This window comes from Scardinius erythrophthalmus, assembly GCF_964197995.2.
Source record: "Scardinius erythrophthalmus genome assembly, chromosome: 2".
NCBI classification, from domain to species: domain Eukaryota; kingdom Metazoa; phylum Chordata; class Actinopteri; order Cypriniformes; family Leuciscidae; genus Scardinius; species Scardinius erythrophthalmus.
Window position 1 is genome coordinate 31,345,607 of NC_138222.1, and position 144,179 is coordinate 31,489,785.

The following is a 144,179-nucleotide window of genomic DNA, read 5'->3' on the forward strand; positions in this document are numbered from 1 at the left end:
TGCGCTGAATGGTTATGTCTGTTTTGGTATTTGTTATAAAGTCACACCAACTCAGTCCTGTTACTGCAAGCTGTCCCTGAACTTGCCAGTAGTATTTGTGGCTTTCCTTTAACTTAGCTTGACCGTTGACAACTTTTATGTGTGTCACCTGAGAAATGTCATCAACGTCAGGACATTTTACCTCTGCAAGTCCAAAGGGAGGGTTCTCAGTAGGGTCGTAAACTCTGCCATCAGGGCTTGTGCCAAGGTGTGGCGCATCAGGATGTATAACAAACCCACACTGTAAAACATTGACATTCATCATACCAGAGTACTGAAATAGCACTTCAGGCTCAAGATCCAGTCCACGCTTCATTGTAGAAGTCTGACGAACCCCTCTGATGATTCGGACAGCTAGTGCCTGGCTAGTCGACTCTCCTCTGACATGACACACCTCACGGAATCTACTGGATGTAATGCGTGGTGTACGCATTTGGTTCCATAGAGCAGACTGTGACTGGTCCCGTGTGTCTTTTTCAATTATTGTGCTTAGTTCTTGAGTGACTGCCAAGCTTTCTAAGAACAACATATCATGGAAATTCGGGACAAATTTAAATCTTCCTTCAAATGTATACCCATCCAGAGGAAGCGTAGGGAAAGCAGGGGCTTCTGCATGTTTGACAGCATCCCTTGATGACTCAGCAGGGCACTGATAGGACAGCAAAGAACCTTTGGGTACCAGGCCAAACTTAGACTCCACCAGATTCATCTCCGACAAGCCATGCAGAACCTTGCAGATCAGTGGCTGAGGCCTGACACTTCTTAAAGACTCCACAAAAGAGAGCAGCAAATTATTGGGAAGGGGGCCTAAAAGCAAAAAAAAAAAAAAAAAAGAAGAGAATAGAAATAATACTTTTAAAAGTCCTTTAATTTGTACATTTTTTTGCTTGACATAAAATAATGTAAATGTAATCACCTGTGTAGGCCCTGTAAAGAGTGGACTTAATACCACTTCTGCTAGAGGTTTTTGGCTTCCTCATAAGTAATCGATCCACTGCTTCAGGATGGATTCCCTGTTAAAAAAAAAAAAAAAATGTTATTATTGAGAGCATGTTTATAAACTTTGAAAGCTTAATTTTTCTAAATAAAATAGAGTTTGCAGCAGTGGACAGCTAGAAAGTCAAAACTTTTTTTTTTCATGTCCTTGGAGCAATGAAAACAAATAGGACAAATAGGACAAAAATACTGTCTGAGATTGTCATAATTCATGCATAAAATAGTTAATAGCTGTTTACTATACCTGAGTCCTGGGCCTGTGCCAAGTCTGTAGAGTGCTTGTGCTGGGTATAGTGGGTGGTACCGTCTTTAGTTTCATCATGCTGTAGTGTGCACTCTGAAACAGCAAGCCAACCAAATGGTTGCATAGCTCTTTCCCAGCCACACAGGAACAGCAAAAAGTACTGATGACAGGAGGATTCTCGTCGACTTTAAATGAAATCTAAATAAATAAAACATTATATACGGTTTAAAATTAGAATACAAATGAAACATTGACATAAATTGACTGCAACAGCAGTCTAACAATTTTCATTTGAACACTTTTTCAAACAAACTGCAACTGCAGTTTAACCCGCTACAACCGTAGCAACTATAAACACAATCAAATTTGTGTCCTCGAACTGGACCTAACTAAAGTTCTGAAACCTGAACAGGTAACCTGAAGAGAGTGTGGCTCTTCGTTTTTCCTCATGGACCGGTAACACTGTGCCCTGATAATCACCTTACTATCTACAACATCAGATACTGTATTGCACAAAAACAGCATTATAATCACACTACCATATCACAGCAAAATAAAAATTGTTTTTTACTTGAAAATTGTATTGGTTTGCGTATTTGTAAGACAATCATGGTTTAGCCAGCTAGGTAGCATGTTAGCCATTTCGAGAGAATAAACAAACGTTAAAATGAAACTTACCTTCATAATTGAAGATGTAGTTTTCAAAGAAGAATTTATATCCCTTCTCAAATTTGGATACTTTCGTTTGTGAAAGATTTTCCACAATCGTGTAAACGTTGGTGATTTGGGGAAGATCCCACAGTGATATTGAAAACATTCGCGCCGCCGCCATTGCTACAGACTCGACCGGAACTCGGTTTATGCTACTACTCGCCGTTGGAAGTGACGTCACGCGCACTGTGATAAAGGCCTATTGAAGAGTCAAAAATAAAATAAAATAATATCACTGTGGTGCTCTCAGGAACAGTTTACAGTTAATCTCAGTCTCAGCCTTAGACGTCATATTAGACGTCATACGCCATTGGCTTATTGTCTGATATTTGGCACACAAAAATGGAAACACTAATATGGTTTTGGTCAGAATGCTCGATTGTGCTTGAAACGTCATAAAAACCTTCACCCTTTTCTTTTAGTTTAAACTTTATCACCTCTGCTCCCCTGGACTACCCTAGCGGAGACAGTGTCCGGAGCCTTGTGGTGTCTTGGGGTTAGGATTATCATCAGACATCACCAGCCATAGAGACTACTACAAAACATATTGCAATACACATAGGAAAGGACATTGGCTCCATTTTGTCCACAATTAAACTGTCCCAACTGTGTATAGTATTTCCCCGTGTTTTATGCATGTCCCTATGCCATTAGGGTGGCCATTTTCATAACACCAAAAGGAGGACACTTTGCGGCATTTAGTGAGGCAATAATTATTGCATAGGACTCTGGTGTACTTGCAACTACAATACAATTTTGTCCATCATATCGATGGTATCATGATACAGTGATTCTGAAATAGTCTATTCATTGCCAGACAATTTGATCTACGATATATCTTGATGTAGACCTATGTGTAACAGAAGAGGCAAAAAACTGTTTGTTCACAGTATTTGTATTTTTTATTTGCATTTACAGCATTACCACCAGCAACTGTGTAGTACTATTTAATAATAGGTGTTGTTGTGTATACAGACCCTTTCCAAAAAATTTGAATATCATGGAAAAGTTTATTTATTTCCATAATTCCATTCAAAATGTTAAACTTCCATAGATTATAGATTCAGGGCCCACCACTTAAAGCCACACTAGGTAGGAATTCCGTTTTGGTCAAACAATGACCCCTAGAGTCGCTGTGGACTACTTGTATTTAACGTTACTGTCGTAAATACCACTCACGCAGAGCAGTCTCTTCACTCATGGCCTGATACCCTCCCCCCTGTAGACCGGTCCCTGTTCAGTCGGATGGAAGCTGTAACGAGTGGAAATAAGGTGTGTCCCCTTTAAGAGCTGCGCGCGCCCTGTTTAACTTTCGGCAGTCAGTGTTGTATGTGCGCCTCGAACATTCCATAAGCGGATTGTTTCTGTTTGATGCTCATTCGTGTCCTATTTTTGTCTATCAAGTAATGCTGTGGACGGTAAAACGTGTGACAGTGTCACATGCCTGTCCTGTCTTGTGCTGCACATGGGTGTTTTGTTATTTTGGGCCATGTGCTCGTGTCTATTGTCTAGCCCCTCCCATCTTGTTATCTGATTATTGGTTAATTTGTCCCACCTGTCTGTCTCGTTACCCTCCTTTGTTTGTTCCCCTATTTAGCCTCCTTGTGTTTGTAGTCTGGTGCTGGTTCGTTGTCCGAGTTTCCCGTTCCTGGAGTCCTGAGTTTTTGAGTTTTTGAGTTTTTGAGTTTTTGAGTTTTTGAGTTTTTGTACCTTGTCTGCATGTTACTAATAAATTTCCTCTGCATCTGTATCCTCGTCTCACGTTAATTGTTTCGTGACAGAACGAACCAGCCTCAATGTGGATACAGCGGAGTGAGATTTTTCCTCAAGGAGAGGAGAAAGGATCCTCTATTTCTTTGCTGGAGTATTTCGCCAGGTGCGCTCAAAGGACTATGGAAGAGAAGAGGACCACGGCAGACGGCAGTCAGCGGAAAGGAAAGCCTTTACCGTTGGTTCCGAAACGGAGGAGAGGGAAGAACCCCTCCGTGACAGTTCCGGTGGACCCAGTTCCGGTGGACCCGGGTTTGGTGGTCCCAGTTCCGGTGGACCCGGGTTTGGTGGTCCCAGTTCCGGTGGTCCCAGTTCCGGTGGTTCCTGTTCCGGTGGTCCCGAGTCCGGTGGTCCCAGTTCCGGTGGTCCCAGTTCCGGTGGTCCCGAAACACAGGAGGAGGAGAAAGGCTCCCTCCGTAACTGTTCCGGTGGTTCCAGTTCCGGTGGTCCCGAGTCCGGTGGTCCCGAGTCCGGTGGTCCCAGTTCCGGTGGTCCCAGTTCCAGTGGTCCCGAGTCCGGTGGTCCCAGTTCCGGTGGTCCCGAGTCCGGTGGTCCCAGTTCCAGTGGTCCCGAGTCCGGTGGTCCCAGTTCCGGTGGTCCCGAGTTCGGTGATCCCGAGTCCGGTGGTCCGGAGGCGGAGGAGGAGGAGGAAGACTTCCTGCCTCCCCAATGGCCCGGAGGCCGTCCCCTCCGAGCAGCCCGCTGTCGTCCCGGAGGCCGTCCCCTCCGAGCAGCCCGCTGTCGTCCCGGAGGCCGTTCCCTCCAAACAGGCCGCTGTCGTCCCGGAGGCCGTCCCCTCCAAGCAGCCCGCTGTCATCCCTGAGATCGTCTCGGAGTCGCCCACCATCAGTCCTGCCACGGCCAAGAGAGTGGTCTTCCTTTTTTATGCAGTGGCGGTACTGCAGGCGTGGAGGAAGCACGGGACGTCTGCCGATCCAGAGACTGTTCCTGAGCCTGTGTCTTCGGACAAGAGGGCCGCCACCGAGCCTGTTCATGTCACGCCTGCCGAGCCTGTGTCTTTGGACAAGATGGCCGCCGCCGAGAGTGTTCACGTCACGTCTGCCGAGCCTGTGTCTTCAGACAAGATGGCTGACGCCGAGCCTGTTTACGTCACGTCTGCCGAGCCTGTGTCTTCGGACAAGATGGCCGCGGCCGAACCTGTTCAGATCACGTCTGCCCAGCCAGAGACTGTTCACGTCACGTCTGCCCAGCCACAGACTGTTCACGTCACGTCTGCCCAGCCAGAGACTGTTCACATCACGTCTGCCCAGCCGGAGACTGTTCAATCCATGGTTGCGGTGCCTGAGCCAGTGGTGTCTGTTCCAGTTCCTGAGCCGGTGGTGTCTGTTCCTGTTCCTGAGCCTGTGGTGGCTTTTCCAGTTCCTGAGCCGGTGGTGTCTGTTCCAGTGCCTGAGCTGGTGTCTGTTCCTCCGCCCTGGCCGCCCGAGGGGTCATCTCCGCCCTGGCCGCCCGAGGGGTCATCTCCGCCCTGGCCGCCCGAGGGAAAGTCTCCGCCCTGGCCGCCCGAGGGAGAGTCTCCGCCCTGGCCGCCCGAGGGAGAGTCTCCGCCCTGGCCGCCCGAGGGAGAGTCTCCGCCCTGGCCGCCCGAGGGAGAGTCTCCGCCCTGGCCGCCCGAGGGAGAGTCTCCGCCCTGGCCGCCCGAGGGAGAGTCTCCGCCCTGGCCGCCCGAGGGAGAGTCTCCGCCCTGGCCGCCCGAGGGAGAGTCTCCGCCCTGGCCGCCCGAGGGAGAGTCTGACACTGAGAAGACACTGCCTCTTAATTATTCATGACACCATGTGGATCTTTCCAATGACAGACATGTCAAACTGTGATAACGGTAGTAGATGAGAGAGGCAATGATCTGACACGCGTTTGTTTTCGTGGTGCAAAAGTTCCAGTGCATCTTTCCCAGCAATGCTGCCCGGGCTGCCATCAACCACGAACACATCTAAACTATGTGTGTGTAGCAACCATTCAACTGGAGAATGGTGGACTTCGGCCTTGTACACCAATGCAGGTTGCGTCTTGCGAGTGATGCGGTCCCGAGGACTTTTCTAGGTGTGTGTGTGTGTGTGTGTGTGTGTGTGTGTGTGTGTGTGTGTGTGTGTGTGTGTGTGTGTGTGTGTCTGTCTGTGTGTCTAAAATGTAACCCTGACTGTTTTACTTGCCTTTTGTTAAATAATCACTCGTTATTAAAATTTAGATATTTCGATAATACCGCAATTGTATGGAACGTATGCTTAATTTGTGCAAATTTCTATGTCACTGTCCATCTTTATTATGGGGTTTAGGGGGTGCGTAAATCTAGGCTATGTACTGAATGTTTTGTTTTTTTTTTAAGCGGAAAATGTATTATTTTCAAATATATGCATTTATAGTGTGTATATATAAACAAATATATATATTATAATGACATAATTATACATATGCATGTACATTTATGTTTTAAATACAATTATGATTACTGTAGGCTAATATGTAGCAGGGCATTCAGTTACTTTTGAAAGGACAAAAATAAGTTGTCAGTGTATTTCATTAGACTTTAACTTTGTCAGCTATAACAAAATGTAGCATTTCCTCACGTTTTACCACTGATTTTTAGTGACAGTCGATATGCATGGGCCACTGGCGATGACAGCCCCCATACGTATTGCAGTTCACAGCGTAGAAAATAGCATCTTCTCAACATGACGAAAACACGAACCAAACTTTTCCATGCCTCAGCTACAACTACAGTGTTTGAGGGCAGGTCAACCTACATAGGTTTGTATCAGCAACTGAGACTGGAATTGCTGATGACTCATTTCGGTACTTCAGAATCGATTCTTTCTTTTAGGAGACAATAACTTATTTATTACAGTACAGTAATGCACATCAATGAATATTTTTTTTATGTTCTTACATAAACTTTCCAAATGAACTGATTTACTTGAATGAACAAACTACATGAGAGTGAACCATATTGGATGAACCAATTTACTAGAATGATTCAGACTTATGAGAGAGAGAACTTTTTAGACAATCACATTCGATTATTGCCTTACAGCTCACTTGCCAGTAAAGCTGTATGTGTAAAGAAAGTGACATTCAGTGAGATGTGCATTTTGGTTGAGCTTTCCATGCAACAGCAATTGTTGGACAAAAGCTTCTTATTGGAAAAACTTCACTACTTTGAAAGTAGCTGAAATATAAGGTAATTAAGTTACAGTCCAGAATGGCTGTCTACATATGAATTTGTGAAAAAGCAGTATTTCTTCCCCATTGAGGGCAATGTCAGTTTTGGGGTTTTTGAGTGAGATACGACCACATAGACAAGCCACATCCAGTTAACCAGTTAAGTGGAGACTCTGTTTTATGTCGGTTTGCGAATCTTCAGCAATCTTTCAAGACTCATGCGAGAGAGTGCAGAAAAATGGAATCTGTTAAACAGACATACAGTTTTGTACTAGTGTTCATAGAGCCTGCAGTAACTGTATACTAACTGTGCACATCAACTCATCTACATGAGATGATCAACATCTAACTTTTGGATCAAGAAATACGCTATGCACAAATAAAATTAAGAATTTTGAACATTTTGGTAAGTCTCTGAAAAAGTCCATGAAAAAACAAGATCTTGAGTTGCATATTTTTTTGTGAACTTGATGGTTCTTTTTTTAAAATCATGCCACTCCAGAGGTTCAGTATTGACATTTATATTATTAGCTGAGGCCCAACATTCCTATCCTTATTGGAAAGGCTGGTGCCCCTCACCAGGAGATTAGCTGCTCATCACTGAAATAAGATCTTTCCCCAAGAGGCTGGTCTTCACTTTTCATTAGTTTGGGGTCTGGACATACCACTCTACTTAGAGGAAAATAAAAATAATTACTAATGTGCAAACTGAACACATCAGTTAAAAAGAAATTAGCAAAATTCCCTTTGGGAAAAAATAAAAACCAACAAAAACACAAATTAGAAGTGATGTCACACCTCTAGATTTTGAGCTCTTCCTATATGGCCACTGGTGGTGTTAGAGGGCCGAAAAGGCTGTGAAATTATTGTATAAATTGATGTATGTCTGACTCATATACACCTTCTTGGGAAGTGCTTTTAAGACTATGAATTGAATGACTGATGCTAGACTATGTAAACCTAGTAAGTTTACCACTTTTTGTTAAGTGTGTGCTTTAAAAGGGTAACGATGACATGGATTTTGATATTATTTTAATGTAGTCCTTGAGGTTCTCTTCCAGGGCAATAGCAAGCAGCAAGGGTAGGTAGGTAGGGGAGGGGGGTGTTTGGGGGGAGTTTAGTCTCTTGGGTTATTTGACTATAACCCTGTTCCCTGAAAAAGCGGGAACAAGATGTTGCGTACTCATACGCTATGGGGACATTCTTTGTTCAACCGGTTGTGAAGCATGTGTGGCAAACACTTGGCTTTAAATAACCTCTGACGATAATGTCATATATTGTATATGCACACTCCTGAGAGGCTATAAATACACATGTGAAACAGGTGCGCCCTCATGTTATCATTTTGTTTGAAGAGATGTCTGGACATGCCCCCAGTGCGGCAATGCGGCACAGCGTCTTGTTCCAGCTTTTTCAGGGAATTGGGTTACAGTCAACTAAAGTCAAGGAACCCGAGACATTTCCTTTCAAAAGCTGCTGTCCATGCTGCATATTCTTATGGAATGGGAATGAGAATACCAACACCACTGTGCTGGGAATTGTCTGGACCCCTCAAGGTTGTGTAGTTTGTATGCACAAACAAAGCATCTCTTAGTTGGTCCACCCCAAGGGTCCAAACGTGAAGGTTTCAAAGCTCGGGCCGGGGATGTAATATTGTCCCCTGCGCCTGAGACAGAAGGTCCCTCCTGATCGGAATCACCCGAGTTGAGCCGTCAAGGAGGGATATCCCAGAGAACCAAATTATGGACATCCGCTGAGGAGCAAACTATAAGAGGCAAGACCCTTGTTGACGGACCTTGGCCAGTACTCCCAGGTGTAGAGTGTTCGGTGGAAATGCATACAGATGCAGCCTAGGCCACATATGTGCCATGGCGTCCAGACCCAGAGGGGCTGGGTGATTCAGAGAGATGAAGAGTTTAGTTTGTACTGTGTTTGGATCCTCAATCACACTACTGTAATTCACTTTCTTTCTGAGGTGAATGTGACAGACAGTGTGTAACATAGTTCATTGTTATGGGAAGAAGGAAGCGGGAACCGGCAAATGTTCTCAAAGTTTAATAATAAAATAAACAAATACAAAATGAAAGAAAATGTTGTAGCCCCTCGCGGATGACTGCCACACACACATATAATAAAACATATAAACAAAACACAACACAAAATCCAGGGCTGGTCCTCTCTTGTCCTTCACTGTCGTTGCTCCTCCTTATATGCTTCCGAAGCTCCTTCGTGAGACTTACGAGACTGGTGCGTTGCACAGATGGCGCTCATCAGTAATCACGCCAATGGCCTCGTGCCGTTCTCTCACGGCCCTCGGCCTCGTCCTGCTCGCCACACAGTGTTTAAGGAAAGAAGGTCTACCATTCTCAAACACATTTGTTCTAAAGCTGTTAAATGCATTATGTAGGCAAACCTTAACTATTTGGACCCAGTCTAAATTACATTTCTAAATGCAGAGGAGGGTTTGTAAGGACTATTGATTTGTTGTGACCGTGTGCACTCTGATGATGTCTCTTCCATGCAAAATCAGGACTCTGGCATTTGAATCTACCTTTGGTATGTATTCTGCAATGGTCAAAGTAGCACCTCTGGGGTTGTTATCTCATATCTATAATATTTTGTTATGTATGAGTGGAGAAAGATCGATGCACACACCTTTGTTGACTGCACCTGAAACTCATGTGCCTTTCTCCCGATCATTTATGATTCCTGCACATGTTTTAAGGGAGCAGGATAATGTACTGCTTTGAAATGCAAAAGTTTAAGCAGGCTGTGGAGTGATTGCTCTGATTGCTTTGAGTCCTGGCTTCACTGTAAACTATATAAAAAAGCAAATGGGGTATGTTTGTTCCTCTTTGTACCTCATACCAATGGAAACCCACTAACTGTACAGATGGATACTTGAATGGATGCCAATGTTATAATGCAGGGGTTGGCAATAGGCGGCCCGCGGGCCAAAAATGGCCCGCCAGCAATATTTTCTGGCCCGCCCGATTATTTTGGAAGTCCGTTTTTTTTTTTTTTTTTTTTATCAGCCTATTTTTATCTTACAATAACGGTTTACAAATAGTGTATCATTCGTTCAATCGGTTTTTTTTTTTTCAAATAAAAAAATTAAAAACGACTGGTTTTTCCATTATTTATTTCCTGAACTAAAACGAAAAAACGAATAACGACTCATTTTCCGATTTTCTGATTGTGCGCTCAGATCAAAAATAGAAAAAATAACGGGTTTAGACGAATTTTAATGTTGAATTTTATTTTTACACCTTAGCAGACATATAGGCTAGGCCTACCAATGAAATCATTTTAAACAGATCAAGTAGGCTACTATTGTGGTAACAGATCACAGCCATTTTAGACTAGACGGATTTCAGAAAAATGGCCTTCTATAAGAAGTGAGGAGCATTTATGGGTACAGGTCGGGAACCGGCCCACCTTACATATTTCAAGGGTGCTGAGTCCAAAAAAAATGGTACCCAAGCAAAATTTTTATTTTTTTACCTTCTAATTTGCATATCAAAATGGTCGCCAAATTGCCTATCTTGCTCAGTCGTTGGACCATTTTCCCCTAGTTTTTTTGTAAGTAGGCAATCAAGATGAGGAAATTAAGTTTCTAGATCAATAGTCAAGGCTCACTGCCTTTTTTATGTATATATATATGCAAAAATTTTAATTAAGTGAAATTAAGCATTATTTGTGTCATTTTTAAGGCCGACATACATATTCAATCAATATCAATAATATACATAAAAAAGGCAGTGAGCCTCCATTATATCTTTGCTCTGACCCTTGACTATCGATCTAGAAACTTAATTTCCTCATCTTGATTGCCTACTTACAAAAAAACTAGGGGAAAATGGTCCAACAACTGAGCAAGATAGGCAATTTGGCGGCCATTTTGATATGCAAATTAGAAGGTCAAAAACTCACAATTTCGCTTGGGTACCAGTTTTTTTTGGATTCAGCACCCTTGAAATATGTAAAGTAGGCCGGTTCCCGACTTGTACCCATAAATGCTCCTCACTTTCACTTTTTGGTTACATCCCATCTAGACTATTTTAATAAGGGTGTGAATCATGCTCTCCTGTAAGTCTCATTCGCTTACAGTCCGACTTTTGAACTTTATTTCGTTATTATTAATTCGGGTATAACACACTGATAAATAATATGTATTACCTGATAAAAAAATATTTGCACTGAATGCTGCACAAAACTCTTCCACTACTTGAGAAAAGCCGTAGCCGCGCGCCTACATCTGACAATTTTGGGTTCAAACACGCCCTGCACACCACACATACTTAACAGTGTTAAATTTGAAAAATATTGTTCGATAGAACTGCTTTGTTACCACAGTTATCTGCGTGCTTCCTCAGCGATGAAGTTCCACATTTGCGGCAATCCAACACGAAAATGCATGCAGCAAAGCCTTTCACAATATTTTCTTCAGATAACTCCAAATTTCTCCCACACACTGGACTTGATTTTTGATGACTATTGTCGACAACTTTACAATCTCCACTAACTATTCTTTTCTTCAACTCCTCAGCATCCATCTCGACAACTGCAGATCGCACGCGCGGTTATGATGAATTTTTAAAAGTGAAAGTAGCCTAGGTAACGTTACAGATCCTGGGAGGGCGTGGTGCGTGGACCAGGGACGTCACTAGGATTGGAAGACGGGGGGGCTTAGCCCCCAGCCCCAGGGTATTTAGGCGTTAATTTTTCTCAAGAAAAAAACAACTCCCCTAATGCTGTAAACATACAGACAGCCCTCCAGCTATGTTATAAAAAACACTGATTGATCGATATTATGTATGAGGAAGAATATACATTTCGGTAAGTTGTAGCCTACTACTGTATCTTTCAACAGTGTTCGTGTTTTTTCTATTAGCTAGTAGAGATGATCGGTTCACGTGTGCTAGGGATCTGTCACGTAACATTTACAAACGCCAAAACGGTATTTATTGTTTGAATTTCGTTATAAAATTGATAGAATCTGAGAGTTGAGTGCCTTTTTATATCATAAAGTAACCTGCTCTGTCTAGTCTTTCGGTCTCCGTGTCCTCTTTGCTTCGCGATTTTTCTGTGCGTGAGAAAATGGATGTGTGGCGCGAGAGCGTATGAAAAGTGTCAATTGCGTGTGTCTCACGGTGAATGCGGGAGAGTTGGCAGCTCTGTTACGACTCTTTGTACTTCTGTCCAACTTCCGACTTTTCGGCTATTTTTTGTAGCTGGATATATCATTTGTTGCGTCTAAATATGAATGAGGATACGGTTATTGATAAATCAAATTGTTATTGTTGTTCTTATCATTTAGGGGGGCTTAGGAACATTTTGGGGTAGCTCCAGCCCCCCTAAAATAGGCCTAACGACGTCCCTGCGTGGACACAAATAAACTGATGTGGATTTTAAATTATTTTATCAACTTGAAATACAGGCATATTTTTGTAGATGTGTTCCTAAAAATATGCATATATTTTTACGTTTGCATGTGATTGTTTTAAACGCGTGTTTCCCGCACCCATATCCGCACCCGTATCTGACACAGTTGGATATTTTTCACCCGTTTAAGCAAAATTTGCTGGTGACCCGTCGGGTACCCGAACCCGTGCAGGACTCTATTTTAAAGGTCCCGTATTATGCCCCTTTTCACAAGATGTAAAATAAGTCTCTGATGTCCCCAGAGTGTGTATGTGAAGTTTCAGCTCAAAATACCCAACAGATCATTTTTTACAGCATGTTTAAATTGTCATTTTTTGGGGCTCAGAAAAACGCACTGTTTTAGTGTGTGCCCTTTAAATGCAAATAAGCTGCTGCTGGACGACCCAGGGGGCGGAGCTTCATGAGCTCGCGCTCAGTCTCTCAAGACAATTTCATCTCACGGAATGATGATAATATCAGAAACTCTCAGTAACGATGTTCATTTCGAGTCGGACAATAATGCCTACAGAGTCAGAGTGCTGTATAGAGATGAAACAGGTACATACCTGTCAAGTTTTGGATTGTGCCTTACGTCTTTTTTTTATTTTTTATTTTTTAACGAACTTTATTATGAACAATGCACAGGAAAATAGGTACAGAGAACACTACAAATACTGTGCGTGCCTTCCGTCTCTGTAGTAGCGTCCATCATCCGTTTCTGTCTTTTTTTCTTTCAGTTTTTTCCCGCGTTGTCACCATAGGGTTGTCACTCATCATGTGACCTCACACACTGACCTCGCGACAACTGCCACCTACACAGTACCTGTAGTAGGCTACTGCAGGTGGCAGTTATCGCGAGGCTACTGACAGACTTAGATTAGGAATGTTTTTTTTTTTTTGTTTTTTTTTACTCCGCCCGGCCCGGGGTAGCCTATTATTATTTTTTAATAATGCAGGTTAAAAACTGGGAGATTTACGGGAAAATACTAATACGGGAGGACGGCAGCAAAGAAGGGTAAAATATGGGACTTTCCCGGCCAAAACGGGATACTTGACAGGTATGAACAGGTATAGTTCAGTAGTTTAATTATGGTTATAATGAATTAGACTAAATCTACAAAAGAAAGAAAATTCAAGAATTTCTAATTATGTTGTCTTTCTTCTTTGTGAGATTTCAATTAATACATTTACATTTTCCCTGTAGTTTCATTACAAACAAACAAAATTATTATTTAAAAGCTGGGGCAGAAAACATACTTATATAAATGTATGACTTTTCCTGTCTTGTGTTGTAAATAAATAATAATAAAAATGTTTTTGTTGTAAATAAATAATCTAAAAAAAATTATATGTAAATAAACTTCCAACGAACAAATACTACTACTAATAAACATTATTAGAGATGCTTTTCCGGTTTGACAATCAATTAATATGTACAGTATTAAGTTGCAAAACTGGGAAAAAATGCAAAACTGGGTAAACATACTGCCACAATCAGTGATAGCATTCAATTAAAAATAAACTATTTCTTGTTTCAAATAATGTAATAATGTAATTGATCATTAAGGATAAAATTCTTCTCAGACACACACACACACACACACACACACACACACACACACACACACACACACACACACACACACACACACACACACACACACACACACACACACATATATATATATATATATATATATATATATATATATATATATATATATATATATATATTGGCAGGTCACAATTGAATTGTGTGGACTGAGATATATCAAGGAAAACAAGGACAAAGAGCCCCATGAAAATCAGAGTCTTCAATTGATTGCTGTTGCCCTGACAACAGAACTTCATTCCATTCCAAGCAGAGAGAAGGTGCCATTCAGTCATACCATGTGCCATCTCTCATCCCTCTGCATTGACCAAAGAGCCATCTCTGCAATATAAGAGTTTTGTGAATCTTCTTCTACAATGAAAAATTATATAAAAAGGGCTCATCTCATCCTCATCCTCTTGTAGTCTGTGTGCACACATTTGAACTTGAAAGTACAAAAAAACACTTATAACAGAACAATCAATCTGTTCAGTCTCATATGAGGTTTCTCCTTGGCAGTGACTTCATATTATGTCAAAAAGTTTGGGGTCAGGAAAATGTTTAGTTTTTTCTTATGCTCACCAAAGCTGCATTTATCCGTGTTTATCAATGTGCATTATACATTTTATGTATATGTATATATTTATATATATATATATATATATATATATATATATATATATATATATATATATATATATATATATATATATATATATATATAAACACACAATGTGTTTTCTATGTGTATACATTTTCCTGTGATGGCAAAAAAGCTGTCACACCCACTTTGGTGCTTTGTTTAATCTGTATTTTGCTATAGAACAGCAATCCAAACTGCTGTTATTTCTATACCTACTACTACATTTCTATGCTTTTTTTTTGCAACAACGCACAGCTGGAGGAAAGTCTCCAGAATAATTGAGGCAATTAGATCATGCACTCTTGCTAGTTGCTGTTTGCTAGTCCGAGGACCTTGAAATAAGACCTGCAGTGAGTGACAGGTAACCATTTGTGCGTCATCATTTTGTTTGGCTCTGTAAAACTGATTTTAACTTTATACCACTCACACCGATAGGAATTTATTTTTTTAATCTGTTTGTGTCATACTGCTTTTACTATAGACCGTAGAGATGAACATCTTTTCACCAAGTAGATGTTCCTGGATCAATACTGGAACAACATTCCAATCAAGCAATCAGACAAGTTCACAGTTGATATCAAGTTTAAGCTTACAACAAGGGTTAGGGACTTCTACACCATTTTTATTCACCTATCATCATTGATCCTTCGGATGAGACGTTAAACTGAGGTGTGAACTGAGTGCCGAGAAAAGTAATATATAAATGTAATAAATATTATTATTATTATTATTATTATCATTTCCCTTAATAAGTTATGGGTAGGACTAGGTTTAAGGGTAGGGATAGGGTTGGGACTATGTTTTTGGACAGGGATGGTGTTCCAGGATCAACAAAAGATCTCTTACTTGGAAAAATCACGCCGACCACACAGTAAGACCACACTAGACCATGCAAGACAAAACTGTAAAGCCACTTTTGAAGACCAGGCTTTTGTATTATTGAAAGCGTGTATTCATTTGTACAAAAATAAATCTCCAAACAGGTTACTTGGAGCAGGGCAGTAGCTAAAGGTGGTTCAGTATATCTCTTTGTGAAGAAGATGTGCAGGATTGTTCATTAGCACCACCATCCTCTTCTTTATCACTGCCTCTAGTCAGTCCAGGCTGAGTCTTATAATGAAACTTGCATTCCTGTCCAGTTTGTTCAGATGCTTAGGACCCATGGGCTGATGTTATTCCCCCTGCAGACAACTATAAAGAGAGAAAAATCTGCCAACCACACATTAGTAGAACATCCTTCACAACCTGCTACACATGTTGACACACCTGAGCGACTCCAGAGAGAACATCATGCTCTTGCCTTTCTGTGTTGTTATACCTGGTACAGTACTTGTTGGACCGAATTCAGGGTACATAATCAGGTAATAATTATGACCGCCGCTAGCGTAGCTAGTGAAAGCGGTCATATAGGGATTGTCAAAGTTTTTTTTTTTTTTTTTTTGTCACCTACTGAATTTTCCGTCAACGATACCAGGGACACCGAAGCACCGGGGAACATGAAATTTGGTGGGCATGTAGCCCCACTAGACTTTTACGGAAAAATTTCGTTTGGTCCCCGGGGGCCACTCCCCCCCAAACCCCAAAAATGCAGTTTTTCCTACATAACTACCTGAACCGTGGCACCGAGGATGACAAATTTTTTATGGTATGTTGGTCTTAAGGGCCTACATCAACCTAGCCCATAATCGATTGTCAAAGTTTTTTTTTTTTTTTTTTTTTTGTCACCTACTGAATTTTCCGTCAACGATACCAGGGACACCGAAGCACCGGGGAACATGAAATTTTGTGGGCATGTAGCCCCACTAGACTTTTACGGAAAAATTTCGTTTGGTCTTAAGGGCCCACATCAACCTAGCCCATAATCACTCATTTGTGATTTACGCCACTCCCATAAAAAATTAAAATGCAATATTATTCTACTTTAATCGCCCCTATCTTCAGTTGAGATGTTCAGAACTGCACCATATTTCATGTGTATGATTAACTTGACATCCTCTGGGGGTATGCTAAGTTTTGTAGAATTTCATCCATGGGGGGGTATAAAATAAATTCATTTACGTGCACATTTAGTGACTGTACACTCATCGGCCTGTAGATGGTGGTGTTGAGCGAAGGGTTGCTGGTTTAGGATGATACTGTCACACACACACACATGCAGGAATACAAACAAACGCAAGCATGCACACACACTGACATCCACACGCACAGACACACACCCATACACAGGGTTGGGGAGTAACGGAATACATGTAACGGCGTTATGTAATCAGGATACAAAAATCCAATAACTGTAATCCGTTACAGTTACGTCAAAAAACGTTGTAATCAGATTATAGTTACATTATGAAAAAAGGGGGAATACTTTAAGGATTACAATGGTTTAATTTGAAACTAAATAAATAAGTATTTTGGCATAATAACACTATATTAAGCGCTGCTTGATTATACAGTAGTTCCTGGTTCTGTTGCCAGTAATGACTCACGTGTGCCACGCGCTGGTGCATGTGCAAATAACAGCCTTCTACAATCTCCTCAGACGCAGATTGAATCACTGCTACTAGTAGAAACGATGCTGCCTGCGGGTAAAATCGCTTTTAATTCATGGAAATTCCGCTGCTATTTTGTAGAAATTAGGAGAGTAGCTTTTTTAGTACCCAAAATGTCCTTTCTTAATCTTTTCTCACGTAACGGGATGTTCGCTGTCTAGGACCTAGGTAACGTAGGGGAACTCCCACTGCCAACACCTCAAGTTCAAGTCAGGCAAATTAAGAAAGATCACGGCTTTATTCACCATGTAAGCCTATTTTAAAATAAACTATTTTTCACAACTAAATGTTGTGTTTTTATTTTTTTGTTAAAAATTTGTTAAAAATAAAACAAAATAATCTGTAATACAATACATTAGCCACTAGATGTCTGTATAGCCCTTTACATAAATATATATATATATATATATATATATATATATATATATATATATATATATATATATATATATATATATATATATATTCAGGCCTGTGTGTATATTTTGCAAATATTGTACACTGGACCAAATTCTTAATAAATAAAAGTTTTTTTTTTTTTTATAATATTTCTTCTTGCTTGACTTTATTTATATACGTGACCTTGAAGTAATCCAAAAGTAATCAGTTACATTACTTTCATATTATAGTACTTGGATTACGTTACTGAATACTTTTTTCAGGAAGTAATTTGTAACTGTAACGGAATACATTTTTAAAGTAACCCTCCCAAGCCTGCCCATACACACACATACAAATCCACATGCACAGACACACACACACAAACACACACGCGCACACACATGTACGCAGGCACACATACACGCACAGACACACACAGACACAGACACACACATACACAAACATACACACATACACACAGACATGCACATACTACTACTTTTTTTAGGTATATACATAAACACGCAATACAGCCAAATTGCTCCATGTCATTTATTTTTGTGGAAAGCAAGTGCAGGCCTGAGCGGCGGTCATATTTTGTACCGCCCTGCGGTACATCTAGTTTATTTGGAGTCTGTCTTGTTTCAACAGCCCAAGTACCCATTTCTCAGAGAGAGAGAGGGGGAAAAAAATGTCCCATATGGCACGTCAGTAACTTTAGCAGCTGAAATGTATTTGTTACCACATTTTTAATGCACTGTCAAAACATACATCTAGAGCAGTGGTCTCACTATTGTTTTTTTTTTTTTTGATGAGAGCCACACTGAAAGTCAATAGGAGAGCCACTTTTACTGCAAAGAATGAAAAGTTACATCCAGTCATAAATAGCATGTCTGCTTATCAATCTGTCATCCCTGGACATACAATATGCATTTTTTTTTATTATTTAACAGTCAAATTTGTAACTGAGACACAATGATTTCCCTTTATAACAAAAAAGCAGGATTACCTTAATGCTGGGATGAACGGAAGCATGCATGCATTTCCTTGTTGTTGCAATCCTTGTGAGGCATGAAAGATGTTCGCTAGTGAGGCGGTTTCTGTTTCCTCTTAATAGTGTTCATGGTTGAGAATGTTGACTCACAAGTGTATGTGCTCACAAAGAAGGACATCACTTTTTGCACAAGTGGCTTCAAAGTGGGAAAATCTTCTTCAGATACCAAACTCCAGAAGTGACCAACACCTGCTTTGAGTTCAACTTTGAGAATGTCGTTTGTCTTCAGTTCTACTATTTCACTTTCTAAATCAGCGCGCTGATTAGGGCAGAGCAGAGTTATCGTTGGAGTGAGAGATGACAGACACATCCACATGGAAGGGGTTTTCAATAAAGTTGAGAATCTTTAAATCTGGATTCAAATTCCCCCCTCAGCTCTTCCAAAAAATTCACAAATCCTCTGTGGCTGAAGTGCTGCTTTGGGAGAGTTTGGGGAAGTGAATGAATTCAGGTATGTACAGGGAAGTTATTTTGTTCTGAAATGCCCTGATTGCATTCAGCATGTTGCTTGGAAGCTTATCTCTTCCTTGAAGCTGCAAATTGAGTGTTCAGGTGACAGGTGATGTCGGTCAGAAAGCCAGCTGTGTGATCCAAGGCCGTAACCAGGGTTTGAAAATTAGTGAGGTCCGGGGTGAGGTGCAGGGCCGGATTAAGAATTCAGAGGCCCCTGGCCACAATCAATGTCTTATGCCCCCCTTAGGTAGGCCAAATGTATAGTTTGTCCAAGGACATTTTAATTTTGCATTAAGAGTTTTAGTTTACTGACTTAAAAGGAACTTTGTTGTACTATGCTGGAGTAAAGTTCATAAATGATCGATCTTTCCCATAGGATTTTGTAAAACTATGTTGGGTAAACCTCTGTCCCTCTAGGGGGGTTCGGGGGCATGCTCCCCCGTAAGAAAATTTTGTACATTTTAAGGTTAAATGCATCAATCTGGTGCTATTTGAGAGCTCAAAATTAAGAGCTTCAACGGGCTTCAACCCATGAACTGTGCACAAAGAAAAAACATTGACTTGTACCTGGACATTAAAGGGGGCTCAAACATATTTTTTAGTTATGATATGGAGTTTCAGTCTACATTACATTATAACTGGTGTTTTAGTATGCCAAACAATTAGTATAATAATAATATAATAATGATTTAGATAATTATTCCTATGACTTAAAATCCATATAGCCTATAATGAAAATGAATATTTCAAAAGTATACTTTACATTACACTATAGGAAAATTACAATACTTTTGTCCTAATGTCTTCACTTGCAAGAAATAAACTCTTTGATCGCGTGAGCAAAGTGCGCACTTTTCTTTAAATCACGCAGCACAAACATAATAGGATACTTAAATTCTTGTGCTGTTTTATAAAAGCACAAAACCATATCACGGTTTCGATATTAGTTCGTTGGCAAAATATAACGCTAGAGACCTTTATGTTAGGCTATACATTTTACATCTCATGTGTATTGGGAAAAGGGAGAAGAGCGAGTTCGGCAAAAGGCGGATTCGAACTCGAGTCGAACGCTTCAAAAGCTACTGAGTTTCAAGCACCTCACGCACGCCCAACGACCCATGCCACTGTAGCTATTTAGTAGAAGGTGTCTTTTTTTTGCTCCATTATCGGAAATGTAAAAGAAAAAAAAAGTTCATTGGCACTTTTTGGTCATTTCATGAATTACAAATTGACATCAACTATATGTTGTTGCATCATGCTTGTAGTTTCTTTTGCGCTTTATTTACAAATTATAATAAAGTGACATAAAGCGCTCTGCCGCATTTTTTATAGTCTATGCTTACAACACGCTCTCAAGCCCCGTTCACTGATCTACCTTCTCGCAGCGACATAAATTGCAAACACACATATGACGCGGTTTAAACGGCTAATTAATCATTCAGAGAGCTTGACATTTTATTTTTGAATATAAAAAAATGACCGAGGTCCAGACCTCGGTGACCTCATAGCTGGCTACGGCCATGGTGTGATCCAGCATGGGTCTTCCAGCTCTGGCTCCCGTTTTCCTTTGCTGTCCAGGAAAGTGCAAATCTCAGGGAAGAGGCTCAGAAACTGTTAAAGCACTTTTCCACAGGACATCTCACTTCACTGTGCATCAGTAAATCGCCACACTCGATGTCATATTCCTCAATGAATTGTTGGAACTGTCTGTGGTTCAGCGCTCTGGAGACTATGAAGTTTACCACACGAACAACTGTTTGCATCACATTTTGCAATGTATTCTTTTTCAGTTTTGAAACCAGTGACTCCTGATGTATGATGCAGTAGAAACTGACAAAGTTGTGTACTTCTTCTCTTTTTTTCATAAGCCCAACAAGCCCCTTCTCCTTTCCTCTCATGCTAGGGGTACCATCCGGGCACACACTTGCTAGACCTGACCAACTGAGATTTTTTTCATCAAAGAATCCAGAATGTCCTCACCTCTCGTTTGGCCAAATAGTGGAAGCAAACACAACATTTCTTCTCTGAAAGACTTTTCTTTTGGGAACCTTACCCAAACACACAACTGGGCAACATCTGTCACATCAGTGTTTTTATCCACCGCGATGCTGAAACACAGTGCTGCTGACACAACTGCACAGAGCTGCACGTCTTTGCCGATGTTTCTATCCGCCTCATTATGGTGGAATCGGATAATTGTAACCCTTTAATTTGCTTTACAATTGCGTCCTTGTTGTCTTTCACAATTTCTGAGTCTGTTAAGGTTTTTTTTCCCCCGAGCCAAAATCCACGCGATCTCAAAAGATGCCTCAGAATAACGTTCATCTGTAGAAGTTGTCCTGTGTATGAGCCTTTGTTGTCCAGAAAGAGAGGAAGAAAGCTGCTCTATTTTTATTTTCCTTATTACACTTCCAGGTGGGTAACTTTCGCTAAATTTTGGGTGCGTTGTTTGGAAATGTCGCTCCAACCAGAGCGGGTTTGTTTGCACAAACACAAAGGGTTCGATCCGTGGAGGACAAATAAAAATTTCTCTGTCCACTTTTCTTGAAATTTTCTATGCTCATCTTGTATGACTCGTACCTTTCTGTTTTTAGCGGGAGTTGACTCTCCACAAACCCTGCCTCCATCATCTTCCTGTCGATTTGAAGTTGTTGCATGCTCCAAATCTTTAGTTACCTTTCAGTCGCTCACGTTCGACTTAGTCGTACGTTACGACTGATTGGGATCACACCAGGGAGCCTATCATCTTCGAGTATTTTAAAAACGATCCAATGGACATTGGCGTGCGTGAATCGCATCTCACGCTCTGCCTCGCAGCACGGGTATAAACAAGGAAGTGGATGATCCCACCAGTTGTCAGTGTCTGTCGATTGGATCATTCTGATGTCTCTGAAGAGTGTTGTTGTCTACAACGAGCGAGTGTGTCGGTGTTGTTCTGGAAGACTCTCCCAGTGCTGGTGTTGACAGCGAGTGCAGTGGTGATCGCGAGCTATGGAAGCTCTCAACTGCTGTTTTAACAGCATTTCTTTTAAGAGTGTTTTGCTGGCGGCCGGTTGAGGGCGGAAATAGTGAGTGCTTCACTGTAAAGTGTTGCCGCGGTTGTTCCCCTGTGTGCTCCGGCACTGGTTAAGGGTCCCATTTCCTAAAAGAGCAACACAGGTGTAATTGTGTCTTTTTCAAGATGCCATTCCATCCGTGCGTTTCTGGGTGCGGTAGGGCTCTGTCCCCCTCTGACGGTCAGGATAGATGCATCACGTGGAAGCAGCTCTCGTGGATGATTCATGTTCTCATTGTGGGAACATGGTAATCTCGGTGTTAACCCTCTGGGGTCTGAGGTGTTTTCTGGCCCTGGAGGTGTTCTGACATGCTCTGACATTTGTTCTTACTTCTGTTACTTGTGACATTTTCATGGCTAAAGTCTGATTACACTGTATTCAGCACAAACTCTGCTACAATAATATATCAGCTGCATGTATGTAAAAGTTTGTAGTTTTGAGATAATGACATTTATGCATGGTTTGTGAAAAAACAAAAACAAAAATTGTCACTGAAATAAGGTTATAAAACCCATATTGATTATTTCTTCACAAGACTTTTGAAAATTGTATGACGTAGCCTAGAATATTTGCTCCAAAACTATGTGAAAATCATCCTGACAACTCATTCAGATAAGACAATATATTGATTTTAAATTTGTAAGACATGTTTTGTGTGAGAAAGCTTTATGCGAAGAGGTGTAAACACATCCTGAATATTAATGGCTTTCACACCTGAGAAAGACAAATACCCTCCCTTAATGGCCCTATTAGGTTCTATCAGGCCCTATCATTCTGAGCAACCTTGCACAAAGAATGAGGAGATTTAAAAAAAGAATGTCTTTTTGATTGTTTGGATTTATTTACAACAAAACATAATCCAAAGATACACAAAAAATTTACAAAAAAAAAAAACACACTGCACTAAAGACAGAGACTTAACCAGTCACACACCTTTGTGCCATTCCTGAAACATAGTACATACCTGTCATTTCCATGGTGTTTGATTTTTCACTTTACCATGTTCATGTACGGAGACTTATGTGAATGTTGAAGTCAGCATGACTCATCAGTGGCATCTGGTCCCTGAAATAAACAAACGCTGTGAACATACTGATATCAAGAGAAACTATAGGGCTGCACGACTTGGGGAATACATTTTAGATTTTTCAGGTTAAAATTGCTTTTTAAAATGTACAAAATGCACACACACACACACACACACACACACACACACACACACACACACATATATATATATATTTATTTATTTATTTTATTTAATATATATATATATATATTTATTTATTTATATTTATATATATATATATATATATAAATATAAATAAATAAATAAATAAAGAAATATATATATATATATATATATATATATATATATATATATATATATATATATATATATATAATGAACACCAGGTTTGTTGTGCCTTGTTTATGTGCAGCTCTGCATAAAATAATAATAACAATAACCTATAAATCGTTAAAAAGGAACACTTCAGTAACACTGCACTAGAGAAAAATATATTGATTATCATATGTTACGTCAATCTCATTTCATAATGTCATAACGAAAATAAACATTTGGAGTAAAAAAATTAAGCCTATTGTTTGGAGCGTTTTGCTTTTCAAACGCAAACGCGTGCAGACAACATTTACTGAAGCGATCAAGCTGCTCCAAACTATTAAAGTAATTATTTTTACCATTTTATACATCTACGTTTGAGCAGATATCCACAAACACAGTATTTAACAGTAAACACGGTTCTAAACATTATAGTATTCACCATAGTATACACCAGGGGTGCCCAATCCTGCTCCTGCCGATCGACTGTCCTGCACAGTTCATCTCCAACCCTAATCAAACACACCTGCCTTTAATTTTCAAGTGATCCTGAAGACCTTAATTGGTTGCTTCAGGTGTGTTTGATTAGGTTTGGAGATGAACTGTGCAGGACAGTCGATCGGCAGTAGCAGGATTGGACACCCCTGGTATACACTCATACTAGCCTACTTTTATCATGCTGTGTTTTATTACAGAATATAAAAACATCCTTGTGCCGTACATGTATATACATTTAGCATTGAAAAGTTGCCTACCAGTCTAGGTCACATTTCAACATGTTTCTATATATAGATACATATACAAGTATGACATTAGGCTTCATGTCTTTAATCTAATTTCATAACATACATTTTAATCTGGCACCACCAGTTTAACATGTCTTACCTTAAAAATCTTCTCATCTTTAAATCGCGTTCTTCTAATTCTTCTGAGGTAAATCCAAGGTAAACAGCACAGCACAGCACAGCACAAACACAGTCTTCCAAACTCGATCAAAAGCAGAGAGGAGTAAGTTACTGAAGTCTCTGATTCTTTGTTTTGAGGCGATAGGGCATTTACAGGTCTGTGTTCCTCCGCATGGATCATTTGCATGTCAATCGCTCGTGCACACGTGGGCGTGGTCACAGAGTTAATTAGGACGCGTTTGAGAAACTGTACATGCCGCTGCTTTCATACGGATTACTTAAACAGAGAATATTTGTTTTTTATATAATTTACATACTTTAAAAATAGAGACTCCAAGCGTTGTATAGACATGCGTTTCAAGTCTGTGTGACAAACATTCGCTGAGTTACAGGTCATTTTCTGTCGCGTTTCAGAATGAGTTTCATATTGAGAGAGACGGCAGAACGTGCATGTTTATTTTCTTTATTTTACGAAAAACACAACATTTTGTTTTTATTATGAGTGTACACAAATAAAAGAAGACATTTAACAGTTTTAAATGATGTATAACACTTACATGTAAGATCAAAATCAACAGAGTATTTTGAGTCTCTTTTACACTGATAAGAAAAAAAGTGAGCTGGTATCGCCGGCAATACCGCCGACCCCAGGGGGTTAAGATCAAGACTTGCCTTAGTTAAATGCGAGGGGGTGGAGTCCCCACTCCTATGCCTCTCTCTAGTGTTCCATCTACGTCAGCTTCCCAGGGGAAGCCTAGAGTGCCGCATGGATTGGGTGATCTGAGGATTACGGTGAGGGGAAATCCGCCCGGCAAGGCCCTGTGGATCTCTCCCTCCTCTTTTACACTGCAGCCGGTGGAGCTCCCCGAGAAACGTGCTGGTCCCTCTGTAGTGGACCAACCAGCCATTTTGTTCGGGGCCCCTCCAGAGGACAGGATATCCATCGCAGGATCGGATGGAGAGCTGGGCAAAGCTTACAAAGCCTGTGGGCAAGCTGCATCTTCCCTGCATGCTATGGCGTTGCTTCAGGTCCACCAGGCCCAAGCACTCACGGATATGCTGGGCACGGTGCTCGGGCTCGAGGCTCAAGCGATCGGTCTGGCAATGTCCACCTTTTTGGTCCAAGAGCGCCATCTCTGGCTCAACCTGGGGGATATGAGGGATGCAGTCAAGGTTAGATTCCTGGACTCCCCCATTTCTCCGGTTGGGCTATTCAGTGATGCAGTGGAGAACTTTGCCCAACAGTTCTCTGCTGTCCAGAAGCAGACGGAGGCCATCTGGCACATCCTGCCCCGGCGGCCCGCTGCTGCCTCCACCCGGGGCAGATCCTCCACCTGCTCATTGCCGAGGGCGTCCGTCTGCCTCCGCCTCTGCTCCTGCTGAGTCATCGAGTCATGAGTCAAGCCTCCACCCAGATCTCAGTGTGGACCCGATTGCAAATATTTTTCAGATGATCGTATGCTGATTTAGTTGTAATTGTTTTGACATGACTACTGAAACTAAGGTCTGACTCTATGTCACACCAAGATTCCTGACTTGATTTTTAGTTGTTTGACCCCTAGAGTGAAGGTATACGCAAAGACTTCAATTTTGTCTTTGTTTAACTGAAGAAAGTTTTGGCACATCCAACTGTTGATTTCATCAATGCATTGGCACAGGGAGTCAATGGGTTTGTAATCGTTAATCGATAGGGCTAAGTAGATCTGTGTGTCGTTTGCATAGCTGTGGTAAGCAATTTGGTTCTTTCTCATTATTTGGCTCATTGGGAGCATATACAGGTTGAACAGGAGTGGCGCAAGAATTGAGCCTTGAGGGACTCCGCATGTCATGGATGTCCACTCAGACTTATGGTCTCCTATACTCACATAATAACCTCTCCCATCTAAGTATGACCTGAACCATTTTAGGACTATCCCAGAAAGCCCCACCCAGTTTTCCAGCCTGTCAAGAAGTATGTTATGATTGACAGTGTCAAATGCAGCAGTGAGATCGAGTAGTACCGGCACTGATAATTTGCCTGAATCAGTATTTAAGCGAATATCGTTTATTATCTTTATGAGCGCTGTCTCTGTGCTGTGGTGCAGTCAGAAACCAGATTGAAAATTGTCAAAGTATCCATTCAAGCATAATAATTTATTCAGCTGATTGAAGACAACTTTTTCAATGATTTTGCCAATGAAAGGAAGATTTGAGATCGGTCTATAGTTGCTTAATATGGTCTTATCCAGATTGCTCTTTTTCAGGAGGGGCTTGACAACTGCAGTTTTCAGGGAGTTTGGAAAACTCCCAGAGAGAAGTGAGGCATTTACCACTTCTAGAAGATCTGCTTCTAAACTGTTTAACACACTTTTGAAAAAAAGATGTGGGAAGTGTGTCAAGAGCACAGGTTGATGTTTTAAGGTGCTGTACGGTTTCTTCTAACATTTTGCCATCAATTTCTTTGAAATCAGACATAGTAACTACTTCCTCAGGTGGTCTGATCTGTCTGACCCCAGTGCAACTCAAGGATGTGCTGATCACCTTTCTGATATTATTGATTTTCTCAGAGAAGAAAGAAGCAAACTCACTGCACTTGCTGTCTGTGAGCATTTCACTGGGAATCTGGCTTGGGGGGGTTGTCAGTCTCTCTACAGTAGCAAAAAGAGTGCGTGTGTTGTTTAAATTGCTGTTTATAATATTTGAGAAGAAAGTCTGTCTAGCTTTGCCTAGTTCTATATTGAAAGCATGAAGGCTGTCTTTGTAGATGTTATAATGGACTACAAGTTTTGATTTCCTCCACATGCGCTCTGCTTTTCTGCATTTTCTTTTAATATTTTGCACTGCTGTTGAGTTTCTCCAAGGTGCTTTTTGTATGCCACTCTTCTTCCTGACTTTCACAGGAGCAATATCATCAATTACACTTTTAACTTCTGAGTTAAAAGAATCAAGGAGAAAATCAACAGAGTCTGCAGATATGCTTGGTGTTAAGGATATAGTCTTCATAAATAGTACACTAGTGTTCTCATTTAAGCATTTCTTCTTGACAGACACAGATCTAGCTTCAATGGCAGGAGAAATCAATATATCAAAGAAAATACAGAAATGATCAGACAGTGCTACATCCTTAATAACAATCGATGAAATGTTTAGACCCTTACTGATAAGTAAATCTAGAGTGTGTCCAGGATTGTGTGTGGGTCCATGTACATGCTGAGTAAGCAAGTTCAAGCAAGTGCTGACTAGAATTTCGGTGTCACATCAGATGTCCAGCGCCTATCATCCGCAGTCCCAAGGAGACTGGGCTGACAGTCTGCCCTTATTACTTTTCGCCATATGAGAAACTGTGCAAGACTCTCTAGGCTTCAGCCCAGTGCAGTTGGTATTCGGACATTCAATTCGTGGCCCCCTTAGGCTTCTGAGTGAGCAGTTGCTCGAGATGATGTCGCGCTTGTACCAGTGACAGAGTTTGTTAATACTCTCCTTAAGTGTTTGAGTTGGCTTGTGAACTCGCAAAGTTGAATCTAGCAAGCTCACAAGCTGCTATGAAAGAGTGTTACGATCGCAAAAGCGTTGTTCGTTCGTTTGAACTGGGTGAGTCGGTGCTAGCTTTGTTACCAATTCTTGGATCATCTCTGCAGTCCCGATTTACTGGTCCTTACCTTATAGAAAGAAAAGTGAGTGAAAAAAATTGCGTACTCAGAATGCCAGATCGTAGAAAGAAAACGCAGACGTGCCACATTAACATGCTGAAATCTTATCATGCGAGAGATCAAGTTGAAGCATCAGTTAAGACTGTGATGTTGGTGGCCCTATTTGTTCTCCAGAGCGAGGATGAAGTTGGAGGAAATATTCCAGCGTTGGGAGAAAGCTTGCAAAACTCTAACATACTAAAACATTTGCATACTTTCCTAGGTCACCTGTGAGATTATCAAAGAGAAAGTGTTATGAAATTGATTGACTGCTTCCCCAGTATTTTCTCAGATGTCCCGTCTCGCACTAATGTGTTGTTTCATGACATCGTCATTTTAGATGCCGCTACAATTAAACAACACACGTACAGGGTAAATCTTTGTAAACGTGATATCATGAAATCAGAGGTGGAATACATGTTTACGTAACAGTTTAGTGGAGTTCTCCCTGCCTGTTAGTCCCTAAAGGTGATTCATCATTTCGATTCTGTACAGATATCCGGAAAGTTAACTCCGTCACTAAACCTGACTGTTTTCCTTTACCGAGAATAGATGATTGCATCGACAGAGTCGGACCTGCAAAGTTTGTTTCGAAACTTGACCTGCTAAAGGGCTACTGGCAGGTGCCTCTTACTCCTGACTACTACTACGCCTAATGCAGTTGGTACTACGCAATGTACAAAATTTTACTGCATATCTTGATGATATTGTTGTGTTGTCCACGTGGGAAGAACATGTTGAAATGCTATATGATGTGTTCTTCCGACTGGCTGGTGCGTCGCTAACCGTGAACCTGACAAAATGTGAATTCGCCAAAGTCTACATCACCTATCTTAGCAAACGTGTAGGACAAGGTCAAGTTTGCCCAGTAGATGCCAATATTGTTGCTATAACTGAGTTTCCTAGAGACCCATGAACAAACGCGAATTACACCACTTCATCAGAATGGCTGGGAGCGAAAGATCTTTTATGTAACGCCCCAATCCTGGCCGCCCCTGATTTCGAACGCCCTTTCCAACTTGAGGTTGACGCGAGTGTGGTTGGCGCCGGGGCTGTCCTTCTGCAGACGTCTGAAATGAACGTCAAGAGGCCGGTGTGTTACTTCTCGAAAAAGTTTAATTGCTGTCAGTACAAATATAGCACCATTGAAAAAGAGGCTCTCACCTTACTGATGGAATTGAAACATTTTATCTACCTGGGTGGATCAATGTTTACTACCAGAGTTTACGCAGACCACAATCCATTGTTTTTTCTTAATCGCATGTACAATGCAAACCAATGCTTAATGCGCTGGTCCCTCGCACTTCAAGAATTTAATTTAGAGATTGTCCATAAGAGTGGCACTTAGAATCTAATCTCTGATGCGCTGTCCAGAGCGCACAATGCTGAAAATACCGAATAGGTTAAGAAATTAATGCGTTATTGCCGCATAATCTTTTGGGGAGGGGAGGAGTGTTACATGTCGGAACGTTGTTTTGTTATTTGTAATTTGTTATTTAACTCCAGGAAAGACGACCTAAAATTAGATAGAAAACCCTTTCTTATTTGTTGTTTTGCCCAACTAAAACCCTCTCAACCTAAGTTATTCATTTTCCCTTTTTAAAAATGATAGAAAATCTTACCCCTATGTAAAAATAAATATTGTCTTCTTGACTACTTTGTTGTGTAGTGGAGTGTTTGTGGAAGCAGGAAATGGAACTCCGGGCGACACCTACTTACAGGTGTCGCTCTCCATGTTTTGTGCGTGTGGCACGCAACAGTATTTATTAAATATTAATTATTTGTATTAAAGCAGATGATTATTTTAAAAGGATGGTTGATTATGATTTCACTTTTTTAACTTTAGTTAGTGTGTAATGTTGCTGTTTGAGCATAAACAACATCTGCAAAGTTACAATGCTCAAAGTTCAAAGCATAGGGAGATATTTGCTTTTACAGAAATTGCTTTTTAAGGACTACAACAAATGGCTGGTACGGACTACACTACATTCCTCCCGGGTTAGTGTCACTAACCCTAAACTTTACATAAACCCCGCCGACTTAACATGATTTATAGATTATCAAGACAGAATATGCTAATCAATGACTAGAAGATAACTACACATAAGCTACATAAATTCATCAACTAACCATTCAGAAATGTCCTGTCGCATTCTACATGTTGTCACTTCAAATATCTGTGGGGTATTTTGAGCTAAAACTTCACATACACACTCTGGGGACATCAAAGACATATTTTACATCTTGTGAAAAGGGCATTATACCACCCCTTTAATGGGTTACATTATATCCCTGCTTGTTTTTAATGTTTTTATGACATCTGTATTGACTGAATGATCATATCACCATATTAGTAACTGCCATGTGAGCCACAAATAAAAGCTTGGCGAGTCACGCAATGAGTAACCCTGATCTAGAGGTAATGCTAGCTTAAACAGCTATACTATACTGCTAAAACTAGAATGTCACATTATCAAGAACTGTTGATCCTCATCAGCTTTGTTTTTATAGGTAAGTTATGTCTAGATTTTGTATTTCTCTCCAACTGTATGTGCCAACATGCTCACTTGCTTGCACGCTCAGAAACTTTTTTTTTTTATCAATGTTAAAAACAGTTGTGCTGCTTAATATTTTTCTGGAAACGTGATACATTTCTCAGGATTCTTTGATGAATAGAAAGTTTAAAAGAAATACAAAGTTCTGTCATGAAACTAGATGGCACAGGCTGACAGGTCCTTAACTCAATCTGCAAGCAATCACACCGTTGTCTACATAGCACAGCTGATTGGTTGCTGATGCATTCTTTTATTTTTGCTCTCGTGGTTGCTGTTAGCACTTAGCAGTCTGCAGAAAGGATCTGCAAACAACATCTAAGATCATCTAACGCTCTTTTACTCCATATCGATGTGCATAGTGTGGTCTGCTAAGTAATTCCTAAATGAGCAATCATAACAAGTTTTAAACTAAGCGCTATGTTTAACAGTCTTGCATTCAAAGCAGGGGTGAATTACTAGTGAATTTAGTGTTTATGCAGCAGCAAGTGGTCTATTGTAAGTAATTGCTGTGAGGATACGCACAGCACACAAATATGAGAACAGGTTAAAGTGATAGCATTCGCGTTTTCAATGCGGTTCACCATATTTAGCTGCATAAATTCCAATGATGCATTCATTTATTTCCAAGGGCGATGTTTCCATTAGCTACACTAAATGTGTGTGGTTCATTTGAGCTGAATGCAGAGATAGGCAAAACTAAAAAATACAAAATACCTCAGTTGAAATGGATTGAAATAAAATACCAAATACTGTGTGACGTAATGCCCAAATGGCACCCATCATGTGCACTTGAGGTTTTGTGGACTTACAATGGCTGCTGCGTGCCATTAAGTCCACAAAACCGTAGGGTGTCCCATTTGTCATATTAGGTTTCAGAAGGGTACTCACGAACCGTGTACTTTTCTACATGGCCGACATGCACCCTTAATGTGAGCTCCACAGCAGACTCACACCCGACAGTAAAGATTGCAAGGGCTTAGGGTTCAGTTTGGGACAGGGCCTTTGACTGTCGGGTAGAAATCTGCTGCGATTGTAAGTTCATTGTAAGTCCACAAGACCGCAAGTGCACATTAAAAGTGTTCCATTTGGGACAGGGCCTAAATAAATCATGCGTAAAATGGTGGGGACATTTCCTGCTATCTATCAAGGAGTAGGGATGGGCGATGTTTTTTTTTTTTTTTTGCTGGAAATAAGGTTTTTACAATACCAAGGCCAAATGGCACCCCAAACACTCACCGTTGCAAGTCCACAAGACCGAAAGTGCATATGAAGTGTGCCATTTGGGACAGGGCCCAAGTGATACCAATGAAATTACACTACCTAGTTATACTAGGCTAACTAATGCAAGTCAAAAGTTCTAAAGCAATTATTGAAGACAATAAGTAAACAGTAATCAAATATGAACAAATGACAAGCAATAGGACAAAAAAAAAAAACACACACACACACACAAATTAGAACAAAGATTCATATTAAAGGGGACCTATTATGCCCCTTTTCACAAGATATAAAATAAGTCTCTGATGTCCCCAGAGTGTGTATGTGAAGTTTTAGCTCAAAATACCCAACAGATCATTTTTTACAGCATGCTTAAATTGTCACTTTTTGGTGCTCAGAAAAACGTTCTGTTTTAGTGTGTGCCCTTTAAATGCAAATAAGCTGCTGCTGCACGGCACAGGGGGCGGAGCTTCATGAGCTCGCACTCAGTCTCAGGACAATTTCATCTCACGGAATGATGATAATATCAGAAACTCTCAGTAACGGTGTTCAGTTAGACCCGGAGTCGGACAATAATGCCTACAGTGTCAGAGTGCTGTATGTAGATGGAACAGGTATAGTTTAGTTTAATTACGGTTATAACGTATTTGTCATCTGCTTGTATGTATCCACTATTAATAGCCTACAAGTCTGCTGTTTCGGACCAGGTCCGAATGATGATCAAAAATATACTGTTGAGTTTAATAAATGTTATTGTACATCACACAAAAGATGAAGTGTCAGTTTTACTCCAGAAAATCACCGTAAGAGCTGAGCAAACACAGATTAAGATGTGCGTAAGTACATAAATGAATTTCAGTAGAGTTGAGGGAGCATTTTCTTTGAAAATAAAATAATTCCACCTCGTCTTCAGCGGCTGCCTCAGATTTCGGGAGTAATAGGGAGAGCTTACGTCACCCAATCCAGATGGAGTCGTACAGCTGCAGCTGATGTGCATTAGAGTTGGGGTTGGGGGGCCTGAACTAGTTGATGCAGGAAATCAGCAGCCTAATAAAGAGATTGACTGACACAATTATTTTATCTATTTTGTAAATACAAAAGTACTAAACTTAAATGTATTACATCAAGAACATTTGATTTTTTTTCAAAGGTTTTAAATTACAAAATAGTATTTTGAATTTCAATTACGTATTTTCAATACATGTATCTGAAAAACTGCCCAGCCCTGGCTGCATCGTCTCACTCCTGTTGTCTTTTCACTTATTAAAATAAGAGAATAAGGGCCCTATCACACACCCAGCGCAATGCTAGCATTCTAGCATCTGTAAAACCAAATTTTTTTCATCTTAAAATATATATAATTTACAACATGTTCTGAATGACAAATGCAGAAAAGTGACCTCAATGCTAGATTATTGTAATGCTGCACTGGGTGGTTGCCCTGCACACTTAATAAACTAACTCATCTGGTCCAAAATGCAGCAGCTAGAGGTCTTACTAGAACCAGGAAGTATGACCATATTAGCCTAGTTCTGTCAACACTGCAAAGGCTCCCTGTCAAATATTTGTAACAAGAACTTTTGTTGGAAGAAGGAGACGGGAACCGGCGAAAGTTTCACACTTTAATAATCTTAAAGTAAACAAACACAAAATGAAAGTAAAAGTGGCAACCCCTCACGGACAACAGTCACACACACACATAAACAAAACATGGCATAAAATAGTCCAGGCCTGCCCCGGTGAAAAAAAAAAAAAAAAAGATAAGTAAACTTTCAGTGAGACTAATTTAGTATACTTCAACTGGGTTAATGATTAGTTAACTTGAAGCTATTTGCTATAGCTATTTTGAAACAACTAATTTTGTACTAATTTTGTACTAATTTTGTAATTGACCGTTCGCAAAACCCAGCCCTCGAACGGTCCTCGTCCAATCCTAGCTTAGCAACTGTAACTAAGGAGAAGGACCTCCGTCAAACATTGCGATTTCAGCACATGGTGAAACGATGCGCCTATGGCACCTGCAAGCCTGACACTAGGTACCCCAAAAGTTTAGAGGGAGGGGTCGTTTTTTTTCGCCTTTCCAAAACCCAAGACCCAAGCGGAAAGATGCCGACAATGGATTAAGCAGTGTGGGAGACCTCACTCACAGCTAAATGCCTCGAAGATTAATAAGCATACATATGTCAGCGTATATAATATATAAGCGTCAGTCACGCCCGTTTCACATATACTCCGTAGTCCGTTTACAGTGCGTTTTTTTTTTTTTTTCACACCCATGTTAACAGGTAAAGCTTTCACACTGCACGCGGATGCTGCAATTGTTTCTGCACCGAGTCTATTTTTGCTGTGCTGCACGCGCTGAATTAAAGTGACAGCGCATGGTTCTTGGTCAAAACGAACACAGATTGACATGAAAATATAATAATCTCACCATAAATGCATTTAATAAAATAAAATGTAGTAAACTCACCATAGCCTAAATGTATTTTTGGACTTGCAGACTTGGAGGAGTTCCGTTTGCACACAACACAAGCACACACACACACGACTTGTTTAAATACATTTATATTAATAAATAACAATAAATTGTTGTTGTACCAGCAATATCTTCAAGTTTTGTTTTTCACTGTATTAATGTCAAATGTCATGATTTGCCAATGCATGAGCGTAACAGTTACTGGCACCTTTTTCCCCCACTTCAAGCTCTGGCCTCGATTGTTGTAATATTCCCGTCTTTGCTTATTTTAACATTTCGAACATATCCCTCCACTGCATATTGCAGCCCTTTCTGTCATGCCCTGGAGGATATGTCTGCTGCATTACTCCAAAACAATCACTTATACCGGTATGGAGCTCAACCCAGCCATGTGTCTGTTTCTCAATTGTTTGACGGGCGTAGTAACTAGGGGGCGTGGCTTTTGCAAACGGTCAATTCAATTGTATTAAAGCATAACTTTAAGTGTATTTAGTATACTTTTGTGTACTAAATTGGAACAACTTTAAGTATACTTAGTATACTTTAAGTATGCCTGTGTAGGGACTAATTATATGCTTGATTAGTGATATTAAAGTGTTGTTACATGTGCATGTATTTGTGATTTATTTGTTCTGTGTAATGATTTGCCTGTCCTCTAGGGGGCGACAATGTTCTTGTTTGTGTCTTTGTCTTATTAGGAACTGATTGCCTGCACCTGTGGTTCATGTAGCTTTGGGATAAGAAGTCTAAGGGCGGGCGTACACGGTGCGAGTTCGGACACTCGGGAGGTCGTGAGATATTGCACACGATGCAAGTCAGTTTAACTGATAATTGCGTCAAAGCAGCTGGTACACAGCACGACTGTCCTGCACGAATTTTATCCCGAGCCGGCAGCAATCACGTGAGCTTTCGCACTAAACACAGAGACCGTCAATGTTGCATGCAGGCAAAGCTTCAGATAGAAAAATGACAGAAATGTGTGTGCAAATGATTTGTTGAAAAGCAGAGAACAGTAGCCATTCCTTTCAACATAAAAAATAATTCCTCTCACACGCTGCGAGCCGCGACCATGCGAGCATCACCGATGAAAATATCATCTGTGAGCTCGTAAAAACAGCAAAAATCGCACCGTGTACGCCCGCCTTAAGTGGCCAAATCTGTTCTGCGGCGGTTCTGTATGCTTTCTTGTTGTTTGTGTTTACCCCGATTCATTTTCCTTCTACAATTATGTTTATATTATTATTGTAATAAATCCCCTATTGAACGAGCTGTGTTGTGATGTCCTCAATTGTGTTATGGCTGCGGTCGAAACATAACTGTGGGCTTGTCCGAAACTATTACGTTTTGTTAATTTTGTTTTTATTTATTATTTATTTATTTTTGTGTAGAGGAAAATGTGTGATGTATTTTGCCTGTCCTGGAAAGTATTTGGAGTAACTACTGTGGTCCCACGTGAGTATTTCCCCACAAAAAGTATTTTTGTAGTCGTCGGGTAGGTTGGACAAGGTTATTTTGCCTTTTTTATTTTTAGTGGTTATTCGGAGTGGGGGTACGTTTCAGTTCACGCGTGACTGATCTTGTAAATGGGATCGGTGCGCAGGTGTGCATGAGTTTAGTGTTTAAAGTCGCCCCGAGCCCCTAACACCACTGAAGACTAGGAGGTAAAAAATAAATAAAAATGTTATAGGGTTTTCTGTGGGATCGCTGTTGGTTACAATTAGTTTTTTGAAGTGAAAAGTCCATTTCAAATTTGTAGAGTATGATTCCGTATAATGGCCACGTTTGTTTAGTTGCGTAAAATGATCGTTAGTGAGAGCAAGTTGATTGTATAGGTGCATGCACAGTGTTTGTCGGTCGAAATGTCTTCGGTGGTGGATGCTTTTCAGGAATCTCCACCTGAAGAACTGCTTTTATTGTATACAAAGGAGCAGTTGTTGCAGATAGCAGAGTTTTATAAACTAGAAATAGCCTCTAAGGATAGGAGTTTAAAGGACACTTTGCGGAGCGTACTGAAAAGTAATCTTGTTAAGTTTGGTATTTTAGAAAGGCCCTTAGTAGAGGAAATGGCTGATCCTTCTATGGGAGATCATGCCATTTGTTTGAGAGAATTGGCTCTGAAAGAAAAACAGTTGGAGTTCGAAAATGCTAAATTAGAGTTACGAAAGCATGAATTGACCGCTTAGAAGGGTGCCGATGTCTCTGAGTTTGATGTGGGTCGAAATCGGAGGATGGTTCCTCCTTTTTGCGAAAGGGATGTTGAGAAATATTTTAGTCATTTTGAGAGAGTTGCTATTACTTTAAAGTGGCCTGCAGATTTTTGGTGTTTTCTACTACAATGCGTGATCACTGGTAAGGCGCAAGAAGCTTACTCTGCCTTGACTATAGACGAAGCAACAGTTTGTGAAACAGTGAAATCCGCTATTCTAAAAGTCTATGAATTAGTTCCGGAGGTGTATAGACAGCATTTCAGACATTATGTAAAACTTTCTGATCAGACTTATGTGGAGTTTGCGCACGAGAAAGAGCTATTGTTTGATCGATGGTGCCCGTCTAAGAAAGCTGAAAGCAGAGAACAGTTGCGACAACTACTGTTGGTGGAAGACTTTAAAAATGGCTTACCTGCTGTTCTTTCTACAAACAAACAGAAAGCTGAGACACTTCACAAGGCTGCTACGTTAGCTGATGACTTTGTGCTGACGCATAAGGTTGCATATAAAGGGATGCTTCACCTCTGGAAAGATGAATGTGTATTTAAAATAGGTAATTTATGTAGAAGAAATGTGAAGAAATTTTTGAATTCGGAGCTTTCTAGCCTGAGAAAAGCCAGAAAATGTATTTTTGGCTTATGTGGATGAAAGACAACAACTCCCAGAATGCACTTGCTTCGCTGCCCTAGGAGGCCACGCTTAGAGAGCGCAGTTGAAAACAACAAGAAGGTTAGGCTACTAACTTAGTGAGTCTCCGTGACGAGTTTGCCCGTGATTTCGAGATAGCCCAAAATGTCCGGGAATCGGCTTTTGCGTTCTACAGTCGCCATTCATTATGTTTACTGTGGCGAACAGGACGAGACTGACGGCCGCGGGAGAACGGCGCGAGGCCGGTGGCTGAGACGCTCCGGGTCTCGCATCTCTCACGGAGGAGCGGGAATTTTCTTAGCAATGGTAAAACGCACATCAACCGATCACTTGTTTAGCGTTCATGTAAACACTACATTCAGACTCACCAATCGGAATGAATTCAGCTAGATTGAAACAAAAGGTGTGCATGTAAACAATGAATGGCGTCCGCAGAAAGCAAAAGCTGAATCCCGGACATTTTGAACGATCTCGCCCGCCGGACAAGTCCGGGAAAAGGAGGATGGTAACCCATTCAGCTTTCTCCTACTACTCAGTTTTCTCCACAGAACAAGAGCCTGCTAGCTTAGCTTCCAAAGCTGACACTGTGTGTACATTCTGTGAGTGAGATCCCACCCTCTATGGGCGGGTTGAAAACATGTGGAACAGCTCCTTCTACTGGCTGTAGTCTTTAGCCTCTGGCCAGAAAATCCTCCGATGACGCAAAATGACGATTTTTGCGTCACCGGAGGATTTTTTCCAGACAAAAAATACATAAATCTCTCGTCTCAGGGGGATATGAGGGTGGAAAGCATGGTAATTCGAAAATACTACAGGTTTTCTACTAATACAAAGCTTAATGCTAAATCCTGAAGTATCCCTTTAAGGAGAAGTCATGGGACAGACCTCCTGTTACTTCATCGTCTTAAGTTCTAAAAAGTCATCTGGCAATAAAACAATCGTTCCTTCTGATGACAGAGCTTGTTTTTATTGTAAAGCTTCTGGACATTTAATTCATTTCATTCATTTAATCAAAAGTCTGTTGGTTTGATTTCAGGTGTTTTTTCAGCTGACTCCGTGATTCAGCCCGAGAAGGCTGGATATGGGCCGTTCCTGAATAATGGAACTGTGTCCATTTCTAGTTCAAATGAGTTTGTGCCAGTTAGCATCCTCCGAGATACTGGGGCTGCTTTATCATTCATTTTGGAGGGGGTATTACCATTGTCTGAGAAGACCGCTACTGGTACTTTTGCTCTAGTTCGAAGTTTCAAAATGGGAGTTATAGAAGTTCCGTTACACGGAATTCAACCGCAATCTAAATTCGTGTCGTGGTGGAACGTGATAGTAGGTGTTCGTTCGTCTCTGCCAATTCCTGACGTAACTTTCATCCTAGGAAACGATTTAGCTGGAGGCAGTGTGTGGAGTTGTTCAAATGTGCCACCTGAAGTTGTAACATTACCTCTCGCTGCTACTGCTGATAAGTGTGCTGTAAAGTACCCTGATGTGTTTTCAGCATGTGCGGTCACACGCTCTATGGTTAAACCTGATGATATTCATATCTCAGAGTAAGTGGAATTAAGTAATGTGTTGTTTGTAAATCCTGATTTAACCAATTTGTCTTCTGCTGCTCCATAGGAGGAGCTAGATCCGCATTCTGAAAGTGCTGAAAAAGTTTTTGAACATCTTGGTGATTCGTCTTTGTCTTCTGATAAACTAATTGCTACTCAAAGGTCAGATCCTACTCTTGCTTCATTATTTGAATTAGTTCGTACAGAGCAGACGAATGGGAATGCACCCCAGGGATATTTGCTCAGAGATGGGATATTGATGAGAAAGTGGGCGCCTTCTAACTCTTCTGATATCTGGAATACAGTCGATCAAATTGTGATTCCAGTAGGTTATCAAGACATGATATTAAGTGTGGCTCATGATGGTGCGGCCGGTCATTCGGGTGTAAAAAAAACATACCATCGAATTTTGCGTAATTTTTATTGGCCTGGTCTGAAGAAAGATGTTTCCCGCTATTGTCAACCTTGTCATGTTTGTCAAATGGTAGGGAAGCCTAATCAAACTATTACTCCTGCTCCATTGTTTCCTGTTCCCGTGGTGACTAAACCTTTTCAACACATAATCATTGATTGTGTTGGGCCTCTTCCCTGTTCAAAGTCTGGTTGTAAATACTTGCTGACAATAATGTGTGCGACTACACATTTCCCGAGGTGGTACCTTTACATACTATAATGGCGAGAACGATATCTAAAGCACTCATTAAGTTCTTTACACTGTTCAGTTTACTGAAGGTAAACCAAAGCGATGAAGGTACTAATTTTACATCTTGTATGTTTTCACAAGTGCTTAAACGTCTCCACATTAAGCATAATACTTCTGCTTATACTTCCTAAAAGTCAGGGTGCATTAGAAAGGTTCTCTTACGAGAGGTCTCTCGTATTGCGTAAGGTTAGCTTACGCATAGGGAAAGTCTTCTTTCTTCGAGATCTGAAGCCAAAAAATTATCCTTAATTTTGTATACATTTTCAAAGCAGTCCAGCAGCCGACAGACCTAGGCAGGCTGTATAAGCGTGCTCATTGGCTGCTCGGCGGCAACTGCTTAAGCCTATCGGTGAGCGCTCTGAACGCAGCAACCAATGAGGGCGCTTCGCGCCCTCCACACCCTTCTAACCGTCAGAATGGGTGTGGCCAGCGTGTATATATTCAGCGCTCATAGGCTAAAATTCTGATTTTTCTTGTCTTCAGCGACGCTCTTCGCATCGCTGGATCTTGAGAGCCGCCGCCGTTGAAACCAGCGACCAGCAAGCTTAGGACACCGCCTGAGGAAGCCGGCCGTCTTCGCCGCCTTCAGCCATCCGTGCCTGCTACGCTATCCGGCGACATATCCTTTACATTATTACTGTTTCTGTGTGTACTCTAAAAGAGCACGAGGCGTTTTTGTAAACTCGTTCTGCGTTTCAGCTCTGAAGCCCTGGTTAGCGGCCGACTGGTACCAGCGGGGAGTGACAATGGGAGCTATCTCACACCGCAAAGTTATCTCGACGGACGCTTCCACCTCAGGCTGGGGCACTCTGTTCGAGGGCAAACCGGCTTTTGGCCTGTGGTCAGACCGGGAAAAATGCCTCCACATAAACTGTTTGGAGATGATAGCGGTCGAGAACGCGCTCAGGCGCTTCCTCCCATTCATACGGGATCACCATGTGCTAGTCCGCTCGGACAACACGTCCGTGGTATCCTATGTGAACCGACAGGGCGGTGTCAGATCCAGGAATCTGTGCAGGCTGACAGAACGCCTTCTCGTGTGGGCTTACCGCTCGCTGCGCTCACTGAGAGCCGCGCACGTGCCGGGCCACCTGAATGTCGGTCCAGACAGACTGTCCAGGGACAACATTCCCCCGGGAGAATGGTCTCTGCACCCCCAGACAGTCCAGTTTCTCTGGCGCCTATTCGGCAGAGCGGAAATCGACCTCTTTGCGTCGAAAGACAATGCTCAATGCCCGAAGTTTTATTCGAAGAGCGAGGACGCGCTGTCCCAGACATGGCCCAGCCTCCCGCTGTATGCTTTTCCTCCGATCTCCCTGTTGCCACAGGTCATTCCGAGGATCAGAGAAACGCACCACTCAGTGCTGCTTATAGCCCCGCGATGGGAAAACCAAACTTGGTACCCAGAGCTAGTGAGGCTGTCGCACTCACCCCCATGGCCGATCCCGGTGAGAAAGGATCTCCTCTCCCAAGCCGGTGGATCGATCTGGCATCCCCATCCAGAGCGCTGGTCGCTGCATGCATGGGTGATCAACGGATACCCGTTGACCTGTCAGAAGGGGTCGTGAACACGATCACACAGTCGAGAGCCCCCTCCACGAGACGGCTCTACGCGTCTAAATGGTCGGTGTTTTCTAAATGGTGCGCTACTAAAAACTTGGATCCGCGCGCATGCGGGGTCCCGCGGGTGCTCTCCTTCTTACAAGAGCTGTTGGAAAAGGGCAGATCCCCTTCCACGCTCAAAGTATATGTGGCCGCTATTGCAGCGTTCGCTGAGACGACGCGCGGCCGGGCAATGGGAAGGAATGAGCTCATTATCCGCTTCCTCAGAGGAGCTAGACGGATGAATCCCCCGCGGCCCCCCTCGGTTCCCTCGTGGGATCTGTCCTTGGTCCTAGCGGCCCTAGAGGCTTTTCCCTTTGAACCGCTTGAATCCGCGGATCTAAAGTATCTGTCGCTTAAAACCGTTTTTCTGATAGCTCTGTCTTCAATCAAACGAGTGGGTGATTTGCATGCGCTATCTGTTAGCCCTGCATGTCTTGAGTTCGGGCCGAATGACTCGAAAGTCATTCTCAGACCGAGACACGGTTACATCCCCAAAGCGATTGGAACCCCGTTTAGGGCACAAGTTATGTCCCTCTCGGCTCTGCCAGCATCCGACAGTGGGGACAGTGATAACCTCCTATGCCCTGTCCGGGCGCTGAGAGTTTACATCACGCGCTCCGCCGCTTTCAGGCGTTCAGAGCAGCTCTTTGTTTCCTTCGGCGGACGCACCAAGGGTCTTGCCGCCTCGAAACAGAGCTTGTCCAGGTGGATAGTGGACGCGATAGCAGCAGCTTATGCCTCCAGACACCTGCAGTGCCCTCTGGGCTTCAGAGCCCACTCCACTAGAGGCATGGCCTCGTCGTGGGCCTGGTCCAGCGGAATATCTAATCACGGTATTTGTATGGCGGCGGGCTGGGCCTCCCCATCAACATTCGTGAGGTTTTATAACCTGGAAGTTCCTGCCCTACAGGCAAAAATACTGTCAGCATAAGTGACATGTATGCTCTGCCCATTTCTCGTGTGCAGACTACGTTCATATGCTGGCGCTATTCTGGTACTATACTCAGGGTGAAGTGTTTGACTCAGACAGGCTGATCCGCTCTGTTTCCTATTTCCCGTTACGCGCTGTTGTCGGTGCTGGCCCGCGCTGCTGGCCGCCCGTATTATTCTCTGTCGTGCGGGAATTTTTCCCTTCATGTGAGACCGACTATGTCGTTTTTCTCCTACCCTTATGAGTGCTTATGTACTGTATGGGCTCGCTCTGCCGGCCCTACTATTTGTACTGTTATATGTTTATAGACCGGCTGCGCCGCTCTATTTCATATGCTGCATGAAGTGCCCGTACTGCGCTGGCCGTCTCTCCGACCGGCCACATTTCCCAGCAGAGTGTTTTCCCCGGTTTCCCTGGGATTCATGGGCTGGATGCTCGGCGCACACGGCGTTGACAAAGGGTTCCCGATGCGTAAGCTAACCTTACGCAATACGAGAGACCTTTCGTAAGAGAACGTACTCGGTTACTAATGTAACCTCGGTTCTCTCTAGAAGAGGGAACGAGTATTGCGTAACCTGCCGTGTCGCACCACGAGCTTTTGCGCTTCAGACTGCGAAAACCAGAATTTTAGCCTATGAGCGCTGAATATATACACGCTGGCCACACCCATTCTGACGGTTAGAAGGGTGTGGAGGGCGCGAAGCTGGTTGCCACGTTCAGAGCGCTCACCGATAGGCTTAAGCAGTTGCTGCCGAGCAGCCAATGAGCACGCTTATACAGCCTGCCTAGGTCTGTCGGCTGCTGCACTGCGTTGACAATGTATACAAAATTAAGGATAATTTTTTGGCTTCAGATCTCGAAGAAAGAAGACTTTCCCGATGCGTAAGCTAACCTTACGCAATACTCGTTCCCTCTTCTAGAGAGAACCGAGGTTACATTAGTAACCGAGTACGTTTCATCAGACCTTGAAATCTATGTCTCGTGCTCATTGTTTTGAGCTAGAACAAGATTGGGAGGAGGGAATTCCATGGCTACTTTTTGCTTTGCGTGAGGTTGTGCAGGAATCACTCGGGTTTAGTCCCGCTGAATTGGTCTTTGGCCGTACTCCGCATGGACCTTTGACAGTGAAAATTAGCTATCCGATTAAAAATGTAAAACCCCTCCTAAGTATGTTACTGCTTTTTACACCCTTTTTCATAGAGTCTGTGAATTAGCTCAACAAAATCTTGAGAAAGCGTTTGATACGAAAGCTAGAGAACAAAGTTTTAGTCTGAGTGACAAGTGCTGGTTTTGTTACTTGGGCTGGGAGGATCGCTGCAAGCCAGGTATAGTGGTCCTTATGTAGTGGAATTAAACTATCAGATCGAGATTAAGTTCTTGATGTTCCTGATCGCCGTAAAAGTTCACCATATTAATATGATAAAGATCTATCATGAGAGGGAATCGAGTATTGAGAACGATTTGTGAGTCAGGATACGTCACATGTGGCGGAAGCAAATCTCTCCATTGTTTCTCAAAGAAGAGTAAGTGATGAAATAACAATATCAGCGTAATATTGAAACTATTTTTGAGTGTAACTCTGTGTAAACCAGTGTTATTGAAATGTGTTTCCCTTGTTTAATCAAGAGGGGAGAAAAGTTCTCCGTAGCTCCTCTGTGTGTTTCAGGGTGAGCATGAAGCATCAGAGTGAGTTTTGCTCTCTTATTGATTTCCAAAAAGTGTTTATTACTTATGTGTATGCATGTTTCATTGAAACGAGTAGAATCATAGTGTTACTCTAATTTCATGTGTTCCAAATTTTGAGGTAAAGGAGTTCATGATATGCCGTGTTATGGCTCATGTCCACCAAGCGCTACAGTACAGTACAGTACGATTCGGTACAGTAAACCCTGATTCGGCTTGCGTTTCCACTGCCAACAGTACCCTTACTTGAAAGGCAAAAAAATGCCTACACTTGAGTGTGTATTTTTTTTTTTTTTTTTTTTTTTTTTACAGAATAAAAGGCTGCTACCATTGTTTATGCTAGCTAGTTTTGTGATTTATCACTAGCTGTTGTGAGAATAAAAAAGAAAAAGAAAAAAGAGACACTCATTTTGATGCGAGAACCAAATGTTATTATTTAACAACTGAATACAAGCTTTAATTTTCCTACTCCAATTCCCCAAATTTGCATAGTTAACGCAGCACTTTTCCAAGTGCAGTCTGGATAAAAAGATTCTCCATTTAGATTATTCATCCTGTGTCTGGCATCATCACTAATTCACATCCTGGGCTACATATACACAAATCCGGCGAAACACGGAAGTAAAGCAGCGCCGCCATTACTGCTTGCCTTGCTGCTAAGGAAGTAGTGTTGGTCCCGTAAGCGGCTGTAGCAGATGTAGCTGTACGAAATGTTATTTTTATCTATTCATCTTTAATTTTGTACAGTAGCCCTGCTGTGTGGCTACAACACTTCCCTCGGCCGGCCATGCAGTCACACACTACTTCGAGAACTTTGCAGTTTTCTCTCTGTATTGTTACTGACACATTATGGTACGAGTTCACTGCCTGTGAAAACCTCACGACACCTTTTAATGTGATGAGCTCATCTGCGAAGGTATGCAATATCTGGCCAATCCATCTGGAGCTCATGCAATTCTGACCTTCAATCAATGCCATGTAGTTTAGTTTCTGAAGCTTGCATGCCAGATGATTAATAAAATAATCTTGAATACCTGTAAGCTGCCAACTCTCACGCTTTCACCGTGAGACACACGCAACTTTTCACACACTCTCACGCCACACATTTTCTCACGCACCGAAAAATCGCGAGGCAAAGAGGACACGGAGACCTACAGACTAGACAGAGCAGGTTAGTAATGATATAAAAAAAAACGTACTCGGTTACTAACGTAACCTCGGTTCTCTCTAGAGAGAGGAACGAGTACTGCGTAGAATACGCTAGGGGAAAATCCTTTTCCACGAGAATACTGAAGCCAAAAAAATTATCCTTTAATTTTGCATTAATGTAAAACGCGTTGCGGCAGCATACAGACATAGGCGAGGCAGCTCGCGCGCCTATTGGCTGGTCTGCTGGCAACTGCTTAAGCCTATCGAGCGAGACCTAGAGTGACGTCAGACCCAATGAGGGCGCTTCGCGCCCTCTGCGTCACGTCCCGCCGAAACGGGCGTGGCTTAGGTCTATAAATACCGCTCGCAGGCATTATTTCTCTGGTTTTTCATAGTCGAAGCAACCAGAGCGCGTGCAGGCACGGCAGGATACGCAGTACTCGTTCCTCTCTCTAGAGAGAACCGAGGTTACGTTAGTAACCGAGTACGTTCTCTTACGAGAGATACTCTCGTACTGCGTAGAATACGCTAGGGGAACCTAATGTAAAACGCCGTGCGTGCTGGGATCTGATACCATAGACTCAAGGGCGACAGCCCGGAGTTCATACAGTACATAATCACCCAGGGGACCCACAGGGAATCCTGGAAGAAAGGGGGGTTAGCCACTATCTTCCTTATAGCAGCATAGAGCAAGGATTGCAGTACTCAATAGCTGCATAACTGACAGCGCCAGCTATGAGATTTTGGCCATACTAGACCGACAGTAGTCTGGCCTGTAGTGCGGGAACCTCTAGGTTGTAAAACCTTATAAATGTAGACGGAGAGGCCCAGCCTGCCGCCATACAAATATCTTGCAAGGCAATCCCACTTGACCATGCCCACGATGAAGCCATGCTTCTCGTGGAGTGCGCTTTGACACCCAGCGGGCACTGCATGCCCTTGGTTGTGTAAGCTAGCGCTATCGCGTCCACTACCCATCTGGATTGGGTCTGTTTCGAAGCGGCTTGTCCCTTAGAACGTCCGCTGAACGAAACAAATAGCTGCTCCGTCTGTCTGAAAACAGACGAGCGAGACACATAAGCTCTTAACGCCCTGACTGGGCAAAGGGAGCTTTCGTCCATATTTCCTTCAGTGACCGGCAGGGCAGACAGGGAAATGACCTGTGCTCTGAACGGTGTATTGAGGGATTTAGGAACATAACCGTGCTTAGGTTTGAGTATAACTCTAGAGTCATTCGGCCCAAATTCCATGCACGTCGCGCTTACTGAGAGCGCGTGTAAGTCCCCTATGCGCTTCACTGAAGCGAGAGCCAGAAGAAACGCCGTCTTGAAAGACAGGTGTTTAAGATCAATCTCCTGCAAGGGCTCAAATGGATGACCTTTCATGGCTTCCAGTACCGTAGAAAGGTCCCATATAGGGACTGTGGGAGGTCTGGGAGGATTCAGTCTCTTAGCTCCACGAAGGAAGCGAATAACTAAATCATTCCTTCCAATAGACTGGCCGAGCGTGGTCGAAGAGAACACTGCTATGGCCGCTACATAGACTTTGAGCGTGGAAGGGGACCTGCCCTTATCCAACAGCTCCTGTAGGAAGGAAAGAACCTCCGTCACACCGCAATACAGGGGTGACACACCACGAGCTGTGCACCAGCTAGAGAACACTGACCATTTTGAGGCATAGAGACGTCGCGTAGACGGAGCTCTGGCCTGTGTGATAGTGTTTAGCACTCCCTGTGGGAGGTCAGCGGGTACCCATTGATGGCCCACACATGGAGGGACCACAGCTCTGGGTGAGGATGCCAAATCGAGCCGTTGGCTTGAGAGAGGAGATCCCTCCTCAGAGGCACTGGCCACGGGGCGGTGCTTGCTAACTGCATCGCGATTGGGAACCAAGGTTGGCTCATCCAAAGTGGGGCTACAAGCAGCACTGAGCATCCTTCTTCCCTGACCCGTTCTATCACCTGAGTCAGGAGGGAGACGGGGGGAAAAGCGTAGAGAGGACGGCGAGGCCACTCGTGGGTCAGCGCGTCCTTGCTCTTCGAGAAAAATTCTGGACAGTGAGCGTTTTCCTGAGACGCGAACAGGTCTACTTCCGCTCTGCCGAATTTCTTCCACAGCAGCTGGACTGTCTGTGGGTGCAAAGACCATTCCCCTGTCGGAACTTGGTTCCTGGACAGTCTGTCTGGTCCTATGTTTAGGAGCCCTGGCACGTGCGCTGCTCTCAGCGAGAGCAGGTTGCTGCGGGCCCATATCAGGAGGCGCCTGGTTAGCCTGTACAGAGTCAGGGACCTGAGGCCGCCCTGGCGATTTATGTAGGACACCACTGAGACGTTGTCTGAACGTATTAGCACGTGGTGCCCCTGTATGAGGGGACAAAAGCGCGTGAGCGCTTTGCTCACTGCCAACATTTCGAGGCAGTTGATATGTAAGAGCTTCTCCCGCTTTGACCATAGGCCAAAAAACGGTCTGCCCTCGAGCAGCGCTCCCCATCCCGAGGTGGATGCGTCCGTGGACACCACCATCACTCTCGAGGAAGTCCCCAGGCTTACACCTGATTGGTACCAGTCTTTTGCCTCCCAAGGTTTCAAAGCTGCAATGCATGCTCGATTGACCTTGACGCGAAGCCGACCGGAGGCCCACGCTGAGCGTGGTACTCTCTTTCTGAGCCAGAACTGCAGTGGGCGCATGCGCAGAAGGCCCAACTGGAGAACTGAAGATGCTGAGGCCATCAGGCCGAGCATCCTTTGAAAAGCTTTGAGAGGGACTATCGCGCCGCAGCGGAACGCGCCGGCTGCGCGACGAATGTCTAGTGTGCGCTGAGATGACAGGCGTGCTGTCATTAGCAGCGAGTTCAGCTCTATTCCCAGAAAAGATATAATCTGTCTGGGGAAAAGTGAGCTCTTCTCCCAATTCACTGCGAGACCGAGATTCTCGAGGTGATCGAGTAAAATGGTCCTGTGCTCTACGAGCTCTGAGTGAGATTGGGCTAGAATCAGCCAGTCGTCCAGATAGTTCAGCACTCGTATGCCCCGTATCTGAGGGGTGCGAGCGCTGCATCCATGCACCTCGTAAATGTACGGGGTGCCAGGGACAAGCCGAAAGGCAGGACTGTGTACTGATATGCCTGGCCCTCGAAGGCGAATCTCAAAAATCGCCTGTGACGTGACGCTATCTGTATTTGAAAATACGCGTCTTTTAGATCTATTGACAGAAACCAGTCCCCCTGGCGGACGTGCGCGAGGATTTTTCTGGTTGTGAGCATCCTGAACTGGCGCTTCATAAGCGCTCTGTTCAACTGCCGCAGATCTAGTATGGGTCTGAGACCCCCGTCTTTTTTGGGCACCAGGAAGTATCTGCTGTAAAGCCCCCCTCGCTTTGAGCTTGAGATAGGGGTTCTATAGCCCCTTTGCTCAACAGTTTCAAAATTTCGGCTCGAAGTAGATGGGCTACTTTCGATTCTACCGTGGTCTCGACGCGCGCCATGAAGCGGCGAGGGCGTCGGCGAAACTGCAGCGAATAGCCTCCTTTATGATGTTCAGCACCCATCTCGAAAACCCCGGGAAGCTTTTCCCACGCAGGTGCGCGAGTAGCTAGGGGCCGGATGCGAAGCGCGCTCTGATCGGCTCACGATACAGCGGCTTTTGCGTGCTGTGACATAAGCGTCGCGCTCATGACATCTGAGGCAGGGGGCGCGCTGATAACAGCGGGCAGAATGCCCGCGCTCGACTCCTCCGCAGTGTTTAGCTGAGAGGAGGAGGGCTGGGCTAGTTTCATGTCTGTGTGTGGGCGTGGGCGCAGAGCAGCGGGCACATACACCACTTTTACAGCATTGCTCGCGTGAGCAGAGCGTATGCATACTGGTCCTGTATTTACAGAGACCGTGAGACATGTGGGAAGTAGCGTTTGTGGGCACTGGGTAGTGTGCACGTTTGCTACGTTTAAAGCGCAATCGATCTGAGTCGATTTTATGTGCGCAAGCCCTGTGTGAAGGGCTGTGTTTGTGTGTAGGAATGGGCACTGAGTAGTAGCCATTTTTTCTACACATGAAAACACCGTCGGCCGTGGCCGGGACACCAGAAAATACACTCTTTAAGGGATTTATCTGGGTAGCCATAAAAAGGCTTTTTTATGCAGGCAAGCGGGCAATGGAACCGGCTTGTTGGCTGCTAAATACGCTGGACCAGTCACATTTCTTGGAACTGGACGAGCGGCAAGGTTTGGGTGCAGGCGAGGGGGTTGTACAACGCACTCGTTGGCTGCAAAATACACATCTGCAGTCGCCTCTTCAGGGAACTGACAGAGCGAGCATTGGCGGCATAATTTTATTTGCCGGTAGACCCGGGATCGAACACGGGTCTCTCGTGCGGAAATCTGTGATTCTGCCACTGGCCCACAGGGGATGACACATAAGATTTCAGTCAGCGCGAGTTTTATCAGAGAGCGTCAACATGCTGGCGTTTGATTGCAGGCGTGCGTGTAACAACAGGCTCGCTCACTGCAATAAAGACATTTCCAGTCGCCTGAATATCAGAGGGGAATGAGAAATGTGTAAGAGATTGAGATCGGCCCGGCCACAGCGGGACTAAAACACTCTTTTCTCCTTTCGCCAGTGACGCACGGGAACCATAGAAACGGTGTCTGGGTGCAGGCGAGCGGGTTACACAACGCGCTCGTCGGCTGCAAAATGCACGTCTGCAGTCGCCTTCCAGGGAACTGACAGAACGAAGAATTGGCGGCATAATTTTTCTGCCGTTAGACCGGGATTCGAACACCGGTCTCCCGTGTGACAAAACCTAGGTTTCCGCCACTGAGCCACAGGGGGGGAAACACAAAAGCTTTCAGATGCACGAGCATATAAAAGAGCGTCAACATGTTTACTTCGGCATTTGCTTGCAGGCGTGCGTGTATAATAAACAGGCACGTTTGCTGCAGTATAGACATTTCCAGTCGCCTGATCAGGGAACTGAGACATGTGTGAGAAATGAGGTCAGTCCGGTCTCGACGGGACTGTAAACACTTTTCTCCTTTCGCCAGTGACGCACGGGAACCATAGAAACGGTGTCTGGATGCAGGCGAGCGGGTTGTACAACGCGCTCGTCGGCTGCAAAATGCACGTCTGCAGTCGCCTTCCAGGGAACTGACAGAACGAAGCATTGGCGGCATAATTTATCTGCCGTTAGACCGGGATTCGAACACCGGTCTCCCGTGTGAAAAAACCCTGGATTCCGCCACTGAGCCACAGGGGGGAAACATAAAGGCTTTCAGATGCACGAGCATATGAAAGAGCGTCAACATGTTTTCTTCGGCGTTTGCTTGCAGGCGTGCGTGTATTAAACAGGCACGTTTGCTGCAGTATAGGCACTTCCAGTCGCCTGATCAGGGAACTGAGACGTGTGCGAGAAATGTGTTCAGTCCGGTCTCGACGGGACTGTAAACACTTTTCTCCTTTCGCCGGTGAGTGACGCGTGACGGTCCGCTCCAGACATCCCCTGTGAACGGCGCGGTTGCGCGGCTCGAACAGAGGGCGAGCAGGTATCATCCCCCAAGCAGGCAAGGCAAGCGGGCGAACCGGCGAGCTTTGCGGCTTGGAAGGACGGAGGAGCAGTCTCGGAGAAGGATGCCCGGTGAGTCCTCAGAGTCACCATAGGCAGTACCTAGCTCAGTGAGGGCAGTCGCCGTCAGCGAGCGCGAGAACTGCGTGATCCTCAGGAAAGGGGCGTCTTGAAAAAGACGCCCGGCTCTTTTAGTGCAATGAGAGTGTGTGTCGCGGTGGCGAGCACACACACAAGGCATAGTAAAAGAGAAAAGGATACAGCACCGGATAGCGCAGCAGGAAGGCGATGAAGGCGGCGCGGCCAGCAGCTTCTCGACTCGTCCCGCTGAAGTGCTTCTTCAACAGCGCGGCTTCTTCTCGGATCCAGCGATGTGAGTTGCTTCGCTGAAGGATGAAAAATCAGAGAAATAATGCCTGCGAGCGGTATTTATAGACCTAAGCCACGCCCGTTTCGGCGGGACGTGACGCAGAGGGCGCGAAGCGCCCTCATTGGGTCTGACGTCACTCTAGGTCTCGCTCGATAGGCTTAAGCAGTTGCCAGCAGACCAGCCAATAGGCGCGCGAGCTGCCTCGCCTATGTCTGTATGCTGCCGCAACGCGTTTTACATTAATGCAAAATTAAAGGATAAATTTTTTGGCTTCAGTATTCTCGTGGAAAAGGATTTTCCCCTAGCGTATTCTACGCAGTACGAGAGTATCTCTCGTAAGAGAATCTCAGCTCTCAGATTCTGTCAATTTTATTACGAAATTCAAACAATAAATACCGTTTTGGTGTTTGTAAATGTGACTTGACGGATCCCTAGCGGCACGTGAACCGATCATCTCAACTTAATAGTAAAGATTGCCAGATGACAAAGTTGAATGGGAACAAGTGTTTGCGAGCAGCTGTGAAAAATATGATAGTTTTGCCAGATGAGTTTATCTATGTATAATCTTTTTACTCTTTTAATTCCTTTAATAACTGTTGACTTTCCTTGCTTTTATTTTGTGATTATATTAATTCCTTTCTGTGTAAAGCACTTTGAATTACTATAGTGTATGAAATGTGCTATATAAATAAATTTGCCTTGCCTTGACTAATAACATCTTGTAGTGTGTGATGCGCTACAATTTTAAAATATTGTAGTGTGTGCATGTTTGAGATTTGAGAGAAAAAAAATGTGAAGATTCTCTTTATGTGCATGATGCAACCAGATGTCATAATCGGTTAGGATTTAAAAAAAATCCTGTAGTCTGAGCCTGGCATTAGTGGTAAGATAATATGGTCCCTGGTCTTTAGCATCTATACACTATCATGGTCATACTGAGTGTACACAGGTCCGACACAGGTCCAACATATCTCATAATGTTACTGTCTCACCCTGGGCACAGGTCTTAGTCTACAGCACTATCACTGCCTCGAGTGATCATATGAAAATAGAATCTTTAGCACTTATAAATCCAAGATGCAGCCAAGAGGCTCTCCGAACAGAAAAATGCACATCTTTGCATTTTTTCAAAACACAAAATTAAAGGGATAGTTCAGCCAAACATTAACAATCTGTAATCATTTACTCACCCATATATCGTTCCAAACCTGTATGACTTTCTTCCATGTGTGGGAATCACACAGGTTTGGAATGGCATGCCGGGTGAGTAAATGACAACCAATTTTCTGTTTGGGTCAACTACCTGGCTGTAGATAATTTATTTTTTATACATAACCAAGAGCAGATTGGTTTGCTAACAGTTCTAGTCCTGTTGTAGGGCTTCTTATGCAGGCAAGATTGGAAAACTGTATGTGGACCATATTTGTAATGGCTTTTGTGAGCAATTCATTTGCATCATATTCATCCATGTGTAGCCAAAGTGCCTTTGTTCAATTTACCAAATTACCTTTTCATGACGAGAAGCTTCCAGTGTAATGTATTTCAAACTGAGCTTGCTTGCCTGTTTCCTGTTTTCTGTCTTTCTATCTTTTTAGATATAGACACAAATGATCTCTGCAGCTCATTCCCATGGTTGCTTGTTACATAAACAGCTGTCTGAGTGAACAAGAAATAGAAACTTATATTTACCAGAGGAGAAACTTGCTTCACATCAAACACATTTAGAATGACTCTACATCTCTCTCACACACACATATCCATATAATCGTATTTGTCTTCTCCATCTTGTTCTTTATTTCCTTTGCTTATTTTTCTATTGTACTTACCTTTAACACGGTCCAGGTGCAGGTGTACTGTTATATAAATGTCAAGAGATACCACATTGTGTGAATGCCAAGCTGTAATGTAACACAATGAAACCAGGCCACCTCTAAATCATACCAGGTGGAGAACATCACAATCTGCATTTTTCGAGGGCAAAGTAGTACATACAAGTTAATAAACAAAATTAAACTACAGCAAAACAAACAGACAGTTTCTGTACTCCCCTCTAAGCAAGACAACAAATTGTATTTAGTCTTAAGAAATTCAAGGTCATTTGCTGTAGCTTATTTTCAGAAAAAAGCGGTAGCTCTACTGGGAATTCCTATAAATTTGCACGTACACAATTTTCCATTAATCCATGTCTGATGTTTGACCAATGATTAGTTAGCATCTAGGCCTATGTGGGAATGGAAAGCACTAAACTAAAATCCTCAGAAGTCTACCTTTGATTAATACATTAACTTGGCAAAAGTAGTTTATTGTTGGGGACAACTCCAGTATAATGCCTGGAGGTGCTTTGATGCATCAGCATATTGATGCTGACTGAATTACATGAGAAAGGTCATCTGTACACAAATTTGGATGCTGAAATATACCTTTATATATTTGATTCTGACATGCTTTAATCTCAGTTTTAGAGTATATTGGGTTTTGGTACATGACATGCATAACAAGCATGGAAAGGGTTAATTACAATTTTTTAAATAAATTAAAAAGGAAATAGTATTTCTCACATTAGTGATTGAAAAAGGTGCAGAAGGCTTTTCAGATGTGGGTCACAGCTCAGAACAGTGTCTCTTCTAATAATTTTACAGGATGTTTTGGAAGTCTTTGAGCTCAAATAAATTAATCAGAGTTTAATTAATTGCCTTCTGTCAATAGCGGAAAATTAATTAGAGGTTATTGAGCAATTTAGAACCACAGGTGGACAATATTGACAAACATTGACAATGTGGACAATATTGACAAACACGTATTGCCACAAAGGAGAAAAACAAACTCCTGGCAGCAGACAGATATTGTAATTAAAATATTAATTGGTTGGCATCCAAAGTTCACATGAAAAAACCTGCCCTAGACAGAGAGTAATGGTACGGTAATAAGATGTAAGCGACACCTGTCAAAATATTGGGCAGGCACTAAATGGTGATTTGAACCTTAAAGGACAGAGCTAGAGGAAAACAAACTGTAATGGCACTGTGATCTGACTAAACTCACTCCTCCAGCATGCCATAGACCTAGTCTTATATTTTAGAAAGCCCTAAGGAGTGGAACGAGTTTGATTTCTTCATTAGACACCATCAGGTGAGGTGTGGAGCTATGATTATCAGCCAATCTGCTACTGCACTGCTGTTTCACTGCAAGCACTTACAGGTAATTGGGATTCATCACTGACATGGAAGGTTCCACTGGAACCAATCTAAGACGTGAATTCAACTCTCTGTACTTTCTTATATGGACCCTCCCTCTCCCTCTTTGTGTTTCATCATCTCTCACTGACAGCTCTCTGGTGTCTGTGTGTTACAAACATAAAGAGAGTGTCAGTGTCAGACTCCAGACATTAAGGGGCCCACTGAATGAAACATCATGTGGGATTAATGCCATTTAGCATTCACCACCTGTTTCATAAATTAAAAAGAAATTGGATCTGAGCCAGATAAAGGGACTCAGGTCATTTAAATATCTGCTGTCAAAAGTGCCAGTGTTTCATGAACAGTGGCAAATAACTGTGGGCACCCTTTTTTCTTTTTCTTTTTTTCTTTTACTTTACCCTTCAATTTGACAGCAGTTCATATGAGATGGTGGCATTTGGCAATCTGTGTTCTAAGAGTCTGTGTGTAATGTGGAATTAGTACGGGTGGTTGGCTGTTAAGTTCTTACAGCTGCACAAAGGTGTGTCATTTTTGACACTGTGTACTCGAAGAAGAACTCCATGCATAGATTGTGTGGATTTATAGCCTGACATACACACTACTGTTTAAAAATCATAATAATAATAAAAAAATGTCAATACTTAGGGCACAAAGTCAAGCAATTGTATATTAAACACATCAACAGATTCTAAATGTCTCTGAGCTTGTAAGAGTAGGTCTATCATTAACACATTTCATTACATAGGCTTCTTGGGTGATAGTTTAAGTTTAAGGCTTATTTAAACTTTTGAATATCTTAATATTAGAAATAAATGTTGAAATATTAAAGGACTGAGACTGGAGTAGTTTGCAAACAATGTTTGAGTGTTTCATTATTGACATGTGAGTGTACATATGTAGACCAGGGTTGTTATCAACTAAAAATAAAACCATAAAAAAACATTACTTAAAACAAACATTAAATAAAATAAAATACAAAAGCGTAAAACTTACCAAGGCAGCATTACTCATTGTGTCAAATAGTTTAGTTAACAGTGAAGTATTGAAATAACTAAAACTAAATAAACTAAAACTAAAAGTTAATCTGTTTGTTTATGACTACACTGGCTGGTCTGTGCATTTTTGACTCCATGTCAAGGCAATTTCTTTTTTTCTAGCCAATATTGAGCAGTAACTGTCTTTTTTTATATGTCATCGTTGAAGTGCCGCTGCTGAAAGTGGTACAAGAAACACTACTTACATTTATATTTTATACTGGGATATTTTTGGGGTGGCGTTGCTTTTTTCTTAGTTACCAGTTTCTTTCACAGTTACCACCCCCTGCCTCATTGACTTTCATTGTATGGACAAAACATTTGAAACATTTTTCAAAATATATTTTGTGAGAGAAGAAAGTTAAACACGTTTGGAACGAGATGCGGCGCATAGAATCTTCTCTTTTGGGTGAGCTATCCGATTACAAGTTCCATGTGAGCTAAGTGGCAATGACAGTGGGAACAAGCATAAAACACATAACAATATATCTTCTCAACCCACTGTTCTTCCCTGCGGAGAGAAAGTAAGAGTCTCCTAGTCTCTTGACCTCTTTCTGTGCTATTTGCACCATTGTCATTTTTGTCTCTTCATGCCATGTGGAGCTTTCGCTGCCTCCAGTCATCCCATTCATCCGCTGTTATTAGCTCATTACTGTTTAAAGAGCTCACATGGTCCAGGGCCTACTTCTCATGGAGAGTCAACACCATGGGGGCAGGTGTGGGGACAGAACAGATTGATGGATTTAAAGGGGAAAGATATGGAATGGGGCCTGATATTTGCAAGTGTTTTGTTCCACCCAGGTAGAGAGAAAGTGCAGAGGGTAATGATAAGGGTGTAATGTCGAATGCCCTGGATGTATTTTCTCACTGCATGCACTGTATGAATGCCACCGACCATCCTCCCTTCAAAAGCCAGCGTGACACACTTCATTAATACTTTATAGAGTCATTCTCCAGGAAAATACTATGTCAAAGTCGGAGGGTGGAACCAGCTGTGCAAATGCTCCAATGCAGTTCAATTCATTTGACAAGGACTGGGAACGCAATGTCCTTTACCTCTTGGATATGGCACAACATAGGTGAAATATTTGATAAATATACGGTTATGTTCTTGCAGCACGAAAATGGCAAAATATTTTTTCTGAGATTGGGAGAAAGCATTTTTTATTGTTTTAAAGTACTTTAGAAAAAAATCTGGTCATAGGAATAGCATATCAATAACACAATATGAACATACTACTGTGTGTAAATATAAATGGTAAAAAAATGTTAATAAAGTCTATAATGTGGGGTTTCTAATCTAAGCTTTTCGGCACACTTTTGTATTTTTTGCCCTCTTTGTACAGCTAAAACATATTTTCTAATAACAAATATTTTTCAAATAACTTAAATAACAAAATTATATATGACCATTTTAATTCATTTATATTCAACACAGAAAATAGGTTTAAAAACTGTTTGAATGAAGTTCACCAGTTTACCTCACCAGACTTGTTCCCTGGGGATAAGCTTCACTCCATAAAACCCAATCCTCATCCTCCTCCTGCTCTTTCCCTCCGATTCCTTTCTCCATCCATGTCCAGTATCTGGAGGGGATGCAGGGAATGAAGGGCCTTGCAGAACCCCTGACAAACCTGAGCCAGTGAAGCAGGAACCTGTCAGGGCTATTTTTACCGTTGGTGCCCCTGGGGCTTCACTAAGCTCTTCTGTGCTCTCTGTCTTTCATCTCTCTCTTTCTCTCTGTTGCTTGTTTCTGAGACCAGTATGACTTTAATTTTAATGCATCTCCAAAAGTTGCATGCTCATTGTTTCTGCATGACACTATTGTAAATTTAAATGAAATAATTAGATGCAATTATTAGATGATTTTTCATTTTCACTGTACTGTTACAGCCTGTAATTCTGGGATTTTAGAAAGAAGTTAGCTGGTTTATCTTTTAAGCTTTTAACCCAGTGATGGGTAGGTTAAGGGGCATAGTCACGGGTAGGTCATTCGTACGAATTCATATGAATTTGGCAACTTGTAAAATATGTACGATTTAGCAAAAATCGCACGAGTGAGGTCGAATGAATTCTTACAAATTAGCCACCTCATAAAATTCGTACGAATTGCCGTGAGATTGGGTTGGTTAAGCTGTTGTCACGGTTCATCGATCCGTGTGTTCATTTTGTGTATCTGTTGGTTGTTATGGGTGTGGGATCTGAGTGTGTAGTCTTGTTTGTTGCTTAGTAACTAGCTGATCATTTAATCAGCCCGCAGCTGCAGCTAGTTAATTCTGTTGTTAGCTGCCTATATCTAGCAAGAGGGATTATTGCCTGGTGTCGGTTCGTCACTCTTGTTTATGCTCTCTCACCCAGTTCTGGTGCCTGAGTTTCCTTACGGAGTTATTTCCTCGATATCGTCTGTGTTTCCAGACTTCTGGAGATCGTTTGGAGTTCTCTTCATTTCAGTTCCCGTTTGGCACCCACACAGGATTATTCAAATCACTCATCCTCTCCGGTGTATTTGTATCCTGGTCACCCGTGAAATAATATTAGCTCAAAAGGGGAAATATTAATAATAATCCATAATTACTAATTATGATTAATTATTAATATTTGGGTCAGTTAATTAGATTAACTTTGAGGTAAGATAATTAATATTACAATCAATTAATCAGTTCCAACGAACTCTGATTATTCATTTATTCTAAGAAAAGTGTATCTTTCATGGTCACTGAAAAATAATTATTCCTTAGCATGTACAGAAATTAGAGCATACTGTAACAAGATCAAAATCGTAAAAGAGACTTTGTATGCAAACAGAGTGTAACAATATTAGCTCAAAGGGGAAATATTAATAATAATCCATAATTACCAATTATGATTAATTATTAATATTTGGGTCAGTTAATTAGATTAACTTTGAGGTAAGCTAAATTAATATTACAATCAATTTATCAGTTCCAAAGAACTCTTTGATTATTCATTTATTCTAAGAAAAGGGTATTTTTCATGGTCACTGAAAAATAATTATTCCTAATAGCGTGTACAGCACTTAAAGCATGTAACAGGATCAAGACCGTAAAAGGGACTTTGTATGCAAACAGAGAATCAGAAACCAAATGCATAATTGTGCACAAGTTTTATTAACTAAATCACACACATGACTAAACTAAACAAAACAAACAAACAAACATACATACATTCATCCATACATACATGCATAGGTCAAGTAGTGAGTGTTATGGAACCGGAAACAGGAAATAGAACTATGGAGCAAGATCTATGAAACGAACCATCAGCTTATTTCATAGCAACTCATTAAATACTTGCCTGGTCAGTTGCAAATCGTGGACAATTCTTGAAGTGGTTGAAAAATGAGTCCGTTGGTGGGTCCGTGAGGGTCAAAAGTCATGGTGCAAGTTGCCATCTTGTGGTTCCGAAGCTGTTGTGGGTCGGAGCTTGCATGGTGGCTTCGAGCACATGGCTGTGGTGAGTCGAAGCCTGCTGTCCTGGCCTACTGAGTGCACGCTGGCTGGTGCGGCCTCCTGAAGTGCCAGGAAGGCCAGGAGTTGATCGTTGCCAATTCAATGATGGTAAAGTTGCAGTAAAAGTAAAGTAAAGTTCCTGGATTGAAGAAAAGGCAGTCTATCTCCCTCTGGGGAGCGTGAAAGCATGGCAGGCAGTGCTCTGGCCGGCTGGATCCAGGGCCATGGGCCCCAGTGGTGGGGGAGGGGCCCCCCAATGCGAGGAGTACAGTGGAGGACAGCAGCACAAAAACAAAAAGTGGGCTGATCTAGTGAAAAGGCCTTTTAAAGCTTGACAAAGGACAGCCCTATGCAGGCTGGTTCACCCAATGAGAAGGGTAGAATTTCTGGCGGGAGTTTCCTCTGTCACCAGGATTTACAAGTCTTTGTCTTAAGAGTGCTCATTCGGGCTGGCCTGCTGAATTGGTGTTTGATGACACAACTACGAAAGATTCTTGTAATACTAATATGTTGCACAGCTATTGGCATATCATGTACACAATCATTTCGATCTTCAGAGTACCAATTTATCGAGACCAAACATGGTATAAGTGGGTTACATTGACCGTTGGTCCTGTAATAACTACATAGTGTCAAAGAGATCATAGTATCAACATAATTATTAAAAGACAAAACACATAACAGTAACTCATTCTCAAAATGTTCTGGAATGCATGTTAATTTCATGTTAGTCAATTCATCAATAAATGAATGCAGGAGAGTCTGTTTAGCAGATTGTTTCTGTCTTTCCATGGTCTTTCTCTTGCATTTGGCCACATTCTTTAACACCCATAAAACCTTATCTGATCGTAAAAACTCTCTGTGTTCCCTGTAACAAGACACCGTCCTGCCAGTGTGTTAGCCTCATTTGGGATGTTAGTTTTTGGTGAAGGTTTCACAGTGAGTTTGCTGGATTATTCATTAAATAAATAAATAATTTGTGTGTGTCCGATTGGTCCAGATGCTACAAGAGGATCAGCAATCAAATTCATAATTGTGCTCAAGTTTTATTAACTAAATCACAAACATTACTAACACTAAACAAACATACATACATTCATACATACATACATACATACATACATACATACATACATACATACATGCAGATAAAGGGGTGAGTGATGTGGAACCGGAAAACAGGGAATAGAACTATGGAGCAAGATCTATTTCAGTATGAAAAGAACCATCAGCTTATTTCAGTGCACCTCATGAAATTTATACTTGCATGGTCAATTCTTGAAGTGGTTGAAGATTGAATTCATCGTTGGGTCCTTGAGTGTCAAATGTCACTGTATGAGTTGCACTCCTTTCTTCTCCGTTGGGTGAAGGAGATAGGATGAACTTGTATTGTCGCTGTTCTCATGGCTGGAGTGCAGATTGTGGCCTACACGCTCTGGGCCGGCAGGACACAAAGAGCACATGGTGAGAGTTGCGAGGGACTTCGTCCGTGTTGAATGAAGTCACTGAACTCCTGAGGTTGTCCTGGATGCTGGAGTGAGCACATGTCCTGGATGCTTCGAAGCCTCCTGCCCTGGGCCTGTTGAGGCCACGCTGGACCACACGGCATTAAGGCAAGAGTTGTCCGTTTCCTTCTTAGTTGGATTTCAGAAAGGCAGTCTGACTCGGCCTGCAGAGGGAGGAAAGGGGTTGATGTGAGTTTGCTGGATTATTCATTAAATAAATGAATAATTTGTGTGTGTCTGATTGGTCCAGACGCTACACCCGCCTGCTATACATGGTGTTTTGAGTATTATCATCTGTTCAACCTGCCTTCAATAAACTGTTTGCTTGCATTTGGATCTACGACTCTCATTCTGACAGAACAAACCGACCATCAATGGATCCAGCAAGCACAGCGGAATTGCAGAATGTATTGGCCAGAAGCGATGCTCGTCTCCAGCAGCAGAGGAACAGACTATGGCCACGGGTCATGCAATACAGACGCTAGTGACCCAAGTTTCTGAACTGATGAAACAGGTACAGCAATTGAGTATTGAGACTGCTGCTTCTCGACAACAAACTACGGCAGATCCTCCGACTCCAGTGATCCAGTTCATTCGTTCTACTGAACCCCGCCTTCCGCCTCCCGCGTTCTACTCTGGTGAGTCCCAGTTGTGTTATCCCTTTCTGGCTTCAACCTTCTGCATTTCCAACGGAGGAGTCCAAGGTGGCCTTTGTGATCACTTTACTCACGGGAAGAGCGGGCAGTTGGGGAACGACTGTTTGGGAGCAGAGACTTCCGTGTTGTGCATCCTTTCAAGCTTTCTCTAATGAACTCAGAAAGGTTTTTGATCGCGCTGCTTCTGACAGAGACGCGGCGCATCTTCTTGCAGAGCTGCGACAGAGAGAACGTACGGTAACAGACTATTCTATTGAATTTCATACGTTGGCGGCAGAGTGTGGCTGGAATTCCGAAGCCCAGTGGGACATGTTTTTACATGGACTTTCTGAGTACATAAAGGACGAGATTTACGTCTTGGAATTACCCGCGGGGGTGGATAAATTGATTGATCTGGCGGTTCAAGTGGATACCAGACTACGTCGACGAGGTCGTCGGTCACAGCGAGTCAGTACCAACATTACATCTACACCTAATCCTACTTTTAATTCTCCTGACGAGACTACAACATTTCTTGCTGATCCTGAGCCCATGCAACTGGGCAGGTCTCGTTTATCATCACAGGAGAAACAGAGGAGGAGAAAGTGGGGATTATGTTTATATTGTGGAAACGGCAGTCACATTGCAATGCAGTGTCCAGTAAAAGCCAGCACCCGTTAGTAGGTAAGAGATTACTGACGGGTGGGATTGCACAAACTGAATCCTCTTTTTCTGCCACTCATCTTCCAGTAAGTTTAAGACTGCAGACTCTGAATTTTGACTGTGAGTCTCTTGTAGATTCAGGAGCCAAGGGTCATTTTTTGGATATTGATCTGGTACACAGTCTTCAGATACCAGTGGTGGCGCTCTCCAAGGCCATTTCTGTGGTTGTACTTAATGGTCAACTTTTACTCTCCATCACACACTCACGTCACCTTAAGACTGGTCACTTCTGGTAATCATTCAGAGAACACTGACTTTCTATTGATTGACACTCCTTCTACTCCTGTGATGCTTGGCCATCCCTGGCTGGCACTCCATAACCCGCATATAAACTGGCGCTCTCCTAGAGTGAATTTTGTCATGCTTCTTGTTTAATGTCTGTGTGTTCTTCTGTGTCTTGTTCTGTGTTTCAGGATGAACATGCGGATTTATCTAATGTGCCACGTGAGTATCTTGACCTGAAGGAAGTGTTCAGTAAGTCCCGGGCAGCTTCTCCCCCTCCGCATTGTCCCTATGACTGTGCTATAGATTTGCCAGGTATGTCTCCGCCCAAAGGCAAGTTATACTCACTTTCTGCTCCAGAAAGGGAGGCCATGGAGAAATAAATTTCTGATTCTCTGGCATCCGGGTTCATTCGCCCTTCCTCTTCTCCAGCGGGGGCAGGGTTCTTTTTTGTGGGGAAGAAGGATGGTTCTCTGCGACCGTGTATTGACTACCGAGGGTTGAACAACATCACAGTAAAGAATACTTATCCTTTGCCGTTGATGTCTTCAGGGAACGAGACATTGTGTAGCTATGCTGCGGGAACTCCTCCCTTCTCCACTTTTGTTGAAATATTATGGGCTAATACCAGCTTGGAAAATACAAAACTGGTGTGCACATCCAAAACACTCAGATTGGGCTCAGGTGCAGGACATCCAAGTAACATAAACAAAAATAAGAAAAGTGAAGTCTGCACACTGCAAGCTACTCCAGATACATTTATTGAAAGCACAAGAAGTTTCGACCATCAGGTCTTCATCAGGTACAACTAATACCAGCTTGGAACAGCTGGCCAATTGTTGCAAAGTATGCAAATACTGACAGGCTCACGGCAGTATAAAATGCATGGGGGCGACAATTGCGTCAGAATCACGACTGAACGCTGCGCAGCTGATCGAACAGCGAACATGGTAGCTAACGCAATGTCTCGTTCCCGCCTCTCATGGAACCGAGGTTACGATAGTAACCGGAGACGTTCCCTTTCGAGAGCGGTAACTCTACATTGCGTAGCTATGCTGCGGGAACTGTATTAAATCCCGCCGTGAGAGTAGTGAAGATAAGCCCAGGGAAAACGGGGCCAAACTACACCAGCCACAGAAGAGACAGTCAGCCAATAGCCGGGCCGCTAGGAGTGCTCGCATCTGATAGGTGGAATTTGATAAATGAGACATCATCCCCGACCCTATCAAGATTTGCATATACAAACGCAATGAAAGCAAAGGCTGCACTGATCCAGGGCAGACACAACACAATAAGCACTCAAGCTTGAAAGTAAACACAGTGTCAACGGTGTTAGCAGTAACAGCTGCATTAAACACTAGTAGCCATATAAACAGAGTACAGCAACCAAAGCACACAAAATCACGGTGGCCGCGTGATTCACATACATCTGAAAAGCCCTGTTACAGGGTAAACAGCACTCTGAGCGTCAGCGTCACGCGAGGATGACAGCTCAGCAGATAAGCGGGCAGAGAAACATCCTGTGCTTTAAAGCGTGTATCGTTAGAGAGAGACTTAGGCATGTAGCCCCATCTCGGACGGAGAATAACACTGCAGTCGCCGGGTGCGAAACAGATAACATCACCATCCAGGAGAACACATGTAAGTCTCTAATGCACTTAGCTGAAGCAAGGGCATGGAGCAACAGCACAACAGCATAATCACATATCAGTATGTACATAAACACAGCGTCAGCTGCCATAGCGACGACAACTGTGAATATACGCAGTTAGATCAGAATAGCTAGTTGCACTGAAGGATACAGGGCAACATAACAGCATAAACACATATCAGTATGTACATGAGCACAGCGTCAGAGGCCGTAGCGATGGCAACTGTGAATATACGCAGTTAGATCAGAATAGCCAGTTGAACTGAAGGATACAGAGCAACATAACGGAATAAACACATATCAGTATGTACATAAGCACAGTGTCAGAGGCCGTAGCAATGACAACTGTGAATATACACAGGTAGATCAGAATAGCCAGTTGCATTGAAGGATACAGGGCAACTTAATGGCATAAACACATATCAGTATGTACATAAGCACAGCGTCAGCGGCCGTAGTGACGGCAACTGTGAATATACGCAGTTAGATCAGAATTTATTCTGATCTGATCTGGCTATATATAACCAGTTGCACTGAAGGATACAGGGCAACAAAACAGCATAAACACATATAAGAATGTACATAAGCGAAATAGTGGCTGTGCACTTCCATTCTCAGAACGGGGCATTTTGAGGCAAAGCCCATGACGGACCCACGCCTGACGCGGAGTGGTCTGCGTCTGGACTGAAGAGAATACCTGTGTTGAATTACCCCAACTAGGCTGGCTGCCGATCAGGCACAAGCGGTGTTGTACACAGTGGGGGAACATTGGCATCTCGCGTTTTTCCATTCGAGGCCACTAGGCACAGACTGTGACTCCGCGCTGCTCTGGGGCAGGGCGAGTGGCACAGTGATGAGTGTATGAGGAGGAAAAGGCACTTTGTGTGAAGGGATATGTGCACTTATTGTGGAGCTCACACAAACAGCACACAAACATTGCAATGTCACCTACAGGAACAGAGGGGACATAATGCACAACACAGTGCATGAGGGCAGGGCCTCCAACAAACTCTCTCCTCCTTTTGGATGGTCCGCAGGATGAAGGCTTGGCAGCCGAGGACGGCGCTCTCCATGGTCAGCGATGCCACATTCCTGGTCCCACCCACTGCCTACGACGAACATTCGGCTCAGGGCGGAGCTGCAGTGGGGGGCTCAGCCAATCTTAGGCGGGGCGAGGTGCTGACGAAGAGAGAGACCTCGATGAGGGCCGGAATGAGAGACAGAGTTTTTCAATATTCGTGACTCATAGCCTTTCGTGCTTCTGTGCCTCAGAGAAATGCTCAGTAACTGACTCCATGGCGTCACCAAGGAGGCCGGAGGGAGTGATTGGAGCCTTCCTTTTTTCAGCCAGAAGAGCCGTGAACTTGCAAGGCTTGGACTGCAAGCTGAAAGCCGCGCCCAGAGACGAATGGATAGGCACAGATGCACGGTGGCGGTCTCCTCAACAGGGGGCACGCGCACAGAGCCGTGGGCTTCTGCCTCGTCACTTTGAATGTGTGGAAGAACGGAGTCCTCCTCCTCAAAGCAGCCTGGCGGCGGCTCGACTAAAGTTACCAGACTTACTTCCTTATTGCCGGAACATTACGCATCGAGTCCAGCGCTTCCGCGAAAAGGACCAGTGTGTGGCGACGGCAGAGGACTATGGGCCTAGGCCTCGTCGTTTCTGGGTGGGGGAGGGCCCACTCGCGGCAGTGGTCCTCGACCCCATAATAGCAAAAACTGTCTTAAGTGCACACCGGCTGGTCGGCGCAGTGCACACACGTGGAGTCCAAGAAGGCCGCCTCGGCGTGGGCTAAGTCCAGGCAGGCAGCGCAGTACTCGTAGGTGTGGGGCGGGTCAATGGGGCTCGCACAAATCCTGCAAAGGCTAGCCATCAGATGCAAGGAAGAAAAGGTTACTAGTCCTCAGGTGCAACTTCAATGATGGCAGCTTGAAGAAAGAGATTCTGACGCAGAGATTCTGATGTAATTGTCGCACCCATGCATTTTATACTACCCGCGAACCTGTCAGTATTTGCATACTTCGTGACAAATGGCCAGCTCTTCCAAGCTGGTGTTAACCCATAAGATTTCAACAAAAGTGGAGAAGGGATGAGTTCCTGCAGCGTAGCTACGCAAAGTAGAATTACTGCTCTTGAAAGGGAACTAAGGTGTGTTATGGTTGCATTCCACAGTTAATGTGTTTATTTAACGAAACAATATTTTATATTATATTTATATATTATATATTTATATTTATATATCTGAATATCATGCAGTATCATATTTCATAATAGTGCAGCAGCTGGATTGGTTTTCTTTTTTTTTGTTATGAGCTGCTAAATGTATAGTGTATTGTGATACATAGGTAAATGAACAGATGCTAGTAGTCTGAATGACTGAAATAATTTTACTAGAATTGTACTAGAATGAAGAGAAGAAGAGAGGCACACAAAAAATCAAGATGTTTAGAAGCTAAATGATTATAAACATTGGGTTGTGGCTATTTAATAAACTAATTAAGAGAATGTATACTTACATTCTGTAGCAAAGTTAGCAATGTAACATTGGGTTTAAGAATTTTAAGGTTTCTGAACTGATGAATTTATCAATTGATGATTCAGCCCAAATGTTGAACTCACAAAATACTAAGATTGAAATGTATCTGTTTTCAGTTTTTTTAAGAGGTTGCAATACTTCCTGTTTGCATTTATTTAAATGTAAAAATGTTGGGGTTGGTAAGGGGTCATTATTGTGGTAAAATTGTGGTATTGTATTCTGATATATTTTAAAATGTAATTTATTGCTGTGATGGAAAAGCTGAATATTCAGCAGCCATCATGTCTTCAGCATCTCCAGATCCTACAGAAATCATTGTAAGATATTTGTAATTTGTAGTGATTACAATTTAGCTCAAAGGAATTATTAATTAATTTATAGGGAATTCAAAAGAGTCACTTATTACAACCGAGCAAATGACTCGTTCGCGGTTCATTTGAACTGGCTGCAATTATCAACTCTGCAACGGATATAAATATCCGAACTATAGTGAAACACTATATAGTTAGCAAGGTAACTTAGATCAGAAGTTTAAGTCATTAAATTTGTAAGCACAATAACACAAGTAATATTTCTCTTTAAAATACAAACAAGACTTTATTGATTATTCTAACACATACAACTAATATCTAACACAGACACACACATTCATACGCGTTGCAGAAAGGAAGAGAGTAAGGAAAGATTAAGTTTTAAGAGTGAGTTTAAGAGTGAGATGATGTAATCCCAAGTTTCTATGCACTTATAAAACACAACCTGAATGAACCATCAATCATTAGTTTAACCCTTTCATCGTTTCCTAGGTTATTAAATCAGTATCAAATACACCAGTTCAGTTTAAGAGTCTGGAGGCAGTACTTGCTTGTCTTTGCTTTTGGGGATTCCCTGTTGTTGCGTGTAAAGGGTTTTCCCGGTCCGTTCGTTGGCTGGTCTCCGTGCCTGATGTCTGGGTCACGTGGTCAGTCACGTGGCGTGCTGGCGGAATGAAAGTCTTTGTTTGAAGCTGGCTTTGCAGAAGAAACGTGGCTCGAAATCTTGTCGCAAAACTTAACTTAGAACCGAGACTCACAACGGAAAAGAAAGGAAACTAAGAAAAGAAAGGAAATTGAGAAGAGTAGATGATGGCTTGAATGAAGCTGTTTAACCCATGTTCTTCAGATCTTGATTTGGGTTATTTCGTCTGCGCGTTTTACATGGTTACTGGTCTGTCTTAGATCTTCATCTCCCGCTGCATTTTTGGTTCTGCACTGAAACTCTAAACTTTGTTCTGGTGTTAAGATTTTAAACTCAAATGTCCGCCCAGCCTCCTGAATCAGTTCTAACCAATTAGACACTGTCTTTGTTTAGGAGGTGGCGTTCTCTTCACTTCTTATCATAAATCAAGCTTATCTGTGCTCTCCTTACTCTCTAAGCTCTAGCAAAGAGTACAGAGGCCACAGCTAAGACATTATTACTATTATAAGAATCCGAAACATTTTCCACAGATTTCAATCAAGCCATCCTTTGAATTAAGAACATACGATCATATCGATATGAAACACAACACATTTTCATTCAAAAATCTAACAATTATAACAATTACATGAATTGTATGGCATCTAAGCATATCAGATACACCCATCTATTGTAGGAACAATATAGAATCATGTCGTTGCATGATGCTTGATCTATAAGTCCATTGAAAATTGTTCTTGAATGATTTTATTTATGTTATAGGTAAAATCTCAGCTCTGTGGTTTGAAACGATTTTACACCCTGAGGTCTATCAGAGGTCCTTAAGGAGGGGGGAGTCTGGAATGTTGTGGGCTCGAGCAGCTTCTGCTGTTATCTTGATCGGGCTGAATTGTGCTATCTTTGAGCCAATCATTCTTTTCCAAGCTATCTTACATTGACCAGTTCTTCCTTTAGTTGGGCTCATCTTCTTTGAAGCTTGCATGGCCATAAAGTTCTTAGCTGGGGGTTTTCGTTGGTCAGTGGAGACTGGCTGGCTGGAGCCTTCTTTTATGGCTCTGGGGTTGGTGATTTGGTGTCTGGAATGTTCAGTTCTGTGAGAAATAATGTTTGAACAATTCACCTGGAAGATTCATTTGTGTTTGTTTCGCACTCAATCCTACATCATTCTGATATGCTGATTTGGTGTTCAAGAAACATTTGATATTTTGTTCTATAATGCCATGACATTAATGCATTTTTAAGTGTGGCTTAAGTGTTCAAATACTATTTCTAGTACATCTTTGTAATGCCATTACAGAAAGTGTGGATTCCACTCTCAGGTGACTGTGCGCAGCACACATCTTGACTGCTATACACTGCAATATACATGTGTTGTTTAGGTAATAAAGTAATAAAATAAATTATTTTTAATAGTTTTTGAGGAAAGAGGGATCCAAATTGTTGCTAAAAAGCAGAAATCCCCATTGCCAAGATATTAGAGGATTTGATTATTTACTACAGATAGATACATTAGAATGAAGACAGGTGATTTTGAAGCAGTCACAAGGATTCAGACACAGCAAAAAAGGCAGCTACACTGAATTTGTGCTTTTAAAGCCTGATTAATTGGTCAAGCAGACTGTTTTGTGAGAGGAAAAAGGGACCTGAATGAAAGTCTGTTGTGAACATGTTGGGAGAGACCAGTCTGTAATTTTCCACTAGTCAAGGGTGTAGAATTTTTTTAAGCAGTGGAGTGAATATAGTGGAGAAAGTGCCATTGAGGAGTGATGTGTTGATGTGTGTGCGTTGACTGTTAGTTGACTGTTTCGACGTATCCAGATCATATGGAGGACCTGCACCTAGACACGACCACAACACATCCCTGAAGTTTGATCTCAGAGATTGTGTCAACTATACTCTCATCGAAGGCCTCATCGTCATGACAGCCATCAGCATTGATCCTCAACAAACCCGTCTCCATCCCGGTGTGATGACTCTGATCTTAAACCAAATGAAACTGGATAATATTCTGATTGTTCCAAACCAATCTGACTTCTGACCTATAATGTTGCCTGAATCATAATCAAATCTTAGTTTGAACAATGTTTGTTCATTGACAGAGGAGAACTGAGAACTGAGAACTTAAATTTTACATTTAATTTAATATTCAATAATAATATTGTACTGCCTGCATTGACACTATTAAAGGGTCATGAAACCCCCCTCTTTCTGCTCAAGTCTAGCTCACAATCTTTTTGAAAAATGCAACTTAAATGGGCGTGGTGGCTGTGAGAAGGAGGGAGGGGAGTGGGTGTGGTATGGCACGGCAGGGGAGAGGGGAGGGGGGAAACTGTCAACGCCAGTGGCCCATGCATATCGACTGTCACTAAAAATCAGTGGTAAAACATGAGAAAATGCTAGGTTTTCTTTATAGCTGGCAAAGTTAAAGTCTAATGAAATACACTGACACCTTGTTTTTGTCCTTTCAAAATAACTGAATGCCCTGCTACATAAGCCGCTTTCCGACCAAGTAGTTACAGGAACTTAGTTCTAGGAACTGTCCACTTCTAAACAGTTCTAAGAACTACTCTCCCCCAAACTGGCCAAGTGGCCATAGGAACTGGTAGGAGGGGTAAGGGAGTGACGCAAGCACGGTGACTTTTATTTTGACGGCGCGACAGACCTTTTTTTCGGCCACGCTGAGAACGCCAGAGCAAACAATGCTCGCATTCTCTGTGTTTATTAGTTAGCGATCTGTCTAACACAGTACTGTTTAATATGTTATTAGATAGAACTGTTATAGAAAGTAGAAAGTATATGAAAAAAGGTTATTAGCCTATGCCGTGTGGTTGGTGTCCAGTGTTGCTAGCTGGGCAGAAATACATAATCATGTTTGACTTGGTCCCCTCAAAGTTGCGTTTGATTTTCTCTTCAGCATAAAGGTTTAGAGACCCATCTATCACTGTTTTCCATGTTTGTATAGTTAGTTTATGGAGTACATATATAGGCTATAATCTGTGTGTTTACATTCTAGCTGTTTTAAAAATGGCGGGTGCTGGTGTTCCGCGTGCGTTCGGCCAATAAGCGTACACTAACGTCACGGGTAGTTCCTATAGTGCTAGTTTAGACCCTACTCTGAAGTAGGACCTAAATTAGTTCCTCCAAATGGAGTTCCTAGAACTAAAATCGTTCCTAGTTCCTGCGGTGCGAACACGCCGACATCCGGGTACTTTAGCCAATAGTTCTAGGAACTGTGAAAAGGTTCCTCCGGTCGGAAAGCGGCTATATTAGCCTACTACTCATAATTGTATTTAAATATCTAAATGTACATGTATATGTATAATTATGTCATTATAAAATATATATTTGTTTATATACACACTATAAATGCATATATTTGAAAGTAATACATTTTCCGCTTAAAAAAAAAAAACGTTCCGTACATACATAGCCTAGATCTACGCGCCCCCTAAACCCACATAATAAAGATGGACAGTGACATAGAAATTTGCACAAATAAAGCATACGTTCGATACAATTGAGGTGTTATCGAAATATCTACATTTTAATAACGACTGATTATTTAACAAAAGGCAAGTAAAACGGTCAGGGTTACATTTTAGACACACACACACACACACCTCTGAAGCGATAGAAAAGTCCTCGCGACCGCATCACTCGCAAGACGAAACCTGCATTGGTGTACAAGTCCACCATTCTCCAGTTGAATGGTTGCTACACACACATAGTTTAGATGTGTCCGTGGTTGATGGCCAACCAACCAACCGCCCTCAGCCGGAGTCTAGCCCGGGCAGTATCGTGGGGAAAGATGCACTGGAACTTTTGCACCACGAAAACAAACGCGCGTTCCATCATTGCCTCTCTCATCTACTACGCGATATCACATTCATAATTTCACATGTCTGTTATTGGAAAGTTCCACGTGGTGTCATGAATAATTAAGAGAAAGTGTCTTCTCATTGGATAAGAAAATGAATAATCATGAATAATTATGAGACACCGATGAGTCATCAAAGTACTATAGTGCTCTGACACGATGAAGATTTTAAACCCGGAAGAGGAAAATAGCGGAAAAAAACTAAAATTTAACCATTTTCCCCCTACTATTAAATCTAACAGATGCTAACATTGTCTTCAATGGTGTTCAACACACATACCTCTGTTAAAATCTCAGAAAATTTGGTTTAGGGTTTCATGACTCTTTAAACAAGAACTGAACTGAGTTGGACGATGACATCATGGTTTACTCAAGAGTGGCTATATATACTGTAGCGACTGCGAGGATGAACCAAACACAAACTAATCTTTAATTCAAACTTTCCACTTCCTGACGAACAAAGGGGCAGATTTGGTCAGGACTTCGTATCTTCATCAATCTTGTCATGGGGTCCAGGCGCCAACCAGTCTGGCTATTTAAAAGAGCCTCCAGCACTAACTGGTCAATGCTAGATGTGTTGCCGAATACTGATTGGTTAAGAGAAGTGAACAAAACAGATTTCAGCAGGAACCATCCATGACCTCAGATTGGAATGTCTTATCCCCCATAAACTTTGCACACCAAGAGACTTTACATATCAAAATCCATAAAACTCATCCCAGAACAATTCTTGACTGACCAATAATCAAACAAAGTTGAAGCTTCTAGGAAGAACGTTGTCGACGTTTGATAGTTTTGCAAGACGGATCGATTCAGAGATGGTACTGCTCAGGGCCCTACCAAGAGGTCATCTGACCCCCACAACATTCCTGACCCCTCCCCCGTTAAGACCTCTGAATGACCAGAGTTCTCTTCTCTTCAAAACCACGAGAACTGAGATTTTACCCATAACAATACATAAAATCATTCCAGAACAGTTTTCGATGGACTTATGATCAAACATCGTTCAACTACATAATTCTTTGTTGTCTACAATATATGTTTGTTTCTAATATGCTTAGATCCCATATAATTCATTTAATGGTTGTAACTGTTAGATGTTTGAATGAAAGTGTGTTGTGTTTCATATCAGTATGATCGTGGCCTCTGCATTCTCTGCTAGAGCTTGGAGAGTAAGGAGATCCCAGATAACGCATGATTTACGATGAGACAAATAAAGCCAGTGTCTAATTGGTCCGATCTCTTCAGGAGGTGGGACAAACTTTTGAGTTTAAAATCTTAGACCCGAAACAAAGCTCTCTCTCTATCTCTGTGCTCTCGCTCTCTGTGTTCACTCTCAAGAAACGCTCTGCTATCACTCTCAAGAGAGTTGGGCAGAAAAAGATGAAGATCTAAATCAGAAAAGTAACCATGTAGACGCGAAGAGACAACAAACCCAAATTAAGATCAGAAGAACGGGTTCAACAGCTTTATTCAAGCCATCTTACTACTCTCATCTCAATTTTATTTCTTTTCTGAGTTTTCCTTTCTTTTCCGATTGAAAGTCTCGGTTTTAAGTTAAGTTTTGCTGCAAAGTTTCGGTCCACGATTCACGGCAGCAACGCACGCTTTCAACTTCAAAGACTTTCATTCACCCGCCAGCACACCACGTGACTGGCCGCCCCATCTATCCAAGCACGAGGAGACCAGCCAACCAAAGAACGAGGGAAACCCCCTTTGACACTGACCAAAGGAATTCCCAAAAGGAACACAAGAGACAAGCAAGTAACCTCCAGACTAAAAGCTGAACTGGTGTATTGATATAAATAAATGAATAACCTGTCTAAGAAACGATAGAAGGGTTAATTAATGATTGATGGTTCGTTCCAGGTCATGTCTTATAAGTGCATATAGAATCTTGAGATTTCATCATCTCACTCATCATCTCACTCTTTCCTCACTCTCTTCCTTTCTGCAACTCGTATGAATGTGTGTGTGTGTGTGTGTGTGTGTGTGTGTGTGTGTGTGTGTTTGTGTTAGATATTAGTTTTATGTGTTAGAATATAATCAATAAGGTATTGTTTGTATTTGAAAAGAGAAGTATTACTTGTGTTTTGTGCTTACGAATTTATTGTCTTGAACTTCGATCTAAGTTACCTATGCTTTTACCCTTGATTTAGGCTATTTCTTAATTTACTGTTAGCTGGGGATTATTCTTTCTTGGCCAGGAAGATATTATATTTCCTAGAGTTAATAATTGTTTATGCTTTCTGTTCCTTGGATGAACTGATAAAATGATCATACTATTGATTCTGCTACAGTAAATTCTGAAAATAATTAAATTATTAATTATTGATCATAATCCGTTATGAATAATAATTAATTATATTTATACGTGGGTGTATAAACGCTACAATATATATATATATATATATATATATATATATATATATATATATATATATATATATATATATATATATATGTAGCAGAGCGGGCGCGGGTTGGCTCAAATTGATATCATTTCCGACTACGCCACCTGAGGAATTTCACCCCAAGAATTTAACACGACCTCGAAACACAGGCACACACAGGTTCTAATCACTGTTGGAATCAGAGACATAGGTAATGAAAAAGATTCAGAAAGAAATTATATAACCATAAGTCACTAATACAATAATCAAACCAAAATAAACATACAAATTCAAAAAGATAAATCAATTAAAGAAATAAACAGGAAAAAGCAAACAAAAGAAACTCAAAGCATATCATGGAGAACAGAATTCACAGAAAACAGTGCACTGGAACAGTTCGCTCGAGACGGTTCACTCAAGACAGTTCACTCGAGTCAGTTCACTTGAAAGAGTTCATAAAACAGAACACAAAACAGAACAGCAGCCGATGAGAAGCAGAGCAAACAGCACTTTATGATGAAGCAACGGGCAGATAATTCTCATGCAGGACGCCGCTATTGTCCTTATCGCGTACCTAACAACAAAACGAAAAGGTGTTACACTGCAATTCCTTTTCCCTTGGCTTCACGCTCGAGCAGTATACTCACAACAAAACGTGCTGTCCCGGGATTACTATCCCCAACCTATGCGGTGGATGGAGCCAGATGTCTCCGACAAAACTCGTTGGCAGAAAGCGCAGATAGATCTTACACTACGTTAAGCATACAGATTAGTCAGATTACCCGCTCAGCCAAAGCAAAACTTCATTTACAAAACACCGTCGCATACAAATGCTTCCCTTACCTGTCTCAAATGTCCATACTGAACTCTCCAGAAAGCACACATGTAACAGATTGGAAGTCTGTTAATTTTAAATAAATCTAAATTCCCAGCCACACCAACACAGAGAGAAAGACAAAAGAAAATACCAAAACAGTATTTTATTATTTCTTTAAAAGTTAGATTTAAAAGGGCAGCATAATCACAATTTCATCCTCAATAACCAGGGGAGACAATAAAAACATGAATTGTCCAATATTCTGTCCCAGGGTGAAACAATACCCAAATCCAGTTAAATCCAGTCAAATCCGGATTTAGCTCCGTGTTTCCCCTGCCACCGGCAAAGAATGTCTGTTTCAGCGAGACCTCAAATAGCTGATTCCAAATCCCGAAAAATTCCGGACCAGGATTTCCGCGGCGCCGCTCTGCGTCTGTCAGTGGAGAGATCGTGAAATCAATGGGCAGCTTGCACGTAGCCCGGCAACTTAAAAAAACTTAGATGACTAGAATGACAACTTTCCTTTCCTACTTCAAGTGAGCTCATCAAGAATGCTATCGTGTCTGCTACTCCGCCATCAGCTCCTGGATCTGTCACTTAGAAGAAATGGACATCTAAGAACGCCTCCTTTAACTCAGATGTTAAAAACACACACGCGCATCAGCGTGGGAAAAAAAAAGAACCACTTCCCTTTAGTCGGTGTTTTGTGAGCGTTGACACTGCAGAGTCTGGGATTCGGCTCCACCAGGCACAGAAAATCCAGCCAGCAACAACACCGAGGGAAAAGATCAGCAAAGTCCACTTCAGCACACAGCTCGTTCATCTGTCCAGAGCGTTCTCACACCGGTAAGAAATCTAACGTCCTTTTTATTGGAAGTGATCTGATCAGCTAGCAAATTAGATCGCTGATGTGATTGGGGTTCTACAGGTGTGTCAATTAGTGTTTGTTGTTGTAGCAGTTTATGAAGGAGGAAAAACAGTACCATTAATGGTCCAGCAAAATCACAGCAAACAAGGAAAACCACAACAAACAATATAAAAGTGAATCCACCACAAACAATATAATAGATTAGTCCACAGCAAACAAATATGAAAGTTAAGGCAGAAATTGCTATATCAATAGATAAGAATTTCCAAAATAAATAAGGTTAACCAATCAATCACACTGCTCTACTTATTTTGTATTATATGACACTCCTCCCCCCCTTAACAGTTGTCGTCCCGACAAAGTCTTAGTGTCCATACCTGTCTGGAGGCCTACCCCTATTTTGTCTCTGGGACCTACGCAGGGGTGATCCATCTTCTGGCTCAGGTCTCACAATAGGGGCTACTGGGTCATTGTCCACTGAAACTGCAGGAGGGGCACAGGCTATGGGCACAAAGGTCAGAGGTAACGTCAAAGGCCCAGGATACAAGGCATTCAAAAGATTGGGGTTCACCGTTTCGGTCTCTGGGGCTTGTTGAGGCTCTTCAGGAGGGTTGAAAAGGCAAGGCCTTAAGTGATTCTGATGAATTGTCCTGATGGGGCCTTCTTTTCCTTCAGGCTTTATCTGGAAAACTGGCAGGCCTGGGCGTAGTTGGTCAATAACCACATAGAGTTGGGGCTGCCAGTGCGGTGCCAACTTCCCTTGTTCTCTACGGCGGAAGTTGCGCAGGAGCACCCGCTCTCCGGGCAACAAGGGGAGTTTCTTTGTTTTCTGATCATACCTGGCCTTGTCCCGCATTCTGCTTTCTCTGGTTTTTGCTGCCACCTGTCTGTAGACTCTCTGTAGGGTCTGGTTGTGTTGGTGAACCCAACCCTCCAAGTCTTGTCTTTGGGTCAATGGTGGCGCCCCAACAGCCGTTTCTACTGGCAGACGGGCGTGTCGGCCAAACATGACAAAGTGTGGGGTCAGTCCAGTGGTCTCATGAGGGGTGTTGTTATACATCTGCAGGAGAGTCGGCAAATGATCTGGCCACCGCACTTGGTCTTCTGAACTCAATGTTCCTAAAAGAGACAGAACAGTCTTGTTAAACCTTTCGCAGGCCCCATTTCCTTGGGGCCTGTAGGGTGTAGTTCGAACTTTGGCACACCCATACAGACTGCACAGCTGTGCCACCATAGTTGACTCAAAGGCTGCTCCTTGATCTGAAAGGATTCTTTCTGGACACCCCCATGGCTGGATAAGATAGCGCCAAAGGGCACGTGTTGTAGTGGCTGCTGTCTGGTCTTTTGTGGGGACAGCCCATCCGTACTTAGAGAAAAGGTCAGTTATTACCAACAGATAAGGATAAGTGTCACCATGCCTACCAAGAGACAAATAGTCAATTGAAACGATTTCCAAAGGGTATGATGTAAGAATAGGCACCAAGGGTGCCCTTACCTCTGGTCCTCTTTTCTGTTGAGTGCAAATTGAACATTTGGATGCCCAGTCTTGCAAGTCAGCACCCATCCCGGGCCAAAAGAAGGTTTTTCTCAACAAGCCCTCGACCTTGGCTATCCCCATATGGCCTGAGGCGTTGTGATACTTCTCCCACAACTTATAAGTCTTGTCTTTGGGAACCACGATTTGATAGAGGCTTAACCCTGTATGACGCTCTTGGGCCCTCCGCTTTAACACACCCTCCTGGATGTGTAACCGACTCCATTCCCTTAAGAGGCGTTTCGTTGCAGGTAGGCACGCTTTCCTCTCCTCGGCTCCTGGAAAACAATTTCCAACCACCCAACCCTTCATTTGGGCCACCGTCTGGTCTTTCTCCTGCCAATCCCTCCAATGGTCTTTGGCTTCTATGCTAGCCTCTGACTCCACCACTGCTGTCTCCACTTGGGCCTGTCGGTTGAATCCTGTTTCTTGTGGTAACCTGGACAAGACATCAGCATTACGATTGGAAGCGCCAGGGCGATACTTAAGTTCGAAGTCAAAATTCGCCAGCTGCGCTGCCCACCGCTGTTCTGTGGCCCCCAAGTGTGCCGTATTCAGGTGGACCAGAGGGTTATTATCCGTAAAGGCCAGGAATTTATTGCCCCACAAATAGTCTTTAAATTTTTCGGTGACAGCCCATTTAAGGGCTAAAAACTCCAATTTAAAAGAACTGTAGTTTTGGTCATTCCTCTCGGTGGGGTTAAGGCTTCTGCTGGCATAAGCTATAACTCTCTCTCTACCATCCTGTAGCTGTGCCAACACAGCCCCCAGACCTCCCAGGCTGGCGTCCGTATAAAGATGGAAAGGTTTTGAGAAGTCTGCATATGCCAAGATTGGGGCACTCACCAGGGCAGTCTTCAGAGAATCAAATGCCATCTGGCAATCTGTGGTCCAGTTGATGGAGGCATTTCCTTTCCTCATACTAGCAGAACCTACTAGGAGAGCATTCAGGGGTGCAGCTATTTTAGAAAAACCTTTTACAAATCGTCTGTAGTACCCCACAAACCCAAGGAATGAGCGTACCTGCTTAATGGTAAATGGGATGGGCCAGTTCTCAACGACAACTGTCTTTTCGGGATCTGTGGATATTCCCTCACCAGAGATGACATGGCCGAGGTAGGTGACTTTCCTCTGGAACAGGCTGCATTTATGGGGCTGCAACTTTAAGCCATGGGCTGCCAGCTTCTCAAAAACCTGCTCCAGGTGACTGATATGGGTGTCAAAGTCTGGGGAGTATACAACAACATCATCCAAGTAGATCAGGAGAGAGTCATGGACCTGCCCACCCAGGCACCGCTGCATCAGGCGTTGAAATGTTGCAGGTGCATTACAGAGGCCAAAGGGCATCCTCTGGAACTCATACAAGCCCAGGGGTGTGGTGAATGCAGTCTTCTCTCGATCCTTCGGGTCCACATCTACTTGCCAATATCCACTGGCCAGGTCAAGGGTAGAATACCAAGCAGCTTGCTTGAGGCTGGTGAGGGATTCTTCTATCCTTGGCAAGGGATAGGCATCTTTGTGGGTTAGGGCGTTCAGCTTCCTGTAGTCCACGCAAAAGCGCCAGGATCCATCCTTCTTTTTCACAAGGACAATTGGTGCTGCCCAAGGGCTGGAGCTTTCCCTAATGACATCATTATCCAGCATGTTTTGCAGAAGTTCCCTCAATTCAGGGTAAAGGCTTGGTGGAACTGGCCTGTAGCGCTCCCTGCTGGGTGGTGCAGAACCTGTAGGTATGGAGTGGAGGACTGCACTTGTCTGGCCAAAGTCCTCATCACCTACTGCAAAGATGTCTCTCCATCGCTGTAACAGCGAGTCCATCTTCTGTTGTTGGTCTGTTGTTAAGCCATCACCTTTCAGCAGGTTGACTGGATGCTGATCTTTTGTGCTGATGTGGTTAGTCTGCACATCCACTTCCACCACACCTGGATCTAAAGTCTTCAAAACAAGGTCCTTTTCCCCTCGAATCTGCCTTGGGTCAACCTGGAAAACATTAGCAAGGGGGCGGCGTTGAGGTATCAATATGGGGTAGGGATTGAGGTTACGTACCCTTATAGGGAGACGTCCTTTCACCACAGTAGTAACAGTCCGGGCCACCTGCCACTCGTCATCTCTTTCTGGACTCTCCACCAAAACACAAAGATCTGACCCAGCTTTTGCACCATAGAGGTGTGTCCACAGTACCATCTCACTGTTCGGAGGCAAATAAACTGGGTCTTGGCGGGTTAACCTGGCCACTCCAATCTGTCCATCAGATGATTCTGCCTGTGAAACCTTTTGACAGACAGCAAAAGCACGCTCCCATTCCCCCTTTGCTTCACGTGACATAGTTGCACCGAAGACAGTCAGGCCAGGGTGAACTCCCTGAAACAGCTCTTTCCAACAATGTGAAATGACATTCATCCCTAGAATACCCCTTTCAGCACTCAGGCACTCATCCTTTACAATGATAACCCCTTTACCTGGCACGGTAACTCCTCCCACTGAAAAATCCAAGATGGCGTAGCCAGTATATGGGATCTGTAGTCCATTAGCTGCTTTTAGAGAAAGCCAGTGCAGATCTTGTGGGCTTCGCTTCTGCTCTCCGCTCAGCCATTTCTGGAAGAAAGTTTCACTGAACAATGTAACTTGTGAGCCTGTATCAAGCAAGCAGGGCAATTTCACTCCTGCAACAACAACTTCAACTCCTGGACACGTCCCCACCAGGGATGGTTTGTCAGTTTGATTTCCCTGGTCCCCCTCCCCAACCACCTGGCTCTCAGTGGTTGGGGCAGTTAGTTTAACTGCCTCCTCCCCTGTTGACAGTACCTCTGAATGTGACCAGCCTTCCCACAGCCTCTGCAGATTGGTTTGCCCCGGTCGTCCCATTCCAAAGTCTGGTGACGCCTGGGGGAGGCAGTATAACGGCCTTCTTGAACAGCCCCCCTAGGGGATAAAGGTGGATCTCTATGCACCCAAGTCTGAGGCGAAAGTTGGCGTTTAATCTCATCAGTTAAGGTTTCTTTAATAACAGAAAGTTGGTCTGTAATTTCTTTTCTAAGTTCGGCTCTTACGGTCTCCCTCCACTCCTCTAGGCTTGGTGCAACCATGGATTGGTTTGTCTGTGGCACAAAGATACGTGAGGCACAGACAGGCTCCATCTTCAACTCAACTTCTAATGCTCTCACTTCACTACACACCTCAGTGAAGGACAATGTAGGTTTTCTACGCACCTGCCTTTGTAGTTCCTGTTGCACCACACCAGGCCTCAAACCCAGGACAAGCTGGTCCCTAATAGTCATTTCATCCTGGGCAGAGCCCGCTGGTTCCTGCTCCCTCCATGTGGAGAATAATTCCCGGAGACGGAGAATGAAAGCAGAAACAGTTTCCTCTTCCTGTTGATGACATTTAAAAAATTGTGCCCGGATCTGGGCTACTGGTGTTACACGCCCATACAGCCTCTTTAACTCACTCAGCAGGTCTACACTTGTTAAGCGTCTTCCTGGATTCAGTAGCCTCATCTCTCTTTTTGCCTCACCCTCAAGTGCCCCATATATAAAGTCAATTTTCTGTTCCTCATTTAACCCTTGTGCCCTCAGCATAGCCTGTACCTGCCCACTCCATTCAGAAAAACTCATTTTACTTGAGTCACCATTAAACCTTGGAATCCATGGGACCCCCATGAACCAAGGCATCATCATTGCATTTATCACAGGCTGACTAAATGGAGCATTTTCTAGTCTGGCCCCAGTTCCTTGTGACACATTACACCCTGGGCCTTCAGGCTGGCCTTCGTTTTCATCTGCCATTCTTCACTGTGTGGTGTGGAAAGGGAACCCTGCCCGACTACGCCACTAATGTAACAGATTGGAAGTCTGTTAATTTTAAATAAATCTAAATTCCCAGCCACACCAACACAGAGAGAAAGACAAAAGAAAATACCAAAACAGTATTTTATTATTTCTTTAAAAGTTAGATTTAAAAGGGCAGCATAATCACAATTTCATCCTCAATAACCAGGGGAGACAATAAAAACATGAATTGTCCAATATTCTGTCCCAGGGTGAAACAATACCCAAATCCAGTTAAATCCAGTCAAATCCGGATTTAGCTCCGTGTTTCCCCTGCCACCGGCAAAGAATGTCTGTTTCAGCGAGACCTCAAATAGCTGATTCCAAATCCCGAAAAATTCCGGACCAGGATTTCCGCGGCGCCGCTCTGCGTCTGTCAGTGGAGAGATCGTGAAATCAATGGGCAGCTTGCACGTAGCCCGGCAACTTAAAAAAACTTATATGACTAGAATGACAACTTTCCTTTCCTACTTCAAGTGAGCTCATCAAGAATGCTATCGTGTCTGCTACTCCGCCATCAGCTCCTGGATCTGTCACTTAGAAGAAATGGACATCTAAGAACGCCTCCTTTAACTCAGATGTTAAAAACACACACGCGCATCAGCGTGGGAAAAAAAAGAACCACTTCCCTTTAGTCGGTGTTTTGTGAGCGTTGACACTGCAGAGTCTGGGATTCGGCTCCACCAGGCACAGAAAATCCAGCCAGCAACAACACCGAGGGAAAAGATCAGCAAAGTCCACTTCAGCACACAGCTCGTTCATCTGTCCAGAGCGTTCTCACCCCGGTAAGAAATCTAACGTCCTTTTTATTGGAAGTGATCTGATCAGCTAGCAAATTAGATCGCTGATGTGATTGGGGTTCTACAGGTGTGTCAATTAGTGTTTGTTGTTGTAGCAGTTTATGAAGGAGGAAAAACAGTACCATTAATGGTCCAGCAAAATCACAGCAAACAAGGAAAACCACAACAAACAATATAAAAGTGAATCCACCACAAACAATATAATAGATTAGTCCACAGCAAACAAATATGAAAGTTAAGGCAGAAATTGCTATATCAATAGATAAGAATTTCCAAAATAAATAAGGTTAACCAATCAATCACACTGCTCTACTTATTTTGTATTATATGACACACACAGACTGGCAAACAGCACCGACAGTGAATAAGCAGCTTTAGCAATCTTTTACGAGCAACACCTGACACTGCACTCCAGCAAAAAGCAGCAGGGCACCTGCCGCCTGGGTGACGTCACGGCCCCGGATAGTGACGCACACTAAGGAACCGGTAACCCATGCTCTTATACGCACCGGATGCCAGGCCATTGGCCAAACCATGACAAGTAGGAGGGGTCATAACCCTTCCTGCTACATATTTTACACACATATAAATGATCTAAATTAATAACTTTTTTTTAAAACATCACTGAACTTACTTAAGCTGGACTGTGATGCTATTTTCTTCTGGAAACAATTTTGTTTTGCATTATTTTCCTGTTATCTCTGTAAAGCTGCTTTGAAACAATCTGTATTGTAAAAAGTGCTATATAAATAAATGTGACTTGACTTGACTTTCGAGAGGAGAAGTTTTGTTCTACCAAAAAGACTCGGGAGGATTCTCGTATGAATGGATTTTATTTTGTAAAATGATTTTACAGACAAAATGAATAAGTAAACAAGCTCCGTCTCAAAGTTCTTTGGCAAAGGCCCCATCCTTCGTCCAGGTCTGGAAATTAACTTGTAGGTCCTGCCTGATGACAGAGGCAGGGGCAGAGCCTACCCCGGACGAGTGGATGGAAGACATCCTGGTGGTGGTGGGGAGGATGAACAAAACAGGCAACAAAATAGGAGGGTAAGATCAGTCTTTTTATATTTGATGTCAAGCTGTGATTGGCTGCGCGAAATTATAAATTAATGACATGGCAGTGGATTCTTTCTGGTAGAACTTATGCTTACGCTTTATACATCAGCATCTAAGAGAGAGAGAGAGAGAGAGAGAGAGAGAGAGAGAGAGAGAGAGAGAGAGAGAGAGAGAGAGAGAGAGAGAGAGAGAGAGAGAGAGAGAGAGAGAGAGAGAGAGAGAGAGAGAGAGAGAGAGAGAGAGAGAGAGAGAGAGAGAGAGAGAGAGAGAGAGAGAGAGAGAGAGATATGCATGTGGGTGGCTGGTGTTAAAGAGATTGTGGTGGTGAGATCTGACTCCTAAAGGTTGTTATCTTGTCTGTGAAAAATGCCAAAGTCATAAGCCGTTATGAGGAGGTGTAAGAAGAGAGAGGTGGATGTCTTGAGCAGTTTCCGAGTCTAAAGTGATGTTGATCTTGTTGTGATAATCCTTTGGCATTGGAAACCCTGGCGGAGCAGTGACTGATACCTATTCAGGTAGGCAGGATGTTTTGATTTGGGCCATTTTCTCATATTTTCCCCAATGTTCCTGAAGAACATGAGGTACAGTAGCAATGGGTTAGAGAGGGTTGCGCTTGCTGGCCTGGACGGAAGACTGATGTTGTCTAGGAAAGAAGTGATGTGGGATAGTGGAGAGGCCATTGCTCTGTCCTCTGGGTGAATCCAACGCATTCTCATCCTTGGGCGTCATATACTGACGCTTTTGACATTTCGTCTACATCGAACGCACATGGCACCCTTTAGCGTCAATATGAGACGCACAGAGCTTTGTTCGGTTATGGGTAGGTTAAGGTCTGGTGTAGGTTTAGGGTTAGACCGCTAGGAGGCGCCTTCTGGCCCATTTCTATCTGCATCTCATATTGACGCTAAAGGGTGCCATGTGCGTTCGATGTAGACGAAATGTCAAAAGCGTCAATATATGACGCCCTAGGATGAGAACGGGCTGGTGAATCCAGGACTCAGCCAGACTCAGGATATTGGGATCAGTCTGGCTACCAATGACAGGAATCAAGTAAACTTTGTGTTCAGCTGACTGGGCAATCCAAAGTTGTCAGTAAAGAACTGAAAAAAAAAAAAATAGACATTTTGTTATTGAATAATAGATCTATCAAATGAGGATGGCCACACTGTTTCAACCCGCTATATTCTTAAATATGAAATCTAAAAATGTCACGCAAGTATTTAAACTAGAATGAAAATTATGGTAAAGCTTGTATTGGAATGTAATTAAATCACTTTCAGGTGTTTTGAATTGACCTCTCAGCAAAGAACCGCAGAATGATGGTGGTCCTCTCTGCATCTTACTCTTTTTGATTAACTGTACCAACTTAAACTGATGTTGACCTGGTCTTTAGTAATGATACTAATAATAAAAATATATGCTTGCTCCTTATTACACCTATCATAATGAATTATCTTTAAATCAGTGTAAATATGTACATGTTTAAAATATCTTCATGCAGATTCCTATATTCATTAGCAGCTTTCAGCTATTTCTGATTTTGTAGGTTATGAATATAGGTATTATAAATGTATATTATAACATCTTGAATATTTAGTCACAAGTGGAGTGTTTATTCCATATAACTTTTTTTGGCAGAAGGGAATTCAACTCTATACAATACTGTAAAATATTACTAATAAAAATGAACTGTAATGTAGGAATAATGAATTGTCGTTTTTTTTTATTATTTTTTTTTTTTAATCTTTAGTAATTTAATGTTAACCACAGTCCTTACTGTACAGAATATTCAAAGAAGGCTTTTCTCAATGCTTAAACAAAAAAAAAAGATTCTGAAATAAGTTCAACTGAAGACAGATATTATGACTTTTGGTGACAATTAGGGTACAATTCTCGCTATTGCAGTTGCTTATTAGCATGCATATTAGGTTATTGGCTGTTTATTTGTACTTATAAAGCACATATTAATGCATTATTCTGCATGATAGTCTACATTCCTTAATCCTACCCAATACTTAAACTTAATAAGTACCCTAACTAATAAGCAGTAATTGTGAGTTTAGTGAGTTGTAGTCAATAGTTAGTTAATTGTGAGAATTGGACCCTAATCTAAAGTGTGACTGTAAATTTATAAAAAAAAAACCACAGGTTTTAGATATGCTCATGTACAGTACATCAAGTTCTTCTCTTTGAAATCTACTTGAATGATTTTTTTTACAAACAGACAACACTAGCTTTATGGTTCACACTTAGATTCAGTTTACATGGACGTGAGCTGAAGTATGTACAAAAATGTGTGATTCAGTTATGATTTATAGTGAATTTAATATTCATTCACACATAATACATTCAGATGGTGGAAACAACTCCATTACATACTTGTTAAATGTACAAAAAGCAACTATTTCTCATTTTGCTAACTCTCTAAGCTTGTGGTATCCTACCATGAGAGTGGAAAAGATTCCAGGCTATCACACTATAGTTCCATTATCACAAAAGTTGCAGTGACTCTTGGGTTCAGGTGACCTTTCTACTTTAGCAGTCTCTAAACAATATCTGATAGATACTGTGGCCTCTCTCACACCTTGATCATAGCTGTAACTATAAAGACTGGAGTCAAATGAGGCTATAATAAATCCACTGTTTCATGTTTTTTTTTTTTTTATTATTATTAGAGTTGACCAAATATTTTAAAATAAGGGAATGAAAGATGCTTCAAGTGTAAGAAGATTCTAGTACAAACGGTCTCTAGAGCTTTCGGAAGACCCTGCAGACATGGATTATTTGAATCTAGCTGTTACCAGATTGCACCACCATCAAATAATTGACTCTGCATCAGTTATTGTAGATTACGTTAAAGTCGGCATGAAATCAAATTTGACAAATCTTCTTTTTAGATGTAATATTGTAGTGTTTATTATCAATGATTTATCTGTGCACTTCATTATTTTTTTTAAATTCATGTACCCTTATAATCTTTAATCAAATACATTACTCTTCCCTCCCCCCTTGAAACGACCTCTCTTCTCTTTCGGTCACGTGCCATGGTGAAAGGGTGCGGCCAGAGCTGATGAGGGTGCGGCTATCGGTCTGTCTGTCTCGCCCCCTTGGCGGGCTCTGAGAGGCGCCCGCGCTATTGGATGCTGGTTATTGTTATGACAGTTAAGGTAAATAACTAGATTTAGATAAGATAGAGAACATTCGGACACATCAAGATGCTCTCGAGGGTGAACTTGACTGATAACTTGACTTGACTCATCTTGGTTTATGGGAGGCTCATATAAATATGGGCTGATTCCTGCCTGAAAATTTAGCTGCTGGTCCTCGTCGCAGGGTTCCTCAATAAAAAATCCTTCATGGGAGGGTAACGGTGGTGAGTCCGGTGGAGAGAAATCCTCCACAACTGAATGTAAACTGACATTCAAATCTGCCTCAATTTTATTTGCAACGCCCAACCTCCAACGATCCAATCAATTCCCAAAAGACGAAATCAAGCCCCACCCTACATTTTTTTCTAATTTCAGAAGCCGTTTCACTCGGATATACGTCACAACAAGGAAAAAATGACAATCTCAACTTCCGTTTCATGCCGACTTTAAGGTTTCATCTATGGAAATGTTATATCATAGTGTTTTTTACGTGTCAACCAACCACTGATTACAAATTAACCTCACCATGTGTTTGGTTTTTGTAATTAGTATTTTCTTTTTTTCTTTTTCATAACACACACCATAACACTATAATTGGGTAAATCTTAGTTGAATATACTTTTGCAGTGAAAAGAATGAGGTGAACAAAGTTTATGATGATGTATTTCTTGACAAATGTAAAGCACTGGCATCTGGTAATGTGTGTGATGCACAAGTACAGTATTTGGCACTCTGTTAGTTTTTAAAAAGTCTCAAAAGACAGCAAATGAAGTAATATTTATAGATGGAATATTCTAATGTTCTTATAACAGTCAATGACTATGTGGCTTTAAAAGCATGATTTTTTACTATTATTGTCTTACCTTAAGTGCTATTAAAAGAGAATCTGCAGCAGGATATATTGTAAACAATTATAAATAAATCAAACAGAGAATAATCAGACAGAGTGAACAATGTGTTCATGTTTATTTTGGACATTCATCCAGTCAGTATGTATTTATTTATTCATTCATTCATTCATTCATTCATTCATTCATTCTTATAAATTCATACTTATATATACTTATAGTTATACCTTAACAATTAATCTTTCTTATTTTTCTCCAGTTCTTAGTTATTCATCTAATGCAGGTAAAAGAAGCAACATAGAAGGGCAGCCTGTCAGGACCTCTTATTGGAGCAGGTCATAAAATAAATGATACTGATATAAATATATAAATAAAGGGGTCATTAAGCTCATCCAAGCAGGTGTCTGCCATCCAGGTGGAGCCTGCAGCAAGATGAATCACTCTGACAAAGTCACCTTTCCCCACTGCACATGACCCAGAAGTGGGGCAAGAGGAGAAGATGATAGATGTTAAATGGTTAACACGTTCAAAGAGTCCAAGCTTTATTTTCACTTGGGTGTAACCAGACTGGTCTCTTGTCACAGTAAGGTTCCAAAATTTTAAAGATTACCTCATTTTTATAAATGCAAACCAGAATGTACTCTAATCAGAAATAAAGCCCTCCCTACCCAATCATGACATTATGAAATGAATTAATTGGTTCTTGTAATAATCAATAATAAAATAGTTCACTGATTAAAACAGATTCACTATGGAAATCTCAAACAAACTGTTTTTATCCCTGTCTTGTCTTTACATTATTAATGGGTTGCCTTTAACATTGCAACTGGTTAAGGTATGGCTGTGGGGTGAAGTAGTATTTTTTTGTCTTGAAAGCAGCACTCTGTTACTCTGCAAGCCATTTTTAAATGTCTGTTGACTTCTCATCGTTGCAGCTTAAAGAGGTTTCAGCACACTAAGAGTACCATCTATCATTATATATTGTTCATGTATCTTGCACTGAGAAAAGTAAAACTTCGCTTCAGACCAGGATTTAAAGATGGACATTGTCTTGACTTTACATTTCGGAGCCAGAGAACAAACTGCAACCATTGATAATCAAACTATTAAAAGGATACCTACTCCAAATTTATAATTTTATAAAAAAGTGTAGGACTTTTCTGTGGAGCACAATTTATTTATTTATTTTACAAATGAGGGCATCCAAAACGTTTTTGGATGGTTTATTTATTTATTTAATGTACTTAACAATATTTTGTCCCCAAACACAAGCACGATTAGTAAGGAGTGCACAATGAAGGAGAATTTTAAAACACGTTCAGTAACATTTGGTGTTTAAACAGAGACGAGATCAGACAACCACCTGAAAGAAACAGGGAGTATAAATACTAGAACAAATGAGGGAGCTAATGATATGATTAACAGGACACAGGTGAATATAATGACAAATCAGACAACTCAGGAAAACTAGTTCACAAGACAAAACCAAAAACATCATGAAGGAGGGAAACACAGATCATACATGTAACACTAATCATTTCCACAGTATTTAACTTCCTCCTTTTCTAAGCCCTTCATCTGTCATTTTCTTCATGTCCTTTTCTCGTAATTTTTCCCCTTATCCCACCCAGTTATAAAGCATTTTTTAATTAGTTGGAGGCAATTTCCCTTTCAGTATATACACATTATTAATGTTGCCAGTGTGACATGTTTTCCTCTGTTGACCATGCCAGCAGATGTTGCTTGAGGGGATTTTTCCCCACTCTTGTTTGTTTGTTTTCCTTCTTTTTAATTTCATCACCCCATTTCGAAGTCATTTTCTTTTGAATTTCATTATCTCACTTCTGCTCAAAATGTTAAAATATGCATGTAGATGCCTGGATCCTATTGTTTGCAGTTCAGAGCCACCCATGGTTTGCATAAGGACTTTTCTCATCAACCTTCTGGGTGCTTCATTCTGTATGCAGCTCTATTTTGTGATGTAGGTTCAGAGCGTTCCAGTATATTTCTCTTAACTGAAGATATTGTAGTAGCATATGAGGAAATTCATTGGATGCAAACCTCTAACACCTTCACTGTCTTGGATCTCATTTGCCTAAAGGCTGAACACAAACCAATCCCTAACACTGGCAGAGTAAGCAAGATTTTCAAATCTAAACAGAACCCGAGAATGAAAATGCTACTGCAAAAAAGCACCTATTTTTTGATTATCTCTGCAGTGTACATACACCACAGGTACTGAACTCATTGTGCTAATAATTGAACATTAAATCGGATGTGGTATACTAAGGAAATACTGCCCTGCATATAAGCTGTGTTACAGTATGTGATACTGTCAAAGAAAAGACTGCTATCTGCTTTTTTCTCAACGTGAATGGAAAATCATTGGACCACCTGCAGAATGACGGACTATCTTATCCAGGTTATTTATGGTACTACTTTAGGGCAAGTCATTTAGCAAAGAGTGATAAGAATTTTCCACCCGTCTTCAGGGATCAAACAGAATGTACTTGCAGGGGCACCGAGTCATCAATCCCCTCTTATTGATACAGATCTTGCCGGACATCGCTTTCTCCCTCTCTCGTAAACAGCTAAATAATTCAAATCCAGACCATTTTATTTCCACTGAATTACAAAGCATGGTTGGATTCCACTGCTAACCTGCACACAGGACACTTGTGACAAAAAGAAATGCCGACCTTCCTCCCTCTCAAATAGTGCATGCAAAAAGCATTGACAGTGAAATTCAGAATTGGCAAGGCCCTTCATTCCAGGATGCACTTGTGACTGTCTTAGCAATTATAATATTTTTTGTAAAGTGCTTGAACGAATATAGGGTCTGCGAAGTAATTACTGAGCACTCAACAACTACACAACTTCATAAGGTGGTATTAGTGTATGAAGAACAGGGAGGATAAGAAAACCTTATTTTTTTACTATAAGTTGTGCTTGTTGTTCTGTATGTAATGTGTAGAAAAGATGAGCATTCATTTTTGATTTATGCTTCTGTAAAAGCTAAGAGGTCAGAAAGCCAGACAAAGTCAGATGCCATTTTCAGGGTCCAGGACCTGCTGTGCTCCTGCGGATGACAAATGATGGTCTCTATCGGAGTATAGCGGACTATACAATTACAATTCTAATCATCACCTCACATGATGGATCTCCCACCCAATAAAAATGTACAATGCTGCATTGTTAGAGATTTACTATCAAAGTGTTTGCCACAACCTTTTGACACAAACATTTTACAGTACGAAAACTGAAAATTTTATATCAGGTAACCTTAAATGGGCTTTATGTGGTAACATCGATGTTAAATGGATTTTCAAGAAAAAAAAAAAAACGAAGAAAAAAAATGATATATATACAGTATATATACAGGAATGCTTTTGGAAGCCTGTTCCTGACCAATTAATTAAAAAAAAAAAAAATCTAAATGTTGTTATCTGAGTATGTCTTCTTCCCTGCCACTTGAAAACAAAGAGTTGCTGCTTCTGGCAAACAGTCTTTCAAATCGGCTTTTCCGCGACTCTTGAGGACTTGGAGTTAAGTTTCTCTTTGAGAAAAGAGCAAATAACGGCACTTAAGTCATTCTTAGAAAAGGAAGATGTGTTCGTAGTTTTGCCGGCCAGATTCAAAAGTTGAATCTATCAACTAACGTTAGCTCCGCTGTTGGGAAAACGCTCTGGTTGGTTGAAGCGCTGTCCTATTGCGTGCAGAGTGAATTTGAAAGACAGCCGTTTATCCCGCCCCTCGGATTGAGCTGTGTCTATGGTGAGTTGCCAGGCTAGTGCAACCCTATAATTGTCCACAATATTTGTACTGGGCAAGGGAGGTTATATTATTCCACTAATCATATTAGTCTGTGATACTATTTAATACAATGTGTTAATGTAAAGATGTGGGAAGACTATGATTATATTCGATACAAATTAGGGATGGGACGGTATGAAAAATTAATATCACGATTATAGTGACCAAAATTATCGCGATTATCAATATTATCACAGTTTTGTTAAAACGAGATGAAAGTGTTCAAAAAGAGTTGATGCTCACACAGAAGACATTTCAACAAGTTTTACATTTGAAAATCAACAAACAACAAATAAAACAAGCAGCTCTATGCACTTTTTAAAGCATTTCTTTCCTTATAATGACGGTCATCAATAGCAACGCATTATAACACCCCGCACATCCATTGTAACGGCCACCTAGTGTTAAGTAGTGTTCATGACATGAATGTGGATGTGCCTTTAAGATAACTTCTATGTCGTACGCTATTGTATGCATGCTGTTTTTATGTGAGCGCGCACGCACAGTGAGAGTGAGATTGATCACGCAAAGAGGAAGATGACTGCTCTACTGCTGACCGTTGTTTTATTATAATGTGTTTACTTTCACTTTGATTTGTAGCGTTTTAGAGTGTTTTCTTTTCCCTTTTAACATTCGCTCTTCGACATGTATGTGAAGAGTGTGCTTAACTGAGAGAAAACATCTTTAAAGTTTTGTGGAACAACCAGTTCATTTGCACTGTCTCGTATTCTTCATCTGGGCATTAACATTGACATTAACATACACCATGCATCACAATGGACGCGCTCTCTCGTTTCATTTAAATACAACTTGCCGTCTTGCGTCTCCGTTTTTAATTGTATTGAAAATTAAATCAGAGTTTATTTATTGTTTACAGAGTTTGATAATATTGTTGTGATCATCTTGTCTGAACGATTGTTTTGTACGCTGTACATAATGGATTTATAAACAGGTAAGATTTAAAACATTAATCTCAATTCAATGTCTTTGCACTCAACAGCAACGACACTGCAACTTATGACATGGACTTATGACTTATGCAACTTATGACATGTCTGATAACACTAAGAAACGACCTGCGCCCAGCAGAACACAGACTCCAACACAAACTCCACATATTGATAAAAAAAAAAAAAAAGTTTTTTTCTGCTGAAGCTCTTAAGGCCAGACGTGAATCGGATGACCTTCGGGTAAAAAACACGGATCAACAGCGGCAGGGCATTTGAATAATGGAGAAACCTTATCTACAAACCTATGTACATTTCCTGAAGAAAATGTGAAGTGGTGCTTGCAGTGACAGAATTCGGAATGGTTTTATAGGGTTCCATACTTATCATGGTACGAGCATGGAGCATTAGTTCAACGTCAAGCTGATAAAAGTAGCCGATTATTGTAACGTTGCAGTGGGAGTTTACCTGAGGGTGTATTCACACCTGCCTCGTTTGGTTCGATTGAATCGAACTCTAGTTCGTTTCCCCCCTTGGTGCGGACCTTTTGGGCAGGTGTGAATACAGCAATCGAACTCGGGTGCGGACCAAACAATCGAACCGAGACCCAGCTGAAGAGGTGGTCTCGGTACGGTTCCAAACGAACTCTGGTACGGTTCGTTTACGGTGTGAACATGAACCGACCCAATTGCAGAAAACTGCGCCTTTTTATTTGACTGCTCTTATGAGGATACTTAACAAAACGGACATTTTGGCATAATGGTGTCTAAAGCGAGCGAGCTAGAGCGCGCGCACGGCAGAGAGAGGGAGCAAGAGACCTTGTGTGTGTGTGTGTGTGTGTGCGCTAGTGTGCCTCACGAAGCGCATGTAACGACCCAAGCAATCAATTGTCAGTGCGGCCGGGCTTTTATCTATACCATATTGTTTCTTCATATTGCGTTTGTAGAGAATAACACCAAATCAGTAAAATAACAAATATTACATTACGAAATATCTCCATGCTGAGCCTGTTTGTGCACTTCCTGCTTTTCCCTGCTTGAGAATTCCTGTCCAATGAATGGACGACCTTAGCACACGTGTGGTTTTGTTTACACATTTTGGTTCACTTGCAAAAAGAGCAGTGTGAAAGCGAACCGTACCAAACAAAAAAAATCAACATTCTATTTGGTCCGGACCAAAGCAAGTGAACTATCGGACTTTCCTGGTGTGAATACACCCTGAGTTTCCAGCATGTTGTGGGATGCTTTGTGTGTTACATCCGGTTGCGTCTCAGTCTGGCCGGTACCCACAGTGCTCGCTCATAAATTCGAGCACGCGGAAGAGCACGCGCTTGTAAACTTATTGGTTGCAATCTGAAACATCACCGCTAGAGGCCGCTAAAAACTACATACAGCACCTTTAAATGTCACTCTTAACTTGTTCGTTCGTCTTTGGCTAAGCCACTTGCTGCGAACTTTTCTTTGCGGAAGCTTTACGTTTATTTCAAGTGATTGATATAAAATAGTTCAACTTAAAACAACATTTTATGCCCAATTATTTCCCAGACGTAGTTTTGGTATTGAGGTCAAAGTTAACTTGGCTTTTTGTTCGCTATACAACAGTCGATGATGGTCACACAAGACGACTCGGCAGATCTGTAGTTTCCCCCTGTTATTGCAGCGACTTTTTCTTGTGCATGTTCTGCTGACAGGGTGACCATCCTCGATTAAGTTTCCCTCAGGACTTTTGTTAAAGCCAAAATATGACCACACCTCAGAATTGGTTCTCTTAAAAGGCTGAAAAATCTCCCGAGCACGGTCACTGCCTTCCGCAATTCCTTCTTGAATAAAAAAAAATAACATTGAGCGCTACGCCTGCGTCAGACTGTTGCTGGCTGAACAGGATCTAAAATCGCGATAATCAAACACGGTTTTAATGATAATTAAATTTTAAACGATATTACTAACCGTCAGTAGCCTACATTTTATCGTGGTTTATAGTGAAACCGGTAATCGTCCCATCCCTAATACAAATATTTACTAACATGGTAAACTACCATATGTCAGTCCATATCATTGATACCTAATACATGCTGAGGATTTCAGTAAATTGTCTGAACACAGGGACATGCCTCCTTTAATCGTCATGTCTGGTCACTCTACTTTCACACCATTACATTGAAAATGAAAGTCCATTATATTTTTTACAGATTGATGCTTCACAGAAAGGTATGGACATTAGCCCAACAAAAAACTAATAACACTTACCTTGCATCTTCAATGTTGCATGTTTTTTCTGTAATCTTTGTGGAATTTGTGCAATTTATCTTAAAGAATTGAATGCTTCTAATCTTCCACAATCAATGTCCACAATCAAGATCCAAGTTTGTTGATTAAAATTCATAATGCACATAACCATCGAATGAGATCTCTTAGTGGGCCTGTCAGCCACGACATCGCAGAAATGGAAACTGTTTCTCACTCGTTGCGTATTGCTGTCATGACTAATTAGGACAAAAAATTCTAATTAACAGGGAAAAGATAGGCTACTTTTATCACATGTTGGAGCGTCTTGTCATTAGTTAGCACACCTTGTTAGGTTACAACTAATAACAAATGATTTTTACAACAGAAATGAATTGCTGAACTTACTTAAATTGGACAATGATTTTCTTCTAGAGCTGCTGTACAGCCAAAACAATCTTTGTTGCATTAATTTCCTGCTATCACTGTAAAGCTGCTTTGTAAAAAGCATATACTGTTGATACTTTGCAGTCACGTGATATCTGGCGGGCAACAAACACGGTTAGTGCATCCAATCGCACAACAACTATCTGGCATGTCGTGTACAGCTCAAAACACCAACTTTTGTATATTAAAACTGGCAACGTCCTGGCAAGATCCTTGATTAGTTTACTGGTTTTCGTTGCTAGAGAATGACGTTCTTGCCCGCCAGCCAGTACAACTGACGACACGTGCAAAGTATCTATCTATATATATATATATATATATATATATATATATATATATATATATATATATATATATATATATATATATATAATATATATATATATATATATATATATACTATATATATCTCGGGGTGTGCGATGTAAATAATCTATGATAATACTCGTTGTTGTTTTAATGAGATTAGGGTTAGATAATGACAGTATCGGGCCACTTTACAAAAAAAAAAAAAAAAAAAAACACGCTTTGAAAGTGCATGCTTTTACTGTGAGATGTACCCTTGAATGCAGTTTGAATGCCCCCAAAATTCAATATATGGGGGATGAAATGTTCCTGTATGTGTTTTTGTCTTTTGTTTATGTCATATGATGTAGTTAATCAATTATAGTGTTTTTGCTGAATGTCAGCATGATTGCAGATGTGATATTCTTTTATACTAGTAAACAAAAAGTTAATATTGTGAATTACATTTGAAACAAAATATTGTCTATATTGTCTGTTTTTGCTCTATTTCGCCAAAGAAAAGAGTTCCAAATGCAACAGCAGAACCGAGTAACACACAGCTGTATTTCTTTAATGAATACCTATCTTCAATCTTGACCTATTCATAAAGGATCATCAAAAATATACCTATATAAACAGTTTCCAGCTGAAATGAACCCTTGAGGCAATAAGACACCAGCAACATTTTATTACTTTTTACATTTACAAGGGCAAATTATTGGATAATAAATTATTTTAACGTGGCTTTGTTAGGACCTAAAGGTAGCTCAATCAATCAGTAGCTTACTTGATACAGTGTTGCACTTGATGTGGAGTGTTCCGATAAAACGTGTCATCTAGAAAGTGCAGTGAAATATACCCAGAACAATGTTTCATCTTTTTTCAATGTGATGATACAGTTTCATGTATTTCCAGTGAGCCTGGCTTGGAAATGACAGGCACTTGCTTCTTTAATGAATGAAGCAGTCATTGGAACGAATTGGTTAAATGAATGACTCAATGACTCACTCATGTTACACATAACAAAATAAACTAACAAACAATGAATTATACTTGAGTTGCAATTTAAGGAACTAAAATGATGTACCAGACATCCAGCTCTGGTCAAGCAGGCACTAGTTGTACTGATTATTGATTATACTTTGATTATTTTCACTGTGGCAATAAAATGGAAAAGGATAAAAAGTAAATGATGGAAGTAAAGACAAACATTGAGCTACTGCTCAGTGCTGGACTAAGAGTTATTTTATGTATTTCAGTAAACTTTCAGTATTTGTTAATGACCTTTTAAATGTTGTTAAAGACATCATACAGTTCTTATTAGGTAAAGTTGTTTTGCAAAACAGGATAAACAGGAAAGTGGAATTGATGATATTGCGACATAGATGAAACTTATTGAGCACCAATAAAACAAACAACAACATCATTAAAAACAACCAACAATAAAATAAATAAGAAACACTAGGAATATTTTTAAATGTATTGCCAGTGTTTCAATTAGAAGTACAACACATGGTAACATGGCAAAAATGACTTCATCTGCTCAAAACAAAGTAAAAAAAAAGAAAATTATCACCCCATGCTCACTTAATTGTGATATTTTGAAGAAAAACAACTAATTTGATTTACATCTTTAATAATTTGAGTTTAAATTTATATTAAATGATTAGGGACATGACATTGTGGTATGAATGACCTAATTGTATTTATATATAATAACAAAGTTATTTACAGTTATCATGGCACTCTGCAATGAAAAACAGTCTTAAATTAGACCCTTTTTGTGATTTAGGTTATCTGTTTTTAACTACATAATGTAATCTTGACACTCGTCACCTTGTGTGAGAATGCATAATCTAATGTAAGTCTGGCTAATAGTTTAGCTCTCTTTCAACTTCCATGTGATTACACAATCACTGCACCATTGCATTTCCATGAATACTACAAACATCTTTGCGGATTATTTGACCAATCTCCCTTCAATGATCAGGCCTGGCGATGAGCTGATATATCTCGACATAGTGATGTAAAAGCCCTAAGAGTCAGGCATCTAATGATAACAACATGAGTGTGCTTGCTGAAATAGATCTGGCATCATGCTGCCATAGCAACAAGTCCAATCAATGGCCAATTCAGAGGCAATTTGTAGGCCCATAACCTGAAATGCATTTAATTTGATTATACACGGATCAGTTTATTCCATTCGTATTGTAAATGGATTATGATGCAATTACTTACATAAGACGTTAATTGGGATTAAGATGAAAAATATAAATATATCTTAGCATTGATCCTATTCATATGGGAACCCCAATGAGATTTCAAATGTGCAGCAATATGTAACAATTCATATGCAATTCACATGGACTTATAAAGGTTAAAATCTTTAATAGTAACTTAGAGTTTAAGTGAATCAATATATGGAATATGTGCCCAAAAACCCCATCTTCTTCCAAGATTGTCCTACAGTCAGAAATATTTCAGAACCGTGAACTTTCATTCAGTACCACATAGGCTATGAGTGCTACTAAGGGGCAAAATGTGACCGGTTACTTCATCAGCTTGAATGCAGTTGCACATGTCAGAAAGGTGTAAGCAGTTTCACTGGACTTGTAGCTGTTATTGTGTTTCTCAATTATTCACACATTCCTTTTTTGCTTAGATGCACTGATAACAGGCTATTTCTTTTTTAAACCGTTATTTTAATTCATATGCAAGTGCTTTTTGAGGTCATGGAGTTGGACGTCAGTGTTTCTTTTTTATCATCCCCTGGGTTAGTTTATTATATTTTTTTAATATATATATATATATATATTTTGTTTATTATTATGGGCTTTTTCTTTTTCTTTTATTGACTGGTTGGAGTAAGAGGGATTGGGACGTAACCTGATGTGTACAGTCCACTGCATCATGCATATTTTTCCTCTGTAGACCATTTTTCCACTTTCAAAGCACATCACATAATACTGTTTATTTATTTATTTAACTGTTTGTAAATGTATGTGTGTCTAAAACGTGATTGATCATCCAACCGGTTACATCTAAAGATTTTTTGGGAGCACAGAGAGAAACGTCTCATATTTTGTCATGCAATAATAAAGATGCATGCATAGCTGTGAGCTCTTATTCATAAGCATCCTGCCCATCTCACAGACATGGCTGGCTCCAGATGCCATCACAATTTGAATTATTGGTGGATGATTCTACTACAAGCCATTTCTCTTCTCTGACTGATGTCCGCAGACCCTGTTTAGTAGTACACAAAGCCACAGAGATGTTTTTTTTCAGTGGGCCATTTACCTGTCTCATATTATTTGTCATATCTGAACAATTTCCGTCGTGATGACATTCTGATAGATGTGTCCTTCAGCACAAACCCTGTCGTGTTTCATGTCAGTCTCAGAAAGGAATCTGATGATTAACCTTTTAGCTCTGCTTCAGGCTATGATATCTAAATGTCTCCCTCCATATACCGTCCATTTAGATCGCAATCACATTTGAATACTGATCAAGTGCTTCTCTTTTCTCTTATATAAAACCCTTCTTTTTTTTCTTTTTTTTTCAACTAAATTAAATTCACATTGAAGTATGTCTCTACTCGGACAATTCTTTTTGACTGGTCTTAACAACTGGTGCAACAGTTCAGGCCAATTGAAGATCTTTATTGTGATCTTAAGCAGTTTTATTACTTTCACGGTTCTTCCAGAAGCTTGTAAAAGAGACTTGCCTTTTTGGTTGCGCTCAGTAATCCAACAAGTGATTTTAGACACAAAAAAAGCAATTATTCTCCGTACTGAGCATTTCCTTTTATCTCCAATAAGGTCTTTTCCATCATAATACTAGGTGTTTCATGCCCTTTCAGAACTCTATAGTATCACAGCTGAGTCCATTTAATACTGATATGAAATGAAGTGTTATCATTTAAGTGGCAATTCTTCCCATTTGTGATGCATAGATCACTTGAACATTTTATACAGTGGTTCTTGTTAAAAATAAAATAAAAAATTAAAACAGTTTGGAAGGTCAAAGAATGTTTTAAGGACTTTATACTGGTGGATAATATTATTGCTCTTTTTGACAACTAAAAAAATTGTTTAGTAGATGCACACGCACACACACGCACACACACACACACACACACACACACACACACACACACACACACACATTGTTGGGTTTCCATGTTTTATGGGGACTTTCCATAGACATGGTTTTTATACTGATATGCTATCCCCTAACACTACCCTTAAGCCCAACTCTCACAGAAAACTTTCTGCATTTTTACATTTTCAAAAAGCTTATTTCTGTATGATTTATAAGTTGTTTTCCTCATGGAAACATTTCAAAAGTCAAAGATAGATAGATTACTATCGGGGACATTGGGTCCCCATAACATAGAACATATATGAGCATTCGTCCTTGTTACTGTATATGCATGCATATATGAAGGTTTATCTATGAAAAAGACAACCACACTGAAGGGACTCGAGAACTTTCTACATCTGTACATAGACATACAGTGTGCACTCTGACGGTCTTTCATCTCTGTCTACTATTCTGCTTTATTAATCACATTACCCAAATTTCTGTTGTACCAGCCTGAAATAAAGGTCCTCAAATGTTTTAATGGCCCTCAGTGGTGTATTTTCAGCAAGCTTCCTCAAATGCTTGTTCTGTTTTAGATGTTTGAAGAAATGTTGATTTCTAGATCAGGTGCTGATCACTAATCTTTAAATGACTTTAGCCTAATTAAATAATGACATTTCATTTATTGTTGATGTTGACTGCAAGGCAAAATAAGAATTTTTAAAGATCTTATGTAAAACATTAATACTTTGTTTGTTTATTCAAGGCAACATACTCTAATGTTGGAAAGTTCTGTTTTAATTTTCCCAAGCCTCTCGTTCAAAACCCATGTGATTGTCTTTTTCTATTGTTTTGCAGAAAGTATGGGCCATTGAGAAAAACCCACAAACTAACTCAGAGACAAAGGAAATATATAATTCTTCTATGTGACAAATGTCACATTTTGATACATGAAAGCCAAGTACATATTTTATCGGTAACATTTATTATATAGGTTGGCTTGCTCAGTGTGTGTTCCACTTGGCCTGCAGTGTGATCGATATGATTTTTATACGGTGGCCCAGCAGTGAACAACACAACGGCATTTAAAAAGCAAACATAAGTTCACAACACAACGAAATAAAGCCACAACACAACGGAAATAAGCCACAACACAACGAAAATAAGCCACAACACAACGGAAAATCTACAACACAACGAAATAAAGCCACAACACAACGGAAATGCTCCCGACCACTAGACGGCTCTCGGAGCGCGATAAAGTTAGTTTGACGCGCTACCACAGCGCTTGATCCCTGAGGGAACGTCTGCCAATTCCTCCAATTTGTTAAAACGTATAATTTGTATTAATTAAAATTACTTTTAACATTCAAAAACAGACATGTTCAAAATCCAAAGCTTTATTGTATTTGATAGTAAACTGACTTAATACAGGTGACTTTTTTTCCAATACCCTTCATGTATTTACAGTAAACAATATTTTTTTGTAGGAAATTTCTGTAAAAGTGTTTTTTTCTTTTATCATGTTTCAAAGGTTGTAGTTTCTATTAACCAGACTGACTTACAACAGGTGAAATTGTGCCAATAGCTCCCTGTATGCACAGTACAAGATTTGTTTTTTTATGCAAACATTAGGCCTAAATCAAGTTTTTTTTTTTTTTTTTTTTTTCATGTCACAAAGCTTGTGGTTCCTAGTGACCAGACTGACTTATTATAGGTGAAACTGTGCCAATACCTTCCTATTTCACCAAATGGCTTTTATTTTTATTTATATTTATCAAATTATATTATAATAAATTATACGTTTTAACCACTTGGTGGAATTGCCAGACGTTCCCTTACGGATCATGCGCTGTGGTAGCGCGTCCAAGCATTCCCGAGTATAAATCAAATACACAGCTATAATTCATGTAGGTTATTTTGAAGTAATATTTTATGTCGATATACACTGTTAAAACTAATCGTGGTATTGATATATTAAAGGGTAACTAAACCCTAAACCAACTTTTTTTAGTTAATGCTCTGTAAGAATGGGGCTTTATTAGTGCTGTTCACTGATTCAAGTAATTTTTTTGACATTTGTGTTTAAAGTGTTTTAATTTTACAAAATATGGTGTAAAAACGTCTGAGTGCTGCCCTCTTCAGGTTGAACAGTGGCTACTGCAGTTGAATTTTCCTATTGGAAGTTGTGGTACACTCTGATGTCAGAGGGTACCAGTTAACCACGCCCTTGCCTACAGAGAGATACGTCTCAGATGCACGCCCCCTCTCCACTGGGCTCTGCCTACTTTTCCAGCATTTTTCAAATATTGCCAGTGGGTGGAGTCAAGCTCTGACCAGGGGTTTAGTTACCCTTTAAGACTGCTATAGAACAATGGCTAGGAAAACTAACTTTACCGGGCTCCGAGAGCCCTCAAGTGGTCGAGAGCATTTCTGTTGTGTTGTGGCTTTATTTCGTTGTGTTGTAGATTTTCCGCTGTGTTGTGGCTTTATTTCGACAACACATTTCGTTGTGTTGTGGCTTGTTTCCGTTGTGTTGTGAACTTATGTTTGCTTTACATTTCGATGTGTTGTGCACTACTGGGCCACGTATTTTTATGCAAAACAACACATGCATAGCCTATAAATTTACTTTTACATAGCAGCTTGAACACTGTGTTATGTGTGTGTACGTATGGCTGTTTTTGCACGCATAAGTTTATGCGCAGCACACAGGGGAAGTTCTCAGAACTTTAGCTGACTTTATGAACTTTTTTTTCCAGCAAAAATAGAGAGTAGAAAGTTTGTTCAGAGTTATCTGGTCTTTAATAAGGTTCTAAAAAACATTCTGAGAACATTCAAAAGTAACGTTTCCATAATGTTTGAGAATGAAAAAAAAGTAGTGTTTCCTACTGTTCGCATTACCAAAAACATTTAAAACATAAAAGAAAAGAAAAAAAATGGATGTTTTGAACGTCCAGAGAACATTCAGAAATAACATTTTCATAAGTTAATGGGTACATTAGCATACGCTTCTAAATATATATTTTTGTTAACGAACGTATAGCGTGTTTTGTATGCACTTTAATTTTCTGTCTACGTATCTCTCAAATCTAATATATGCATGACGTAATACACATATAATTGTGTGAGAACATTTGAACTGCTGCTCACACCCTGTCATATTTCTACCAAGCAAAAAGCCAGTTTCATGTGAAATATAACATCAACGTGAGACCAAAATCAAGAAGAGAGTAAAATATCTTTGTAAAAGAATGCATGTCAAAGGTGACCTTATCAGCGTTGCTTCAATAAGCATTTTGTTTATTAGTAGCAGGTAGAAAACCATAATGATCATGGATTTTTCTTGTGCTGAAGCAATTAAAAATGAAGCCCACCCAGCCAGTTATGGATCAATGTGTGCCATGATGTTTCTCCTCTTCATTTTCCTTCCATCCTCCCTCTTACACCCTCAGTGGCATTTGGGAGGTAATCAGAGTGGTAGACTCTCACACGCTGTGCATGCCAACAAGGAGCCTTTTTATTACACTCCCACTTCCTTTCCTCCCTATATCTCCCTCTCTTTTTTCCTCTCAGCTCTCAACATCCTTCAAAACAACTCCTACTTAAAAAAAATCATAATAATAATTATAATTCATTGAATAAACGTGAAAACAAACAAACGAGACACACGATTTGGCAACTGTACTGGTTCATACGTGATTTGTCAAATTTGAGAATGAATTAAACCAGGCTAACAAATTAGCATTGGCTGTGTGATATTGAGCAGACATGTATTAATGAGGCCATTTGAGAGGAAAAGCATTGGTAATGCTAATCACCCCAGACTAAATGCCACAGAACAGGTTTGGAAACTCCTGCAAGCCTTCGCTTAACGCGCCATTGTCACTGGAATAATTAATTTCATGTTGTTCGAGTCGTATTAAAGAGCATTATTGGTTGTGGCCTTCAGCCCCAGCTAGTTATGTGTGACAGCTGGGTGTATGTTGAGGTCAATCAGAAGGTTTTGTGCTTCCATGGATACAGTCAACATGGCAGTGCCCATCACTTTTCACTGTCTGATGTATGTCACGACACCTTTCTGATGCACAAAGATCACACAACTTCCATGTGTCAGCTTTGTTGTGTCAAAGTTCACATCAGACTGCATGGCTTCAAAGTCAAAATGTACTGTAATGAAAACAGATCATAAGCTATGATGAAAAGTAAGAAAGAGACCATGAGTGAGCAAGAGAGAGGCAGAAATGAAGTATTTGGACACAGTGGGCATGACGGGTGAAATGAGGTGTCACACTGTGTTCTGGGGCCAAGCCTCAGTGGTGTATTTGCCAGGCCACAGAACTGACAATCGCACCTGCTGGGAGATCTAACGTCATATTGCCCTCAAACTAACTCCCAGAGGAGCTGTCAAAGCACTCAACTCACATAGGGTCCTTTCCCTGTACCACTTTAATCAGTTCTGAAACCACTACTGTCACGGTGTGGTGCAGGCAGAAGAAGACAAAGGAGAAGGAGAATTAAAAGTTCCAATGCAAACTTTAACTCACAATATAAATCACACAGGTACATCGAAGACAGGCTGAAGGTTCACACACACTTAGTACAACATAGATCAGACAATAAACAAGGTAACACACAGGGCTTAAATACATAGGGAAACGAGACATAGCTGACAAGACTAACGAGGAAACAGATGTGACAGATGAACAAATGAAGTTTACCGTGGAAACAAAGGAGTGGTGGGAAAACAGAACAAAAGAAGACATAAGACTAATGAAAGCAGGAGGCCTTACCAGGGTCTCTATTGTGGCAGCCCATCCCGGTCCAGCAGCACCACCAGGGTCTCCCTGCTCAGCTGAATAAGTCTACATCATTTTTTTCTGTAAATTTAAATGTTTATGTTGATTTTGATATGTTTAACATATGTTGGAAAAAGTACTTTTATGTAACCAAAAAAATATTGATTTTCATTTACCAATTTTATAAAAAAAAAAGGTATAGAAGAATTTGTTTCATGTAGAAATTATGACTGTCATTACAAAATCAACAATGTACAGAACAATTCATTCTCTTTTATTTACACATTTAAAGTTGCATAAAAAAATAATGTACAGATTAAAAAATAAAAGTGGAAAAAGGTTAAACAAGAATATGTAGAACAAATATATATATATTTCAATCATTCTCTCAAGAAGAGAAAACAGCCTGTCCATCCTCTCCCTACTTTCCTGTGCTCTCCTCGCCTCTGCCTCCCTCTCTAGTTGCATGTCTTCTCTGATCAAGTCCAAAAACTGGTCCTCTCTGTCTCGCCGCCTTCGTGCTGCTGGTGCTCCAGCTGCTGCTGGTGGTGCTGGTGCTGCTGCTGGTGCTAGTGGTGCTGGTGCTGCTGCCCCTGGCTCTTCCTCACCATGGGCACCCACTGCTGAACTCGGCCCTGGTGTGTCCTCAGGGATTGAGGCAATGAGGACGGGGGGTTGGTGCAATGCCAGGGTCAAAACCAGGGCCAAGTTTCAGCAGTGGGTTTCCCCATTCAGACCCTCACCTGTCCAAGGACACTTGCAATCCTAAAGGCAGAGCAAATGAACCATGGCTTGTTAGCAACAACAGCACAATAAATTTCAGCAAAGATGTGTGTATCAACTTTCTTTGTATTTTTTTTTTTTTTTTTTTTTAAGTTTAAGTTTTTAAGTCCCATTATTATTATTATTATTATTATTATTATTATTATTATTATTTGCCTGTATGAGAGTTACCTTCCCCAGCAGACCCATTTTCTCCAGAATTGCTCTAAAAAAGCAGAAAAGGGTACTTATGAAAAATATTAACACAAGGGTGCAATCTTAACATTAGTGCATTGTTAACACAGCAAATTATGACACATGCAGGACATGCATACAAAATACTTAAGAAAACATATTTCTGGATACTCAAATTTGGTTAAAACCTTTGTAGACATAGCTTGTCTGACAGCACTACAAAAACACATAAAAGTGAAAACCCTTTGCCTTATCTACTGCTTTTCTTATTGTTGTGGGCTTTATAGGGTGAGTGATATTTCTTATAATACACAAGTGAGATAGACTAGTGCAAATATTACAAATAGGTCGTTAAACTAATATTAGAACAAGTTTTGCCTCAAACCACCTGACAAATAAAGCCATGCAATGGTGACGAAGGAGTTAAGATGAAGTTAATAAGAAAGAAAAAACTTGTGGCTTTTAACTCTGGTTTCGCTAGCTATTTGAGTAAATGAAAACATAATGCTTACATTTAAATGTGAATTTGCTGTCCACCACCGAACTCTAGTCTCGGCCGCCTTTAAAAAAAAAAAAAAAAAATGCTGTCGTCACTGGCGCGCAATGACTTATGGGGTAGGATAGTGTAGGCTTGGCCGCTAAGGATCCTTTTATGTATCCTTCCTTTCACGGGGAAAAGAAGGGTGCATTTGGCGTCGTTTTTGAATCAGGGTGGCCTTCGTTGCGCCGCGATGACGCAACCGGCCTTCGAATACGGCCTTCGAAGGATGCAGAATTGAATTGGGACAGCCTTCATCACGCCGCGGTGACGCAATGGGCCTTTAAATCCAACCTTCGAAGGATGCAGTCTTTGAATTGGAACATCCTTTGTCGCGCCGTTGTGATGCAATCGGTCTTTAAATGCGGCCAGTCGGCCTTCAAATACGGCCTTTGGAGGATGCAGCCTTCACATTGGGACACTGCTTGAGACAGAAACACAACTGTGACAACTATAACAAAGTTTTAATGGCCACTCCGTTTTAAATGTGTTTTCACTTTTTTTGGAGGCAGAATTACAAGAGGCATTTTTTTTTCTACTTCATAAATTCATTCATCGTTGACTGATTAAAGTTTTGTTATTGTTAACTCTTAAAATATTTCTTGTTAATTAAAAAAAAAATGATGCAATAAAATAAAATATAAACATTAGATATCCTAACTAATGAGTTGAAGTACTAAAACTAAAATAAACATAAATATAAACTAATCAGACACCATATCAACTAATACATACATGACAAAAACAGAACATGATTGTGACAAATAGAATATACCTAATGGCATTATGACACTGAGTTCACTCAAAATGTTCATTCTGTCATCATTTACTCACCCTCATGTCATTTTAAACCTGTATGACTTCCTATGAAACACAAAATAAGACATTTTGAAGAATGTTGCCAAGTTTTTTTTTTTTTTTTTTTTTTTTTTTTTTCCAGTAATTGTTATTGTCACACGGATTCAGTTTTGGTTGTTCTTAGTTTCTGTTTTTATGGACTTTCAGTTTGTTTTCATCAGTCACATATGTTTCTTTGTCTAATGCTCGGTACACACCAAAAGATAATCGGGCTGATTTTGGGCCAATTTACCCCCTTCCGACAATCCTAGCTATGTCCTGATTATCTTGATGGTTCTACAGATTATCTTATCAGATTTTCCCTTGGTGTGAGGTGTGTTATGAGTGTCCGAACCTGATCGGAAGAACGTCGGAGCCGCCCCGATCGAGAATCGTAAATATTCAGCATGTTTAATATTTATGATCAGAAATCCTGATGTGTGGGGGGAATCCCGAGGACAAACGTGCGCACGCTCTGGAGATTATCACATGAAATGAAACAATATCCAATCAGAAAGCGAGATGATGGAAGACGGAACCATAACAAACGCAGTCATGGCGCAGCACAAAGTGAAATTGATGTGGACAGCAGAGATGGAGGATCAGCTTGTTGATTTGTGGCGACAGCACAAATGTTTATACAACGTGTTGTGTAAAACCTTTCCAAACACTATCATCGCAATTTCTTCCTGCATATAGTCCGCCATGCTTATTTTGAGGTCTCGCAAGATTTTGCGAGATTTCCTGTCTTCACAGTCGAGACTCTGGTTGAAAATCTGTTCGTGTGTGCTGTCTTTGTCACATCATGGCACACCACACACTATAGGAGCAAAACGGTTAAATCTAGGATTTTTTGTCCTCATGTTTGTGGTCTATCACATTTTGAAAATCTTATAAGATGTAAAAAATCTTTTGGTGTGTACCCAGCATTAGTTTCCCACCAGTCATCAGTTGTCATGGACACTCATCAAAACATCACACCTGTTCATTATCTTCTTATTGTCATTGTGTATTTAAGTTGCTCTGTTTCATCCTTAAGTTGTTGGCTGATGTTTGCATGTGCGTTTATGCCCTTTTCATGCATGCACTGTTAAACCTTCTGTCTGTTCCTGTGTGTATTGTATTATTAAAATCAATTCATATCCACTCCTGTACCTTCATCGCATCTTATGACATGTTATAATCTGTAATGTTTGGACCTGAACTTTTTTTTTTCTAAATATCTTCTTCTGTGGAGTAGTGTGGGGATTTTCAGAGTGCACCATGATTCTGCTCGGACAGCGAATCCAGCACGTGTCTCCAATATAACCACCTTAGAGCCCCTCCAGCAACACCTCTCTCAGGGACAGTGCGACACCGCTGCTCTCTCTCAGGTCCCCAGTGACGCCTTCTTTCATGAAGGAGGATTAAGAATTCCCTTTTACTCTCTCTTTTGAAACACACACACACACACACACAGACACACACACACGCACACACACACACACAGTCTTTTATTTTTCTCTCTCTTTGTGTTTCAGATATCCACTGCTCTGTTTTTTCTTTTTTTTCTTTCTCCTTTCACAAAATAAGGAACAGGATGTCCACTGACGATAATTAAGTGGTTTCCTTGGTTTTCTTCTGTCACTTGGCCTTAAGGTGTGATATACTGTATGGCCATATGTTCTGTACATGCTATATTGTAAAGAGTTTTGATCTCACAAACTCGTCTTTAAAAAAGAGAATAAGCAGAAGTAGATGAAGACACTGAAGTATATCCAATGATATGTGTATCCAATTAACTATAATGACATCACGTCAGAGGCCTGTCATTTTATGCACTACTTGCTTTTTAGCCAAAGAACCAGAATCAGTCGTCACATTCTTGAAAATCTAACCAGACCAGTATTAAAAATAAATTTCAGACAAAAAAAAAGCTAATTTGTAATTCATTATTGTAATTAGTATTAATGTAAATGCTTTAGTCCAAGTGAAATCATACCCTTTTTATGAAGTCAGATTATTGTTGTCAGTTTTTTCGTTTAATTTAAGTTTCATCGTCATGTTGTTTTGTTTCGTTTTCATGGTTTTCCCTGTTCTTGTTTCTAGTTTGTTGCGATAGTTTCTGTGTTGAGCACCTATTTCTTGTTCCATTGGTTATCCTTGTGTGTGTATATAAGCCCTCTGTTCTCGTTGTTCTTTTGTTCTGTGTTGTTAACATTTCTGCTAAAGTGTAGCTTATGTTCAGAACTTCTCAGTGTTTATTAAAGTTGTCTTTATATTGTTCATTCTATGTACATAGCGACACAGTATTTGTTACACTTTCAGATGTAAGTCATATCATATAATAATACTACACATTTGCTTGTGGGCATTACAATTTTTTCTTTCAAAAAAGAAGTGTCAATTTTTATAGTTTTCTTGAAAAACAAAAAAAATCAATGCTGTTGAGATTTTTAATGCTGTTGAGAAACGTTTGTTGGATAGTTTGTTTTTGAGTTCTGTGTGAAGTTTTGAGTTTTTTATTTGAGTGTAATGTGTTTTTGTATGCAAGATTTGAAATAATACACATTTTTGATAATGAGATGCTTGTGTGACGGAGTGGTACAGGTATTGGACACAAGGAATTTTGACTACGCCACCCTGGGAATTTCACCCAGGGAAATATGAATGACACTTAAATTGTTATTAGGTCACACAGGTTTGACTCTCTTAAAAAGGTAGGCAGAAATGTGGGTATCAAAAATACAAAATCTTTATTAATATAAAGTTTGGTTTAGAGCAAGGAGATAAATCACATTAAAAATGCAACCACTGTACAAGACAGCGTCTGAAGGCTGGAAAGAGAGGTATATGGCTGACACAGTTTCAAAATAATAAAATCACAAACACATACACAACACTTCAAAAGTGTCACACGGCTAACGTTCGGAGGAGCACCACCACCACAAGAGATCCTTCACCCGTGGGACCCCAGCGCCTGAAAGTAGATCAAAATTAATAAACAAACTTCAAAAATAACAATCAATGACAGTTTGATAGAATCGCAATGTAGTCATAAAGCAGATACTCTTAACAATGATATACAGAGATTTAAACAAAAGAAAAACTATAATGACACCATGACACTGTGGTCCAAATCTGTGCTTCTTCAGCCCTGAGGCTGGACCCATGATGAGTTATTCCTTCAATGTAGGAAACCGCCTGTGGGTCTGGCGTCGGGTGTGGTAGTAAGCGCGCTCTTTCGAGCTCGTATGGCTATAGGCCTCCATTTGTGAATGTTGTTTAGGCCATCGCTCTATGGGCAGCAGGTTGAGCTCTGTAGGTCTCCTCTTTTTACGAGTTTTTATTAAGGTTGAACAGTAGAGCACGGTTCCCTGTTAGAAAGTATCACGGGGGTGTAAGGTAGGGTTTTTAAAGGATGGTTAAATTAGGCCCTTAAATTCCCATATATAGGTAGGCTATGCATACCCTTCCCAGAGGCCTCCTCTTATGTCGGGAGGCTTACGTAGTGGGTAGTGCCAGTCTGTAGTAGTGAATAGGTTGGCCTTATTATATGGAAAATTCTCTAGTGAGGCCACAGTTCATCTGAGCATCAAACAGACATTCTGTATGAGATGGCTTCCTCCCAAGCGGGAGTTATTCTACTGAGGCCACTGCTCTGTCAAGCTCAAGTTAGAGCTACAGAGTCAAGCATTTGGCCCTCTTTGGGCCAACTTGATAGCCACCATAGACTAGAGCAGCAGGTCTCCTCTCACTTTGAGGGTCGCTTTGAGATTATAGCTCTGAACATCAGTCATATAATATTTGTGTGTCGGCCCTCGATATCTGGCTTAGGCTTAGTAACTAGGAAAATGGTGGTGGTCTGCTGAGCATTCTCACCTTGAGCCTCTCAGTATCTGAGTGTAGGTTCCTTCAATCAAGAGATTTTATTCCTGTAAATCTAGTTTTTTTTGTAGTACTGGCCTCTTTCTACAAGAGTTGTCTAACTAACAAAAAAAGGTTGCCCACCTTTTGCTCTAGGTGTAAAATTCTAGTGGTGTTACAGGGTATATAACAGCATAGGTAGCAGGCTATCTTCAAAAAGCCTCCCATGCAGATATCTCATGGGCGTTGTCAGGCCATTCTCTCTAGAAAGTAAGCAGCAGTATGTTCAGGCCTCCACCCATTAGAGCTGAGTATTTTAGCTAGTTTTTTTAGCTAGGCCTTAAAAATGAAAAAGGATTTTTTTTTTCGCTAAGCCCCTTGAATAAAATAATTCAAGTCATAAGGTTGAATGTCGTTGGCCACTTACTGTGGCCTCTATTTCCTTGGGTTTAGAAGAGAGTGTAAAATCTCTCTTGTAAAAAATAAATAAAATACAAGATAATAGGCCTTGACCCTGATACATTCCTCAGGATCATGCTGATAGTCCTCCCCTTGTTAGGATCATTATTTAGAGTACTTTGCTACCCATAGCTCGTATGATATCACCCTTCACCACCCAGGCTCAGGTAGAGACAGATTTGTTACTCCCTCCCATTTGGGATGGTTGAGTATGGTCCCTTAGAGCCGAAGCAATGCCTCGGCTGACGTCCGTGACATTCGAAGCTGTAGGCCTTACAGTAGGCCTCCTCGATAGTCCGGTGGAGTAAGACTGTACTCCCATTGCTTTAAAGGGTCGATATCACTTCTGTTGAGTACACTGCCTGTTGGCAATGTAAACTCTAGAGCTGGATGTGCTCCCCTTATTAGGGTCCCTTTTAGAGTGCCCAGCCTTCACATGGCCCTGAAGCACTGTGTAGATCCAGGATCGAGTAGAGTCACTACTCTCGTTTGCAAGGGTTAGAAAGTGCTATGCTGAGTTCTACTCTCCAGGATGCCCGTCTCTATGATCTAGTATGTGAGCAATTACTGCCACTGTCTGCAGTCCTCCCTATCAAGTGCCTCCACAAGTGAGGCAAAATATGTCAGAGACTCTGTTTAGGAAACAGACAGGTTGGTAAGACTAGGTCAGTAAATTAGACCATTTCAGCTTCCCTGGCATGTGGAGTAGACTTTATGTCCCCCTCAGAAAGTGACTGGACGGGACTCCTTTGGACCCCCTAGCCATATTCCCTTAAAGGAACCATGGAAGCTGTTGCTTCCAAGCCTTTGAGCAGCCTTGGTAGGCCTTCGTTGTATTGAAGGCCTCTTTGAGGCTTATAGCTTGGGCAGTGGCCGTAGGGAATACTGTCACTGACAGCCTGTATGTGACCCGAAGGGGGAGTGTTTTTTGGCATTTCAGTGAATTTCAGTTTTTGTCACAGCCATAATTTGGCATGCACTCCCACTCGTCATCTATGCCATCTATAGATCCATGTCATCTATGCCATCCATAGCGTCATCCATGCCATCTATGTATAGCGTCATCTGCGTCATGGCGAAAAGACGCAGTGTCTCGTTCCCTGTTCTCAGGGAACAGAGGTTACAGTCGTAACCTAGACGTTCCCTTTAGAAAGGGAACTCACACTGCATCTTTTCGCCATGCCTTGGGGATGCCTACAGAACAGTGCCTTCAGACGGCTCCAGGCTCCCTTTATATACTTCCGGGTCGCACTAGTAGTGGTGTCATAGGCTGTCGTCGGCCAATAGGATTGCTGTGATTAGATAAGCGTTTCAGACACCGGTTCACTCAGAGGCGTTCCCCATAGCGCCATCGACGCAGTGCCTCGTTGCCTGTTCTCAGGAAACAGAGGTTACAGTCGTAACCTATACGTTTCCAGAACACACAATTATATGAGAACCTACACACCTTCATGTCATGTGCTGTAAACATTCTTATACTTAAGTCCCTGAAAGAGTGCACCACAAATGTTTAAAGGAAAAAATTAAGCCTTTAAAGAATGCAATACACCCAAACATGAGCACATACACATGCACAAATCATTGTCTGTTTGCACACTAATTTACTGTACTCTCTTCACCCCCTGGCCTGCAACATTCCCACCCCAATAATGGGCTCTGTGCAGTGACAATATAACTCATTACTTTGGTCAAATGACTTCATATACAACCTAATACATGGCACAGGCAGACTCCACAGGGAGAGCTGGGGCAGGCTTCATATTGACCATGAAATATTTAATGCGGAGGATGACAATTCAATGCTGCAGCCCCAGCAGTTAAAGCCACTGCAGCAATCCCCAGCACTCGCTGCAGTTCAGACAGGAAATAGAAGCACTTACTGTTGAGATGTTTCATAGCTCACAGTATATCACAAGCTTATTAATTATCTGCTGTGAATTAAAGCCTGGCAGAAATTAAAGAGGAGATTTTGTTGTTGTTTATATATGTTCCATCCTACTCTAATAATTATTTTGTTTAGCGATTATTGAACAGACTCAGGATCTAATTAGGGTAAGCTGAAGTCGTAAATTCACTGTGGTGGTGGAATTCAGAGAGTCAATGATACAATAGTTTATGGATGTGCCCGAAGCCTAAATCTGAATTCGGAAAAGCACGGAAATAAAAAAAAAAACACATTCTACGGAGCCCCTAAAGGGACATGGTTAGGCTTGCTGCAGTAGTCGGTTACAGTTCATCAGATTTCACTTATCACGTAAAGATAGTATGGAGAGATGACTGACTGGATGATGTCGGATCGTCAGGACAGATCCTGAATGTCATATCTTATCTTAATGTGTGGATAATCTCTCCCTATACACATTGTAGACATGATCGCGAATTTCGCGAGCAAACATTCAAAAATGTTTTCAATACCCCGCATATTGATTAAATTATATACAACATAATTACCCAAATCTGGGTTCCCACAGGTCCTTGGAATCCTTGAAAGGTTTGTGAATCTGAAAAAAAAAAAAACATTTCAAGGCCCTGGAAAGTTTCTGAAAATAAACATACATAGATACAGTCCTTGAAAGTGCTTGAATTTATTTTGTGCAAGAAGTGTTCTGGGAAAAATTACATATTCTCACCGGTCCGCTAATGTGTAATTTCGCCAACACTTCGTGATCTATGCATACTTGGTTGCTTGATTTGCGTTAGTTACGCGCATTTACGTGGTACGTTAAGTGTTTCCGACGTGAGGTACTTTGGGTTGTATGTTGCCATGATGTTCACGCACGCACAAAACTACTACGATGGTACCTCACCGTTTCACAGACACACCGTGAAATATTGCAAAAATAGGCTGGTTACAAGAGCCTGAGCTCTTTTCAATAAAATCCATGCAAAAGTTAATATCAGATCATTTTAGAATACAGTATAGGATGTACCAAATATTTTTCAGTTTTATGCAAAACAGAAATACGACAAATAGAGTATCAGATTTCTGTCATATGGCCAAAAATAAATACAAAAACAATAAAAATAACAATGTATCTTGCAAGATAACACAATGTAACCTTGCTCTCACTCAAAATGTGTCCCCACATTAAGTCCTTGAATTTGAGGGTATTGGACCTGGAAAGGCCTTGAAAGGTCCTTGAATTTGAAGTTAACCAAAGTGTGGGAACCCTGCCAAATATACTGTATGCAACGTAAAAGAATTGACATATAATTTTTCCTCCTTTCTCAAATATTTTTTCCATCACCACGTCCCTTAGGGGCTCTGTGGAATACGTTAATTCCTTTCTGAACATAAAGTGTGTTCACGCCATGTTGTAATTACAGTAATTACGAGATTTCAACTTGTAAAAAGAGGGGATTGTAAGATGGGAATTTCCTGAGAGTTCTTTCTTATAACCATGTGACTGCTGTACCACCTGACTGCTGCAGATTCATTTAGGCATTGGTAGTGTTGCCATAGAAACGCATAATTCCCAGTCCGAGGATCTGAAATAGCTCCAAATAGAACGTTATGTGTTGTCTGCTCAAGACTATAGTAATTATGACATGGTGTGAACGCAGTAATAGAATTCAGTAGTTCAGATAGAAACAAAGTGAACAGTAACCTTCATGTACCAATTAACAATGCTCTAAGTCAGAGCTTTTCAACTTTTGTTAACTTTTCACTTTTACCTCAACTAGCAGATAGGTTTTGGTAAATTTTACTTTGGAGGGGGATTTAATGTTTTTTGAAAGAAGTCTCTTAAGCTGTCCAAGACTTACTTACTTACTTACTTACTTACTTACGTCAACATACCACTGTTTCAACTGCTGTGATATTTTATGTCTTGTATTTTTATTTTTTTTTGTCTTTATTTGGATCAGATGCAGTGTATGTGTAACCGATTATGCTCATTCCAAATGTTAAATATCTGTATATTTCAATGTAGTCACACTACATTTAGTAAAATCTAAATTAGACAGTTAGAAATACACAAACCATTACTAATACCTGATTGGAGCTTTTCATCTCATGACGGTGATGTGCTGAGAGCACATAATTTTTATATTCTTCTTAAGTGCGATTGCAGTAATGTCAAGGAGAGGGGTCACTCCTCTTTACAGTTGGCCATTATGGAACACAATCATGCGTTCTCTCAGGGACACGCGGCCCAGCCTCCAGCACTCGCTGTTATCATGTCTCACAATTTCTCTTGATTGCATTGCATGCTGCATAGTGTTGAGATGCATATGCCAAGGGCAGTCGAAGTCATGAAGCTTTTTGAGAGCTTGAAATGGCAATTTCCTGCGAGTTAAAGGTCATTCTCATGAAGATCTCTTGCAAATATCACAATGCAGGAAAAGATAGGTTGGCTGCTACCTCCCATGTGTCATCTCGATGGGATAGTCCACCCCAAAATAAAAATCCTGTCATTAAGTACTCACCCTCATGTCGTTCCAAATCCATAAGACATTTCGTTCATTTCCAGAACACAACTGAAGTAAAATTAAAATTAAAATCAACTAAAATTTGAGCGATTTCTGTCCCTCCATTGACAGCTACGCAACTACCACTTTTACGCTTAAAAAAAATTGCAAAGAGATCGTAAAACTAATCCATATGAATTGAGTGGTATAGTCCATATTTTCTGAAGAGACACAATTGCTTTTTACAACAGATTTAATTTTAGTCCCATATAAACATTCATCAACTCACACATCAGTTATGATCAATGGAGGCTCGCTTGACGTGCGGAAACCAATGAGGTTAATTCCCGTGTTACGCAGCATGTTTGAGCTTCCGCAAGAACCAATGTATGGGGCGCCGTTTGTAAAGAGGCTCACGCTGAAAATAACAGCAACATTTTGTCACATTTAGCTTCAAACAATGTTTAAAAAACTGGTATGAATTTTTGACGGTCACTTTTTACCACATTTACAATAATATTTGTCAACTTAGAGATGTTTTAAATAGTTAAATCTACATATTAAATGTTACACCTAAATGTTAAATGTTAAATCTAAATGCTAAATCTAAATCTAAATGTTAAATCTAAATCTAAATGTTAAATATAAATATAAATCTAAATGTTAAATCTAAATGTTAAATGTTAAATCTAAATCTAAATGTTAAATCTAAATATTAAATCTAAATCTAAATGTTAAATCTAAATGTTAAATCTAAATCTAAATGTTAAATCTAAATGTTAAATCTAAATGTTAAATCTAAATCTAAATCTAAATGTTGAATCTAAATGTTAAATCTAAATCTAAATCTAAATGTTGAATCTAAATATAAATGTTAAATCTAAATGTTAAATCTAAATCTAAATCTAAATGTTGAATCTAAATCTAAATGTTAAATCTAAATCTAAATGTTGAATCTAAATGTTTGGGTTGAAACTAAATATTTAACTAATATGCAAATTCAAAATGCCGGTAACAGGAAGTGCCAAAATAAAAGCTCGAGGTGGTCAGTGTGTGTTTATAGCATGGTTTATAGTGTCAAATAACGAATAAAAACCATCTCATCCGAGGAAATGGACTCTTGGACATAGATTATCGTGATAATAACTACCTAAAATAATAAACACGTTTGGAGAAACTGTATTTGAAGAGTTGGCTAGTGTCACTTTTATGAAAAGTGCGGGACTTATGACCTGTAGCCATAATAGCCAGCCACTAGGGGGCTCACTTTGACTGAATGTCATGTCATTACTCTCATCACGATACTCTACAGTTTCTCCAAACGTGTTTATTATTTTAGGAAGTTATTATCGTTATATTATAGTTATTATTATGAGATGGTTTTTATTCATTATTTGACACTATAAACCATGCTATAAACACACACTGACCACCTCGAGCTTTTATTTTGCCACTTCCGGCATTTTGAATTTGCATATTAGTTAAATATTTAGTTTCACCCAAAACATTTAGATTCAACATTTAGATTTAGATTCAACATTTAGATTTAGATTTAACATTTATATTTAGATTTAACATTTAGATTTAACATTTAGATTTAGATTTAATATTTAGATTTAACATTTAGATTTAGATTTAACATTTAGATTTAGATTTAATATTTAGATTTAACATTTAGATTTAGATTTAATATTTAGATTTAACATTTAGATTTAGATTTAACATTTAGATTTAACATTTAGATTTAGATTTAATATTTAGATTTAACATTTAGATTTAGATTTAACATTTAACATTTAGATTTAACATTTAGATTTAGATTTAACATTTAGATTTAACATTTAGATTTAGATTTAACATGTAGATTTAGATTTAGCATTTAGATTTAATATTTAACATTTAGGTGTAACATTTAATATTTAGATTTAACTATTTAAAATATCTCTAAGTTGACAAATATTATTGTAAATGTGGTAAAAAGTGACCATCAAAAATTCATACCAGTTTTTTTAACATTGTTTGAAGCTAAATGTGACAAAATGTTGCTGTTATTTTCAGCGTGAGCCGCTTTACAAACGGCGCCCCATACCAATGAGGTTTGTTCTCGCGCGTCAACCAGGTTCGGTTGAGCTTCTGTTTATGTTCGCTGATCAATGTTTATATGTGAATAAAACCCTAAATTCAATCTGTTCATATAGTGATCATGTCTCTTCAGAAAATTTGGACTAAACCACTTAATTAATATGGATTAGTTTTACAATCTCTTTATTAACTTTTTGAAGCGTCAAATTGGTAGTTGCCTAGCTGTCAACGGAGGGACAGAACTGGATCAGATTTTATAAAAAATATCTCAATTTGTGTTCTGAAGATGAACAAAAGTCTTACAGGTTTGGAACGACACAAGGGTGAGTTTGTGAGGGTGTGAAATGACTATTTTAGTTTTTGGGTGAACTATCCCTTTAATATAGTAAGTCATGTCAAAATTAGTGACAGTTATTCAGCTGCAGTATAACAGTGTGTAAATGTATCAACACTGCACTGTAATTGTTTTTTGTAAGTTAACAATTTGTAAATTGTTTTTTTTAAGTTAGCAAATAACTAAATTTACTGGAGTACATTTTACAAGAAAATATGATTTCAGTCTTTCTACATGTAATTCAAAGCTAGTTGTCATTTCTTTGTAATTATACGTTAATTTACTAGCAATTTCTGAGTGAAAATTGTTCCCAAGTAAATCCAACACCTTTTTGTGTGTGTAGGATTTAAATGTTGATATTCTATTTTTTTATTTATTTAAACATTTCAATAATAATAATATTTATATAAAATATTTTATGATTTTGCTACTTTTCATCTGCAAACACCACCCCTTTTTCCGTTTCATTACGTGGCATCTTTCTCGTGTCCCTCCAAAATGAGCACTATGTTAAATGATCATTAGAAATGTAATTTCATGGGTCATAAACATAACCCACATGTATCTACACACAGTAACATCCCGCAGTGTGGGTCACTTGTGAGTCTCATGCATTGCATGTATCTCAGACAAGTGAACATATTGAAAGGACACGTTCTGGCACATTGCACCCTCATTGTAACCTGAGAGCAGATGAAGGCGCAGAGAGAGGCCTTTAGGGCATAATTTCAAAGCCAGCCATGGCACGAGTGCTTGTTTGAAGCTAAGAGAGAGAGGAACCTGCCTGAAGAGTAAAACAGTCAGTTGTTAAGTGTCCCCCTACCTCCAAATGAACAGCTGAGCCGGGGTTTGAGCCCTTGGGTTATGCGGCCCTCCCTCTGCCAATGTCTTTGACAAGCTTAAGTAACCCTGGTCCTCCCTTAAATTGTTTATGCCACATTGCTCACAATAATTAGAGCAAATTGAGTCGGCTCCTCATTAGAGCAGGATTTGTTTGTTGAGGAGTGTGGTGTGACTCTTAAAGCCCCCCCCCCTCCCCCCTCTTGAAGGGAGTTATGTGCAGAATAACTGTTTGTAAAGCCTAAGGGAGTTGTTGAACGTTGTAACCTATTTGCTTCCAGTCTTTGTTCCTTATTTGAAAATGTGAGTTAAGAAAATGCACTAAGCAATTAAAAACAAAGAGGAATTCCTGGCAGTGCTGTTGAAGTGATTTGCATAGCCTTAAAATGTTTATGCCTAATAGGAATGTGGTGATTTTAGCCTTAAAAAAAAAACTTATTTCTGCTAGCAAATAGAGAAATAGGCCTGCATTGTACACGCAACAATAACACGCCATTCATGCCCTGGATTTCATGGTATCAACTCAGTGACAATGAGAAAAACATTCTTTGTTATGTCTCAAATGACTTGACAGTCTTGTCAAGGGTATGGCCATGTCTGCTCGTGGAACACAGGGACTCAGTCATGCTTGGCCCTTTGAATTGTCTGTTATTTAGGGAAGGCAGCGGTAATCATTGCATCGGCAGTGGTGGAAATTGACAGTAACTTTGATGGCCAGACACACTGCAGGCCTTGATGAAAACCAGCGGAGGATTTCATACACTAACACTAAGGCAGAATGACAAAAATCAAATTGGAAGGATGACAAATAGATGCAGAGCAGCACAGTGGAACAGTGAAACTCTTTCTGTCTAGTTATTTTCAGATGGTACAAAAGACAGTATAAAGTACAATCAATTCCTTGTCATGGTTTATGTTTTTAATAGTTCACCCAAAATTAAAATGTTGCTATTGTTTACTCACCCTCATCTTATTCCAAACCTGTTTTTGACTTTTATGTTCATACAATGAAAGTCACTAAGGTCAGGTGTTTTGGACCCCATTGAGATAAAGAAAAACAGAATGTTTTATTTTGTGTTTCATATAAAACAGAACATCAATGACTCAGTGACAGAATTTTCATTTTTGGGGGCAACATCATTAATGTTTTTAAGCCAGTTATTTATATATTTTGCTGTAGTGTGTCAGAAGGAAATATTAGTTTACATTAAGAAACATTAATTTTGCCTGTAATAATCCAGTGAGATTTTTCTATGAAACACGGAGTCAACATGACAAAAGTTCGTATTCTCCACACAGAGATCTTATCTCACCATTCTTGAGTCTGTCTGTGATCTCAAAACTGAGACAGACTAAATACAGAAGAACTGCAACAATGTTTTCAAGACACTTGAAGAAACCTCCCAGCAAAACTTCCTGAAAACCTATGTGTAATATACCTAAAGGCTGTTTTAAATGCAAAGGGTGGTCACACCAAGTGTTGATATGATTTAGTTAATAGAAGTTAATTGATAAATAAAATCTATTTATGACCTTTTAAAACTGATTTTCCTGCTAAGATAAAACTCACCCTGCAATAAAGCCATAAAACGCACCCTGGACAGAAGATAGCGAAGACAGAGCACAGGACATTGTCCTGTCCAAACTTTTCTCCTACCTTATCTCTGAGACCTACCTCTCCCCCTGAGTCAAGTTACCAAAAGTTCTCTAAGAATGTCGATATATTGTGAATCTATTGTTTTTCCTTTTCATGTTTGGTATCATTTTAAGTTTATCAGTGTGATTGGTAAAATGGTCTTAATTTCATTACAGTCATTGGTTTAATAAGAAAGATTGAGAACTTAGGAGAATCCTGTTCTCCTCTCTGGGTGATGTCTCTTCAAGATATCTCCCGAAACCAGGTGCTACCCCCTGGGGTACATGAATTGACCCAAAAATATTGGTTCTGGTTTTATTCTTTTGTTCTGGTCTGGGTATTTAAGGGTAGGTGACAGAGCAGTCTGGGGGAAGCCTGTAACCAGGAATGACCCCCATGCAGTGCTGTTTCAGTGTTTTCCCATTGGAAACACTCACACACCACTGTGTGTCTCTGTCAGGAATGCATTGCTTACTTTTAGAGTCATCTTTGAGTAACTGATGTTATGTATTTATTATTTCTGAATTGGATTTTAATCATTTACTTGTGTAATTGGCATGATACATTTTTACCTGACAAATAAATGTTACATCTTGATTTATTCTGAAGTTTTCTGAAATCATAATTTTAGTAGATTATGAGGAGGCTGGTGCTACCCTAGCTCTGTGTCCAGGATAGGTCAAACTAAAGGTGCATATGAACAGAGCAGTAGGCACGTCATCTGAAGACCTTTTGATTTCTGTCTATCACTGACTTGGCAAGTTTTACGGAAGTGGCTAAATAAACTACACTTTTTTTTGTATGAGTGAGCAGTAGGAAACCGACTTAAGAGGTATTAGCAAACCCTGCACCCTCTGACCAAGATCAGACTGGTGAGGCTGTGTCCGTGAATTTCATGTAAACCCGGGGCATGTGACTCTGGCATCGGCTCACTTAGTGAATGAATAATTGAAAGTATGGGATATTCAGAATAATCAAAGATCTACATTAATTCATAATCAATATTTATAACTATTTTCTAATAAGAAACACAATCTAAATTTGATTATCATTTGTAATTTGAGTCAGATTAAGTGCAGAGCTAAAGTAATATTGAAATTAAGTGAACTTCACTGGAGCGCTGAAAAGACATAGACGCATTATTCCTTCACCCAGACCATTGGATTCCGTCGTTGGGCCAATGGGTGGTCTTTACAACATTATTTTGGAAAGCATCATCAAGCAAGTGTGTAAAACTTTTCACAGTACTGTAGCTATGAAGGAACATTTCTTCAAGCGTCTTGGTGACGTTGTCATGGGTTGTGAGTGCAGGCAGACAAAGACGATAAGGCTGTAGGCTCCAAAGTAAGAGTTTAATCACAGATATACTTCCAAAGGTACAGACAGGCAGGGTATTCACTCAAAACACGAGTATACAACGACAACTACAGAGAAAGACTAACTGAACTGAAGGGAACTAAATACTAACACTGATGAACAGAAATAGGTGAGACAGATGATAATTAACAGGACACAGATGATTTAACTGAACTGATAACGACAAGCGGGAAAACTGAACAAGACAGACATGTGACTGGTGACAACAGAGGAACAACACAGAACAAGCGTGACATTACTCCCCCCCTCTGGAAGGCGTGACCTCGCGCCGAAGAGGGACCTAGGCGGAGCAGATGGACCAGGTGGCCAGGGCGGAGCAGGCAGTGCAGGTGGCCAGGGCGAATCAGGCTGTGCAGGCGGCCGGGGGGAGCCGACGGAGGGAGGAACCATGTTGGAGGCAGGGTTGACGACTCCAGGGGGCCGAGCAGGTGGGAGAGGAGACCAGGGTGAAACCGAAGAGCCGACGCACCAGGGTGACACCGAGGTCCCGGCAGGACACGGCGAAGCTGGCGGCTCCGGCGACTGAAGCGCAGGCAGGGACCCTGAAGGCCACGGCGGCACCGGAGCGACCGAAGACCCAGGTGGAGCCGGAGGGATTGAGGAGCCCAACTGAGCCTGAGGGACGGAGTGACGAGGCGAAGCCAGAAGAGGGTAGTCCCAGGGCGAGGGCGGATCGATGAGGGACCAAGGCGGAGGCGGAGTCGGAGGGATGAGAGAGCCCGGAAGAGCTGGTGGACTGAGGGTCCATGGTGGAGCTGAGGGCGGATGGAGCCAAGGCTGCGTCAATGGCTCGACGGGCTGAGGCAGAGTCCAGGTAGTGGAGGTGGGAGATGGAGACCGGGGATCCTTTGACCCTGATGGAGCTGGTGACAGACAGACCCACGGCGACTCCACCTCCCCAAAGGTGGATAGAGGAGCCGAGGGGCTGACAGGCAGTGGAGGGGGAAAGGTAGAGAGGAGGCAGATGGGAGGAGGTGGGAGAGAGAGGCTGGGTGGGTGGGAATTCAGGCTCTGAGGTGGTAACAGGCTCAGGGCTGGGCGGAACCAGCGAGGAACAGACTCTGGGCTGGACGGGACTAGCGGCGAAAAAGTCTCAGGACTGGACGGGACCAGCCGTGAAAGCTCAGGGCTGGACGGGACCAGCAGTGAATACTCAGCAGGCATGACGTCCACAGTCTCTGGCTCAGCAGGCATTACGTGATGCGCAGGCTCGGCAGGACTGACCTTAAGTGCAGGCTCGGCAGGACTGATGTGAAGTGCAGCCTACGCAGGACTGACGTGAAGTGCAGCCTCGGCGGGCAAGACGTGATGGGCAGGCTCGGCGCTGGACAGGACCAGCAGGGAAGGCTCTGGGCTGCACGGGACCAGCGGTGAAGGCTCTGGGCCGGACGGGACCAGCGGTGAAGGCTCTGGCTTTGTTCCGGACCGGGACACAACGCACTCCATACATCGGAGGACTGTATCCCTCCAGTCCCGTGGTGTCAGGGAGATCCATGGGATGGTCGAGAGTGGCCCCGATCCGGAACAGAGTTTTCAGGCTCTCATCATCCAGGGTGCTGGGGAGGGCAATTTTTACAAACTCCCTTGAAAAAAAATAAAAAATAAATCTTTGCTCTCCTGAGCAAGGATGATTATTCTAACACCATCATCCATTATGGGCGGTCTGTAGTTCTGTCACGGGTTGTGAGTGCAGGCAGACGAAGATGATAAGGCTGAAGGCTCCAATGTAAGAGTTTAAACACAGATATACTTCCAAAGGTCGAAAACACGAGTAGACAACAACAACTACAGACAAAGACTAACTGAACTGAAGGGAACTAAATACTAACACTGATGAACAGGTGATTCAACTGATAACGACAAGCGGGAAAACTGAACAAGACAGACATGTGACTGGTGAAAACAGAGGAACAACACAGAACAAGCGTGACGGACGTTGCCGCAATTCTTCTGGATTTAGTCTGTCTCAGTTTTTTTCTGTTTCTTCAAGTAACCACAGCCCGACTAAATGATGGTGAGATCAGAACTCTGTGTGGATCATACAGGCTTTTGTCAGAGTCCTTGTGCATACAAAAAAAACCTCACTGGATTATAACAATTAATGGCAAAATAATGTTTGGAAATGTAATTTGAAATTTAAACTGACACGCTATAGCAAAATATATAAATAACTGGCCATTTTTTTGGTGTAAAAATACTAACATGCCTACAACTTTTGCACAGTACTGTAGATGTCATGGTATGAAATATTAAATTAATATTTTACTTTTAGAATACAAAGAAATGCATGTTTGTACAGAGAGGTTTGTTTACAGTCCCCCATACTGATCTGAAGATAACGGGGGATTATCTGTAATTACAAGAGGCACCAGATGAACTAGTGTACGGAACTTAGCACTAATGAATTAGATTGATTCAGCTGTTCTTATCTCTCAGATTTACATGCACACAAATAAATAAAACACATAAACAGAAACAACTGACAACTGAATTACAAATGAGTTGCTTTATCATAAATGTCTTTAAAACTTCCGTGATTCACCATAGACCAAGTGATATCTTGAGGCACTGACATCCATTTGCTGAAAATGTTCTCATTCATGAGTCATTCAGTAAGTCAGCTTCTATCTAAATCATGCACTTTATACAAGTGAAAATATCACCTCCAGTCTTGTCTTTGAATGAAGTGCAAATAATTGTCATTAGCAATGAGTTAAAAGCGTTAATGTACTGAATTTTTAATGATTCTGTCTAACATCTTATCATTCTTCCTTCAACTGCCACTGATTACCAAAATATCACATAATCATAACTTGTCATAACATGAAAGTGCTCTGACAGACCAGACTGTAATTTCTTGTCTTTTAAAATGTTGGAATCAGAGGATGTTCATTTAGAGATTTAATCAAATAATGCATCTTCAATTAATTTTTACATCATCAGTCCCATGACCCATGCATCAATCCTCAAAGCAATCTCTCTACACTTGTTTCTGTATCTTTTAAATTGATACATCGAAGCAGCACTTTTTTTCTTTTGTTACGGTATCCGTTGCTGTCCTCACATTTCCAATTTTCACCTCACCCATGGTCAGAAGTTACCAAACCGACAAACATAATGCATCTCTGACATGTACTCTGAGAAAGTGATATGGCGCTAGTGATCACACACTTTTGAATCCATAGCCTCTGTCTCACCCCTGGGGATTGAAACAACTCCTACCTATCGAAATGGATCTTGGTATGAGATAAAATGCTCAGTGAAAGATATGAGTGTCAGAGTGTGTGCACATGTGCCTTTGTGTATGTACAAGTGTGAATGATGAAAACGTCTGCTCTTAATTGTCCGTGCTGAAATTCAGCAGCCAACCTCCACAAAATCATCTCCTTTGTAAAAATCTTTAGATTAGTATGTTAAAGGGTAAGCAAGCAGATATCCTCAACTTTCAGTTACAAAAATGGAGGTAAACTAACCCTGGTTCTTATACAGTCATGTTATCTTTGCAAGCACACTTGCTATTAAGTTTAATCAGTCTTTATTAGGGATGCAACGGTACACGGTAAAATCCCGGACCGTTCGGTCAGCCCTGCACGGGACAATCTACCCTCGTGTCCCGCGGTACTTCGGTTTTGCCATTGAGTTCGCGCTGATCCTTTAAGTTTTTGCTTTAGGCGCCGTTCACATATCGCGCCTAAAAACGCGTAGAAAACGCTAGGCGCGCCGCGTTCTCCTTTTTCCAAAGCGCCAGGGCGGTTGCGCTCCAGATGCGTCTGTCGTTGCTAAAGCAACCATCAGCTGCGCTCTGGTTGGTTCTTGTCACGTGACCTACGGTGCGCTTGCGGCATTCTGAAAAGTTGAGAATTTTCTGCTGGGGACATCGTTAGTGCCAACCGGTCTCGCCTTGCACCAGACAGTGTTGATAGACTCATCTTTTTGCACAAGAATCTCTCAATAGTGGATGAGTAAATAACATTGCACTTTGTATCCTGAATGCAGTATTTTTTTATTATATTATTTTGCTCTGCTTTTTTTTTATTTAAGCTAATTTATGTTTGTTAAAAGTAAAAGTGCACTTTTTCTTTCACATTGATCACTTCATATACCAGTTATCAAGGTTTGGAATTGGGATCCACTTGAATATTTTGAGTGTTAATTTATTCCATACATTGATGTTCTTCCTACTGTGACATTCTGTTTATGCTCATAAGAAAAATAAAACATATTTTTGGGATGAAATAGCAGTCTCTTTCTACACAAAACATTTTCCGAAACCGAACTGAGACCGTGGCCCAAAAACCGAGGTACGGACCGTACCGTGGGCTATCTGTACCGTTGCACCCCTAGTCTTTATTTTTATTATATAATTAGCATCAAACAAACAATATAATTTTTATTCACAGTGATTCAAAATTATTGAATGAAAAGACTGAACAGTGATTGCACAGCCACCAAATAGCTTTAATAGCAATTAAGAATGTCTTGTGTGTTTTAATGCGTGAACATACTCTGGGTTTAGCTTAACTTACTCCCGCAAACGTTTTTGGATCCATCATACCTCGAGTAAGCAAGTTTTTGGTTAATCAACCATGAGTTCAGGCTATGTTTGATGATAAGATAACCTTCCCTTCTGGTGCGATTTTTGTCTTGTGATAAGATTTCGAGGTGAGGGACGTTTTAAGCGCAACATAATTGTGGTTGAGCATGCTTCACATGATCTGTGTCAAAATATTTTATTTGGTCTTGAAAATATATGTCCATTGATGGGCTTTTTCACATGGATGGCTTGCCATTTTCTTTTTTTAAAGTTTAAAACCTTTGTTTCATCACATTTTTTCACTGTTGTCTGGGAGATTAGAGTTTAAGGCCTGTTCACCCCAAGACGTATATGCAGTGTGATTTTGGTAGTGCAATTATGGTGTTTGTTTGTTTTGTTTTTTTGTTCTTTGATGGAGAGGTGTTCTAATCTCATTCCCAACAGATTTCGAAAAAAATCAGTCAACCAATAATATTTCCACTTTTAGTCACATGCCTAGAGCTGCTAGCCTGGTTAAAACCAGACCCTTCTCAGTTGAAACTGAGTGTAGGGTCTGGAGAAGCTATGTAGACAAATCATTTCCAAAGGGGCGTCACCAACCGACGTAGCTCAGCTTGATTGACAGGTGATCTGACCAATCATACTTCGCCATCCGCCATTTTGTCCGACAAAGCAGTCAGGAGAGTAGATTAACATAGGAGGATTTGAACTTGAAAAACGGAGTGTACTGACGCCTTTCCGTGGTTAAAACAACATTCCTTCTTATGTTTGTTCATGTTTATTTGAGGCTATAAATTAACTAGAAGGAAGAGATGATCGGTTCACAAGAACAGCTTTAACTGATGCTCTACAGCGATCTGTCACGGCACATTAAAGAGCAACAAAACGGTATTTATTGTTTAAATTTCTTTTAAAAAATGACCAAATTTGAAAGCTGAGAATTTGTTTAATATGTTTAATATCAAACGTAACCGAAAAGTAGCCTGCTCTGTCCTGTCTGCCAGCATGTTGTCAGTCTCCTCTCTGCTCCGCAATGTATTTTTCACTGCGTGAGAACTCCTTCGTCATCATGTAATCCCTCCCCAAACGTTTCTGATTGGTGCCGCAATTTCGGCGGCACAGAAATGAGTTTGAATGGGCTCTTCTCCAGACTATCCTGGAGAGAGAATTAAAATTCGCCGGAAGTAGTCTGGGTTTTCCCAGGCTATTCACCTTATTTTTCACGTAAGAGCGGGCGCCGCCATTTTCGAACTATAATGTGTCAGATTTCCGGTAAAGCACTTCCGCTAGTAGTAGGTGTGTAGGTTGTGGTTCTGTAGTTTCGACTGTGTAGATTTGACTGGCTAGTTAATTTTTAAATATGGATAACAGAAAGACTGGCGTACTATGCGCGGTTAGGGGGTGTCATAATAGTTGGTTCAAGCGTAAAAAATACCTGCAAGACACTTGTTTTGACCATAATCCAAGCACCAGAGCTGAATGTGGATGTGGAGCTCCCTATGATTTGCACACCCCTCCGAAGGGCGAAGAAGCTCGTCGGCTTTGGTTAAAAGCCTTAAACTTAAAGAAACCACCGAAGTTTCCGTACGTTTGCTCTTTCCACTTCGCTGACGGGAGACCCACGGAAGATCATCCATTCCCCGAGAAATGGTTGGGCTACGATGCTCCAGTGAAGACTTCGAGGCGACGGCTCGTCAGGATATATCCACAAACAGGTAACGTTACAGCTTCTTGTTAAGTTACGTGCTCTAACAGAAGACATTGTTTAAACGATTTCTTTTTGATGACACTCCTATTGTGCAAGAATAATATAGTGTTAAGCTGAAGTTGTTGGTAACAGTGGAAAAACTTTTATGAAAGCACTTAAAGGGGTAACGTTAGCTAAAATTAAAATTCTGTCATCATTTACTCACTTTCCAATTGTTCCAAACCTGTATGCATTTCTTAAGAGAATAAATAAAGGAGGTTTGTAAACGAGCAGACCTTGGTTCCCTTTCACTTCTATAGTAAGAAGAAAAAATAACATTACTATGGAAGTGAATGTGACCCAAAAGTCAGTTTGTATATTAAGATTATTCCAGATATCTTTATTTGTGTTCAGTACAACAGAAAAACATCATACAGGTTTGGAACAACTTGAGGGTGAGTAAATGAACATTTTCTATAATAATAAACTATCCTATAACCCCTTAGCTGCCACCATCACAATATTACATTTAAATCTAATCATGACAAACTATATATTGTTGCAAAAATTGAAGACTCCTTAATAGATTATTTACCATATTATTATTTTTTTGTTACAAATTATGTAGGACCAATATTGCATTAATTTACATCAAGAGTGCCTCTGAACAAAATATACATCATAACAGGAGGCTTTAATTTTATAGCAGTTTTTGATCAAAAACTATATTGTAAAATTCTTATTTTATATAACAACAAAAAATAGTACAGTAAATTTTTACAGTAAATTCTTTAACTTTTTTTATAGTTGAATTTTTTAATGATTTCACAATAATATTCTGATTATCTTCTTTAAAGAGACCAACTTTAAGTCAAAAGTGTCCATTTACTGACTTAGGTGTTGTGTTTTGCAGATGATGAGCAAGGTGACTCCACTAGGCCTACTGATGACCATGAGACTGCACAAATGGAGCCTTTGCAGCTGCCCCATCAGTACAGTGATGCCTGTACTCAGTGGGAGGTCCAGGCATTGACAGACCACACTTATGCCTCAGGGGATAAAATAATGTCACACAAGGCAACACAGTTCCACAGTGAAGATCCCTTGGCCCTTTCCATTCTCAAGAATGATACTAGCTCTTTACTGTACACTGGCTTCACACTTAGTGTCTTTAAAGAACATGTTAAATTTCTCCAGCAGTTCTACACTTTGAAGTTTAAGATGCACGTAATGGATCAGATTCTGATTACCATGATGAAGCTGAAGCTGAATTTACTTCAGGGAGATCTTGCTGAACGCTTTGATGTGTCCCAGAGTGCAGTAAGCCGAATTCTTTCCTATTGGATTGACACAATGGAGGAGCACACAAGAGTCTACATTCCATGGCTACCACGGGAAACAATCCGCAGCACAATGCCTCAATGGTTTAAGGAAAACTTCCCGAACACCACCTGCATTATTGACTGTTCTGAAACAACACTCCAAAAAGCACACAATCTTGACTCCAGAGGGGAGTCGTACAGTCATTATTATTCAAACAATACTCTGAAGTATTTAGTTGCCATTGCCCCCTGTGGACTCATTATGTTCATCTCCCCTGCTTATGGGGGAAGATGCAGCGACAAGTTCATTACCCAAGAATCTGGCTTTCTGGACTATCTCCAGCCGGGTGACGAAGTGATGGCAGACAGAGGCTTTATACCATTCGTGATTTGCTGTTTGAGAGAAAGGTAAACCTGATCTTGCCAGCATTTACTCATAAAGGTGGACAGTTGTCTGACGAGGATGTAACAGGCACAAGGAGGATCGCAAATGTTCGTATACATGTCGAAAGGGTGATCAGACGGCTCAAGGTGTTCAAAATTGTCTCCCAGACTGTCCCTATTAACATGGCACACAAAATGGACAAAATTCTCAGAGTGTGTGCAGCGCTTGTAAACATGCAAGGTGACATCATTCATGAGGATACAGAGTAAAAACTGCTAAAAAACTGCATTGTTCACCATCTGCCCTGTTTCTTAAACTTATAATTTGTACATAATTTACACTTTTAGTTGTTGAACTCCACTGATTTGACAGTGTTTCAAGAAATAATTATTTGTACATTAAGTATTGTGTATATAAAACAACTAACTAACTCACTACTACTAATTTAGATAAACCAATGAAAAGCCTTCATATTAATAAATTAAAATAAAAATTGCATATAGTGTACATTGTGTAGTTGTTTGGAATTATTCAGTGTGGCTTCTTCAATGCACAGACCATTAAATAAACTGCTTTTACACAAATATTTTCAGGATCTTATATTACCTCTTTTTCTCCTATATATGCACACACACAAACACACAATCAAAATGTCAAAATACAATTTATTTTGATTTTACTAGCCATTTGATGCCAAGTTGTCACTTTCAAAACTCATGGAACAAAAGGAAAACATTCTGAATAGGGGTGTCAAGCAATTAATTGTACCCACAATAAAAGTTTGTACAAGCACACACATTTATATAAATAAAAGTACACACATATATTATGCAATACTGTAATCAGTCTACAAAAACACTAGTTGTATTTTCCAAACGAGTTGGCATTCATTTTGACATGTATTTGTAGGATTACCTTTTGTTTTGACATTTTAACTACTTTAAGGACCTAAAGAATATTTCATTACTACTTTAAAACTATCAACAAGTGCTTTCACAGATAAAAGTTTTTTTCAGTTTTCATGTACAACTTACCTAGCTCCTCAATGCTGTCACATTAGGTTAACAGTACTTACTTGCATATGTCAGTATACTTAAGGCAGAGCTGAAGTCTTCCACAGTCAAATTCATCTACAATTCTTGGAAGCATATGAGTAAAATAGAAAGATTTCAATTTAGAGATTACTTCAGCACAATACTGAAAATCTAACGGCACCTCAACAACAAGTTGCTCAGTTGGAGACCAAACAAGCAACTTGCACTTCTCTAAGCCAGTGCAAAACATACCTAATTGCACTTGAAGGTAGTACCCACGGGATCCTTTGGGTTGTAGCTGAGGAATGCCATCCACTATCTTTAAATCACTGAGCTTGCTAGAGTACAGTTCTGTAAGATGTGTGGAGTTTTTGCTCAGAAAAGGACATTTGATTTCCAGCAGCTCTGAGGAATTTAATATTCCATCTGGGCTTGCAGAAAGCCATGGCTCCTTACAGCTAACTACCATTCCTCTTTTCTCAACAGCATACCCAGTGTTCTCAATCCATGCACGAGCCAACTCCTCATTCTCCTGACCATACATAGTAGCTGAATTGCCATGGAACCTAGGGAAAAGGTGTTCTCGAAGAAAATTGTCTGGTTTGGTGGACATACGGAAAGGCACCTTTTTTGCAGTGCTAGCAGTTATTCGCAATTTTTGTGCGTCATGCCATACATGAGAGGCACTTTGTGTTTTGGTCACATTTTCCAAGATATTCAATTTACCCTCATCCAGTTCAACATATGTGTGGTAAAATGACATGCATTTATGACACTGCAAATCAGGGCCATGCTCATCATGAGGCTGCATCTGTGTGGTACCTGCTGATAGATTTACTGGTTCAGCTGACATACATTTGTGCAGAAGGCTACCTACAGGTACATGAACCTCTGATAGGGTTTTCTTCAGCTCACTGTGAGAAATGAATGAAGGGGTTGGTGGTAATGATTGAGAAACAGCAGCTGAAGTCCCAGGCAAGTCATCCGTAAATTTGTGATGCTTAAAACTTATCTCTGCCAGCCTCTTTGGTGCCAAATTCCGGTGTGTCCCTGAGTTCCAGTGGCGCTGTTCATCTGTGCATGATATCCCAGTCAGTCCCTTTGATGCTGCATTCTGCACCTATGCAACAAAGTGTAAATGAAACAGTTATGTATGTTACAATTTTAATGAATTTTACTTAATGTTACTTAATACATTAACTTAAAAGGTTTCTTTTTCTATTAAAGAATATTATGTAGAACTCACCTTCATTCTGCACCCACCTTGATACAGCATTGCACCGTTTGAAATTTTACTGATTTACTTAGATTACTCGAGTACATAGCCACCAGTCATTGTTGCACAAACAAACTTTTAATGGATCACTGTTATTCAAAAACTGTTTATATTAATTCTATTAAAGTATTACAACTACAATTAAAACCCTGTCATTGGTCACTCACCATCACAAAAATTAGGCAGAATATTAACCTCATCACTATTCACTTTCATAGCATAGTTTGTCCATACAATAAAAATGAGTGGTGACTGAAGCTAATGTAATGCTTAATGTGTTACTTTGTGTTTCACAGAATAAAGTCAGTCACGTAAGTGGAACATGCAGGTGAGTGATCATGACTTTTTTTTTTTTTTAGTATACAACTAGATACACATTAATGGACCTGTATTACAGTATCTTACTCTTCTTACCTTTGTCCAAGATGCCTTGTAACACGTGATTAAACGTTGTACTTACCAGGACTGGATAGAATGACCATTCTGATTATTAAAAACAAAACAAAACAACAAGTTAATCATACAAATTAATGTCAAAATAAATGCCAACTCGTTTGGAAAATACAACTACTGGAGTCTAGTAACTCCACTAATCATCATACAAAACGTAACGTTACTTATTTATGGAGCAGTTAAATTTAATACAATGTAATATAATTACAATCGTAGCATGCTTAACCCGTGCATGCATAACTATAATATATAATATAGCCTAACTATAATGCCATCGGTAATGAAAAAATACAATTTACATATTCCTGTGTGGGTTTAGTACGTAAGTGTGTACTCACCTTCCAAAGGATCGCAGCTGCGTGGCTACAGGATTTGCCCTGTCCCACAATACAAGAGCAACCAGCCGTCTCAATTGTCCCGTTAGCTGTAGTAAGGACCCAAGCTGAATGAACATTTGCGGCACTTTGACTGGGTTTCACGTCTGCTTTTAAAAACACGAATTCGCTGTCTGTTTCATGTACCAGCACTCGACCGACTTTCCCGCTGTGTAGGTACTGATATGCCTCAGTGCTTTTATAATTTCGCATGGAATTCCCATCTACTCCGAGCGACAACACGAAATAATTGAAAATGTCCTCATAAGTTATGCAAGGCCACTTCTTCATTTCATCCTCCCACTTAGTTATACACCGCGGGTGTGGTAAATATTTACCATCACGCCGTTTAATAGTGTTCTGTGTGTGCTCCCACCACATCGCTGCTAACGCTCCTTACCTACCGGCTAGCGAAACGGAAGTTTAACACATTATGAGGAAGTACGTCATCGTATTTACTTCCGCGTTGCAAAATAAGGTGAATAGAGCTGCTGCTGTTTCATTAAAGTACAACTTGGTGATGCTCACTATTTTGTTAAGCGACAGTAAATAGCAGAGAAAGAATCCAGACCTTTTGTATTTGGCATTGTTAGTTTGACAGAAATCTACTGTTTTGAAAACATGTAAACACACTTTGAACATTTTTTCAAAACATTTTTCAGTGGGAGCCAGAAAGGGAATGTTGTGCAGTGCTTTGTGTGCAAGAGTAATGTGTGTATTTCTGCTCTAGTAGCACTACCTACTATCGCTGTGTGACTTTGCAATTTAATTTAGCCCATCTTCCATTTTTTTATGCATGGTCTGAACACACAAATCGCGTGACAAAACCGGACTGAATTTGTGTGAGGTGTGAACTGGCCTTGACACTACACATATAATGTGTTGCTTGTTTACAAATAACCAGCTCAGAAAACATTGTTTACCCCATTTATTTTGGACTCTGTATTTAGCAATGACCACTTGTGATCTGAACATTCAGAATGGATATGAATAGAAGCTATAAGTGAAGAGAAAAACATTTGGTTAAATTGCATTTGTTGTCCCGGGTCATTCGATGGCCATTTGCAGTTTTGAATTTCGTCTTTCCGCTTTCTTGCATTATCTCAGGCACTCTGCCTCGTTCTCACAGGCCCACTGTCATTATAAACCTCTTTGACTGATATTTGCTTTTGGTCTGACTTTAAGCATGCTGACTGAGCATCTGATTCCTGTGATTACTCCTCAAGTTGTTTGGAGAAGTAACAGCCTACAGCTGATGATAGCCACAAGTTCCGCCCACCCCATTCTGGGGTTAATTTGCTAGATTATGGGCTTCTCTCTCCATTGAAGTGGATCTGTCATGGGACTTAGAAAGCTATACCATTTTTGTCCTCAAGATTGCTATAATCAGAGCAAAGTCACAGTTTCAGAGTTCATTAGTGTAAAGACGTGATGGGGGTAAGTTTGTATATAGCAAAGATTTGCTTCTTGCGAAGATTGTTGCTTCTTGATGTGTCGCACATAAAGAGGGATTATGTGCAAATGGCGAAGACATAACTGATAATCTTCTTAGAGCTGCACTGAGCTTTTCCTATGTGTTAGAATACTGTAATTTCTTTGAACCTGGTGCATGTGTGGCTTTCATCTAATTAGAAAGAATCAACATGGCTTCTATTCAAGAGGATGGGAACGTGGAAAATAAAATGTAACGCAGAGCTGATGCAATGTTCATTAGAGTCTTGCAAACATTCTTCTGCTTTTAAGTGCTCTATTGAAATAGCTTTGATCCTTAACTTAGTGCTACACAGTTGGTGTGGCAGCAGAACATTTCAAACCTCTTTGATCTGAAGTGTACCACAATTTGGAATTGCCAGCACTTAAGAAATATTACTGAGTATTTAGTCACTAATTCATTTCTTCCTTAAAATGTGCATTTATTAAGCCAGAAAACGTTCAGCTCTTAGAATTCACCCAAATATAAATATAAAAATAAGAAATGGGGGAAAAATGGAGATGGTCCTCAATGCAGAACATGAAATCCACGGGGAGGAGTCGGATCCAGATCCAACTCCTCCCACCTTACATACCTAAACCTACCAATCTCCACCCCCTGATCCCTAAACCCACCCCTAAACCTACCCATCTCCACCCCTAAACCTACCAATCTCCACCCCCTGATCCCTAAACCCACCCCTAAACCTACCCATCTCCACCCCTAAACCTACCAATCTCCACCCCTTATACAAGATCCGACTCCTCCCCCCGGATCTTGTGTACTGCATTGAGGTGCTACTGGAAAAATGGGAAATGTCAAGCCTTTATTTTCTTGCCTTTAAATAAAAACAACAAAAACAGTGCACTCTTAGCATTCAACAGAGTTCCCTAGAGGGCTCTGAAAGGTCTGTCAACTTCTCTCCTTCCCAAATATTCTGAGCAATGAACATGTGGTAAAGTGTGTCAGTGGTGTTGTTGTAGCAGCACTATCATTGATAGCAGTGGAAGGTCAAGGCAAAAAAACAAAACAAAAAAAAAGGCAATCAAGAAAAACAAAGCAAAATAGAGCCCAAGAGGACTGTGGGAAGATGTGCCTCGGTTTATATACCTGTGGCCTCATTATGGATTTTCATTTGATGTTCGTAAATAAGCATCTTCACTAACCCTTTCATTAATTATAAGAATTAGTAATTGTGTTCTTTTCACTATACTAATGTGGACGCTTACTGAAAATCCACTATGCCCTGTCTACAAACATAGATGCTTCTCCAGTGAATTCCTTTGTACATTTTTCTTTAATTTTTTATTACCCTTATATTGAAAATAAAACATAAATATGTATATAATGCTCTTTTTTTTTAGATTAGGTAACACTACTGAATTAAAACTATTGTAATATGTGTGTGAGAGAGAGCCTACTAATCCATTTTCCCAAACCTGCCAATGGCCAGTGACTCAAGAAAATTTTCCGTCCATGAATATTTTTTTTTACCGACCATGAAACCAATGAAATAAACAGACCTTTTCAGGTATACATCTAACAGTTTTGGGGTACAGAAATTTTACAAAGTGAGTAAATGTAAAATAACACCACACTATGTGACTGTGCGTGGACAGAACTTTAAGCCAGGGCTGGGTCTGCCTCCTCCAGGGGCAGCGCTTGCAGGTTCACTACCTGGTCCCTGAGTGGTAGGAACCTTGGGCACATAGCCAGGCCGGGGCCTCAGTACCACGTGGCCGTCACCCGGCCCGAACTCTAGGCATGATTTGTCGACCAAAAATGCCTGCAGGTCCCCTACCCTCTTGATAGAGGCCAGTGCAACCAGCAGCAAAGTCTTAATGGAGAGAAGCTTTAACTCTGGTGATTGCAGAGGCTCAAAGGGAGCAAGGTCCCAAGAGGGTGTAAAGACCAGCCATTGGCCCAATGATGGAAATCCAACGGTCTGGGCGAAGGGATAATGCGTCTAGGTCTTTTCAGTGCTCCAATGAATTTCACTTGGAATTTAGTTTCAATATTACTTTAGCTCTGCGCTTAATCTGACTCCAATTTCACATGATAATCAACTTTAGATTGTGTTTATTTTTCGAAAATAATCATAAATATTGATTATGACTTAATTTAGATATTTAATTATTCTGAGTATCACATACTTTCAATTATTCATTCATTAAGGGACCCGATGCCGCACAGAGTCACACGCCCTGGGTTTACGTGGATCTCAGGGACACAAACTTGTCAGTTCTGAAATAGTCAGAGGATGCAGGGTTTGCTAATACCTCTTAAGTTGGTTGTCTACTGCTCACTCAAACAAAAAAGTGTAGTTTATTTTAGCCACTTCCATAAAACTTGCTAAATCAGTGATAGACAGGAATCAAAAGGTCTTCAGATGACGTGCATACTGCTCTGTTCATATGCACCTTTAGTTTGACCTACCCTAACTAAAATTTGCGGTAGCACCAGCCTCCTCATAATCTGCTAAAATAATGATTTCAGAATACTTCCGAATAAATCAAGATTTAACATTTATTTGTCAGGTAAAAATGTATCATGTCAATTACACAGAAATAATAAATACATGATATAAATTACTCAAAGATGACTCTAAAAGTAAGCAATGCATTCCTGACAGAGACACACAGTGGTGTGTGAGTGTTTTTTTCAACATTTACTCACTGTATTTTTTTTCCTGGTTACAGGCTCCCCCCGACTGTCATCTACCCTTAAATACCCAGACCAGAACAAAAGGGTTATACCAATACCCCAGGGGGTAGCACCTGGTTTCCGGGGAGAGGGGAGATATCTTGAAGAGACATCACCCAAAGAGGAGAACAGGTCTCCTAAGCTCTCAATCTTTCTCAGTAAACCAATGACTGCAATGAAATTGAGACCATTTTACCAATCACACTGAGACATTTAAAATGATACCAAACATGAAAAGGAAAAACAATAGATTCACAAGATGCATCATATGTGATATATAGACATTCTTAGTGAACTTTGGTGACTTGGGGAGAGGAAGGGAGGAGGGAGAGGGAGATGCAGAGATAAGGAAGGAGAAAAGTTTGGACAAGACAATGTTCTGTGCTCTTTCTTTGCAATCTTCTGTCCAGGGTGTGTTTTATTGCTTTATTGCAGGGTGAGTTTTATCTCAGCTTTTGTCGTAGCAGGAAAATCAGTTCCTACAAGGGTATGGAGGGGGGCCGAGGAGGATTTAATCATCTTGCGGAGCCATCCCTCACTCCACCCCTTGGTGCAAGAAGGAAAGCACGGACCCTATCGAACACCTTCGGGGGTCCTCTCGGTGAGAGGAACACCACTTGCTGAACAGGTTCCAGTTCAAGGTGTACACACGTCTCGTAGACGGTGCCCGTGCTGAAGTGATGGTGTTAAGGTCCTCTGGGGGTAAGTCACCTAGATTCTCCACAACCCGTCCAGGGACCAGACATAAAGTTTCCAGAGGTCCGGACGCGGGTGCCATAGGGTGCCTCCTCTCTGAGAATAAGGTCCTTCCTCAGAGGAATGGGCCAAGGAGGGGCTGTCACGAGGAGCGTGAGTTCTGGGAACCAGGTCCAGGTGGGCCAATGGGGAGCCACCAGCAGGACCTGCTCCAAGTCCTCCCTGACTTTGCACAGGGTCTGTGCAAGTAGGCTCATTAGGAGAAACGCATATTGCCAGTGAACCTGTGCCGAGTATGGAGTGGAGGGGGGGTGGAGTTGCCACTCTCCCAGGAGCGCAGCTCGCGAATGGCCTGAGGCGACCTCAAACGCTTCTGACTTGCGAGGAGGAGATGGCGGGCAGGTTGCGACATGAAACGGGAGCGTAGACCACCTTGCTGGTTGATGTACGCAACGGTCGCAAAGTTGTCCATACGGACCAGTAAGTCCGTGCTCTGTAGCGGCCTCTTTATGCTAGCAACTCGAGGCAGTTGATGTGCCAATGCAGTTGGGGGCTCATCCACACCCCTTAAACTGCATGCCTGTTGTACGTGGCACCCCAGCCGGTGGCAGAGGCATCTGTGAACACCACAGCATGCATGGACACCTGTTCCAAGGGCACTCCTGCCCGCAGAAACAAGGGGTCTGACCACTGCCTGAAGGTCTATGTCATGGCCGAGGCGCATGGACTCATCCACATACACTGCCTCAGTGTGTTCAATACCCAGACACGTGAGGCAGCAATCGTGACCATCCCACGATCCAAGGTAACAACCGCATCCAGAAACACACAAGTAGAGTGACATGTTTAAAAAGACGCAGCTCTACTTGTGTAAGCTCTTTCAGGGACCTGCTCTCCTTGGTGCTGCGTGACAACACAGACAGGGAAAGTGTGCAGCCTGTCTTGTGCTGACTTACTCTCTTTGTAGGAGGTCTCTTACCAGCCATCACAATGGCTTTTCATCGTTCTCAGCGCACTGTACCTGCTGTGAGAACAGCCTTTGTTTGCTCAGTAGATTAAAAAAAAAAGAAAAATAGAGAGGAAGAGAGGAGAACAGAGCCTGCTGCCACACTGAATTGCCAGAACCTCCCGTGTGCGGTGTTCCTGAAGAGCTGCTCATTGAAAGTCAACACTCTTAGTTTCACCAGCATTCGAAACGCTCTGCTCCGAAGCGAAAATCTGAAGTGCAATTGTACCTGCTGCTCATTATTTACATGCACTGCGTGGCAGACTAGCTGCTGCAAATGATTGCACGCCAATGTAGATTGGCCTCTCTATCCATATTCCCATTTAGCAGTTTCAGTCTGACAAGACGTCGAATGTGACCGACTGAAAGGGAACACTGTATTATGCTGCCAGGCCAGTAGTTGGTGGTGTCACTTTGTAAATAAACACTACATGCCTATAGACTGAACATGTAATACATTTGCGCATTTAGAAAATTTTCAAAACGCACAGATTTGCATTGTTGTAGTTTGTACGGAGATGATAACATTATCGGTTTCAAAAACTTGCACTTTGAAACCCTTTTTTTTCTGCAGCAATGACAAGGATGTCTCAACGATGGCCTGGGGTGTCCTTGCAGTTGCCATAGCATACTGTGATGCAGCTGTTGAGTGTGCGGATACAAGTATAATCGGTGCAATTGACTGCATTCAGTAGCCTGTGGAGAGTGAATTGACATTTGTCAACTGAAAGTACATTCACTCCATCAATATGCACAAAATATTTTGTATGCAAGATTGTGAGGCAGGTTTGATAAATCCATTGGTGATGACTTCAATTCAGGCAGTGCAAAAATGATTGGGCTCTTGGTGAGAAATGTGTGATTTAACTGATGACAGTTTATAGTTCATTAATCTCTCAGGTGACAGCTACTGAGATCCTGGCAGCTCACATCTCAGAGAGACAATAAAAGTCCCATCATGTACCTGTATCCTCAGACCACATGTCCATATTGTCTTGACTTGTTGGTCTATGACCATTCCTGGAGTCTCAGAACATGAGGCAGTGCTAGAGACCATTTTTCCCACAGCAGTCAGTTATCTACTGAATCCAGGGATGTAGCCTTCACCTTCCTTCAATTATGAAACAGAGATTTTTTTTATTTATTGTTTTGTAATGTAAAGAGACATTAGATGTATTGTTTTGCTTGTATTGTTTTGGGGTGTATTGGGTGGCCCCTTAGGACGTGGACCTTTGTTTTGACTTTTCATATGTCTTTGACTATTTTCAGTTTTCAAAGTGTGAGGTGTACAGATTGTCACATGAGGCACAGATAATGATTAAAAAAATAACCAAAAATAATTACAAGTAAATATGTATTAGCTGAATAGACCATAACTCTGTCTCAGTTGATTAATTAAATTGTCAACCTCTATGGCTGTGGTTTACACAAATTCCTCGGCTGGGATTGTGTAGAGCCCTTTGAAGCTGCATTAAACCAATTTGGACCTTCAACCTGTTGGTCCCCGTTGGAATCAACTATATGGAGAAAAATCCTGGAATGTTTTTCTCAAAAACCTTTCTTTTCGACTGAAGAAAGACAATCATGAACATCTTGGATGACATGGGGGTGAGCAAATTGTCTGGAAATTTTAATTTTGGAGTGAACTAATCCTTTAACATAATGGCTATGTTAATGCAGCTGACCCATGGATGTGACAATGTAGATTGTGAAGGTCTATTTTTTCCAAGGATTTCTTGATAAATCATTAGTTCTTGTGAAATTAATGTTTTCCTTGTACATGTTTAGCAATGTCTTTTGTGCTTGTTTCACAATGCTTAATGTTTCCTGCCTTGCCAGAATCATATATGTTTTTATTACATATTACATATTTGTCGTAGGCCCCGTCCGTAACTCGCAATCCGAGGGTAAGGATTCAGCATTTCCTGCCTGAAGATGAAGGCAGGGGCACAGCCGACCCCCAAAAATTGGTGGAAGAATGAATATACATGAATATACATTGGAATATACCTGCCGGCCGTCTATCGTACTACCTAAAATGTAGAAGGGAAAAATAAAAAGAGTTAGCAAGCCGCAAGATAGACATGGAACGCATCAATTCCCGTAGGTTGATAGCTTATTATAGAGTTCCATTTATATTGTCGAGGGAACGGTAAATCTATAAATATAATGTGAAGTTATACATTTATGCAAGATACTTTCCTGCTGCTGTAATTATGCAATACATTTATGCGTTTGCTGACACTTGAACAAGCTTTTTTTTATATTTTAGAACACGCATAGAGGAGGCCACGCTGAGCCGCACATGGACGAGGCCACACTGAGCCACACATAGACTAGGCCACGCTGAGCCACACATAGACGAGGCCACGATGAGCCACACATAGACGAGGCCACGCTGAGCCACACATAGACGAGGCCACGCTGAGCCGCACATAGACTAGGCCACGCTGAGCCACACATAGACGAGACCACGCTGAGCCGCACATAGACTAGGCCACGCTGAGCCGCACATAGGCAAGGCCACACTGAGCCACACATAGACGAGGCCGCGCTGAGCCACACGTAGACGAGGCCATGCTGAGCCTCGCATAGACAAGGCCACGCTGAGCCGCACATAGACGAGGCTCGCTGAGCCACGAGGCTGCTAATGACACATATAACGAAATCGCACTAAACCTAAACCCCGAAGGACTATGCCACCGGCATAGGCATGAGGGCGAGGCGAGAGTATACCACAAGCCATTGAGACCACATGAACCTGGGCCCCGGAGGGCCATACTGCTGCACGCGGAAAGGCAAGGCAGCAATATACACGAGGCCGCTAAAGCCACACAGAGATGAGGTGACACAGAACAATGGCAACTAAGCCATAGCACAAGTTATGCAAACTGAACTATCGACAGATAGAGCAGGGCACCACCACCAGTATTTGCATAGGGATTTACCTGAATTGTTACTGCAGAGCTTGCTGAGCTTCAAGAATGATCTTTTGATCAGGTCTTATAAGACTCAAATGCAGAGGAAGACCATCTTCCCAGGATCTTGATAGCAGCTGTAGGAACGCCACGTTCGGCTGCTGTAGTAGCTGCTCCAATCCTGAATGAGTGTCCGATATACAGGGAAGGGGATAGACTACAGTTTTTAGAACAGAAACTTGATGAGATCTGAACCAGGCTTTGGAAAGAGGAGCTCGGATCTAGGACGGATTTTAAGGAATCTAATCATAGATGAGAAGGGGCAAAAAAGATTGCTAATTTTAGAAATTGTTATCGAGACGCCAGAACCTAGAGGGTCATTTTTAGAGTGCTTAAGAAAAAGTGTAAAGAAGTTAGGTGAGAAGTGTAAGTCGGAGATAGAAAGACCGCGGACGGGATCAAATTGTTTAGATGCTGAAGTGAATTCACCTGGGCGCATGAATCCGTAGAAAGCAGTTAAAAACACCACTTCTAGCAGAATATTAGAGTATGTGGAAAAAAGGCCACTGCGTAGGGAAAGGATTAATCTTTGCAATAAAGGCAAAGAAAGAGGCAACCTTTTATCAGGGGAATTCGTAGAGGATTTAACTATGCCTTTGAGCAGTAATCGAACAGAAGAAACAGTGAAGAGACTTGGAAAATTGGGATTAAAATATTTTGCATAAAATTGAATGCCGGCGAGCAATCTTCGGATGGTGGAAATTTTTAAATTGCGATTTTCGAAATTGAAACTGAGAAAAGAGCAAACAGTCGTAATCAGGATAGGAAATAAAGGAATCTGAAAGGAAAAGCAAAACATTAAAAAAGAAGACCAAGCGGTAGTGTAAGCTTTGAAAGTGGAAGGAGCTACTCCTTTAGACATGTAAAGTCTAGCTGAACTTTGCAAATCATCTAATTTAACATAGTTGCTGATAGGGGAGGGCAGGGTGTTGGTTCCGTATTGGCTGAAGGGCAAAGCCGTCTGAACGTATGAAAACGAAAGCGGGAAAGCGCATCAGCAATAACGTTGCAGTGCCCGGGTATTTGAGCAGCCTTAATAATGAAATTGAAAGTGACTGATTGCCAGATTAAGCGTCTCAAAAAAGGCATGATCATTTGGCACGATGACCTGCCTTTATTGATTATGGCAACAGTGGCTTTGTTATCGCAAAACAACAAGATGCCTTGACCACGCTGAACCCCAGATTACGCTGGCTAAGACTAAAGGATAAATCTTGTAGAGCGCAGAAATTTGTTTGGCCATTTCTCTGCGAACCATTGCCCTTGAAAAAAAACACCGAAGCTGATAGATGGGGTGGCATCGGTAAATAGATGTAGGTCTGCGGATGATTCGAAAGCATCATTGTAAAAGAAAGAAATGCCGTTCCAATCATTAAGTCCAAAATTTGATGTCGGACAAACATCCATCATCTATCTGGATTGGATCACTTAATTTTTGGACGGATTGAGGCAGAGTTAACAGCCGAGAAATAAAGGCTCTGCCTTGTGGTATGATGCTCATAGCAAAATTGAGGTGACATGAGCAGAGAGAGCATATCTCGTTTCGAGACACTGCGTGGAGAGGAAAAAGATTCCAGTAACGACCTGATCCTTAGAAGTTTCTCTTGTGGAAGGAAAGCTTGCATTTTGACCGTGTTAAGAGAAATGCCTAAGAATTCTAATGAAGTAGAGGGGCCCAATGTTTTTTCGACAGAGAGGGGAACGCCGACGTCACAAAAAATTTGTTTAAGAATGTTGAGGATGGAAGATTGGGAAGATGGAAAGTCGACTAGCATCATCTAGTAAATGCAAAACGAAAGGAAGCTTACAGACGTTCAGCAGAATCCAACACAGAGCTTAGGAGAGACTGTTAAAGATATGCAAGCTACTTTTACAACCGAATGTGAGCCTCAAAGCGAAGTAGAATATTGAATTCCATTTAACTCTTAAATACGGCCAGTCAGAGGGGTGAATTGGCATAGTTTTAAAAGCATCGGTAATGTCAGCTTTGGCTAACCAGGCGCCTTGACCAGCTAATTTGATTAACTGGATGGCATTGTCCACCGTAGCGTAATGAAGAGAAAAGGGTGGTAGGGGAGTGCATTTGTTAACGCTTGCTATGTTGGAGGAATGTGGAGAAGACATGTCGAAGATTAGACGGTTTTTACCAGAATATTTGCGAGTTGCGATGCCGATGGAATTAATCCAAAAAGGAGAAAAAGGAGGAGAAGTGAAAGGGCCAATAAGATATCCTTTATTAACCTCTTTGTCTAGAAGACCTGAAACCACATCAGGTTCATTTCTGGCAGATTGCAAATTTTTGGCAACAAAAGGGGCAGAAAGATGAGAAAGGATGCCCACCCGAAACCCTTGGGACAAACCGGTGATTAAATAATCAACAAATAATGTATCAGGGTGAGAAGAGAGGTAGCTTGAAAGATTAGGAATATTGATAGGAGTAGATGAATGTTTATTCAGATTTTTTTCCGAATTGGGGCTTTCCCTCGGGGAGCAGGTTTGTACCGGCGTGGATAGACAGATTCCGGGTGTGGATCCTTGCAAACACTACAAATATGAGCAAATTTGCAATTAGGAAAAGAACAAACAGCCTCATTGAATTGAATGCAAAGAGGTACACCATTGAATTCAACAACAGGTGAGTGACCGCTGGAGTTAGAAGAAAGTCTTACATTTTCAGGGCCGTGGACAGTGGCTGGATCATTGCTAGCAAAGCTTTAGGGCAAAATGAAGCCTTGTGACCGTGAGCGCTACAAATGGCACATGCTCAGCTTTTTTTGGCCTCCGAAATAGCGGATGAGCAGTTCGGTGTCAGTAACTGACCAGTCTATCCTTTAAATTAATTAAAATGAATTAAAAAGTGAGATGAAGGAGGCAGATTTGGCGGAAAAGGACTTGTGGTATTCATAAAATAAAGTACCCCCATATCTTTGACTGAAGTCCACCATCATACCTAGATAAAGATCTAGCTATTCCCTTCTGTCGGGGTAAACTTGGCACAAAATGTCTCTGTAAATACTGAAAGCAATCATGAATTCGCCAAACGAAAGATTACATTGTAAACGAGGGTCGGAAGTTTTTAGGAGTGCTGCCATGTCACCACAGTCTACCATTTCCCTGTCGGCAGCAGGCGAAGGAAGCAGTAAAGTAGCAAGGTTAATGTCCTTACATTGGATAATATTGGCTCTTAGAGGGTTAGACACTGCTGTGGCGGCTGGTGGAACGAAACGCCTACCGAACACTTGTGCTGGAGCTGCTGTGGAGAGGTTGAAATTTGAAGAAGCCAGTGGAGCGGAGACATTTTGAAATGGCGTCTGGATAGTAAGCAGAGAACCAGGCAAGGTAGCTGAAGTCGAAGGCACCCTCTGGGGGTTGCATAATCCAAAAGGAGGAGGACGAGACTGTGGAATAACTGGAGAGTGTATTGCCGGATCTGCGCTGGAGTGAGAACTGGCGAAGGAATGTTCGAGGTTAGTCATTTTGGATTGTAGGCCTTTGACTGTTTTAGAGAGACTTTGAACAACAGAGATGAGCTGGAAATTCATGTAAGTGGAATCGTTGATTTGAGGTGAAGATGGTGCCCTGGCAGACTGCAATGTTCTTTTTGCAGGAATGAGTGAAGAAGATTTAGCCGTTCTTTTCCTTCCGGTTTGTTTTGTCTGAGTTGTCGATGTCGATACATTTGGAGTCGAAGGGATAGAAACAGGAGGATTACCCAGAGTGTTATGGGCAAGAGAAAGTAAATCTTCTCTTGAGAGACCTTGGCTTATTGGTATGCCGGCGTCTTCAAGAACTTTAGTCATACTTTCAGAAGACCACTGCGCCTATGGAGAAGTCCAGCACTGGATGCGCGAACTTCGGCGAGCGGTAATAGGAGAAGGCAGGACGATTTCATGAGTCCTGAGACATATTCGGTCAAATTTGCAGTTTAGTCTAGCTATATTTTCTTTGCTTGTATTTATTTTGTTATATTTGTATTTGGTTAATTTATATGAAATATTTTGGGGGAAAAAAGGTTATCTCTGCGCAAACTTAAAAAACGCAAACCTGTGAAAACGCTGATGGCGTGCACATGCATATTACGTGTTTAGTCTATAGGTATGTGTGTTTGAATTTATATGTGTGCAGGTGTGTAGTCTTTCTTTACAAACTGACCTCAACAAATTACTCGTCTGGCCTTAAAAATGTATAATACAGAATTATTTATCGCTTCCGCGTAGCCATGTGAAATGAAAGCTTTAGCGTAAGTTCAGTGTGTATGTCAGGTTAAATTTGTAATTATGATTAACACAAAATAGTTAAGGGAAATACACGTTTGACAAGTTGATGTATTGTTTTGTATGTTTTTCGATACCTAAAGGCAGAATATAAGATGAATAAGTTCGTTATTTTCAGTACTCACTTAAAACTGCTCCTCCCCCCAAACGAATCGCTTGACGTCATAAGAGGGAGACGTCTCCCCAGGTCGCTGAGAAAAATGTTGGAGCTGAGCTGAGTTGTAGGCTACCACAGCTGTCAGATCGGTCAGATGTCAGATGTCTATGTGACCGTCCCCAGTGTTTCCTCTGTTTTCCCGGTCTGAACGCGTATGAATCAAAACAATAAGGT